Genomic DNA, 101,162 nt, shown 5'->3' on the forward strand with positions numbered 1-101,162 from the left:
TGACGACTCTGCCATAGTTGGCCTCATCACAGGTGAGGATGACTCAGAGTACAGACAGTGGACTCAGGACTTTGTGGACTGGTGCCAGCGGAACCACCTCCTGATCAACGCCGCTAAAACCAAGGAGCTGGTGGTGGATTTCCGCAGGCGCAGACCCACCACACGGACACCGGTGAACATCCAGGGAGTGGACATTGAGATAGTGGACTCTTATAAGTACCTGGGTGTTCACCTAAACAATAAACTGGACTGGACTCATAACACTGATGCGCTCTACAGGAAGGGTCAGAGCAGACTCTACCTGCTGAGAAGGCTGAGGTCTTTTGGAGTGCAGGGGACACTCCTGAAGACCTTCTATGACTCTGTGGTGGCATCAGCCATCTTCTATGCAGCAGTATGTTGGAGCAGCAGCTTGTCTACAGCTGAGAGGAAGAGGATAGACAAGCTCATCAGGAAAGCCAGCTCTGTCCTAGGATGTCCTCTCGACTCAGTGCAGGTGGTGGGAGACAGAAGGACTCTGACCAAAATAACATCACTGATGGACAAGGTCTCCCATCCCATGCATGAAACTGTTGCTGAGCTGGAGAGCTCCTTCAGTGACAGACTGCTGCATCCTAAATGCACAAAGGAGCGTTACCGCAGATCCTTCCTCCCAGCAGCTGTAAGACTTTATAACCATCACTGCTCCCAACAAAAACCACAATAGCCTACACAATGTAGGATAATATATAATATACTGTAAATAGTCCGGCACATCATGCACATTGTATATAGTGTTATTATTATTAGTAGTATTAAGGTTAATATTGTTTGTTGATTTTATATATATTCTTTTCTTAATAGTGTGAATTATTATATCTTTATTTATATTTATAATAACTGCGGCTGCTGTTACACCCAAATTTCCCCTCTGTGGGACAATAAAGGCTGTTTCTTCTTCTTCTTCTTCTTAGTGGTTAATTGCTCTCACTGTGGTTCACTGGATCCTAAAGCTTTAGAAATGGCTTGGTAACCCTTTCCGGAATGATATATTCTTTATATCGTGGCAAGATGTGTTGCTTTCTGTGATCTTTTAGCCTACTTCACTTTGTCAGAAAGGTTCTATTTTCTTGATTCAGCAGGTCTGGCAGTAATCAGGCCTCAGTGTTGCCTCAGTGAAATTTATAATAAAGATCTCTAAGTACAAGTAGCATTAATATTATACAACAACATATTTATAAGGAGGTCCTGCCCTATCCTCCAGAGTTGACGCTGTGCACCTGTCCCTTTAAATGTGGTACCTTTAAACATCCTTTTCTGTGTAACTACATTTCCCACAGTTCACTGTTAAAAGCTAGCTCTGTGGGCATTCTTCATAATCAGGTTAGCCAATCATATACGTTCATTGGCGAGCGCGTACTTCGAAATGTCATTACGTTCTCCAATGAGCTTCTGATATTTTCTAGTTTATAACTTCTGACCAATCTTTGCCAGCGTTCTTCACGCGGACCAATCAAAAGGCTATTATAATGAACAAGGGCGTCATCAATCTCCACCAATCAGATTAAACGTATTGTTTAAACGGTGAGCGCGGGCGGTCCTAGAGGATTTTTTGGGGGCGGGTCCAATAAGTGAGGACGCGTGCTGGGATTTGAATTAAGGCAATAGTGAACAACTTACTGGGGCATTTGTCAACTAGCACAGCAATACAGACACAGGAAACAGGACTGTAACACTGCGTATTTTCGTTTTTTTAGTGCCTAGTGTGTATGCTTTGTATGTGTGCAACTCGTTTAAATCGCTGCTCAGAGCCGTATCCGCAGTAAGATAGTGCTGTTTGAGGAGAGATCCCTGCACTTGCAATGAAAGCAGGCGGTAAGAACTTTTTTTCTCAACTTTTCTTACTAATACATATATGTGAGAATTACCGTAATATGCAGCGAGTGTTTGTGATCTTATATTAGCTCACTACAGTTTGACAGTTAGCATCGGTGATTAGCTGCTGCTCATCGCAAACGTTAACTTGTGTGTCCGTGGATTCCTCCAGGAAGTTACAGTAAAGCATGTTGGCAATTTATATAGAGGTAAAACGCCTATCCTATTGGGAATGTGAGCGTTTGTGGTCATTAGAAACTAAATACTAGCGTTTGACTAATTGAAACTCATCGTTACTGCCGTGGAACCACAGGAGGGAAATTTGGGCGCTCACTGAGGTTGACTTTTCTCATTCAGCTGCTCGGTTCACCGCCACTAGATTCTTAAAATCTGCAACAATTAATGATTAGTTTTGTATGTGTTTTTAATGTTTTTGAGATGATCATCTCTCCATTAATTTGAACATTTTCGCACTCACTCAGAATGTTTGAGTAGACCACTCGGAGGTGCCTTTACGTTAGAAGTTTTGAATGTGGAGCCATACAACCCTTCACCTCAGAGCGCCTCACTGTCTTTAAACTAACTTGGCCTGCAGCAAATGAAAGGCAAATATTAGTTTGGCATTAATGTTAGAATTAGTGTACCAGCCTTTCACCAAGTTGTGAAATTTTAAGTGATTTGTGATTTGATTATGTAAACGTGCCTTCCTGTGCTGTTGCTTGCAGAGTGATTATGAGAAAGACGCTCAAGTATCCAAGGCATTTTGATGTGTTGCGCCGGTATAATATGTGCAGTTCTTTTTGTCTTTCAGTCATCCACTGCCGTTGTTCAAAATGCTACTCGGTTCCAGCACGGAAAAGGGTCCGTAAGCGATCTCCTGGGATCACCTTGCTGTCTCTCCCTGAGGAGATTCTTCTCTGTGTGCTGCAGTGTCTCTCTGCAGAGGATCTTCTGTCTGTCCGAGCAGTGAGTAAAGACTGCACTGTGCACACTCTGACACAACTGCATAAACTCTACCTTTTCATCCCAAGGTGGTTATCACCTGACATTTCTCTAATGCTGAGGTTCTGATTGTTTTTTTTTTTTTTTTACATCTCTTTCAGGTTCACTCTCAGCTGCGGGACATTGTTGATAACCACTCTAGTGTTTGGGCCAGGGTTAGTTTCAGAGACACGTGGCCATCCCCGAATACCTTATGGCTTTTTGAAAGGTACGCTTTCTTTCGTCAAAATTTAATTAATTAATTAATTAAATATGAATCTGTACTTTAAATTTTGTCTTCTTTCAGAGCTGCTGAGAAAGGGAATTTTGAAGCTGCTGTGAAGCTTGGGATCGCATATTTATACAATGAAGGACGTAAGTTGTTTGGTTCAGTCTTGAGTGGTTAAATGGGGAGTCGTGTATAAACACAGGGGTTGTAAAACCCCTTTAATAAATGCCGTTATTGGTGAAAACACAAGTGTGCTTCCTCTCTCACCTGCAGCACTGCTAAGTGATGAAGGCCGAGCAGATGTATGCGGTCGAAAGGCCTCCCACTTCTTCAGCCTCGCAGAGAGTCTGCGCTCCCCTGCAGCAGATCCCTTCATCTGGGTGTTCATTCGTCCACCATGGTCGCCCACCGGCAGCTGCTGCAAGGCCGTGGTGTTTGATCACCTCAAGGCTGAGTGTGATAACAACATGGTAGGTTCTGCCACAGCTTGCAGTTCCTCTCTGACCAGCTGGGATGTAAATTTAATATGCATTCATCTCTAATTTGATCATAAATACTCGTGAACACATGTAACACATACTTGTATTCATTTAGCTTGGAGCACCGCTCCTTTTCTCAATGCCATGACCACGATTTCCAGTGCAGTGCACTGCATGTGCGAAACTGTTCACCAATCTGCTTTTGTGATTTTCCTTGCAGGAGAAGAGGGGTCCCTTGTTGCATTGCTTGGCCAGAGTTTTGCAGCTGTTTGAGGTGAGTGAGACTGTGAGGGTTGACTCTCTGTCCGGGTGTGGTCAACCCAGTTTCTATTAGCCTCTCACCAAAGCCTAAAGCAGTGAGCTGATGTCACAGGAGCTGTTGGACCAGTCATTAGCACCACAGATGGAATAAGTCCCTTTCGTGCAACTTCTGTTGTCTTACAGGCCTTGTTGTTCCTTCTTGCTCATAGCATCGTGCTTTGTTATTTACCAGTGTGACAAATTAGAGCCATGACAGGAGCCTTCATATGCTGCACAGACAGTGTGCGGCAGACTGTTTACCTTTATGGCTGACATTAACATCGAGGAACTGTGTCACATTTTTCCAGGAGGATGAAAGACATTCAGATGCCATATCCATGCTGGAGGAGTCTTCACAGGCGGGCTGCCTACAGAGCTCATACCTGCTGTGGCAGAACAGTCGTAAAACAGCTGTGAGTCAGATTCTCGGAAACACACAGTATTGGTTGAGACAGCTGTGATTTTTTTTTTTTTTTTCTTATTTACAAAGTTACGCACATATAATATTTGAAATGTATGTTAAACTTGACCAACTAATTCAGCAAGTGTTTTACTCAACCTAGAAAAGGGTTTTATAGGTATATTAAAGTATAACAAAGTCCAAACATGTGATAATTGTTTTTTCTAATTGTTTTTCAGATCACAGATCCGGGAAGGTACCTGCAGTGTGTACGCACCCTCAGGGACTATGCTGGCAAAGGATGCTGGGAGGCACAGGTGAGTGACTGAGGACAATTTGCTGACTTTCAGTTGATTTCTTGAGATGGTTTTCTTTGTCAATCTGCTGCTTTGTTCTCCCTTTGTCCTCCACTGTGGTGATACAAAAAGAAGCGTTTGACAGCCTTTCATCTGCCATGTTCTTGTGTCATTTCTTGTTTTCCATTAACCAGGCCTCCCATTTCTCCAGAATTGGAGTTGTTTGTTGAAATGACAAAGTCAAGAGGGCTTGACAGATGTTGACGTACTTTTTTTTTTTCTTTTTTCTATCACCCCATTGAATCAGAAAAGTATGACTCAACTAAATCCCAAACCCTGTAATTACAGCGGTTAACTAATATAGCACTAAACCTTATTGTTGTCTTTCTAGTGTTACATGGCAGCAAAATGTCAAGCCCTCTTTTGTAATTCTAAAATGTTTATTTTAGTGCTCTGTCTTTTTTCCCTAGTTGTCCTTGGTCAAAGTGTGCAGCAGTAGCAATCCACTGGGTTTGGAGGCGAAGGCCTGCTCAGACTTGGTGGCTCAGATCTTCAGTTCCCGCAATCCAGCATCACAGCGCTCTTCTCAGGGCGTCCTGAGAAAAGGCATCAAGGACACCATGAGGTAGCTGGAGCAGAAACAACCTCACGATTTTACTGTCTGTTGATGAAAATCTCTCTATAGAGCCACTGTGATGACTCACTGTGTGTTGATTATCTTAGCATACTTTAATGACATTACTAGAGAGGAGGTGAAACAGTGGTACAAGTTACCACATTCTCTCAAGGTAGATGTGATGGAGTCTGAGGATCTCATTTCAGCATAATGCACTATGTTTATGTTAATTTAAATCATTAATGTTTTTATGTAGGGCTGCAACGATTCATCGATTAAATCGATTCTAAAAATTTATCGACACAAATTTACTGTGTCGATGCTTCGTTTAAACTCTGCAGCGCTCAGCTGTCTCGGTGTAAGCGGCGCTCCTCACTAGCATTAGCAGCATTAGTGCTGACGTTTTTTTGTGGGTTTATTGGGGGCTGGCAAACCAACATAGAACTGCATTACCGCCACCTACTGGACTGGAGTGTGAATCACTCACGTATACACAAGCACACATTCTAAAAAGCTCTCCGTCGCTGCGATGGATTTCATTTAACACAGAGTGGATCATCACTAGAGTTGCCACCTGTCTCGTAAAATACAGAACCCCGTATGTTACGGGACTCCGTGGAATACGGCTCCATAACATGCGGGGTTCCGTACTTTACGGGACGGGTGGCAACTGTCGCTGACATGCATTTCCACGCCTCCACTGCTCTCTGTGTGTCTGTGTGTGTTGTGCTCGCTGAGAATTTCAGCTGCTATTTTTGTCTTTACTTCAGCTGTAGCTACCAGAACTGGTTTGCTAGCGAGCGCGGGCCATTAGCACTAGCGATGGTTCGGTACCGGAAGGCCCGCCCCCCAGGACCGAGGGGCTCCTTCAAAATATTTTTTATACTTTAATCCCTTATTAGTGACTAAATATAGACCTGCAGTAGAAACGTATTTTCGAAAATGCTTGTGAATACAAAGCATTACACCATTACTCACACATGCGCCATGGCTCCCGCAGCCACTAGTTTTTCAAAACACTCATAGCAGGCAGCGGTTTTAACTGCGCAAGCGCAAAGAGGCGAAGCTGTGACGGTGAGCTCAAGTAGTGAAAAGGGAAACGTTTTTCCAGCGTCCAAAACAGCAGCTTTTTCTTTTAGTAACCATCATTAAATCTGTGAAACAGCTGGAGGTCCTTCATCAAGAACCTGATCAGCAAGTGTTAAGGTGAAGAAAAGAGAACTTTGTAGCTGCTCCATTCACCGCTGTTTGTTCACATGGCGAGAAACTACATTACGGAAGTTAAAATATGCAGATAAACTGTTAACAAAAAAAAGTATTTCTTATCCGATTACTCGATTAATCGCTGGAATAATCGATAGAATACTCGATTACTAAAATAATCGTTTTATGCAGCCCTACTTTTATGTTTTTGATAATTGTTGAAAATGAAATGCTAACAAATGTTTATATAAAAATTAGCAGTACTTATAAAAATGTATATTAAAAAAAAGTCATATTCGATGATAATAATTACATCCTGATTACATTGGCACTATTAATTTTATTTTTTTTTTCCCATTTCCAGGGTGCTGTATTTTCTGTTGCTGGCATCTCAAATGAACCCATTTTTAAATTTCTTCTTCTCTTCCTCATTGTCTGTATGTCTCTAGGTACATCCTGGTGGACTGGCTCGTGGAGGTGACGACTATGAAGGACTTCACCAGCCAGACGTTACACGTGACCGTGGGCTGTGTGGACCGTTACTTGGCTTTGCGATCTGTCCCCAAAGCTCGTCTTCAGTTATTAGGAATCGCCTGCATGGTCATCTGCACGCGGTGAGGACGCACACATGCCACGGTCTTTAGTTTCTTAAAAGGAATATTGTTACTCCCATTTAGTGCTAAAATCCTCAAAGCATTATCTGTTTTTAAGGGTTTTTGGCTAGATTTAAAATAATTTCTAGCTGATTTTTGGTACCAGCTAATCTTTTATCATAGATAGATGGACAGATATATCCTTCCTGAACTTTTATGATGGTGTTTGGTATCTATCTTTACAGGTACATCAGCAAAGAAATCCTGACCATACGTGAAGCTGTTTGGCTCACAGACAACACCTACAAATATGAAGACCTGGTTCGAATGATGGGAGAGGTTATCTCTGTGCTGGAGGGAAGGATCAGGGTGAATACAGCAAATATCCTTTGTTTAGTGTAAAATATTTAGTTCCAATGAAGGATTTCTATTTAAAAACTAATGTTTCTGTCCTTTCCTATAGAGCCCCATACTGCTGGACTATGGTGAGGTGCTGCTCTCTCTGCTTCCTCTGGAGAGGCGAACCACTCACCTATTCAGCTACATCTGTGAGCTGTCACTGCTCTATTCCGCTTTCGCCACACCGCCACCTGCCAAACTAGCCTGTGCCGTACTGCTGCTTACACGGGCATTACATCACTATGGTAAACACTCACCCATACTCACACACTCGTATAACGTTTCACCCTTAACACCACAGTATAACTCAGAGTCTTTTCAAACAAGCAGAATTTACAGGTTTAGTTTAGTGTTGAGTTTATGTTCACCTTAAATTATGTCTGTGTTCTCTCACTCTGCAGCTCCTCTCTGGCCCACCCTGTTGGAGGATTACACAGGCTTTTCCAAGGAAGACCTCGTTGCCCTTTCAGTGCTGCTCTATGTCAAATGGTATGTTTCTCAGTGTGTGCGCGCGCGTGCGCACGTTAAACTCTCACATCCCTTCCCTAGTATAATCACCCAGTCTGCCATGTTAGATTCACACAGCATGCATGTACCCACACATTGAGCTCTCAAACCTCATATTTTTATTGGTTCTCCTCACATGATAAGCCATGAGGAGCTCGCCACCAAAAAAAAAAAAAAATTACATCAGTGCAGTTGTGACGTGCACATCTTAAATGCTTCAGATAACAAACGACCAATGTAATAAGTTAAAAGATAAAGTGGTCATGTATCTATTTTGTGCTGTTTGCTTGACCCTCTTGTCCTGGTGTCCTGTATTCAATTAGTCAGGTTTAGTGACTGAGCAACTGGATTAAAATCTCACTTGGGTAATAGCATGGTTCCTACTGAGCTTACGTGCAGTTTAACCTTTTTTGCATTTCATTGCACTGTACTTGTGACATATTTTGGATGAAAAGATGGAGTGCTAGTTTTGTTATATCCATAAAATGCACAGGTCCAACGCATGGACACAGATGCCTCTACTTAAAGCCTTGATTATACTTTCCATGTCTGCGAGTCTGCTAGGGTTTACTTGTGCCTGAGTGATGAAAATTTTATCATGAAACGGTGAATGTTAGGGTCCTTACATGCGTCAGTGTGCCCAACAATTTTTTGTGACTGTGCAGACCCGTCTTTACATTACAGACACTTTACATTACAATGCATGTGTACCCCCCGGGCAGCAGACTTCAAAGAAGTATGACAAATGACTACTCAGCCATTGTGTCTCTAGCTCATAGACAGTGTAAAATATGGGCATAGCTTCTGGGGTGGAAAAATTAAACCTGCATTCTATCTGAAGGCCACCAGATGGCGATACCTGTTGTTGCAGAAAGACTTCTGGTCCTATAGAAATCTATGGGAAAACTGCTTTCTGACATGACCTTTGTAAATGCTTTTGTTGATGAGTTTATGGGCTCAGTTGCTCATTTTGGGTCACACTGAATTAAAAGTTGAGTCTTGGAAGATTAGCTGTGGTATGAAAGTGCACACTTGTTGGCTAACAAGTTGTCAATCACAATTCTTTAGCCAATGAGCATGAGGTTTCACAGTCAAACCTGCTCTTCACCAGCACAACTGTTATTTTTTGCAACCAAGATGGCGACAGTAGAAATGTTCACCTTGATACTTCAAAAACAAGACTTCAGAAACCGGTGGGTGACATCATGGAAGCGACATTCATGTTTTATACTGTCTTTGCTCCAGCTATCTGTGTCTGTGACAGAGTATAATTGAGGCTTTAGTGTAAAGAAAGTGACTAATAAAATACAACCTCAAACTGGAATTAAAAAAAAAAAAAAAAAAACACAAATAATACAATGATTTGCAAATGTCATCACCTCGCTAGCAGGCAGGAAATCTCATAGATGTGTATTTTATTCACATCTATGATATATCAAATGTTTAAACTGAGAAAATGTATCATTTTGAGAAAATAAGGTTCTGTGTTTATTTACATTTTGCACAGCGTCCCAACTTTCTTGGAATTGGGGTTGTACTTCAGTCTAACTTGCCACAACTGAAGCACAAACTTCTTGAATGGCCTCTGTCAAGCAGTGAGCAATATTATTAGTCAGAAAATACTATTAAAATGCTCCAAAAGGCACCAGTAGCACAAACACAGTCCAGAGGTCCAGATAATGGCTCCAGTTAATGGAGGTGAGGCCTAGTAAAACAGCGATTGGCGGCAGCTGCCTAACTGTCCGTCAAAGCTGCAGTGCCATTAACTCCCCATCTAGGCAGATGAGTTTAAAAAGAAAAGAAAAGAAACCCTACACTCCACTGTAGGGTTGTTATGGAAGAGGAAACTATCCATTGAGGCCAAAAGTGTTGTTTGTACCAGGCCCTAAATCTGCTTTTTAATGCTCTAAAATTGGATATTTTAATAAGGGGAATCTATGGGGACTGACTGTGTTTTGGAGTCCGTCTTAAGTGGCAATTAAAAGAATTGGACTTTTTGGTATTTGTGTGCCGGCTTCATTTTTCAGCCCTGGAGGCTGCCTCTTGGTTACTGTTAATTACAGACTGTTCAGCTGAGGGACTCATAACTGTTTCTGTGCTTAAGTGGCTGTTATTGTAAAATAAGAGCCACTGCTGATTTAAGAAGATGGCAAGGAAAAAAGTCCCTAATCAGCATCTATACAAAAGCAATCTGGGAAGCAGTGGGTTAATGTGCTAACTTAAACCAGCTGGGTACCCAAGCCAAAACTTCCTGTTTTGGTTTTTGGGTTATTCTTTATTAATGCACATACAGTTTTAAAAAAGCTAATTTGTCACCAATGACGATGGACCGGGTTACCTGCACCCAAAGTCTGCTCAAACATGATTGGTCGATAGAACTCAGAGTGTAAAATTGTTATTGATATGCGTCTGTGACCAGCAATACATTTTTAAAATCGGTAACTTGTTTAACTGATTCTGGTGTTTGTTTATAGCGCAGCGGCTTTACAGAACCTACATTTTAGACGACAAGCTACAAATTTATTTTCTCGTTGCCTCATTACTTACTGTTCAGCATGCACTTACTGTGCTTTCCTCCACGGGAAGCTAACAAGAAGTGGTTGAAGACTCCGGCCAAGAAACTGATTGCTGCTCTGTTTTGCCTTTGTTTTAAAACCCTTACGGCCAGAGTTCTAGATGCAGACGGAAGCATTTGGACTAGATGTGGGGGTGGATGGATGTGGGGGTGTGTGTGGGTGACCAATGAATCACCAACTGAGTCACGGAAACGTGCCTCGTTGTGAGTCACTGTGATAGGTTTGGTCGTATCAACAAGCTGTAATTCTCAAATGGACCAGTAACAAGATTTGTCCCCAAGAGATGATTAAAGTGTTGCTGCAAGTGGATCATCCTCAGTTTCTTTCCTCTGCTTCCCCCTCCCCATCTGTGTCTCTTCAGTTTCAGTCAAGATGTTCCCAAAGATTACAGACACGTGTCTCTCACTGGTGTCAAGCAACGGTTTGAAGACGAGGACTACCAACAAATCAGCAAAGATGAGGTACTTTATTATTATTATTATTCATTCTCTTAATTGTGTATATAAAGGGTTGAGCATGGTTAAAGCATATCTTTCACTGTTTTTTTTTTTTTTTTTTTTTTTTTTTTTAATCAAGGTGATGGATTTTAAAGAGCTCTGTCAGGTCTTGGAGATTCCTGAGGTGGAGCCTCAAATGGAGCCTCCCAGTCCCACTGGTCAGCCAGCAGACATCCACACCTTCCTAGCTTCTCCATCAAGCGACAGCAAGAGGTAGGCATTAGAACATACTGTAGCTGGGCTATTAAACATCATTAGTATTTTCCATTATGGGGTTAATGTACTTGATTACTATGGAACTGTGCAAAATGTTTGTTTTTTATTCCACCCCTTGTATTTTTGTGAGAATTTTAGTTTGACAAAATGAAATTGTGAGCATTTATTTTCTGTTTCTGTGACTCAAATCAGTACTAACTGGCTACATGGTAAAGAAGTTCACTGCACACTGTACCCTCTATGAGCAGTCAAATGATTTCAGATACACGTATTGACTGCAGCAGTGAAGACCAGAAAGAAGCACTGTTAAAGCTACAATACGTAACACGACATGGCACCTGAATCACTCAGTTTTGCAACATATACAGGATGTAAAGAGAATTAATAGAACCTTAGTAGAGTGCCTGTGTGATGGGATTTAGCACATGCAGAGAATTCAGTCATGCCCCTGCCTCTTTTCTTGCTCATTTAGCAGCTTTTATCGTGGCTGAGTCACCTGTGTGCCATGGCCAACTGACTCGTGAACCATCTTGACCAGAAGGTGTTTGTGTTTGTGCCATCTGCGAGAAGCTCCTGTGACTCACAGTAACCCTCTGCTTGTCCACTCTTTCCGAAGGAGACGCGATGAGAGCATGCAGGCTCACCGAGGCAGCTTTGTGGCCACGCCCACTGCGGAACTGTCCAATCAGGAGAAGAGGCTGCTGGACGATATCCTGGACTTGAGTCTGGACACTTCCTGTTCCGGCTATGAAGGCGACAGAGAGGGAGAAAGCGAGGGAGAGAAAGACAATGATTGTGAGTATGAGGAAGAGACTGGAAAGGGGTAGGGCACCTTTACTGCACTGCTGATTGCTAGCGGGTTCAAATTCTTTGATGCATTTAAATGAGGTTATCTACATGTGAAGGAGAATAATGCATCTTCTGTAAGGCATAATGTAAATGCAGATGAGTAAGCAGCATAATAAGCAGCACTCTGCTGTTTCCAATAGGTTCCATGATATCCATCAAGCTGGATCCACTTAATGATGCAGGCGAAAGACAGGAGCACTGCCGTGCTATGTCCAGTGATGAGGACAGCTTCTGTGAAGCAGGGAGGGAGGTGAACAAGGACTTCCAGGGCCAAGAACCTCTTTCCTGCTCTGGAGACCTTCATAGTTCGGGATATTCCTCTGTCCAGAGCGTAAGCCCCTCATCTATGTGCTCCTCCTGCTCACTCAGGCCTTGCACATTCCAGACTTTTACCACTTCCCTGGGCACAGCTTCTGCCAATGCCCAGCCAGGCTTCCGCCTCTTAGTTCCCATGCAGAGGCCCCGGGGCACCTCCAGCAAACAAGTGAAGAGGAAGAACATAGCAGCTCATAGTGGAGGTGAGGCGAATGGAGAGGAGGAGGAAGAAGAGTATTCTGCCAGTGCAGGGTTTCTGAGTCTATAGACCGTCATTTGAATGGCCTCAGACTCTTCACACATGGCCTGCTTAGGGTTTTTCTTTTCTTTTCTTTTTCTTCTTCTTATTTTTTATCTCCAGCACTTTTCAGTATTGTTTCTCACTCTTGGCAGTCTGCACTGGTTTGTGAATCGCTACAAGATCAAGAGACTTGGCTCAAAGAGAAGTAAGGGAAAGACAAATGTTTGTATTTGATTTAAATAGAAACATGCCTTCTATTGTGTTGCATTTCATTTACATGTTTACAGGCCTGGAGCAATTAAATACCTCCCATAAACCAAGGCTCACACTCAGCTCTGAAACCACTGGAAAAATAACGTGCCTTTCCTCAGGATCCTGGTACAATTGTTGCCATTTCAGCTGTTTTAACAGTCTTCTACAACAACCTATCTCAGATCACTTTAGATAGTTGTAAAAGAAGTGAAACCTCATGTTTTGGGGGAGAAAAAAAAACCCGTTTGTTTTGGTTATCATAGTCACTGATATGCACTGTCTGTACAAATACCTAGCTTTTTTGGTGAATTTCATACATAGGTGACTGCTGTCATCTACTTAATGGATTATTGATTGCCTTCTTGTTCAGTTTCGTTCTTTGCCAAAGGTACTGTGGTGGTGTTTTGTTTGTTTCAGAGGCATCTACCTTTAAAGAAGCAGAGCTGTGAAATGACTCATTTCGTGAATTCCACCTCCTGAAGTCTTGTAACTATAAACCAGTTGTGGTGTATATAAATATTTTTGATCAGTGTTAAGACCTGCAGCACACTAATAGCATCAGGAACATCAGGTGGTAACTGATGAGGTGTCCATGCACTATACATTTGTGAAGTTTTGCTGATAATGGAACTGAGAACCAAGGACCACCAGATGCACAAGTGTTGTGTGCAAATGTTTGGTGTGTTGCATGGTCATAACTTATTTTCTGCAGGCATAATAAATTAATCAGTGCAACACAGAACTCTAACATGCTGATAATTGTGCTTTACTCACTTTCCTTTCCATCTGCATAAGGTCTAGCACTTTAATTATCACAGAAGGAGGGTGGTTCAATCCAATGTAATGACTTCCACGCTCGAACAATCAGTACTATTGTGTTTTTAATGCTTTTGTGTTTCAGTTCTGACACTAAACAAGCATTTTCACTTGTTGGGTTTTTCACTGCATTTCATCCCTTATTCAGATCAATGAAACATAATGTTGAAAGGATTGTGTCTGGACTGGAAATATAGTTTCAACTGTTACTCTAGACTGGTTGTTGCCTGTGTTTTTTTTAGTTTGTTTGTTTTTGTTTTTAATGTACATAGTCCTTTATGTATAAATAAGGAAAAACAAAGAAAATGCCACTACTACTTGAAATTGTTTACTTTATTCCAAAAAGGGCAGTTTTCTTTGTGAAAAGGTTTTTTTGTTTTATTTTTTTTAGTTAACGCTGATTTTTTTTTTTTTTTTTTTTTTTTAATTTTTTAATTTTTATTTTTTCAAATAAAACATGCCATGCGATGTCTTCAGTGTTGCTTTCGAAGCCTTAGGCACTGCACAACTGCACAGTGACATTTTATTTTACATCAAGACTGAGTTGGTACTTTATTACCTGGGCTTGTTGCTGTGTATTTTCCACACCAATCCACTTTTCTTGGACTTGAAAACACGTTTTCAAGTCCAAGCACCAAAAGCATTCTCTAAACTTTGGGGCTTAGAAACTTAATTTGGGTATGCTTTTTCAGGCGTTTTTTGTTTTTTTTAGCCGCCAGTTAAGTGGTTAAACACCTGCTATATGGGGTGTATCTGATTTTAGAACTACTGGGATCAAGTAGTCTCCCAACCACTGCCTACAAAAACAAATTTTCTGCCCTTTTCACTATAATATCTGGACACTTACTTTTTTCTACAACCATTTTAATTTGGGCCCAGAGAGCTGGAGTGAAAAAACTTGTAACCGGTTGCTAAAACCTTCAGATTTCCTAGAAGATGGAGAGGACGGCTTCAGTTCCTGGTATTACTATAGTATTATTATAGTATTGATTTCCATCTGCAGCTTGTCTTCTGTAGATCTGAAAGAAGTTAAGAAAATAACTTTGGCAGCATGCACTTAGTACTGGAAATGAATGCCCATGTGCACCCCTATTTTCTTGTGATAATGAGTCAATGATTTGCTTGTATTTATCTTAGCTGTTTACAAGAGCTCATAAATGCAGTGCATGAAAGGAGCAAACTAGAGGGGATCCAAAGAAAGTTTCACAACTCCTAATAGCTGAGTTGGGGACCTCCAGAATATTTTAGATACTTTTCTCACCAGTGTCTTTAGTTATTTTGAATGTTAAACATACAAACACGTGATAGTAAAAGAGCAGAATAAATAAATAAGAAAATAGTTACGAAACAAGGACATTACACAGCTTGGTAATAACTTGCGCTATAGTTGTGATATATACAGCTGTGATTATAGAGCCCAGTTGTTGGGATCATGTGACGGCCCAACGAGGTCACGTGACAAGTTTTGTTGACGTTTGTCGCTGCATTTTACAGACAATGTATCCACGGGCTTATCCAGCAGCTGGTGCAATGTCATCGCCTCGCTAGCAGGCAGGAAACTCTGGAGGGTACAAACCTGGACCGGGCTGCCGGCGAACTGATACCTTCATTAATGCAATCGAGTATCGACAGCGCTGCTGAAGGAAAGAGAGCTGCGGCGATGCATTTGTTATCGGTTTAAGACGATACGGAGGAACTGTTTTCATCTCGACAGGAAGAGGGACACCACAGCTCTTGGAGTTGATGTGCCGAAACCTTTATTTTTGAGGTAATTGAACGTATTTATGTAAAATAAAAGCATCACAGACGCACCTCAGTGGGTACAGGGGATTATTGATTAGTGTAAAATGCAACTGTGTCGGCGAGTCAACGCCTCAAATATGGGAAAATCCTATTTTTCCTCAGCTGCATTATTCGCATTCATCAGATCCCTTTAGGGATTGACGAGCAGGTTGATTGACCAATCAAGAGAGCGAGAAGGCGGTGATGGGCCAATCAGAGAAGAGAAAGGCAGGTTTCGGTTAATGTCGAGAAGGTCCACGTCTTTAACTCCCTATGTGTGCTTATTATTTGCTGGAACATATTCAGGAAGTAAATAGTTGTTCTAAATATAGTCTTCTTAACTCAGTTAGACGGATAATGCGTAAATTGAGCCGTGATCAATCATAGTGAATGAAACCAGTTTTATTGTGTAGTGCTGTGAAATGGAACTCCAATGGGGCAAACGTGTGCTGGTTTAGCAGTTCAAGCTTATTGATCACGATCAAGATTTTTGTGTTTATTTATGTTTTTGGACATGTTGCATTGCAGATGTTCACATTCTCGTGTGTTTAGGGGCTTTCACAAATAGCTCTCTGTCTGTGATCATTATAAGCCTATAATAGCCTATTGTGGGTATTTCCATAGACTATTTATGTAAATGTAAATTACCTGTTTTTTTTTATGTTATTGCCCATGTGCCTATGCTGCAACTTGTCTGAACAAATTTCTTGTCTGTTATCATCCATTTTGCATTTATTGTAGCGGTTAACATTTGTTACCCACCACAGCTTGTGGGATTTCCTCTTAAATTCTTTGTTTTTGTTTGCCTAAAGTTCTTAAACGTAACTAAAACACTGAGCTGCTGATGATTGCTCAATTTCACTTCTCTTTTTTTCATTTTCTCCAGTTGCTGTTAAATAGAAACTCAGAAAGAAGTGTTCCAGCAGTCATTACAGCCCAGTTGAAGCTTTAGGTAAAGCTGAAATAAACCTTGTTTCTTTCCTTCTGTCTCCAGCCCCAATAGAAGGCCGCCTGGATTGTGTCATATGTTCTCTTCAAAATGGCCATTCTGCAACAGTTTGGACTACTGCTGTGGAAGAATTATCTTCAGCAGGTGAGTTTAAAGAAGGTGCACCACCACCATCATCCTGCCTGTATATCCTTTTTAGGTGCAGACATTTTTTTGGAGCACCTTTGTGTATTGTCAGAAGAAGCAGTGTTTACAGAGGAACAGCCTGTGTTACAGCACGGAATTGATAGCTTTATGAGGGATCATAAATACAGTAAGCTGACTAACATTTAGTTTCGGGAACTTAAGATGTTACCCAGCGGCTTAAAACCTGCTTAAGCTCAGAAATACGTGTTTGTTCTCGTGTCACAGTTTCTAGCTTGGTCACCTTGTTGGTGGCTATCACATGCTTTTTGAATGCCTTATATGGCTGTCTTCAGGAGAAGTCACTGTGTATACGTTTAGTTATTTCATTTTTTTTTGTAATGTTGCAATGTTGATAGGTCATGAGACAAGAATCATTATGACTGGAATTTTTTTTTTTTTTTTTGTGCTTATGCGAATAGCATGTGATTAAATTAAAAGCCTGTCAGTTTACAGAAGACTGGAAATCATTTTTACACTACAGAGTGCTTGATTTATGCAGGCACAGACTATTGGTACGTTTCTGTTTGTGTATTGTCCTGAGTACCTGCTTGCACACTTTTGAGCATTAATATTAGCTGATGATTTCACAATCCTGTAGATACTGAGTCCACAGACCTATTTGTCTTTTTCCTGCTGCTGTTGTTGCAGAACACAGATGCAGAATTTAATGTGTTTTACAAAATGCCACGTGTTATCATATTTTACCTTTACAATAATTTTCCACACACTGTAGTTTAGGCCTATTAAAGCTCGCAGTGAAGCCCATCTGTTTCTGGTCAGTTTTATTTTTTTGGTGTTATTCTTCCACGTTGATATACTTTGAAAACTTCGGGGCATTTTGACATTATTTTCCACTTCAGTTATTTAAAACAGGTAATAGCTGATCAAAGTAAAGCACACCAAGCAAGCAGTCACTTCCAAGTGCTAAAAAATACCAAGAAGTGTGAAGGGTTAGCATATAAATGTACAGTAAGACACTGTTTAGATGTCGGCATTAGATAAAATTTAGACAGACGTGTACAATCGTGTGACCAAGAAAGTTTTCTTGTGACTCGATGCAGTCCTGTGAAAAATTAAGTACACCTCATGATTCAGTAGCTTTTAGAACCACTTTTTAACTTTCAACTGAAGTAATTATTTTCTGTATGACTTTATTAGTCTCTCACATTGCTGTGGAGGAATTTTGGCCCACTCATCTTTATAGTGTTGCTTTGGTTTGCGGGCATTCGTTTATGCACAGCTCTCTCAAAGGTCCCGCCTCAGCATTTCAATTGGGTTGTAGTTTGGACTTTGTCTGGGTCATTGCCACACCTTGATTCTTTTCCATTCTGCTGTAGATTTGCTGCTGTGCTTGGGGTCATTGTCCTTTGGAATGACCCGGTTTCAGTTCAGTCAAGCTTTAGCTGTCAGAGGGTTGGCCTCACATTTAACTCTAAAACACTTTGGTATACAGAGGAGTACTTGGTGAATGACTGCAGGGTGTCCCATAGCCCAAAAAAATCATGACCCCTCCACCACCATGCTTGGTATGAAGTGTTTGTGCTGATGTGCTCTGGTTTGGTTTTCATCAAATGTGCTGCTGTGCATTATAGCTAGGCATCTCCACTTTGGTCTCATTTGTGCAAGGGACATTGTCCCAGAAGTCTTGTGGTTTGTTCAGATACAGTTTTACAAGCCTAAGCCAGGCTGCCATGTTCTTTTTAGAGAGCAGAGGCTTTCTCCTGACAACCCTTCCAAACAAACCGCACTTGTTCAATCTTCTTCTAATCGTGCTGTCATGAACTCTAGTCTGAGATGTAGATTTGTTTTTTGCAATTTCTCTGAGGTTTCTCTGATCTTGGGGTGAATTATTATTATTATTATTATTATTATTATTGTTATTATTATTATTATTATTATTATTATTATTATTATTATTATTATTATGTTAACACACACCTGAATGCTCTAGACCAGCAAACTGCCAAAACTTCTGCTGATGATCAGTTAATCCAGTGCATTTGATTAGCAGCATCCGGCTGCTACTTACACTAAATTCCTATGGAATTAGTAAAGGGTGCACTTAGTTTTTCACATGACTATATCTACTCTGTGTTTGCATTTATTCTGCCAAAGTGCCGAATAGTGGCTGAAAGGGGAGGGTGTGATATTGAGATTGACTGCATAATGTCCTGAAACCGTCCAAGGCACTTTGTACTTCAATCACTCAGCAGGAAGAGTCCATCACATAAATTATACTTTATTTTAACTGTCTGCGAAATCATCTAGTTTCAGTTCTGAATGGTCTAATGTGAATAAATTGATGCCCTGAACCCCATCCTGATTAAAATAATTAGTACAGTAGAGAAAGTTTTTGAAAAGGGTTTGTACTTTTTAAAGTCACCATATTTTTCCATTTTTGGATGACCTAAATGAGAGCATCTATTTCCCTAGAGGTGTTGACTTTATTAAAAATGATCAATACTCTGTCAACCTACTGAGTGTTTTTGTATGCATTTAATATCATTGTTAATACCCCCCCCCCCCCTCTCTGCTCTCCAGAAACGACAAATCCTGGTAACTCTGGTGGAGATGCTCCTTCCCCTGCTCTTCTCCTGCATCCTCATTGTACTGCGTCAGAAGGTGCCTTTCAAGGACTACCCAAATGCTACAATCTATCCGAGTTACTCAGTTGAAAGACTACCAAAACATTTGGAACTTCTAGACTTACAGCTGGCATATGTGCCCAGTAACTCCAGCGTGGTGCGTCAGGTGGCAGAGACTGTGCGAGGCAGACTGTCCCTCTCCTCAGGTGAGTTATGGTTATTGTGTAACATGGAACAACTTGTTTTTAAGAAGTAGTTTTAATATAAATGTAAAAAGTAGGGCAGAGCCAGAGTTGAAAATAGATTTAATCTGCCATTGATCTGTGAACAACTAAGATTGATTGGCACCAAAGATTAGTCAAGGGCATGTGAACTTGAACTTTTGCAATTTTTCACATGTGGATCTTTCTGAATAGATTCTGCATGCTTCATTAAGGGGATAGTTTGACATTTTGGGAAATGTGCTTTTGTGCCTGCTGCCTTTCAGAGGGTTAGATCAATATCAACTCCACTGTCTGTCTGAGAAACATGAGGTTACACAATGCAGCATGGTAGTTTGGCTTTGCATAGCTTTGCAAGTAAAATCAGGCTTTTTTTTTCACCTCACATCTAAAGCTGACTAATCATCATTAACATCACACAATTCCAGTCTTCATACTAAGCTGAGCTAACAGGCTTCTGCCTTTAGTATTTATTTTAGTACAGCTTATTGTCAGATGACATAAAAATAAATGTTTGCTGGAACCCAACCAGTAAAACAAACCCCAGAGCCTTGACACAGTTTGAAGTTCAGGATAGACCTGGTAATACTTGTTCTTCCAGAAACCACCTTGAGGAAGGCAAAGAAGCCACACCCAACTCTCTGCCAGACTGTATCAGCTCAGAGTTTAGACGGAGAATCAAAAGGGATCCCACACACTGTAGCACGTATGGCTGCTCCTCCGGGGCACATGCGCTCTATCTCTTTTTAAATTCACACATCACACGCTAGCACACAGCTTCCTTGTGTGACCAGTTTTTCCAGATAAACATGGAGATAGCCACGTGTGCAAACAGGCTGTTTGCGTATTCGCAGGTAGACAGCTCTGTGTAACTGCAGGTTGCCGTGAACACGGCTGAGATTCAAGCTCCGGTATTAATAAATCATTTAACTGGTCTTAGCACTCAGAGGGGAAGGTGGATGATCAAGGCCGAATCACTGACAGTTGTTTCTGCTTCTATAATTGAAATGATGTGTTGCAAAGTTACGTATCCTTCTTATTATCATTTAAGAATAAAGCATCCGTTTTTGTTTGCAATTAATCTGTTTCTTTTAAAGCTTTAACCACCAACGTGACTTGTTTCACTCAAGACAATAAATTATAAATAATCTTATTTTATCATTTAAACCAAAAGATCAGGGTTGTCTCTCATCCACACCCTCCTATAAGAAGAAGAAATTGATCTTTCTGGCAGTAAAGTCTGAACATCTGGGCCGTATTCCAGGAAGCAGGTTTAGCTAACAACTCTGAGTTTGTTAACCCTGAGATGAGGGAAATTCTGGGTTTTCGCTTTCATTAATTTGTTTATCTTTTTACTAGCACTGAGATCCCAGTTAGATGTTAGTTTATATTTTTTGTACTTAACGTGAGCGCTTTTGCAGTCGTTCACTTGTTCAGTAGGCTATATGAAGACGGAGATGGCGATTACATCACAGATTTATAATCAGGTCAGAATAAAATCTATAGTCTCCAACTGTGTGACTTTGTGCAGTAATGCAGCTGTCAGACTGTCAGTTCCTCTGAAATATTTACTGTACGTTACTGTTGTATCACTGTTTAAATCCAATTGATCTGTATAAAGTTTCAGACGCATAACACACTGATCAATGATCAATCAATTGCCGTGCTGTAAAAGGTCACACTGACGCAAAAATGTCTGGATGTCTGAAATTGAAATGATGTCTGTATATGAATCCTCTCTCTCTCTCTCTCTCTCTCTCTCTCTCTCTCTCTCTCTCTCTCTCTCTCTCTCTCTCTCTCTCTCTCTCTCTCTCTCTCTCTATATATATATATATATATATATATATATATATATATATATATATATATATATATATATATATATATATATAATATATATATAATATATATATATATAATATATAATATATATTTTATTTATTTATTTATTTATTTATTTACTTGCTTCTAAACATGTGTTTTCCACTGTGGCTCAGCACAAGGTAGCTGACTCAGTATTGCTTCTTTATTAGTTAGCATGTCAGTAATTTCACATGAAATTGTGTTTGAAACTTTGTTTCTTCCCAAACATGGATATATATTTTTTTTGTATGCCCCCCACACCCCCCCACAACAGCTGAGTTTATCCACAATCGTTACCTGTTTCTAATCCTGCTAGTTAGGAATTACTGGGTTAAACTAACCATTTGAGTAGTGTGTAGGATGTCAAGTGAATATTTGAACTTGTGTCTCTTGGCTGTTTGCCCTATCTCCTCTGTCCTTTCTTTATCTCTTTGCAAGTATTTATTTTATGAGCCTGAACCAGATCTAACCCTGGGACCTTTGTGTAATCCTGACGCTCTTTGCCAAGCTCAGAATGCCTTCATGTTTGCTTGATAAGTGGAGTAAAGTGTTATGGAAGAAAATAGATTTAATCAACATGGAGATATAAAAAAAAAAATAAATTCTTGTTTGCTGTGGGAAATTATTATTTCTCCATTTTTTTTGAAGCCATCTTATAGATGGTGTCATGACATCTTTTTTTTTTGTTGTTGTTGTTCTTTTGGCCTCACAGGTAGCTCTTCACTTTTATTAAATGATCTGTCATCTGTGTCCTAAAAAAAAAAAAAGACATGCAAATTCAAGTGCACGCTTCTCTACTGGGGAGCTGACCTGCTCTATTAATAATATTTGTGACAGAATTTGGTATGCTTGCCGCATCCTCAACAATTTCCTGCCTGTCAGTAAGAAAGGTGCAAGCCACAAGGTCAAGCAGTCAGTGAGACAAGCGTGAAAACACCTGTGTGCATGAGTTGAATACCAAAATGCAACTAATCTAATGTTCTTTGGGTGTGTGTATGTGTATTTGTTCCTGTTCTAGTGCGTGGCTTTGAGACGGAGGAGCATTTTGAGAACTTTGTGAGGAATAACCCACAGTCAAGAAATGTGCTGGCTGCTGTGGTTTTTGAGCACCACTTCACGCATGATGATGAACCTCTGCCCCAACAGGTAAAATGCAGGTTATACACCGTCACGCAATTCTAGAAGATTACTTTATATTTCCAGATTTTTATCTGGCACTTTTCTCCCTGAATTTCCATGGGCTTACCTTTTTACAGGTGGTAGTTGGAATAGAAGGAAAAATCTGACCAGCCGAGCTCTAGTTTTGAAATGAAACTCAATCTCCTGTGCAGCAGGAAAAACCTGACAGAGGAAAGATGCATTCACAGGTCCATGCAGTCTGATCGCCTGTAGGAGAAGCTTTAGCTGAGTGTGATGAAAAGGCCTGACAGGCTTATAAGGCTTGTAGGCTTCACGTGCTTCACTGTGAAGCCTTCAAGAGATGCACTCCTACATTTTAGGGTGAATCATTTAGAACAAAATGTCTCTTCAGCCTTATCGGATTATCCTTCCCGTGTGCCTGTCTTCCTGTGTGTCATTCACATCAGTTCAGTAGAGCTTGCCAGATTAAACCTTTAAAAAAAATACAGGTGATAAAAGGAAGTGTGAGACATGCACATCTCTTTAATCCTCACCCTTTTCTTGCCGTTTTTTCTTTCTTTGTGGGATTCATAATCAAAGCAGTGAAGTGTTAAGCCAAAGAAAGAGTCTTGTAGGTATTACCTGCAGCTATTGATTATTTTAGTAATCGAGTATTCTGTCGATTAATCAGATAAGAAATACTCTGATTAATGAGCTATAATAAATGTTTAAAAGAGAAAAAACACAGGTCTTTTAAAATTAACTGCTCATTGGTTCCCTTTTAGGAATTGCAGTGTTTGACTGCATACATCTGTCCAAAAACCTAAACCCATTCATTGTATTTACGTGCCATATTAAGATGGGTTTTTTTTTAAAGAAAACATTTTCTTGAATGCAAAAATAAAAAAGCACAAGTACAGTAATATCAAATACAATAAGGTATACATACAACCTAAACAAAGGCATAAAATAAAGTGGCCTTTAGAGTTCTGACAGTGTTGTTTTTCCTGGATGAGGTAGATTTGGTGTGTGTTCATGTGTATGTGTTTTTGTGCATGTGTTAAGTGCGCTATTGAATATGTATGTATGTATATATGTAGTTTTAAGCCTTTAGCGGAGCACATGGTGGCTGCAGTGAAGACACGTGAACACATCAGCATCCTCAGAACTGGGGTTTTCTTGGTGCACCGGCTGTTTTCTGCAACGCTTCCTGTTGCAGAAAACAGACGTTCTGATGGCGTACATGTTAATAATAATTCAGTATCCAGGTCAGTGGCTCAGAGTTTTATTGGCCCCATGTAAATTTTTATTTTTATACAGAGCTCCAAACTTTTGACTGGTACTGTATTTGTAAATATTAATACAATTTAATGAATGTAATATTTACATTTTATATTAATCCAAACGTGCAAAATGATGTTTCTAAAGCCTCTAAAGTCTCTCGTACATCCCATGCCCCCTTTAGACTCACCTCTGCTTGTTGCAGGTATCACTGCCATATAAAGCAGGACAGCTTCTACAAAGTCTTTATTCGTTTATGCCAAAAGATGCTACAGTTGTTAAATTCACTGCACGCTTTGAGTGCATATCTTAGTGAAAGAGCCACTGTGCATGGATTCCATTTCACTCTACTCCTCATTCACTTCTGTTCCCCTTTTTTGCACTCTGACGTACAGGTGAGCTACCACTTGCGCTTCACCTTCTCGCCGCGCAGCGCCCCGATCTCGGAAGAGTCGGAGCTGAATCCCAACAGCGACTTGGACTGGCACACGCACAGCCTGTTTCCCCTTTTTCAACTGCCCGGACCAAGAGAGCAGTATGACAAGGAGGGGGGGACACCTGGTGAGAACTTATATTTGTCTGAAGAAAAGGTTGAGTATCATTAAAAAGAAAAAAAAAAGAGAGATTTAATTTTTAAGTTCTGAAACAGTATTTATTTTTTCACTTGGATATTATGATTGATGAAAAGCTCTTAATTCTTCAACTTTTTCTCGGAGTGACAGCCCTGCCTCTTCAGCCTGCGTTTCCATGGCAACCATACCCCTGCACATCTTCGGCATAATAGGCGTTATCTAGTTTTTAGCAGATTACAGTGTGCCGTCCCATCATTTATGTGGCATTTTCAAGGAGGCATCAGATGCTGTTAACCTTATTTCATATTTGCCCCTCAACTGGTTTAAGTGATGCAATAACAATGGCAGTAAGATGAATTTCCAGTGTGTCCTAGCAGCCCCAGGCTTTCTTTTTCCTTAGAAAAATTGTATGCAACTACAATGGGAAGAAGTGGTATACTCCAAAGTCCTCCTGACAGCCTAATAGAACTGAGATGCTTTTAGAGTCACATGAATTTGGATTTCCAAACTCCGTGTGCATAATAGCTCGGAAGTGAAGCTCCAATTTTTTTTTTTACTCAAGGCTGCTTGTCCATTCTCATGTTAACTCCTGGAAGGAGGTTAGAAGGCTTTTACCTTGCAGAACAGGTCATGGGTCATTTCATGAACTCTGATTACTGATGGTTTAATAGGGGTATTAAAATATTCTATTAAGTTTTGCAATCTCTTTTCTTATTTTAAGGTTATTTCAGAGAAGGCTTCCTGGCAGTGCAGCATGCAGTCGACCGAGCCATTATGTACTCTCACAACAGAACTGCTGCCATCCAGCTGCTGCCTGCTATCAGAGTGGTGATGTCACGGTTCCCCTACCCTGCTTTTAAATATGACGTCTTCATCCTGGCTATTCAGAACCAGCTGCCCTTACTACTGGTGCTCAGCTTCACCTACACCTCCCTCAACATAGTACGGGCTGTGGTACAGGAAAAGGAAAGGAAGCTCAAGGTGTGTTCTGTGAGCCTCTGTGTGAGCTGTGCTAAAAAGGAGTAATAAAAATGTCAGGCTCTTGTTTTAACCTGTTTTTATCTTATGCATTCTAGGAGTACATGAGGATGATGGGTCTCAGCAACTGGCTCCATTGGAGTGCTTGGTTCCTCATGTTCTTTCTCTTCCTCTCCATTTCAGTGTTTTTTGTTACCCTGCTGCTCTGTATCCAGGTGAGCCATCCTTACAAGCTATCTTTGCATACTCCACAGTCCAGCCTGTAAAGCCATTCCCCCATATCGCCAGTAATATTCACTGTAAACTTGCTTTATACCTCAGAGTGTATTAATTATGTACAATATCAGGCAAAGCTGAAGTTCAAAGGTGAACCATAACATCTGACTGTATTAAGTATAAGTGCCCTATTATAAGCAGTAACAGGCAACAAAAGGAGAGTAAAAAAAAAAATCAATGTTTGATGTAAAGGAAAATAGTAAAAAAATACACAAAATGAAAAGAAAGCAGTGTCACATTTTCAATTTGAGCACTGAGTTGATTATGCAGAAAGGATCAGACTCATTTAGTTTATGGGGCCCTTCTATCAGCATCATTTACTGCCAATTGCGCCAATATTTAATGCTGAAAAAGAGCATGTCTTATTTTTGTGCTTGTTACTGAATTAAACTGACTGTGCCTGTGTTTAACACCCCCCGCCCCCCCAAAAAAACAAAAAAAAACAAAAAAACAAACAAACCCAGAGCCAGTTTTGTAAATCACTCGTAAAACTAACCACACCTATGAGTGCCGTTTGTGGATTGCACTCACACACACTTTTGCCCTATTTAGTAAATCTGGCCCTTAATCTCAAGTGGGCTGGAAAACTAAAGCCAGTACAGAAAGTAGGAGGGTTGTAAAAGGCTGTAAAAGTGTCAGTGACACAGCTAATCTATGCTTAAGTAGAACACAATACTTCCTGATAGAAAATACAGTGAAAAGAACATAATTGAGGCCCTCCTATGCAATTTTTACACCGTGCAAACCAGCTCTTAGGCTGGACGGGACTCTTTGGCAGGCCTTTGTTAGACACCCTATTCTAAATGTCTAAATCTCATATTTTAGGTGAGCCCTAATGGAGCAGTGCTGACCAGCAGTGACCCCACGTTGGTTTTCGTCTTCCTGCTCGTCTTCAATGTGGCCACAATCAATTTCAGCTTCATGATTAGTGCCTTCTTCTCACGAGGTGCGTGTTTCCGTCGGTCCACTGGTTTCCCAGCGATAATAATGTCTCTTTTTGGCTGCCAGATGTCTTGCTTCGTAATGTATGTGTGGGCAAATAATTTTCACTCTACACCCTCTTGTGCCGAAGTGCACAGGATGTCTCTGAGATGTAGGCCAGAGTTTGTGCTTTGTTCCTCTTAGTTTGTTTGCAGAATACACACAGCAATAAAAGGCAAAGCAGGTTTTGTACTTTAGAAAGAGAGTAATGTGTTGTTTATTGGTTTGTACAGAGCAGTTGAATGTCTTTGTTGGTTGAGTTATACCACTGTGAATATTTAAAGATTTCTAGTTTGTCCTTTGCTGTTTCTTGGTGATGAGAAACATGATGAGAAAGAATGATTGTTCTTTCCATCTTCAGTCATGTGAAATTCAAGCTCCCCTGGCTGGCCTGGACAACCTCCCCAATAAAGGGAACTCTTTAAATGTCTCCTTTCCCATGTTCCCCTTTCTTCGCCCTCTTTTCTCCCTTCCTCATTCAAAGCTTCTCATTCAGGCTGGGAGCCTGCTCTTCCAAATTTCTACAGTAAAGTAGCTTGGGCTGCAAATGCTTCTCAGCCTCAGCGTCACTTAGTGTTTCGCAAGACCACTTATTTGCCAGCCATGCTGCTTGTTTTTAACTTGGCTTTTTTTTCCACCTGCAGTCATAAGAAACATTAACTCGATATGAAGGGAATGATTATGCCTTGAATAGAGTCAAATACTTTAAAAGCCTCCATTTAGTTGTTTACACCGATGTTTTGACTTTCTCTTACATTCAAATGTAATTTGTTTCTGTTCTGAGTCATGAATATGATGTGCTTAGTTATCTGCCCCTGACATAACAAGGTGTCATTTTATGAATTTTATCTGTCTTTACTCCATGAACAGTGGTCCAACTATAATATTTTACAGCCTGATTAAAATCATTCAAACTAATCTCCATGAACTTAAAAATAACCCTTAAATAACTCTTGTCATGTTGTTTTGCTTCTGACCTTGGCCAATAAAATCCATATATATTGAACCCCAGCTGGGTTCAAGGGTTTTGGTTATAAGTGATGATTTGGAGACGTTAGAGGAGGGAGGAGGAGATGAGGCTTTTACAGAAAGATTGCAAGGAAAAAACCCCCCAAAGATGGGTTATTTTTCTCCCCTCGCTGTCTTTGTATGTGCAGCTGTGCCACCCAGTGATGTGTTTTTTTTACGATCAGATAATGGTACTTTATAAATGCATGTTCCAAGCAGGCACAAAATGTCACATTGTCTGCAACAAGTGGTTTTTGAAGAGGTCTTGTCAAGCTGCCTAGAAATGGAAGCAAAAAAAAAAAAAAAAAAAAGGTGTGAAAGTCTTTCAGTCTCATCATTCACGTTACTTTCTGCTTTCTTCCCCATTTTGCTCATCTCTCCTTAGTGTTTCATCTTAACAGCACTCAGACAGCAAAAGTAGTTCTCAGTCATTTTCTCTGTCAGCTCGTGTGTGTGTGTGTTTGAGTTCAATGTACCTTTTCTATAACTGTCACAAGAGCTATGACTGCTCTGTGCAACTTTCTTGTCAAACTATATCTTTTTTAAGGCTACATGAGTGTTGAGTCTGTTTCTTTCTCTTCTGTGTGAATTTAGCCAATGTGGCAGCAGCAGCGGGGGGCTTCATCTATTTTCTCAGCTATCTGCCTTATTTGTTCCTGTGGCCACGCTACGACTTACTGAGCTATTCCCAGAAGGTGTCGGCCTGCCTTATCTCCAACATGGCCATGGCCATGGGATCACAGCTTATAGGAATGTTTGAAGGCAAAGGTGAGACTCTGATGCAGCATAGCTGCATTCCCCCAAATTTGGGCTTATTAATTGTTAATTTGCATACGTCTTTGAAAACATGAATTTTTTTTTTTTTTTTTAAATTAAGTTAATTTTCTCCGTGCCTTGTTCCTCAGGTACGGGAATCCAGTGGTCAAACTTGTTTGACTCTGTCACCGTGGATGATGATTTCTCCCTGGCCCAGGTTCTGTGCTTGCTGCTGTTTGACGCTGTGCTGTACGGGATGGTGGCCTGGTACATGGAGGCAGTTTTTCCTGGGGAGTATGGCGTGCCTTTACCATCATACTTCTTTTTACTGGTATGCTTTAAAAAGCTGTTACTGAGGATGTGACAATAAATGATTAATAAATTATAGGATTTAAGTATGGATGGCTAATTGCAAGCCAGAATTATTGAACTTTTCTGTCCCTCCTATGCTTTAATTGCCAACATTAGTACCAAATAGTATTTTGAACTTGAAATAAATATAGTAACAAAAGGTGGTCCACTGCAAACGGTGTCCCCCTAATTCCCCTAATTTTTTTAATATTTCAAGTTCAGCGTAATTTGTCTCATTTGTTAGATTTCACACCATCCACATTAACACCTATTCATTCACCTCAATGGCTTCCTTCCTGTGAGCTCTGCCAAAGAGGTATTTTCATGCTACCAAATTATGCAGGTGGGGGTGTTTGGCAACATTGGTTAGTGTCAGCTGTCAGTGTTAAGGTCTCTTATATCAAAGACAATTTTGTCTTATAAATTGTAGTTGCTGTCAGTGAAAGTGATTGTCATATTGGAGCAGAAGAGTTTGCAAACCAGAGGTTGCAACATGTTGGCCAGAGGAAGCCTTGGGGTTCAGCTAGTTAGAATAACAGGAAATGTCTGAGTATCTAGAGCCAGAACAAATAAAGTTTATCTATATAACAACTATGAGTGATCACGAAATAGCGTGCCTTTACGCACATGTGCGCGTACACAAAAATAAACTCATGTTAACCCTTTTCCCATTTGTCAGGAATTAAAGGGACTGCCAGCAGGGTGTGGATTAGATGTTGACGCACTTTGCTCCTTGTCCATTGTGTGGGTGGGTGTCAGATGGTGTTTCTGCTGCATAGAAAGGGAAGGTTTGACACTGGTCCTTAGGAAGTGTATCAGGAGGGGGTTTGACTGGGAAACAATCCCTTCATGCAGGGTGTACATGAACAATGTACAATGTAATGTTGGCCCACTCTCTCCTTCTTGTGTTTCAATGAATGATTGTCTTCCTCTTCCTCCCGTATTGCATCAAATGATTACCTTGGTTCAGTCACAAGTCAGAACACAGTGTGTGTGTAATACGATGCCATTTTTGATGTTCAGTGAGTAAAATTATGCACTTAGATAAAATGGAAATGAATAGTGAAAATTTAAGGTAATAGAGGTTTTTAAACTCAGAGGTAAAACTCACTACCCTTGACTTCTGTGACTGTCTTCCTCTGCAGCCTTCATACTGGTGCAGCAGCCCTCGCATGGCTTTGGTAAATGAGGAGGAGAAAGAAGAGGATGCAGAAAAGGCCATGAAAAGAGAGTTTGTAGAAGAAGAACCTGCTGGACTTGTCTCCGGGATAAAGATTAAACACCTCGCTAAGGTGAGCAGCAAAACACTATGATCCAGAGAGTAATCATGACCACTTTCGTGCACGCTGCAGATGCCCCGGCAAAAAACAGGTCACTAATGACTCTGCTGTAGTACTCGGTGTTACTACTAAAAGGTAAATGGACAAAAAGGTTACTCCTCATCCATTCTATTTTTGCTCATGTCACGCATATAAATGTTTTGACAGGAATTCAAAGTGGGCAACAAGACACGACAGGCTGTACGAGACCTTACAGTGAACATGTTCGAAGGACAGATCACAGTCCTGCTAGGACACAACGGTGCCGGGAAGACCACAACACTGTCCATGCTAACAGGTTTGAGTCTTAAGACATGTGCAAACAAGCAGTAACTACACACATACTTTAAACATGCCTGCTAAATAAATATTAACCCACCTGCCTTCATGTTTCAGGTCTGTTCCCCCCCACCAGTGGCAGGGCCTATATTAACGGGTACAACATCTGTCAGGACATGGCTCTGATCCGACGCAGCCTGGGACTTTGTCCCCAGCACGACGTATTGTTTGATAACCTTACTGTAAGAGAGCACCTGCTGTTCTATGCACAGGTATTTACACAGTTATGCACTTAAATGCAAAAACAAATGTCTATATACTACACATGCTCGCCATGTTTCCACTTGCTGCTATACAATTTTTTTTAGCTCCGCTGTCAAAGAAAGACGACAGTTTTTTAAATATTTTATATGTGAAATCTTCTGCAACTTGCCACAAATACGCAAAATAAAGAAGACAGATTTTCAATTTTTTCTTTTTTTTTTTAAATGAATTTTTCAGAAATTTTCAGAAATACTGCACATTCATGTTTAATCCCTACTCCTCCCTTATTCCCAGGCAGACTATTTTGAAACTTTGTATGACTATTCAATTTGCAAAGCCTTATAAAATGCTTCAGACACATTTTTTATTTTAAATTAAAAAAAAATTTTTTTTTCAAATTTTTTTTTCAAATTTGAAAATAAACCATACATTCCTGTTTTAACTTCAATGACTACTTCTTACTTATTTATTGGCTCAATCTTTTGAAATGTGCTACAAGTATTCATTGTACAAATCTATAGAAATTGTAGCACATGAATTTTTGATTTTTGACTTTTTTGTTTTTTTATGAATTTTTGAAATTTTCAAGAAATTCTGTAGATTGATGTTTAACTTCAATCGTTACTCCTCCCATATTTTACAAGCTAATTCTTCTGAAATTTGGTATGAGCATTCATTGGGCAAAGGTCTACACAATGTTGCAGACAGATTTTCAGGATTTTACTTGATATTTTTTTTTTTTTTTTAACAAGTTTTTGAAATTTGTAACAAATAAAGTATCAGCTCAATCATGGTTGACCTACAGCCAAATTAGTTTCTATTCCAATATATCACATATTGTACATGTAAAACATTTGACAGTGGAGCTCTATAGGCCAACAGGTCTCTTGTTAAATATGATAACAATTATATGTATGAGGTGTTCACATTGATTCCATTAAATTGTGTTTAATTAGTTTAGATGTTTTCTCTTTTTTAGATTTCATGTTTTTAATTGTAAATTTCCTTTACCCATAAATGGACCTTTACTTTGTTTCACCTTAGCAGTTTTCTCTTTTTCTTGATTTTCCTTAAGCAAAGTGTACTTTTCCATTTTCTGTACTTTCACGCTGTCTTCCATGCTCTCAGTTTGTATTGGTGTAAATTAGGTGCTGGAAAAATAAAAAAGCAGCTGATCTGTTTGTGTTATCTACCTTACATCCAGCTGAAAGGCTACTCCAAAGACAAGATTCCAGATGAAGTGGATCGGATAATCCGTATCCTAAACCTTGAGGATAAGCGACATGCTCGTTCCAAGACCCTCTCTGGTGGCATGAAGAGGAAACTTTCTATTGGGATTGCCCTCATTGGAGACTCCAAGGTCTGGAATTTTACAAACATTATTTATAGTCATCTGTGTAAAATGTGTATGTAAAGGATGGACAACTGCAAAACTTCTTCTGGTTTATTCTCCCCATCTTTTCCTTTCTGCCCATCTCCAGATTGTCATGTTAGATGAGCCCACATCGGGTATGGATCCATCAGCACGACGTGCCACCTGGGACCTTCTGCAAGGGGAGAAGCGCGGCCGCACCATCCTGCTCACCACACACTTTATGGATGAGGCTGACCTGCTCGGTGATCGAATTGTCATCATGGCAGGAGGAGAGCTGCAATGCTGTGGGTCATCACTCTTTCTCAAGAATAAATATGGTAAGTGAAGAGTGTAGTATAAATGAGTACAGGCTCAAAACATTAGCAATACCAAGATACCACTCTCAGGATCATTTTTGAAAGACAGATATTATCAAAGTGTGCACTGAAATTTTGCTCTTTGGTTTAACTATTTTTGGGACAATTACTGTAATAATTGTCATATATAATACATTTAACCAGGTGCTGGCTACCACATGGTGATCGTTAAGGATGCTCTTTGTAACGTGTCTGAGATCACCCGCCTTGTTCACATGTATGTTCCCAATGCCACTCTGGAGAGCAGCGCTGGAGCTGAGCTCACTTATATTCTTCCCAAAGAAAGCACCAGCAGGTGAGTGAGTGAGGTCTTTGGTTATACTCACAAAAACATAGCGTGTGGACTGGCTTATTAGATGGAAAGACAACAGACCAGAAATCACCGCTGCTGAAATGAACAACTAATAAGTCTGAAAAAAACTGAAAGACTTACTTTTCCATTTGCTCAGGGCTTTTCCACTCAAGGATATATAGAAACACAGCAAATGAATAACAAAAGATTTATATAATAGAAACTATAATAGACTGTACTATTTTAACACATTATGTGCTAAAAAGTGTAGTTATACAGGTAATGACAGGTCTGCTGTCACATGTTCAGTGGGGAGTATATAAAATGAAAGTGCCAGTTATTATTAGATGAAACTAATCTGGCTCTTGTGAATATTTCTTAGTCTGCATCTCTCACGTGTATTTTTATTGCCCATGTTTATGTATATATATGTATATTACTCTGAACTATTTGAAAAGGGTTAACAGACTACATAATGCCCCAAATTGAACCAGTAAATGAATTACATAACACAAAATAGCTTTTCAGAAAAGTTTTCACTTACTCAAATACTAATAAATAGCTATAGTAGCAATATGGGTCTTTTTATTCTTTTGCTTAGTGCATCAAACTGTTTTCTCTCAGGTTTGAATTGCTGTTTGCTGAGCTGGAGATGAACAGAGAGGAGCTGGGCATTGCCAGCTATGGAGCTTCAGTAACTACTATGGAAGAAGTTTTCCTCAGGTAGGAGATACATAACAAGTGAGATGTGACAGTTTTTCCTCTCCTTGTCAGTAGGATCCAGGACTCAGACTATGGACATATGTACAGCATGACAGACTTTTTTTTTTTTTTTTGATTTTCTTTGGCCTTTATTAGATTAGTGCGCAGTGAAGAGAGACAGGAATGTGGGGAGGGGGGAAGACACGCAGGAAAGGGCCACAGGCCGGATGCGAGCCTGCACCACCCACATCACAGGCATGTGGCATACACAGTCGCCTGTCTATCCACTGAGCAACCCTGACGCCCAACATGACAGACATTTTAATTTGAAAAAATTAAAACGTTGTAGAAACTATTATCTTTAAAGTCCATTTCCTAGCTGCCGCTGAAAATTAATTTCTGTTCTGTAAAACTACACTTTTGTCAAATTAAATGCCTTAAAATGGCTTTAGTGAAAGAACAGCTAGACAAAGAGGAGGAGCTTTTAGTGTAGCATGAATAGAACTGGTCCAAAGCTTACTTCAGTAAGTATAAGAATAACTTTATTGATCCCAGAGGGAAATTCATCTGTCTGACATAGCTCATCTGCTATTCATATGAAAATTGAAAAGCCTGATGGCTGTGGGTACAAATGATTTTCTGTATCTCTTCATTTTATAACAGAGAGAGAGGAGTCTTCTAGTACTGATGTTTTTTTTTGTTCCATAAAGATGTTATTAACTGGGTGATCAGAGTTATTCGGGATGATTTTTAATGTCTTTAGTGTGCATTTTTTTCACCACCTCTCCCAGCGTGTCCATTCTTGCTCCAATTACAGAGCCAGCTTTCCTCACTAGTTTGTCCAGTCTCCCTGCATCCTTGTTTCTGATGCTGCACCCTAGAAGGCTGCAGCAGAGAACATACTTTCCACCACAAACTGATAGAACAGCTTCAGTATTTTACTGCAGATATCAAGAGATCTTAGTTTTCTTAACAAAAAGAGACGGCTCTGCTTCTTTTTGTATAATTTGTCTGTATTCAGGGACCAGTCTAGTTTGTTATCTAGGTGTAAACCTAGATATTTATATTTTGTTACAACTCTATGTCCACCCCACAAATTTTCACAGACTGGAGGGGGGCCTTAATCTTAGAGGTGTTCAATATTAAGTGGTTTTTGTGTCTCCAATTGCTGAAGGCTTTAACAAGTCCCTATATTCAGATTCCTGTCCATTCCTGATACACGCTACAATGGCAGTGTCATTGAAGTATTTTCTGGATGTGGCAGGACTCAGAATTGTAGTTGAAGTCTGCTGCATACAATGTGGAAAGAATTGAGCCATGACAGTCTTCTGTTGAGTCCTTGTGCTGCTCATTAATGTCCCAGAAACACAGTTCTTCTACCTGACAAATGGTGGCCTTTCTGTCAAGTAGTTTGTGATCCAGGAAACAAAGGACTTCCCATCTCCAATCTTAACCCTGTCTCTGTGACAGACAAGGGGGGAGGAACAGATATTGGGGGTGGGGGGGGTGGGGGTGGGGTGGTAACTGCCACATTAGAGATGCAAGGAGATGGGGTAGCTGTGGAAGAGAGGACTGAGTAGCAGTGAAGATGCCCACATGTTGAGGAGAATAAGTAGAAGAAGACTGAAGAGCAGCTGTGGAAGTTGGTGTGACCGCAGAGGCAAATCTAATGAAGAACTGATTGAGCTCATCAGCTCTTTCCACATCACCCATAAATGGCTGTCGTTTCTTTTTGTTGTAACCAGAGATGGTATTGATTCCACCCCACACCTCACGAATGTTGTTTATTGTAGATTCCTTTCGATTTTTGTATTCCACTTTTGCCTTTTCCAGTCTCGTCTTCAGCTCATGTTGCACCTGTTTGAACTGTTCTTTGTCACCATCTCTGAAAGCTGCCCTTTCTCTGGTTGAGGATTGCCTTTATGTCACTTGAGGTCCAGGGTTTGTTATTGTGGAAACAGTTTATGTAGTTATGACTGTGTCTCTACAGAAGTTGATGTATTCAGTAAAACAACCTGTGTGTCAATGTCCATACTGTTCTCATCTGTTTCCAGCAGCACATTCCAATCTGTGCTTTCAAAGCAGTCCCGTACAGCCTCAGTAGCATTTTCAAAATCCTCTGTTCTCCATCTCCATGTAAACGGCTGAAACACTACTTTTTTGACTATGGGAGGTACTGGCACACACGCACTATGGTTGCGACTCCTATATCCACGCCGCCAACTTGTAGCCTGGCGTGGGAGCTACAGCGTTTTCAGTGTCTTGCAGTTTTGTGTGAATGGCGATTGTTTTTAAGACGTTTCCATCTGAATGCGTTACTTTTCGAAAACAAAAATATAAAAACGATACAGTTTCCGCTGGATCGTTCTCGTGAAAACGAGGCCTTAGTCTGTATCCTAGCAACAGTTTCACGGAGAACTTCGGGCGTTGCCTTGGGTGGAATGTACACAAGTGTTGCTATGATATACCTCTCTCTGCTGTGGATTGAAGCATTACTTTTGTATAAATCAATGAGGTTAAACAGCGTACAGACCTTTCCTCCTTCTTTTGCACAGAATATCAGGACAGTGCTCCACCTACAGCTGAGTTTTCTTTGAATTTTGAGCAGTGAAGGTCTCTGAATTTTATCTACTGTAAAGGGCAGAAATGTTCAATGATATGTCTTCTAGCATATAAAGCAATATTAACATTATAAAGAAATAAAGTGGTTTAATAGGAGGTATGAGGTGTTTAGTGCCTGAATCTTTTGTGTTTTACTGAACATCTGTTTTGGAATGTGCAGAACTTTGAACCCCACCTTTTGCTATATTTCAAATTTTTTAAAATTTAGTTTACTTGCAAACTGGAGCTGCAGCTGACATGCTTGCCTGACTGTTTTTTCTGATGCAGCGTAGTCCCAGCTGTCCACAGCTTATTCAGTTATTTCTGCTTCCCTGTGGACTTAATGTGTATCTGTGGCAACGATCACAAGACTGCATCCATTGCAGAAGGCTTGCACTGTGCGCTCCTTCCTCAGCATGAGTTTAATGTTTGTGTTTGCCCCAGCCTGATTATTTATGAGTCATGTTGCAAATGCAGCATTGTGTTCTGGCCACTTCCACATTACAGCAAACATGACCAAGAAGAGCTGTTGTTGGAGCATTTGGTCCTTTAGCTTCCTTCTTGCATTCAGTATTTTACTCATCACACAATGCAGCTATCCTTAATGCTGTTTAATTTTTTTTTTTTTTAACAACTAAAACACCCTTTAATGGTCGTTTCCTGAGATCTAAAATATTAACGGTCATTATGTAGGAGTTATTTTGTGCTCATGTAGAGTTCAAAAGCTTTAAAATGTTCCTTTTTATTTATTATTTTCTTCATATTTTTTAAAGTAACTTTCACATCTAAGTGGTGTGTTAAGATTATGAAACGACACTGTATGCTCACAAAGGAAATCTGTGAGCCTCTCATTGATAATTGAATTGTAAGGAGGCCCAGAAATGGCTTTATTTGCAAGCAGCCTGTGGGTGTCTTCACCATACTGAGCTGCTGCAATGACACTGAATGAAAATTAAACAGATTGGATCGATTCTTCTCTCCTCACACATGTATCTATTATAACCAGTTCACTATTTGATTTATGCTAGCAAATAACTGATTTATCTTAATTTTACTTAAAAAAATTTTTTTTTTTTTTACTAATTTTATGGCAGCTATCAACACGTTGTTGTTGTTTTTTTGTTTTTTTAAAGAGACCTGGTGAAGCAGTTTTAATAAGTCAGTGAATAATAAGATTGATTTGTATTTCCAGAGTTGGAAAGCTGGTGGACTCTAGTTTGGATATCCAGGCTATCCAGCTACCAGCCCTACAGTACCAACACGAGAGACGCTCTCATGACTGGACCATGGATGATGCCAGTAGCATCAGCGGCTTGACTGATGTCACTGACTTCACAGACAGCGGCACACTCGTCTCAGAAGACTGCTCCAACATTAAGCTGAACACCGGGGTAAGACGGAGGAACAAAAACGATGCTCGTCATATTTCTAGCAAAATCACACCGCTAACTTAAGTTTTTGTTTTGTCCTGTAACAGGTCAGACTACATCTGCAACAGTTCTATGCCATGTTCCTAAAGAGGGCGCTGTACAGCTGGAGAAACTGGAAGGTGATGGTGGCTCAGTTCCTGGTCCCTCTGGTCTTCACTGTTATAGCTTTAGTTGTGGCACGCACCTTTCCCAGTCATAAGGACGCCCTGAAGCTGAGTCTGGAACTCAGTCGCTACGGTCCCACCAGGGTCCCTGTCTCTCTGCAACCTGGGGCAGGACCCAAGACTTCAGCCTTGGCAAACGCATACAATTCCCAGCTCTCTGCCCAGTTAGGCAACCTCATCAATGCTACTGGTAGGCATAACGAGAAAGACAAATGCGTGACGCTGCTGCTTACTTTTAGTATTTACTGATTATAAGCCTTCATTCTCTCTGTAGACTTCAATGATTACATCCTAACTCAGGCAGAAGAAGAAGGCGGAAGCTTTAACGAGCACTGTGTGGTGGGCGCTGCTTTCCGAGGTAGCAGCAACAACTTTGCAGAAGCAACGGCCTACTTTAACAACGAGGGCTACCACACACCTGCCACAGCACTAATGATGGTGGACAATGCTCTGTTCAAGTTTATAGCAGGGCCGAATGCTTCCATCCAGACGGCCAATTATCCCATGCCACGCAACCTTTCTGAGACTGCGCAGAGCCAGCTTACAGAGTGAGTAGAGAAAGGAGGGACACATCATTGTTACATGAAGCAGACATTAGTTGCCCTAAAAGAAAGGAAACAAACTCAGTACATGCCATTTGGAGCTGTAAAACCGGTGCATAGCTAAACACTCTGTGTTTCTCTCACTGTGGACACAGCAAAAAGATCACTGTACTGCCTGCCTGCCTACAACAAATGGGGGTGAGACAGACAGTGAAACATTTACCAGCTGAGTATTAACTCTGAGGTGTTGGTAGAGACCAGCACCACTTGTCAGATAGCCAGAACATGAACTCCACATGAAATATGATGTTGTTCTGCAATGATGGGATGAGTAAACACAGAGAGGAGTGATAACAGGGTTAATATGTCTGATTTATGAAGTATAACTTACTCTTTTATCTTTTATGCAAACTGAGTTATAGCAGTAAGACTTTGGACATGGAAAGACACCCACATTCTCTTAAATGTCCCCCTGCTGTCAACCTTTTCCCACCTTTTCCCGTTTTGTGGTCTGACTATCTCACTCTTTTTCTCTGACTGTAGGGGCAAGACAGGGTTTGCCATTGCCATCAACCTAATGTACGGGATGGCCTCCCTTTCAAGCACTTTTGCCCTGCTGCTCGTAACTGAGTCCTCTATCAAGTCCAAGCATGTGCAGCAGGTCAGCGGCGTCTACCTCTCAAACTTCTGGTTTTCAGCCCTGCTGTGGGATCTGGTCAACTTCCTGCTGTCTTGTGTCCTCATGCTGGTCAGTATGACATCTGGTATTACAGTAATTCTCAGATGGGATGATGAGACTGCTTGTATCGGTTTGTGAATCTGTTGTATGCCTCTTTCTTTTTCTCAGGTGGTGTTCCAGGCTTTTGGAATCGACGCTTTTGTAGAGAACAACCACCTTATAGATGTTTTGTTGTTACTTCTGCTGTATGGCTGGGCTGTTGTGCCTCTTATGTACCTGCTCAGCTTCCTGTTCTCCACTGCTGCTAGTGCATACACACGCCTCACCATCTTCAACATGATCTCAGGCACTGGTACCTTTTTGGCTGTAACCATCTTGGCAATCCCAGGTGAGAGAGGTTACAGATGGTCAGTGGTCAAATTACACAACCCCTCCTTTTCAAACAGCTTGATTTTTTTTTCTTTTTTAAGAATATTGAATGTTAGCTAAGGTTTATTTTATTAAAAATACCAAAGGTATTTTTGTTAAAGGTTTTGCTGTTGCAAGCTTTTTTCTTTACATTATTATGACATTTTGTTACTTAATGAATTGTTTAGTCCTCTTCTTCATTTATGATAATGGGAAATACTTCTAAGTGTTATTAGGAATTTAGTTCAGCAAGGTATTATAGGTGATCACAAACTCAATGTAGGGTTTAACTATGCTAATTAAGCACACTATACGACACTAGGCTAGTTATGTAATATCAGCTAACAATCCATACTGCAGCGCTCTGTGGGTGCTGATGCTCTGACACTGTGAATATAAACAGGTCTAGTCACTGAATATTATGCTCACTTAATTAGGTATACCTGTCCAACTGCTTGTTAACACAAATATCTAGTTAGCCAATCACATGGCAGCAAATCAGTGAATTTAAGCATGTAGACATGGTCAAGACAACCTGCTGAAGATCAAAGTGAACATCAGAATGGGGAAGAAAGGTGATTTAAGTGACTTTAAATGTGTCATGGTTGTTGTTGCCAGAGAGGCTGCTCTGAGTATTTCAGAAACTGCTGGTCTACTGGGATTTTCCCACACAGCCATCTCTAGGGTTTACAGAAACTGGTCTGGAAAAAAACAAATATCCAGCTAGCGACAGTTCTCTGGGTGAAAATGTCTTGTTGATGCCAGAGTTCAGAGGAAAATGGTCAGACTGCTTCAAGTTGATAGGAAGGCAACAGTAACTCAAATAACCACTTGTTACAACCAATATATGCAGAAGAGCATCTCTGAATCTCTGAGCACATCAAAGCCTAAAGCAGATGGGCTACAGCAGCAGGAGCCCACGTCGGGTGCCACTACTGTCAGCTAAGAAAAGGGAAACTGATTACAGTTTGCACGGGCTCACCAAAATTAGACAGTAGAAGATTGGAAAAACATTATATGTCCCAGCAGAAATTGAGACCCATCAGACCAGGCAGATGGTGGGGTCAGAATTTTGTGTAAACCATCCCACCTTGTATCAGTGGTGCTGGTGGTGTAAGGGTGTGGGGGATATTTTATTTTCACACTTTCAGCCCCATCAATTGAGCATTGTTTAAACACCACAGCCTGAGTATTGTTGTTGAAGATGTTTATCCCACAGTACACCCATCTTCTGATGGTTGCTACTAGCAAGATGTACCTAATAAAGTGTCAGATGAGTGTATACCAGGCCTTTTACAGCTGTATTTGTATATGCTCAGACCAGTCAGACTTAGTCGTCCTGTTTGGCATTAGGGCTCATCTCCCAGCAGCAGCGCTTCTGGCTTGGCTCTGTCTCTCACTGACTACAGTAGGCAGTATATGCACGTGTGTGTGGGAAGCCAGTGAGGAATTATATTTTACCTCCTACTGGTTAACTCGATCAACTTTGCGGAAAGGAGTGGGTTTTGTGAAACTTTTTTGAGACGAGAACCCTGGATCTCCACACACTAGGTCGGCGTGGGAAAAAAAAAAGATGAAGGATGCTTTAAAAAGAATCCATCCTGTTAAATGCCTTTTTTTTAAATAATATTTCCTCTTCAGAGTTGGAGTTGCAGCATCTGTCACACTTGCTAGATAAGGTGTTCCTGATCTTCCCAAACTACTGCCTGGGCATGTCCTTCAGCCAGTTCTACCAGAACTATGAATTCATCTCGTTTTGCACCTCCAGCTTTGTCACTGAAATAATCTGCAAGGAATATAGTAAGTACTGCCTACAAGACTGATTTATAACATGATTTTTACATTCAAAAGTTATGTAAAAGTAAAAGTTTACACTGGGGAAATTTATGCTAATTTATGGTAAAGAAAAGTAATGAGAAAAAAGAGTAAACCTATTTTCATCCAGCTTTTTTGTTGATTTTATTTTTAAAGTAAACATTAATTTCTCTGATTTCTTGTGTAAAATCTGCCTCCTTAACATAACGTGGTGTTTTTCTATCTGTAGACATCACATACCAGCGGAACTACTTCTCTATGACAGAGCCCGGCGTGGGACGCTTTCTCGTGGCCTTTTCCGTGCAGGGTGTGGTCTTCATTATTCTGCTGTTCGTCATTGAGCTGCAGTGCATCCGCACTCTCTGGAGACTTCTCACCTCCCTGTGCAGGAGACGCAAAAAGGTAGATGGATTGTAAGGGCGCTTAAGAAGGCTGGGCCGTTTCTTCATGGTTTATTTTCATGAAGAAATATTCCTGTGTGGGAAAGCACATTTCAGTGTTTTTCAATTTGAATCCTATTAAAAACACTGTGAAATGAGTGAATTTGCTGGTGTGTAGGCGATAGAGAAACAGTGTCTAACACTCTATGAACATCAGCTTAAGTAACTCGGCCAAGCCAGCCTGTTTAATTTGAAATGAAGAGCAGCCTGAAAGTTACTTTTTTTGATTTTTCTTTTTTCAAGGGAACAGTTTGCAACTTGGATGAATTAAATATTGATAAATATATTAATCTGCTTCACCAGAATAGATACCCTTGAGGTAGTTCAAAAATTGATAATCACCTCTGCATTCATGGATTATTTGACACTGAAAAAGTGCATAACAAATTATCATTTGTGCTGCTAATTTAAGAAAGCTAAAACCAGAAGTAAATTAAGCATTAGTTAATTGAAAAAGTACTCTGTAGCTGTTCTACAAGTTGAATAATCTCATTTTTTTAAAGGAGACATTGCATACTTTCTGTTTCTTTGTGCTGAAGATTTGCTGGTTTTTCTTTGTCTGCCATGAAAGGCTGGATACTCTGGTATTAGACAGCTGGTCAGACGCAAAAGGCTTTTAAAAGATGTCATGTTTGACTTTTAAAACATAATCTGTGGACTTTTTAGGGTGCAGGTCAGAGTTATGACACAGTTGTGTCATTTTATTCAGTTGCTCTCTGACACACATGCTGATTTTCTCAAGGGTGCATTGCAGCAGCATGCGTGCCTATTGTGGCGCACCATCGAGATAGTATTGTTATGTCGTTCACTGATAACTACATATGTAGACTGTTACAACAGTGAATGCCTATGGACAAAATTTCAAATAATAAGATCAGCGTATTTGCACGTAATCCCTGTGAGCCTCAATCTCAGGCTTCAGACTGCCTTAAATGCTCAGTTTCAGATGCCAAAGGTCTGAGCACCTAAAATTACTTGTTTCAGACAGAAGATAAACTAATGGGCACTAAGGCCCAATATAGGGTGTAAAAGGATTATTTTGAGCTTCATGCAATCATGCAAAGCTACTCTAGTAGATTCCAAGAAGTTGGTAATGATCCTTATGGATTCTGTTTAATTGATGGTAGTTGGAATGCATTTATATTATAAATACCGCCACAAGGTAATGATGCCTGTTTGGCTACTGACCGTGGCTGTGGCTACTGTCACTCCCACTAATTGTCTAATGGTGCATATTTATACATTATATTATCCATATCTTTATGTTATGCCAACTGAATTATAATCTTATGGTTATATTATTAATATTGTTACATTTTAATGCCAATATTTAATTAGTGGCCATGTTGTTGCGCAGGTCTAGCTCTAAAATGATTGTTTTGTTGTGTTTCACACAGACCACTCATATCAGTGATTCACATTGCAAAGACAGTTCCAGTGTTTCCTAAAGCAGCTATTTACCAAACCCTGAGATCCTAAATGCCCCTTTTAAGGGTCTCATAGTTGCAGGTGAAGCATGTTTCTGCTGTGTAACTGAGCTAAGTTGAAGTCTTCTTATTCATAAAGGCACATAGATATGTGATATATGTACTGCATGACCCCTTTTATTGTCAGGTGCAGATAGTGTAATGCACTTTTTGGTTGATACATTTTTAGCTCACATGTTTGGGTGTGTTTGTTAGCTGCCTATAATAGAAGATGCAGCGCTGCTTCCAGAGGACAGAGATGTGGCCGATGAGAGGAAGCGGGTTCTGGAATGCCAGCCGATAGTAGAATCTATGGTTGGTAGCCCCCTCATACTGCAGGAGCTCAGCAAAGTAAGTGGCTCAGCTTCCTTTTGCTTACTGGCAAAGGTCTTTATGTGTTTTTTGAATACTAAGAGTGTCCCAGTGTTGAAATGTATGTGTCACTGTTATCTCCTCTTCACAGGTGTACAGCAGTGGGGAGAGTCTTCTGGCTGTGGACAGGCTGTCTCTGGCTGTCGGAAAAGGGGAGTGTTTTGGCCTCCTAGGCTTCAATGGAGCAGGGAAGACCACAACTTTTAAGATGCTGACAGGCGATGAGAGCGTTACATCTGGAGATGCATTCATTGATGGATACAGCATCCGGAGAGACATTAAGAAGGTAAATGGGAAGGAGATCGGAGAAGTGTTTGATGGAAATCCACAAAATCTTTGTTGAATCGCACTGCTTTCAATACACAAAAGCATTTATCTCTGGATTGCAGGTGCAGCAGCGCATAGGGTACTGTCCTCAGTTTGATGCTGTATTGGACCACATGACAGGAAGAGAAACTCTGAGTATGTATGCCAGGCTCAGAGGAATCCCAGAGAAATGTGTGTCTGGCTGTGTGGAGAATGTCCTGCGTTCCCTGCTGTTGGAGCCTCATGCTGATAAACTGGTCCGTAGTTACAGGTATGTAGATCTTTGGAGAGAGTGTAGACATATTATCCTGAAGAATGCTTTAATTTGTTGAGTGTTTGTAATAACATGGCACAATGCACACATGCAGTGGTGGCAACAAGCGGAAGCTGAGTGCAGGGATGGCTCTGATTGGTGGGCCTCCTGTCATCTTCCTGGATGAACCTTCGACCGGGATGGACCCTGTTGCCAGGAGGCTGCTGTGGGATGCTGTTACACGCACACGGGAGTCTGGCAAGGCCATTATCATCACTTCTCATAGGTATGCTTTATAGAATATGGTAGAAGTCAGCTGCAAGAAGTTGGTTTTCTCAGTCTCATTATACTTACACCTCTACCTGTCTCCCTGATATGGTCACTCATCAGTATGGAGGAGTGTGAAGCCCTGTGCACCAGGCTTGCAGTGATGGTCAGTGGTCAGTTCAAGTGCCTCGGGAGTCCCCAACATCTGAAGAGCAAGTTTGGCAGTGGCTACACACTGCTGGCTAAAGTACATGTAGAACCTAAATTTGAGGACAGTGACCTGCTGCTATTTAAAGACTTCATTGAAAGCACCTTCCCAGGTCAGACCCAGTTGATTTCTTTTAATATGTCTTATTATAACTATAAAGAGCACTCATCAAAAAAATTAGGAAATTAGTGGAAGTAACTTATACCTGTTGTAGTTGTTTGCTGCCACTTGGTGAAAGTGTCAAAAATGTGTACAACAGCCAGAAATGTACTCTACTCTTCCAAGAAAAAACAGAAGCCATTAAATCCAAAGAGCTTCTTGTTAGTAATAATTAATTGTCTACTGGAGCTGCTTTTGTGGTTGCAAACAATTAAATTCTTATAATCTGTCACAAATGGATACAAACACTGTACCATAATTTTACCTTTTTTTCTGTCACAGTGCTCTTATATTGCAAAACAACAAAACACAAGCAGCTCATTTACAGTATTGATACACTTAAGTAGGCTGGTAACCTCATAAGATTTTTAAGTAGAGTTCCACAGTCAGATGTATTATTTTTAAAGTGATCTTTCACAGTAAAAGAATGACAAAGGAAATCTAAGTGTCAGTTTTCTCCCACAACAGGAAGTCAGCTTAAGGACGAACACCAGGGAATGGTGCATTACCATTTGACTGACAAAACACTAACTTGGGCACAGGTACAGTAACCTGTTTTTTTTTAGTCATCTGTAAAGCACTTTGAATTGTATTAACCTGCATAAATTGTAGATTAGATTGCTCAAAAGTGAAGTGTTGAAAAAAGCATCCCTGCACTTGTGCTGTGTTAGATCTCCCTCTATTGGACAAACGAGTAACTACACTGTTTAGGCCAGATGTTTTTCTAGTCCCCTTATAGTTTGATTTGGTACAGTTTTCATCTTAATGGGTGTTTTTTAATTTTAAAGGCAGCATTCACATCATAACTTTAATTTATGACATTTCAGCAATAGTTAAGCTTTAGGTTATTGTTGTTTGTAATACATAATGTGAAGTGTAGAAAGCAATGGTATGGAAGTACTTCATGGTACATATAAGGCTTCAAAAATACTGAAAAACTAAAAAACTGTTAAGAAACATGTATTTAAAAGCTATCCGGTATCTGAATACACATTAAAAAAAGGTATATTTCTTTTTCTCTGCTCAATTGATGCAGATTTAAGGTATCAATTGTGATCTTCAGTAGCACCAGAGATGCATTACCAACACATCTTTCCATGTCCTCTCTTTTCCTGTTCTCATCTAGGTGTTTGGTACTTTGGAGGCAGCCAAAGAGAAATACCGCATTGAAGACTACTGCGTGAGTCAGATATCACTGGAGCAGGTGTTCCTTAGCTTTGCCCAGTTTCAGCACTGCACACAGAGTGAGGGGAAGTAGGTGGAGGGAAGAATCTGTCCATCCCATTGCTCATTTTTTTTACACTGCGTGCATATGGCCCATGCACACGGAGTTGCCTCAGTTACACCGCCAGGTGTGGACACAGGCTGGAGGAGAACGTGCTTCGTCTCCAGCTCCGTTTTTACCTTGAACACGGACACACACTCAGTGGGCCAGTGGCAAACACCATCTTCAGCATTTCTTTTACTGTATCACCCTGATGGTCACACATGCCATTTGTCATCATGTTGTGTAAAATTAGAAAAAACAGTTCTGATTGTGAGGTGATTAAAGTGACTCTGCAGCTTTTTTCTTTTTTAGTGAGGTCAAACAAAGAAAACGGCGTCACTCATTAGATAATACCACTACTATGATGTGTGCGACAGGGTTTATTTGTGTGTTTGTGTGTGTGTGTGTGTGTGTATACAGACTGTCTTTTTGTTATTTATGACTTTTATTACTTTATGTGTGTGCAAAAATTTGTGCTTTATTTTGCAATCACTGCAAGAGAATGGATCATTCCAGCTGATTCGATTATGTAGTTGTTGCACACCTTTGAGCCTTATCCAACAAGTGAGGGTTCCGGTTTTCTTTATATTGCCCTTATTAAGAAAGACTGGTTATCCATAGGAGCCTCTTAATGTTGTTGCCAGATGTACATAATGTGATGTGTTCATGGTAGTAAAACCATTTACTCGTGTAAAGACTGTTTTGGAATAATTAATGAATGCATGCGTAAAATACGACTTACAAAATGCACGATGCTCGGAGAGCAGAGAGCTGCTAGCAAACAATAGAAGGCCGTCCTGAGGATTAATCCACAGAGTACAATTAGTGTGTTCTTAGCGCCTTTATTACATCTCAATTTTCCGCTCCTGTTTTAGCTGCCAAACAAAGTACAGGAACAGCGCGTTACTATGTGGATATTAGCCATTACCGTTTACATGGAAGCTGCTTAGAAGGAAAATAAAAACCCCACTCTGTGACACAGGAGATTTTGCTGCTGCCATTGTTGCAGTGAAACTCGGTCTTTAAATTCAAATTGACCAAGAACATTTTGGTGTATTTATCGTTCTTGTTTTCCTGCAGCTATGCATTTCACACGCTACACCTGTGTATGTGTGTGAGCAGTGACTGATAGAAACAGAGAGCACGGCAGCACGAAATGTTCAAAACCAAGACACTGATGACCTTTAATGTCTCCAGAATTTAATTCCTGCTCGTTGATGAGAAACATATTCTTATGCTTTTATAATCTGGGGTTATAATCACATTAACTCATTCATTTGACATTTCTGTTCTCAGAGAAGCGCTCCACAGACGTGAGATGAATGTATACTGTCTTACACAAAAAGCATTCTGTCAGTTTTAATAGCAGCTTGATATGATTCACAGTGCTTTCTTTATGTTAAACAAAACACTGACATTCCTAAAAAAAAAAACACTGCTATGTTCCTTAGAGGTTTTCAGCAATTTTTACTTTTTTATTTCTGTGTTTTTGCACAAATCACCTCTCATTACGTGTGTGACTTGAAATAACCGCATTGTCAGACAAGTAGAAAAATATGAAAGGTTTGTGCTGCTGATATCAAAGAATGTGTTAATGATGATATATGGTGTATCAAATTTAAAAAAGGGAATTTACATCATTGTAATTGTGTACCCTACTGTACCATGGTACAGTATGGTCCTTGTCAACTCTATATGTATCGCTACTCTTTTTAAATTAAATAATGCTCTATGCAAAACGTTGCAAAGTCCAGTGTTGCATCTTTTTTTTACTTATGCTATCATTTTCTTTTTGCTTTTTTTCCTGAATGTATTTGCATGCAGAGATATGCAACCAGAGTGGAAAAAGGGTTCGAGTTCATTTTATTTTGAGTGATAACACCCCTTTATCATGACTTTTGACCTACTGCTAGGCAACTTTTAATGTGATTCATTTACACAGATGTGCAGGACTGAAAATGGCCTGCAGAGCTTTATAGCTGATGTGTTTCAGAATCGGTTTATACATGCTAACATTTTTTTTCCTCCACAACAAAACAGTTTTAAGAAAAATGAGTAAGCAATGACTTACATTAGTACTGTATCAAATAATCATAAGTATCCCGCTGGACTGCATAACCTATGTGCACAGAGAAACAAGAAAAAAAGAGCAGTGTGTAGAACAAGTAGACTAGAGTGGAAGCAAAATCAAGCACAGTTAGTGTACCCTGCTACAGGGGTGTGCCTACAGGGGGCATGGGATATCACCCACCAATGCCACTGAACTACAGTACTTTTAATTTCCAAACCTAACACGACTGCATGAAACATAGATGAGACTGGTAGGAATGTAGCTAAACACATTAGATCAAGTAGTTTACTGAATTCTGCATTTTGAAGCCCCAAGGTCCATCTTGGCCTCCAAGTTTATTTTCTGGAGCCAAAAATTTTCATATATTTTTATGAGACAGTGGAACGGAAGCTTGGTTAACAACCTACGATCCATAAACTGTATGGGTGCAATGCACAAACACTCATTCCTGCTTGTTACTGTCAAGTGACGGACTAATTAAGGATTCCACTCAAACTTAATGGATGATCTGTGCCACATATCAAGCCATAAATTTTGTTGGATAACTGCATTAAAATATTCCAAAACCCAACATGAGCACAAACAATGTGGAGGTCCAGTTGACAGAGGTGATTTCTAACAGACACCAATCTACAGGTCTGTGTGTAGAGGACGCCTGCCAATCAAAGCTTATTAACCTTACCAGCACCAAGAAACACAAAATATTTTTAATTTAATTTGTCACAAATAAACAAATAATTGAGACATTACTGACTGTCCTACCCCCAGAAAAAAGATAATGTAAGGTCTTTTTGAGGGTTGGGCATCTTTTGCTTAAACTGGCAAAACAAGTTCTTTTAATTAGTTTGCTCCCTTGAGTTGTGCATCTCAAATGTCTATTACTGAACCCAGAGGGGCGGGGAGATGATTACTAGGCCTGTCACACCAGTCCCTGCAAGAAAGCTCTGTGGTAATGTTCACATAACAGGTTTTTGCATGCAAGGACAACACAGGGCTTTACCATCAACACCAGAGCAAATGGCACTTTTTGTGGATTTTATCTTCTTCAGTTCCACCACTGTGCTGGGAGCTGCTGTTTTCCTGTTTGTTTTTTCTCTTATCTCTATCAATTACATCTCTATGGAAAGGAGGAAGGAACCCCCAGGACCGAGACCTCTGCCTCTGCTTGGCAACCTGTTGCAAATTGATCTCAAGAGACCCTACAAAACTCTTTGTGAGGTAAATTAGCCAATCTCCTTATTCAAAAGAAGCTACTTTATTAACAAATTGCAAATATATTTAATGCTATTTCATTTGGATTTAGCTTAATTTATTATTTGTCAGCTTTCAAGGAAGTACGGGTCTGTATTTACGGTTCATTTTGGAACCAACAAAGTCGTCGTCCTGGCTGGGTATGAGGCAGTCAAAGAGGCACTGGTCAACTATGCAGACGAGTTTGGAGAGCGAGGCATCTCCCTGATATTTAATGATCTGAACCAAGGTTATGGTATGATATTCCTTTACAATACAAATCATTACAATTTGTCTGCAGTGTGGGTAGTAGGTGCTGGCCTTGAGCATGGTCATGCCCTCGGGGTGTGGCCACTTCAGACCCCGAGCCGGCCTTCCCTACCCTGCGGTTGAGTGTAGGGAACTGGGGTAATGAGCCAGTAGTTTGCTGGCTCTCTCGCTCCGTGGGTAGTTTTCTACCTCCCGGTCATATGTATCCTGACCCTTCCCCTCCTCCCACCCTGTCAAACAACACATCACACATACGTAGGGTCTTTTGGGGGGGGGGGGGGGGGGGACTTGTGCCACTCTGGCTCTGCTCACTGTGTTGCATGACGTCTCCCCCCACCTTTTTTTAAAAAAAAAAGATTACATCATGCGGCTCACAACACGTCATAATACACATAGGGCCTTGGGGGGTGGGTGGAGCTGCTGAGGTAGCCCCACTGTTCTGTTCACTGTTACCTACTCCTCAATTTTATTTCCATCTTAGACACTGAGGGCCTTCGGGGGGTGGTGTGGATAGGTGCTGTTACTCAGTGCTCATGCTACATCTGTCCCTCCAATTTTAATAGCACTGTAGCTTTCACACAGTCATACACATTCTTCCCACTACATACACTCACATCACCCCAATCATGATGAGTGGGAGGAGAGGGTGGGCGGGTCTTCCCATACCCTGGTTTCATGCACCCTGCCTGGGGTAGGGACTGGCTAGTGGTTAGGGGCTGGGTTGGCTGCTTCCCCGGGAAAACAAATAAAAATCCACTTGGGAACCAGACCGAGAGCAAAATCCAAAAGCAAGACAAGGCATGGAAACAAAATACTCCACCAGACAACATCAACAATGAGGAAACAGTACTTAAATACACCTGGGGATAACAAGGGAAAGTGGAAACAGCAAGGAGCACAGCTGAACATGACAGTGACGAGACAAGGGGAAGTAAAACTAAGCACACTGCACAAGAAACTTTACTTTACCAAAATAAAACAGGAAGTGGATGCCAAGTCTAAGACACAAGAACTTGACAAACCTTAAACCACAAACACAAAAACACTGGGGACAGCCCAGGACCATGACACCAGGTGCAGGCTGTGCAGAGATGCCCCTGAGACAATCCAGCACATAAAAGCAGGGTGCAAGATGTTAGCAGGCAGGACATACATGGAACAACATGACCAAGTGGCTGGCATAGTATACAGCAGAGGTCACCAATAGGCGGATCTCAGTCAATGAACAGAAGTGGATTTTTCAATATCTGCCATTTTTTCTATCTGCCGGTGGTATATGCCATGCAGAGGCCTGGCCTTCCATGATGGTTTCTGTTCATTGTCCTCTTTTTTCTCTGGTTTCTACTGTCTGAAGTACTCACTAAGCATATGATCCTTTGTGACCATCTTCCTGATGTGTTCATGGATCTTTGATGTTTCATCTAGGATAGTGGTTCTGAGATTCACTAGTCCTCAGCCTCCTTTCTTCTGCTTAGCGTACAGTCTCAGGATGCTGGATTTGGGGTGAAACCCTCCATCCATGGTAAGGAGTTTTCTTGTCTTGATGTCAGTGGCTTCTATCCCCTCCTTTGGCCAGCTTATTATCCTAGCAGGGTATCTGACAACTGTTGGGGTGTAGGTGTTGATTGCTGGGATCTTTTTCTTTCCATTCAGCCGACTCTTCGGGACTTGTCTTACTCTCTGCAGGTACTTGGAGCCACTTGGCGGTTGCAGCTTTCCTAGCGGTTTCTTAATTGTTCCCATTTGCCGGCAGGTTTCCAAGATACTGTAGCTGTCCTCAGTGTCTGCAATGTTGCCTTCAGTTCTAACTTCCTTCCCTCTCTTTGTTACCATCTGACCACACTTGTCCAAATGACATTCCAGTGTCACTGCTATAGATCCTAGTTGTATGAATCAGTGAATCAATATCTCATTGACTCATGGGACACAGCTTAATGTCATCCATGTAGAGAAGGTGGCTGATGTTTGCTCCATTCTGTAGTTGGTATTTGTAGCCAGTTTTCTTAATGACTTGGCTGAGGGGGTTCAGGCCTATGCAGAACAGCAATGGTGACAGAGCATCTCACACTTGATGGTGACTTGTGCACTTGGCTTGAAGTTGGCCTCTAGTGTTGTTCTCCGCATTCCTGTTCTCATTTTTGAAAAGCTACAGTAAGTGCCTATTTTCAGTCTTTCCTTACTGGTGGCTTAAAACCTTAGGTGGCATGCTTTTTAACTTTTTAAAAAGAAAGTAAAGACAAGACCTACACAAGACTGGAAAAGTTGTAATAAATAATAAAACAAAATACCCAATAGAAAATCTGGTATGTGAGGGCTGTTAGTAACTTGTTTTTCTACAAAATAGGAGCCCAGAGAGGCTGAGATGATCTGACATTACAGGTCCCAGTGGCCTGCGATGCCATTTAAGTCATTTTAAAAACAATAGGTAAATGTAACTGTTCCAAGTTCCCAAACACAGAGTGGTAAACATGTCTGAACCTTTTAAAATATTTTGGTAGCTCCAATTTTTAAAATGAGAATATATTTAAAAAAAAGAATCTCTCACTTTCACTTGATACCTTGTGTTTTAAATATTTCACAGTAAAATTTAAAGCAAATATATTTCATTTGCAAATCATTATATTCTAATTTTATTTACATTTCATATTAGATAAGACTCATAGTCATTGTACAGCTTCCGAACCTTTAGAATCAGGATTGAAAGTTTCCATTATCTGTCATGTAAACTGTAATTAGACGACCTTCTAAAATGTAATCTTTTGTAGGAATTCTGTTTGCAAATGGAGAATCATGGAAAGAGCTGAGACGTTTTGCCCTCACCACCCTCAAGGACTTTGGGATGGGAAAGAGACTTTCCCAGGATAAAATCTTGGAGGAGTGTGGCTATCTGATTCAAGTGATTGAAGAGCACAAAGGTATGATGCTAGCATGTAAGTGATAACATAACACATTGTTGCAGTCTTGATCCAATGACCAGGACCTAAACAAAATCAGATTTTCCAAACTAGCACACCTGCTTTCTACAGAGAATGATAAGCTACATTAAAATCATCAGTTTTTTAGTAGCCAATGTAAGTTATGTTGAGTTTTATTTATATAAATTTTTTAATTGGCATAAAATTGAGTTTTTCATGTCTTAATCTTTTCCTCGCTGTCAATTCACAGAGAAACCATTTGATACAGCACTTCCAATAAATTATGCAACATCCAACATTATCTCCTCTATTGTGTATGGAAGCAGATTTGACTACAGTGACCTCGTATTCAAAAACATGGTGAAGCGAACCAATCAAAACATATCGCTCATAGGTTCTGCATCAATCCAGGTTTGCTTCTTGACTCAACTCTGTTTCTAAACTGAATTACACAAAAGATTCAAACTGACTAATATTACCAGTGTGCACAAGACTGAGGTCTAAACTGATCCTGCTAAAGTAGTGCAGTGTGGTAATGGCAAACAGCATCTGTTTCCATGCTGATTCAGACTTACTAAGTGGGTCAAGTTACATGCATTCGCATAAATCCACAGATGAGAATACAGAGATCAGTGGGCCTATTGTTGGGGATTTTTTATTGTTATGGTATGTATGAGGTTTTGTATTCATTCATACATATATCATATCATATCATATCATATCATATCATATCATATCATATCATATCATATCATATCATATCATGTTATATCTCACTCTAAGCTTGTATACCTTTTGAAATATGATTCAGCAGACTGACCGTGTTTGGATAATAAAAAATATTAGGGGGATAAATTTGATTGGGAGGGGGAGTACAATGTACCAAAAGCAGCTTATACTAGCCGTTAACAATGAACAGACCTGATGAGGGAGTAAGTAAACAACTAACTAAATTAATTGCAGTGTAAGCATAGGTTTTATGCGTGCGCTGTTGGCTGAAGACATGGAGTATGGAAATTCAATGAGGGCAGCTGACCTGCCTGTCTGAACAGAGATACCAGGGGCTAAAGGCATCACTGATATGGCTCTCTGGGAGGCACACAAGCCTCCCTAATTCAACAAGGCTCTAAACATTGGGGATGAGGTTTTAGTGAAGAAGTAGAGGACAGAGTCAGAGTTGTGGCACTGCCATTAATAAATCTGGTCCTATATATCTATGTGCCTATAGTGTCCGCAATAATGTTGGGGAAAAAGGCACAATTTTTGTATTTTTGCCTTTGTACACCACCATTAATTAATGGTACAGTTGGCTGACAATCAGTTTCATGGCCTGCTCCCTTGTTATTTTATAACAAATACAGCAGACATAATATCTGAAGTTGAATGATAATGTTGAATTTGTATTTTATAGCTTTTTGCTGTAATTGTCATGGATTTTAAATATGAGGTCAAAAGAGATGTTAGCCTCCTTTGCTTGCACTATCTTTAGGCTGAAAACCTCAAATAAACCTTTTAGAGAGACAGTGAAAACTTTAGGAGAGGCCAAATCTACAATCTGGCTCATTCTAAGAAAGAATGAATGCACTGACCAGCTCAAGAGGAGCAACGCAGAGGGCTTACAACAAGGTGCAAACCACTGATTACACTTCAGACCAAGAAGGTCAGATTAGACTTAGCCAGAAAACATCTAAGAGAGCCGCCACAGTTCTTTGGACAGATGTAACCAAGGTTAACTTGTACCAGAATGATGAGAAGTGAAAAGTATGGAGAAAGAGAGAAACTGCTCATGATCCAAAGCGTACCACATTATCTGTCTAACATGATGAAGGCAGTGTTTATGGCATGTGCATGTATGGCTCCCAGTGGAACTGGGCCACTAGTGTTTATTGATGATGTGACTGTTGATATTAAGTAGCAGGATGAACTGTAAAGTATATAGATTCAACTAAATACTGCAAAACTGACCAGACAGCCCTTCACAGGGCAAATGGATGATGACCCAAAATATAGTGCAAAAACAACCTGAGTTTCTTAAGGTCAAGAAATGGGATATTCTCTAATGGCCAATTCATTCTCAACCCATTCATTTTCCTTTATGAATTACAAAACCGAATGCAGGAAGCCCCACAAACAAGCAGCAACTATTTTAATGATTTCTTTGAGGCAAATTTCAAACAATACAAGACAGTGTTGCTGTCATAGAAATGAAAAGCATAATACTGTATGGACATTAATTTTTTATGTAAAATTTAATGTAAACTAGAATTTATTGATTGTATATCTAATAATTCAGTGTACTTACTTGACATAAATTTTTTTGTACTGTTGTTTTCACAGCTTTATAACATGTTTCCCAGGTTGTTCAGTTGGATAAAAACCCGCCAGGCCATATTAAAAAATGTTGAAATGAATATCAGCGATATAAAGGATTTAATCAAGCGCCTGAAAGAGACGCTGGAGCCTGGATCGTGCCGAGGGCTTGTGGACTGTTTTCTGCTTCAGAAACAGAAAGAAGAAGTAAGACAGCATTTTATTTTAAAGGGCATCAATATTTAACATTTATGTTTTATAACAATATGTGAGTGTTATTTCTCTTAGGACTCTTGCATTTTGGACACTCACTACAATGAGGAGAACTTGACATTCACAGTGACCAACCTGTTTGCTGCTGGTACTGACACCACAGCAGCCACACTGAGGTGGGGTTTGCTGTTAATGGCTAAATATCCACATGTACAGGGTAAGGAACTGGATAAGACATGCAAGACTCACTTCAAAGGAAACTATATGATAAAAAATACCACATACTGTATATGTGATGTGGTAATGCCATATATACATATACAGTAGGACAGACTCACTGACTGTTATGGACTCACTGACATTTCAGCACTTGATAGAGAGAAGGAAAGCCAAAGCCAGAGAAAGGCATTTCTTTCTTTTGTGTCCACAGAGCAAGTCCACGAGGAGCTGAAACAAGTAGTAGGAAGTCGTCAAGTCTGTGTCGATGATCGAAAAAACCTGCCGTACACTGATGCAGTCATTCACGAGACTCAGAGACTGGCTAATATTGTCCCTATGTCTCTTCCTCACCAAACCAGCCGAGACGTCACCTTCCGCGGATTCTTTATCAAAAAGGTCAGCTACATTTTCAGTATTCAGCTACAATAATATCTTTTAATAGAACTCTCGATTCACATCCCATAACTTGAAACTGTTGTGTACTTATAAGATTTGACATGATCTGCTCTTTTGCCTACAGGGAACTATTGTGTTTCCCCTTCTAACCTCTGTCCTGTATGATGAGAGTGAATGGGAGAGCCCACACACTTTCAACCCCTCTCATTTCCTGGATAAGGAGGGTAAATTTGTCAGGAGAGATGCCTTCATGCCCTTTTCTGCAGGTATAAACAACGTTGTCATATATTGAGATAATTTACACTTGCACAGGCAGAATTCAAATGCCTGTGAACTTTTTGCTCTTGCAGGTCGCAGAATGTGTCTTGGTGAAAGTCTGGCTAAGATGGAGCTCTTCCTGTTCTTCACCTCCCTCATTCAGCGCTTTCGTTTCACTCCTCCTCCTGGATTTACAGAGGATGAACTGGATCTCACACCAGCTGTGGGATTCACCCTCCCTCCATCACCTCATATGCTGTGTGCTGTCAGTCGCCAGTGAGACACAAGGATCTTGCTTGCGACAATAGCATAGCCATTGTCTTCATCTACCTAATGGCCAGCAGATCCCCATCCTCAACTCTAGGAAAAGGCAAGCAGCAAGGAAGCCATTTATCTAAGTCACTTCTAACAAGTGAAATAAAATTGTGGTGCAGAGAATCAACAGTGTCATTCAAATTTGGGGTCACAGACCAGAATTTTGTTGAATTTGTGTTTTTTAAATTAAGTTATAAGCACACTATACTCAATATTACTACTTCATCCCACAACAGTTTTTAGACTGTGTAAATAATTGTAAAAATGATGCAGATTCTTTGTAAATTTTATTTACAGGAAAGACATTTGGAAATGTGTATTTTAATGGCTATCAGACATCTAAAATAACAATAAACTACAATCATTTAGCCTTTCATTTTGGTCATTTTTCTTTTTGTGTCTGGTGAAATAGTAAATATGATCAATCATTTTCCTACTCTCAAAAATATCAGATCATGTTATTAACTCTTTAATATAGTTCAGAGTAATTTTTTGTATAAAAATGGAGACCGACACAGATGGATGTGTGCATGATGTACTAAAAAAATCTGTAAAATTACAGCACAATATGAAAGCATTTTTCTGCCACAAAACCCTTCTTTTTTTAACCATCCATGACCATTATGAATTATAAAGGAAATGAGTTTTTATGAAGCTTTAAATATAATCATGATATGCATTTGATTTTATTAGTCACATTTATTTGCCTGAGAAATCTGTCTTAGACTGGAAAATAAACATAACTGATTAATGACACAGAAGCTCATCATGTTTGCTGTCATGATGTGTTCTCACTCTCTGTCTGGGCAACGGTCAGCCACTGATGGAGACTACACGGTGACAGAAAGAGAGACTCCGAGGTCATCTGAACACCCAGCTGCTGAAGTTCTTTGTTTTCCACATTTTGAAGAAAACTAAGAATGTGGTCATTATTTACTTGGTTTCTGCCTGTTCGTTTATTGAACAGGAATGACACAAAACAACGAAATAAGGAGTTCAATTATTAAATTTAATTAGCCATTTTTCACACAGTTTTACAGATTAATCTGGGTCAGAACTGCACGCCATGCCCAGTAGGGTACTGGATATGACATGAAGTACTCACCCACTCTTCTTCAAGCTCAGGATTTTATATAGTCACAGGTTATCTATCTTGGTTACATCATTATACAAAACAAAATGTGGAAAATGGCACAAATGGCAACAGGCTGGGACTTGAACCTGACTTTTAGCAAGCCACCCTGAGCTATCCTGGTGCCCCATGGTATACTTTTCTAAAAAAAAACCATTGACATCGAATTTGGTGATTGGCATTTATGGGCATAGTTACGTAACTGAAGATCCTGACGTGCTGGAAAAATTCTGTTTACATATTTGGAATCAGCATACCCAAATTAGTGAAAATCAGTTGTTTTTTCTCAGTTAGCAGACAAAAAGTTTTCTTTGTTGACCAGTGTAATCCACATTTAATCGTTTTACTCTTTGGTGCATGTATACTGTTCTCTCTGTGTAATGTAGTCCCTGAGTGTAAACATAGATAAACAGTCAGCCAAACTCCTTTTCCGGAGCCAGGAACAGTGCAGTCGAGGATGCTATATTGTTTTTTCTTTTTGAATTTTTATGCTTAAATAGTTTTTTGCTTTTAGGTTTGGTTTTTGGTGTTCTGGGAACACACACCGTCTCTATGGGGGTGGGGTTTTGGGGGGATACCAGGAGGAGAGAAGCTGCAGAGAGGCGTATAAGACATCAGCTCTGCTTCCTGGTCTCAACCCTGGGTAGTCACATTTTAGGAGGGTTAATTAATAATGTCAGCCAGATTTCTAGAAATGAGAGCTGCTCCATCCAAAGTGGGATGGATGCCGTCTCTCCTAAGAAGACCAGGTTCTCCCCAGAAACTTTTCCAATTATCTATAAAGCCCACATCATTTTTTACTTTTTTGGGATGACATTGCCTTGGCCTCCAGTAACACTGTGAGGAATCTTGGAGTAATTTTTGGCCAGGATATGTCCTTCAGTGGAAGTTTGGACACACTCATTCATTTGAATGGGTGAGTGTGTTCAAGCTTTTGACTGGTCCTGTATTAAACAAATATGTAGGACTGCTTGTTTTTCCACTGTCCTTTATTTAAAGGTTTAGTTTGTCCTACCAGATTCTTGGTAAAGTTTATTTACTCTAAGTAAATTCAGAAATGTGCATTTAAATGTCAAACACCTAAAATGACCATAAACTACAGTCTCTTAGCCTTTCATTTTGGTCACTTGTTTTTGTGTGTGGTGAAATCGTAGATGCACTTTTACCAAAAAAGTGAAGATATTGCAGGGCATATGAAAAAACATTTATCAGCTCTTAGATTATGATTTTTTTAAGCTCAGAGTTCAGTTGGATATTCTTACGTTGTACCCTAATTCATTATATTGAATATCACAGTCCTAGCCATCAAGTGTTTTATTTTTGGTAGGAAACAGAAGTCTCCAAAGTCATCCAGGTTATTAGATATACTCAGAAATGTTTGCTAAATAAAACCCTTTACTGTCGGACAGAAAGTGTGAATTATAGAAAGTGGCATAGAGGTATAGAAGTGTGCAGTAAATTCAGTCTCATAACTCATAACAAATATCTCACCAATCATATCACCAATCATATCTGTAAGGCAGATGACAAATAAGCTCATAAGCCAGACCCGTGACCGGGACTAACACTGGTCTCTCTGTGCAGGTGGCTAAGAAGCGTGTGCAGGGAGAGATAATATATTAACATAATACATATTCAGTTTTAGTGTGTAGTATTTTACATACTGTGTTCCTGGAAATCCTCTTCTCTCCCCAAATGGAAAAATAACTGTGGGAAAAAGCAGCAAAAGACTAGTTTCATGGTCTTTGTTCCAGCAGGATCTCCTTTTCTTGGTAACAGTTTCCACCATCTCCTGTCAAAGTCTGTGTAATGTTTAAGTTTAAGCTGTAAATGTTCCAGCTTGACAGAGCCGCAGTGTGCACAGCTTGACTGACATCAGACAGAGCCCCTGAGCGACAGCCTTCCCGGCTTTTCTTATCAGCCATTGGAGAAGAGCCAGATTTGAGGAAACTGTCAGTTACGCAGTTTTTCCTCTTTGAAAAACCAATCAAAATGCGAAGCATCGTGCCCATAAATGATGGGGAAAAATGCACTTCACTCCAACACAAAGCAAGTTACCTGGAGAGTACAGAGAAGTACCATCAACACCAGAGCAAATGGGCCTTTTTTGGGATTTTACCTTTTTCATTTTGTCCAGTTCCACGCTGGGAGCTGCTGCTCTCTTGCTTGTTCTTTATCTCGTCTCCGTCATTTTAATTTCTAAGGAAAAAAGAAAGGAACCCCCAGGACCGAGGCCTCTGCCTCTGCTTGGCAACCTGTTGCAATTTGATCTCAAGAGGCCTTACAAAACTCTCTATACAGTGAGTTAGCCCATCTCCAAAATCAAAAGAAGCCACATTATAAAACGTTGCGATATTTGATGCTAATTAATTTGTGTTTCTAAATCATTTTTCCAGCTTTCAAGGAAGTACGGGTCTGTATTTACGGTTCATTTTGGAAGCAGCAAAGTTGTGGTCCTAGCTGGATATCAAACAGTCAGAGAGGCGCTGGTCAACTATGCAGAGGAGTTTGGAGAGCGGAACATCTCCCCTATATTTTATGACGTGAACCGAGGCCATGGTATGTTATCTATTTACAATATGATTTTTTTTCTGTTTCGTTTTGCTATCATAAAAAGTCCTGTTCAATGTGAACTGGACCAGGGGAAATTCAAAACATGTCCTCCAATCCGAACGAAAATATCAGTGGTTTGCCCCAAAATGTCATTTAGTCCCCACAGACTTTCCAGAAATCCGAGAAAATCTTTAAAATATTTAAGTATTTCTGCAGGATTTTACGGAGAAAATGGAACACGTTATTCAGCGACCTGTCGTGTACGACCGCTGGAAGTCGCTTAATTTCATTTTAAAACGTAGGTATTGGTCGTTTAAATGAGGACAGGCTCATATAAAAGTTTAGGTGCGTATATTCCTTTAATCTGCGTGGGTTTAGTTTCTGCTGCTTGTGACAACAAAGTGTGTACGTTTTGATAGGTACCTTTGTAATGACGATTCACAAAAGACTTAAAATGACAAAATTACTCTGAAATAAAAAAAAAATACTGACTGGATGAAAGCCTTAAAATGGGATGTTTTTGTTTTTGTTTGTTTGTTTTTTTATGTCTTAAAGCGATGCAGTTTTTCTTGGTTAAGCTCACAACAACACCGTCCTTCACTCTGTGACTGAAAGATTGCCCTGCAGCAATCAAAGCAAAGCAAACTTACTAACTGGAAATATCCCCTTGACCCAACAGTCCATGGCACCAGGACACCACAGTCCTGGTTATAAAAAGGGAAGCGGTGGATTACTTTAAGGAATAGATAATCAACTGCATGTAGATTTAGAAATTTCCCAAAACAGAATTTCCACCCACTTTGATGGGCCTTCTGTTAGCAGGGTTCTGTGAGTGAGACTCACAGTATTTTAATCTCCAAGTCCTAGTTTCTGCCATCAGGCTGACCAACTCCTAATTGAAGCGGTGGACTTCAAAAGCCACACAAAACCATGGGACTGTGACCGGCTGGGATCATCACAGATGATAACTTAAGGCTCACATGGTTAAACAATTTGCAGATCACTGCGTTCTGCTTTTATTTATATTTTACACAGCTCCTCAGCTGTTAGAAACAGGACTTGTATGGCTTCACATTTTTGTCTTTTAACCTGTAATTAGTTGAATTTTTATTCTCAAATGTAATCTTTTGTAGGAATTCTGTTTGCAAATGGGGCATCGTGGAAAGAGCTGAGACGTTTTGCCCTCACCACCCTCAAAGAGTTTGGGATGGGGAAAAAACATTCTCAGGATAAAATCTTGGAGGAGTGTGGGTATCTGATTCAAATGATTGAAGCACATAAAGGTATGGTGCTAGTATGTGAATATGTAAGTGATAATGCAAGACATTTTTTTGATGCACAGAAATATCAGATGATGTGAACATCAAAAAAATGAGCAAAAATCTAAATGCTGTATTGTACTTTCTACAGAAGACAATAAGCTGTGTTTAAAAAAAAGAGTAATTTTAGCTGTGCTGAGATCTGTTTTATTGGTATTAGATTGAATTATTCATGTCTAACTCTTTTCTTCACTGTTGCTTCACAGGAGAGCCATTTGATACAGCACTGCCAATGAATTATGCAACAGCCAACATTATCTCCTCTATTGTGTATGGAGGCAGATTTGACTACGATGACCCAATATTTAAAAACATGTTGAAGCGAGCCAATCAAACCATATACCTCACAGGTTCTGCATCTGTCCAGGTTTTCTTTTTTTTTTGACTCAACTGTCTTAAAACTGAATTACACAAAATATTCACTGTCACTGTTGTTACCTGTGTGCACATGATTAAGATATAAGCAGATACTGCTATGTGCAATATTTGGAGTTTTTTAATAATTGTTTTTTCATTGACTCAAACCGAAATAATCACGAGCAGGTAAATGATAAAACTGTGATTGAAAGCGTAAATCTCAAACTCATGGAAAAGATCAGATATTTCTCTATATGCCGTGTCCGTGTAATTTTGGTACACATGATTTGAATGATTTCTTTGAGGCTAATTTTAAACTTTAAACAATGCAAGACAAGTATTTAAAAGCCTCAAATTACTGATATGAATTGCGTCATGATACTGCAGATGCCTTTATCCTTTATTGCTGTGAGCTTTAACATGGTTGTCACTTGCAAAAATGAAAACTAGAAATTATTCTTTTTAATTACATTTCACATCTATTAATTCAGTCTATATTTTTTAAATAATCTTTGTTGAATTACTGTTTCTTTTTCCACAGCTTTATAACATGTTTCCCCGGTTGTTCAGATGGATAAAAAACCGCCGGGTGGTACTGAAAAATGTTGAGATGACCGTGAGAGATGTAAAGCACTTAATCAAGCATCTGAAAGACACGCTGGACCCTGACATGTGCCAAGGGTTTGTGGACTGTTTTCTGATTTGGAAGCAGAAAGAAGTAGTAAGACAACATGTTTTGTGTTTTCTAACATTTTAAAAGAAGATTAGTGTTTAACATTTCTATTTTAAACAGCAGAACTTGAGTAAAACACAATAAAACTGCTGAAAAAACTTGCCAAATCCTCTTTGTCAGTGCCAAACGGGTTATTCTGTGACCAACAAAACCACACTGGCTGACTTGCAACAAATACTGGTTGAATTATGGGATGCCATCCTACAGCAGTGTGGGACCAGCATAAGGAGGAGGTGCCAGGCTGTTGTGGTTGTGTATGGGTTTTCCACGTGCTCCTGAGGCCCCCTGTTTGTTAAGTGAATAAATTGTTAAATTGCCATTATGCCTTGTTTTTTCAGACTTCCAACTATTCAATCCAATAAACACCAAACAAGAGTCAGTAGCAAAATACGCTGTTTGGCATTGGCAGAGAAGATTTGGCAAGATTTTTTTGTGGGCACAACCCACATACTCAACTCTGCTGCTCTTCTAATGTGGCAGAAATAAACAGGCTTTCCAACAGTATAAGATTTATTGCCAAGAAGCATTGTTAGAACAAAGAAATAATAAAATGTCATTACTTTTCCCAAGTTTATTATGTTTTTTTTGTTCTTCCTCTTAGCAATCTGGTGTTACTGACACTCACTACAATGAAGAGAACTTGATATTCACAGTGGCCAACCTGTTTGCTGCTGGTACTGACACCACAGCAGTCACAATGAGATGGTGTTTGCTGTTAATGGCTAAATATCCACATATACAGGGTAAGGAAACTCACCTCCACAGATTCTGATAAGACAGGAAATGCCACATTCTGTTTGTGATGCGGCGATACACGGTCCTATTGGTCCAATAGAGATGCTGACAGGTATTGTACAACTTGTAAAATCCTCGTTAGAGCAATAATCTATGAAAGCATTTATAGCCTCATGAAGTGTTAGACATCAGAATCAATAAGAATAATGCAACAAGCCTACAGAACAACAAAAACAAAAACGCCTTAATTTTAGTCCATATTTGGAATAATAACTATGAACTTGGTTTTTTTTACTTGCAGCTGAGGTTTTGGTTGAGCAAGATATATATTTTTTTCCTCTTGGACCTTTTCATCATTTTGCAGTGTCGAGTGGTCTGAGGGGGAAACTGTACTTTATTAAGAATGAGGATTAAGTATATTTTCTACACCAGAGATGGATAACTAAGACAGACTAGGAAAAGAGATCAAAGTTCTCCTACATTAGTTTCTCTTCATTGGCTCCTAGCACAGATTACATACAGTAAAATCAGACAACTATTGTACCAAAACTGGCACATATACTATTATTATTATGTCCCTTTTGATAAAACCCCTTAGCCAGTAGAGAATTAAATATGGCAGTCAATTTTAAGATGGATATCGACAAAGGCAAGAAAATATCATTCCTGCATGTAGGAGTTTTTGTTTTAGCCACATGGTCATGGCAGGCAGGCATGGTTTAGACCAGGGGTGGGCAAACTTTTTGACTCGTGGGCCACAGAGGGTTCTAAAATTTGACAGAAGGGCCGGACCAGGAGCAGATGGATGGAGTGTTTTAGTAATTCACCTCATAAGAGAAAGAATAACATGGGATATGTAGAAAACGTGCTTTAATTTTAATAGAAAATTAACAAAAGCAATACAACAAAATATCTCTTCCAAGTCCCACAGTATTTCTTTATTGAAATGACTCTTAAAACACTGAAAATTCCATTAACAAAATACAGTTTAAAAAAAAAAAATACTAACAGTTACCATTTTGAAGCATTTAAAGTTTTGATATCCTTCAGGATATTATCATCACTCTCCTCCTCAACATTTCAAAAATGGTTGGACATGCAGATCGAAACAGTGACAACATGCCAGTATGTGGCCATGTTAAATATATCTGGTGTGCATTGTTTATATTGAGAAGGCAGTGCACCTGCACACCACTTATGAGCACACCTTAACAGAAATGACATGTAACACGTAAATGCATGTTTAAGAGCAGAGAAACTTACTTTTGATTTCAGTGGGAACAGTGTTGTTGGTGTCCCTTTTTAACAAGCGCATCAAAGTCTGGAGTCAGTTTTGTTGTGGCGATTCTCAGGATGGATCTGAGGTGTTGGTCAGTCAAATTGGATCTGTGGCTGGCTTTGTTGAAGTTCATGACGCTGAACGTCTGTTCACACACATAGGTCGAGCCGAACAACGCCAGAATCTTCTGTGCCGTCCTCCGGAGGTTTGGAAACACCGCTTCATTAAGTGACGCATAAAAGTCATTCAGTTTAAGAGAGTTGAACTTCTCTTTCAAGACAGCATCAGCCTGAAGGTCTATCAGTTCCAGCTGCATCTCTTCTGGTGCTGTTTCGGGGTCTTGTGACAGGGGACAGGCCACCAACTGAAGTGACTTGTTAATTTTCTCAAAATCAACAAAGCGACGGCAGAATTCTTTGTGGAGCGCATCCAGTGTCTCGCTGTATTTCTTAACTTTTGCGCCAGCCTCCTCTTTCAGTGTAGCTAGTGTGGGGAAATGAGTGAATGACTCATTTAGGATTTGCTTGGAAAATAAAGCCAGTTTGGCTTTGAAGGCTTTCACGCTTGTGTACAGGTCATGCACAAACCGATCCTTCCCCTGTATGTTCACGTTCAGCTCATTCATGTGTGAAAATATATCCACAGCAAACGCAAAGTCACAAAGCCAGTTCTTGTTGCTCAGCTCAGGAAATTCGTCGGCCTTCCCCAGTAGCTCCAAAAATGCACCGATCTCCTCTTTGAGGTCCCACACTCGTTGAAGCACTTTTCCCAAGCTTAACCAGCGGACACGGGAGTGATAAAGTAGGTCATGGTGCTCTGCATCAGTTTCCTCCAAGAACGCGATGAACTGACGGTGCTGAAGTCCCCTTGCATGTATAAAGTTGACAAGTTTTACGATAGGATTCACAACATGATTCAGCTGTAATACAGATTTACATAGAGATTCCTGGTGGATGATGCAGTGAAGGAAAATAACATCCTGGTCAGGATTTTCTTCTTTCACTTTATCCTGGATTCTTCTCAGCAGGCCAACATTTTTCCCTGTTAAATTTGGAGATCCATCTGTGGTGACGTTGATAAGTTTACTCCAAGACAGCTTCGTATTTTCAATGACAGCAGACACCCGGCTATACAAGTCCTCCCCCCGTGTTTTTCCTTTCAGAGACTCCATTGTCAAAAAATCCTCTGTTATTTCAAAAGTATTGTTAATTCCTCGGATAAAAATGAGGAGCTGAGCAGTGTCATTTACATCGTTGCTTTCATCCAGAGCTAATGAATAAAACGTGAATGACTCCGCCGTTTTTTTTAAGTTGCTAGTTAGCTCTTCGTCTATCAGTTCCACACGGCGAGTCACTGTCTTGCGTGATAGACTGATTTTTTCAAACTTGTCTTTGGCCTCTGGACACAAGACACCTGCTGCCTCCACCATACATTCCTTTAAAAACTCCCCGTCAGACAGAGGCTTGCTGGCCTTTGCTAATTTGAATGATAGCATAAAACTGGCCTTGGTACTTGACTCTTGGATGGCACTTTGACGATGAAAAATACGTTGTTGAGCTTGTAAATTAGCTATCAACCTCTGAGCAGTAGCTTCCCGTTCTTTCTCTGACTGCTTGCTAGCATAGTTAGCATGTTTTGTGGTAAAGTGACGGCTGATGTTAAACTCTTTAAAAACCGCCACAGTCTCTTTGCATATCAGGCATACAGCAGTAGATCTGTGTTCGGTAAAAAAATATTTAGTTGTCCACTCCTTATTAAACACTCGACATTCTCTGTCCACTTTTCTTTTTTTAGCTCCGCTCATCATTGCAGAAGTGTTGAGCTGTCAAAGAGGGAAAACGCTGAATAATGATGCGTTCATGCGGTGTCGGAATGATCGTAAAAATCACTTTCCTACTGGGAAAAACAACTCGGCAAGACGGGTCTTCCGACACCACTTGAATGCAGTGTAAGAGCGCACCTCAACAAAGGTCAGTGTGTCAGAGTATCCCATCTAGCGATAAACGCCACAATTGCAGGGAGAGTAAAACATTAACAAGGTTTACCATTATAATTGATTCAAATTCGGGGGGCCGGATTAAAAAGCTTAACGGGCCGCATACGGCCCCCGGGCCGTAGTTTGCCCACCCCTGGTTTAGACCCAAATGCAGTACTCAGTAGACAGACGTAATATAAAACCTTTATTGTTCAGCGTTCAAACCAAAAGCTCCATGGGACAGAATCAGAACACGTATATCACACACCAGGTAATGAGACAATGGGAAACAGCTGGGAGGGAAATAAAGGAAGCAAAACTAGAAGCACAGCACAAGGTCCAAAGACACTATCAAAATAAAACAGGAAGTGAGATAGGGAATAGGGAAACAGAAACAGACTAGACAGGGAAGGCAACCACACTGAGCAAAACCCACACTCAAAAACTGACACAAGGGAAAACTGCAAAACCATAAATTCAAAACACTGGGCAACAAGTCCAGGACAATGACACCACAACTCTTTGTTATAGTTTCCACATTACAGGGCTCAGTGGCTGAAGGCAGTTGGTTAACAGTTCAACAAAATTTAATAGTCTAAATCTCAGACTCTAAATGCATCGATCCATTTTTTTTATGCAGATGACACAATTGTTTATTGCTGTGCTCGTACCATCAACATAGTTTTCGAAAACTTGCAGTTAGCTTTTGACAGTATTCAGTCACAGCTGTTTCAGCTCAGGTTGTTTTTAAATGCAGAGAAAACCAAGGTCATGCTGTTTTCAAATAGAAACAAGGTGCCAGCAGTACTTCCCCCTCGTATCATTTCAAGATACTATTATTGAAACCGTGGTCTCATATAAATACTTAGGCATTGTGATCGATAACAGTCTTTCGTTTATTAAGTCACATACTGACCACCTGTTAAAGAAACTGAGGCTGAAACTGGGGTTCTTTTTCAGAAACAGATCATGTTTCTCTTTTACTACAAGGAAAATACTTGCTGCCACTATTTGATCCCACCTGGACTATGGTGATCAAATTTATATAAATGCTCCTGCTCATTCTCACCATCTGTTGGACTCAGTTTATCATGGGGCATTAAGATTTATAACCACTTGTAAACCCATAACACACCACCGTACCTTATATTAACGGGTCAACTGGTCCTCACTGACCTCACGCAGGATGGTTCATTGGTTTCATTTTATCTATACATTGGTTTTTGGTTTAGTCCCTTCTTATTTATCAGACTACATGATACATAAACAGAGCATTCATAATCGGCGGTCTCTGGATTTCATTACTTTCGTTGTTCCATCAGTTCGGACAGTGCTTGGACGAAAGGCTTTTTCCTTTTCTGCTCCATCTTCTTGGAATATGCTATAGAAGGATTTGCAGCTCTCCCAAATGATTTCACTCATTGACTTTAAAAGATGTATAAACAATTTTGTGAAATCATTGCTGGGGACGTCTTGGTTTTTAATATGACTGCGTGAACATTTGGCATTTTATTCACTATTTATTGTTTTTATTTTATTGCTGAAAATTTATTATGTATTAGAAAAAGGTCTCTAATGTAAGTGAGACACTGAGTCTCAATGGGACTACCTGTATAAATAAAGGTTAAATTAAAAAAAAAAGAAAAGTCAACTCAGGTAAGTTCAACATGTAGTTCTTTGATAAGTCCAAATTCTCTAAACTCAAAAACTATGGTTAATGGTTAATGTTCTAGTGCAGGGATCTTCAAATCCAGGTCTCGAGGTCCGGTGTCCTGCAGATTTTAGATGTCCCTGATCCAACACGCCTGAATCAAATGGCTGAGTTACCTCCTCATATGCACTCAAGTTCTCAAGAGTCCTGCTAATGACTTCTATATTTGACTCAGGTGTGTTGAAGCAGAGACACATCTAAAACCTGCAGGACACTGGACCTCGAGGCCTGGATTTGAGGAGCCCTGTTCTAGGGCTTGAATTGAGTCAAGTACTTCTTAATTTCCATTGCACTAGGGCAGAGGGTTAGAGTATCTTTAGGCTAAAACCTACGAATCGAGGCAGGGATGAATAATAACTTAATGATTACATCAGAGTGGTGTATAAACACAGAGTAAAAAGAGGTGAATGAAAAAGAAATAGTGCATCATGGAAACCCCCAGCTCTTTAGGACTATTGCAGCACCTCAGGGTTACGTGATCTAGCCCTGAAAATAAGCTTAATCAAAAAGGAAAGTTTTAAGCCTAATCTTAAAAATAGACAGGGTGTCTATCTTCCAAATCCAAACTGGGAGCTGGTTCCACAGAAAAGGGGCCTGAAAGCTGAAGGCTCTGCCTCCCATTCTACTTTTAAATACCCTAGGAACCACAAGTAATCCAACAGTCTGAGAGAAGTGCTCTATTGGGGTGATATGGTACTATGAGGTCTTAAGACAAGATGGGACCTGATTATTCAAGACCTTGTTTGTGAGAAGAAGGATTTTAAATTAAATTCTGTATTTAACAGGGAACCAGTGAAGAGAAGCCTGTTAGGGGAGAACTATGCTCTCTCTTTCTAGTCCCATCAATAATCTCGCTGCAGCATTTTGGATCAGCTGAAGGCTTTTCAGGGAGATTTTAGGATTTGGAGGCCCCTGAGCTAGCATCTGCTGGAGGTCTCTTCCTGTTAAAAGGGAGTTCTTTCTCTGCACAATAACTTGCTCATAGGGAATTGCCCGATCTTTGAGGTTCTCTCTGTAATATTGTGGGTCCTTATCTCATAAATTAATGTGTCTTGTGATGATTGGTATTATTTGTGTTAAAATGAATGCAGAGCAAAGCTATTATTTTTTTTCTCTTTTGTGAACACAGAGCAGGTCCACAAGGAGCTGAAACAAGTAGTAGGAAGTCGTCAAGTCTGTGCAGATGACCGGAAAAGCCTGCCGTACACTGATGCAGTCATTCACGAGACTCAAAGACTGGCTGATATTGTCCCTATGTCTCTTCCTCACCAAACCAGCTGTGATATCACCTTCCGTGGATTCTTTATTAGAAAGGGGAGCGGCTGTTTTAATACCCCCCCCCACCCCAATAGAAATGTCGATTCACCTCTGATTCAAAGTCTAATCAACTGTAATTATGAGATTTGACATGATCTGCTCTTTTGCCTACAGGGAACTATTGTGTTTCCCCTTCTAACCTCTGTCCTGTATGATGAGAGTGAATGGGAGAGCCCACACACTTTCAACCCCTCTCATTTCCTGAATAAGGAGGGTAAATTTGTCAGGAAAGATGCCTTCATGCCCTTTTCTGCAGGTATAAACAACTTTGTCAGGTTTGCATTGAGATAATTTACACTTGCACAGACATGACTGAATTCAAATGTCTGTAAACTCTTTGGTCTTGCAGGTCGCAGGATGTGTCTTGGTGAAAGTCTGGCTAAGATGGAGCTCTTCCTGTTCTTCACCTCCCTCATTCAGCGCTTTCGTTTCACTCCTCCTCCTGGAATTACAGAGGATGAACTGGATGTGACACCAGCTGAGGGATTAATCATCCCTCCATCACCTCATATGCTGTGTGCTGTCAGTCGCCAGTGAGACTGAGCTTAAAAGGGTCTTTAAGGTGAATGCCCATGGCAAGCAAAAATATAATTTTTCAACCCCCAGCAGATTTCCTCATCCTCAACACCATGATTGGTGAGCAAAGGCAGATGCTGTCAGATAAAAGGAGAAAAATGTATTTCCATCCCTCAGATTAAGCTAAATGACATTGTATTGACTGGAATGAGTGGTGTCCTTTAGAAGTGTGGTTTTTAGTAAGTGAGTCACACAATATATTACATGTTCATAAATAAAGTTCTGTAGCCTTTCATTTTGCTCACATTTGTTTTTGGAGATGGAGAATTGACTGAGGCTTCAGTTTATGTGGTATTAAAGTAAAGGGTGTACATGCACAAAACACAGTGTAAAGTACAGTAAAGGTGTTAATAGTTAAATACAAAATAAATGTACATAAGATAAAGGGCCCTCGGGCCTAAAGTGTTATCTTGAGTTTACAGGTCAAACACTGTATGTTTGTCCAGTTTATGTGACTAAAAAACAACTGTCAAAAAAACTCCAACAATACTCAATAAATAGACATGATGTATCACGTAATACAAGAAAATAGTTTCCATTTAATTTGCATTGAATGCAAAATTTTCTGTTGAAAGTGGAATGATTCACATTAAACCCGCTCCAGGTGAGATTTGAAAAAAGTTGCAAATCTGCAGCAAAGCAAATGGGAGATAAAACCACTACAATACAGTTAGTGAGTCAACTTGTACTCGACACATTCTTCTTTTGCAAATACAGTTCAACAAGACAGAATTAAAAAAAAAAAAAAAACCTTTTCATCTGACATTGAAATCTAAATACCAAATAAGTGTAGGATTCGTACTGAATACCAACAAATTATTGGTTCATAGTTGACCAGAAACCCAACAATATCATACCCTGTCATGAAACCAGCTAAAGAAACATTTCTAAAGCAAAGCATATTAATGAAACTTTGTCAGGTCACTGTTCATCATTTCCCTTCACTCTATAGTTCCTGAACTCCTAATTCTGAGTGTCCTTCATTAAAATATTCTTTTATAATTGTTCTCTTCTATCCTCTCAGAATAAAATCAAGCAAAATTACTTATATGCATACTTTCATGTATGCAAGTATGAGAAAAGAAAATGACCTCACAGCTGCCCAAAAATGAGTCTAACCCATCTCATTCACCTCTTTGGCAAGATAAAACCTTCACGCCTCAGATCATTTGTGTTTGAATGAGAGGAAGATGTGGAAAAGTGAAGATGCAAGGAGCCAGGAAAGGGAAGGTGGATGAGTTTAAAATTGCCTGGGGTCAACCATGACTTCTGAGTGCACAAGAGAGGTCATGAAGAAAAGAGTGCAGGCAGGGTGGAGACGAGTGTCAGAGAAGATTTGTCACAGACGAATGGTAGCGAGTACAAAAGGGATGGTTTACAAGATGGTAGGGAGACCTGCTATAATGTATGGTTTGGAGATGGTAACACTAACAAAAAGACAGGAGGTGGAGATGGAGGTGGCAGAGTTGAAAATGCTCAGATTTTCAGTGACCAGAATAGACAAGATTAATAATGAGTACATCAGAGGGACAGCTCTGGGTGAGCAGTTTGGAGACAAAGTTAGAGAGGAAAGTCTGAGATGGTTTGGAGGTGTGCAGAGGAGGGAGCTATACACATTTGCTTAGTATGAGATAGCTGGCTATCTCATACTAAGCTGCTTTGCCTCCCTGGAGCCTCCGCCCTTGGCCACCGCCCGACACACACTGCACTTGACTCCTACCACACCTCCTGAGGGTGGTGGGCCTACAGGTGGGCGGGCCCATGTTGTCTCTTCGGGCAGCATCTGGTGGCCGGGCACCACGGGCTGATGCCCAGCCACCAGATGCTCTCCCTTGAGCTCCCTCCCCAGGCCTGGCTCCAGGGTGGGACCCTGGTAACCCTATCCCGGGCAGGGTAAACAGTTCCCTTGTTTATTTCCATAGCTCCTGGGATCACTGGGACACACAAACCCCTCCACCACAATAAGGTGGCAGTTCACTGAGATTTGGATATTGTAAATAAATATGATTTTTAACAATAATGTTTCTGGGAAAAACATGAGGCATGTTAAACGTGTTTCTAGTAACAGACTGATGAAATATCTAATTTTAGGCCAAAATGAAGATGAAATCGACTACATTTCAGGGGGTGGGCTGATGTGGATGGGTGTATATCTTTGTGCCTTTATCCTTGTTTCTGTGTGTGTTTGTGTTTGTGTGTGTGTGTGAGACTGGACCTGGATCTGGGAAGTCCCTACTGCTCCCTATAGGTAAATAAAATAAAAATAAAAACGCTAACAAGAGGAGCCTATAGAGAAACTATGGAGCTCATCTTTGAAAAGCAAATATTTTTGGCACAAGAGTGCATTCAGATCATAATTTTGAATGCAAAACCTGCCAGACAAGACAGGCTTTGAAGAAAAAAAAATAAAACAAAACAAAATGAAAATGAATGTAATCTGCTTGATTGAAGAAAAAGCTGATATCAAATTTTAACAACATGATGGAAAAAATACAAATAACTGGGAAGAGCTGCTGTTACACTATAGGGGGTGTGAGGACAGTGATAGGAACATTAAAATGTATGGAATGGACATTTTTGTGGATCAGTGTTACCAGCAGTGTTTATTTCCTATCACTATTTATAGTCTATTTAGCATTAATTTCCTTAAGCTCTGATCTGACTGCTGGCATCATATAGTGGAAAAGAGCACTCACTTGTGCAAAAAAAAGCACAATAAGTTATTCCTGATGAAGGAGACTACCCTTCTGTCTTTAAATTCCATGTCCTCTATACATTGATAATAGCTCATTGTGTGATTGGTGAGTTTGGTCTTGGCTTTAACCTCACCCACAGTAATGCTGCAAACAACAAAACAGGAAGTTCTAGTTTTGACAACCTGGCATGTCACAGTGGAGCGCTTTATGTTCACTGTAAAGACACCTGTGGGAAGTGTTTATGTTTCTAAGAAAAGTAAAAGCAAACTTCCAGGTGCAGGATCATGCTTGAAGATCTTCTTCAGTCCTCCACTTCAGTCTTGCTTTTGGGGGTCATCTTTGGCCTGCTGATCTTCCACGTTCTTTTCACCAGCTCCAGCTCCAAAGAAAGGAGGGAGCCTCCAGGACCCAAACCTCTTCCTCTGCTTGGTAACCTGTTACAGGTGGATCTCAAGAGACTGGACAAATCTCTTTTTGATGTGAGAAATTTGTTGTTTATCTTAAACAATACAATTCTGTTATTTTGTTGATTTGATCAGTTTTGTTTAGGATTATGAGTCTCACCTCTGTGTGCATGATTTTGTTCAGCTGTCTAAAAGACATGGACCAGTGTTTACAGTCTACTTTGGACTAAAGAAAGTCGTAGTTCTAGCAGGTTACAGGACAGTCAAACAGGCTCTGGTAAACCATGCTGAAGAGTTTGGAAACCGAGAAATCACTCCCATTTTCTATGATTTTACCAAAGGACATGGTAAGAAAATGCTCTGAGTTAATGACTTTATTTGCTCATTTTCTTTTTGTTACAAAGTCAATTTAATCTGTTTTCAGGCATACTGTTCTCCAATGGTGACTCGTGGAAAGAAATGAGGCGTTTTGCTTTAAGTACCCTGAAAGATTTTGGAATGGGCAAGAGGATTAGTGAGGGGAAAATCATTGAGGAATGTCACTATCTGATCAAAGAATTTGAGCAACATGAAGGTAACATGATCTGTATTACAGCGCTGCACAGGTTAATATGCAATCACGCTGGCTTAATAGGTGACCAGTACAACATGAGAACTGGTTCTTTTGACCCAGTAAACAAACTACAATATAAATACACTAACATGCCACTTCATTAGATACACCTTACTCCTACTGGTTTAGACACCCCTTTGCCTTCAGAATTGCCTTAATTCATCATAGCATACTGTAGGTTAAACAAGGTGCTGGAACCATTCCTCTGGGATTTTGTTTGATATTGACATGATAACATCACGCAATTGGTGCAGATTTGTCAGTTGCACACCCATAATGTGACTCTCCCGTTCCACCACATTCCAAAGATGTTCTATAGGTTTGAAATGTGGTGACTGTTGAGGGCATTTGAGTACAGTGAACTCACTGACATGTTCAAGAAACCAGTGTGAGATGATTGAGCTTTGTAATATGGTGCATTATCCTGCTTGAAACAGCAAACAGATGACGGGAACACAAAGGGATGTATACTTTGGTTGTAACAAGTGGTTATGTGAGTTACTGTTGCCTGCTGTTCATTGGATATTATCTCTTTTCCAGAAGGTTGTCTGTAAACTCTAGAGTAGGTTGGGCTGGAAAAATCCAAGCAGATCATCAGTGACATTCAAAGTCACTTGAATCACCTTTTTTCCTCATTCTGATGCTCAGTTTGAACATTAGACCTTGTCTACTGGCCTAAATGCAATGAATTTCTCCCATGTGATTGGCTGACTATATATTTGTGTTAACAAGCAGTCAAACAGGTGTACCCAATAAAATGGTCAGCGAATGCATATTAACATCATTTTGTTCAACTAACACTTTGCCACAATAATCCTACTGTAACATTAACGCTGGGTCAAAACAACGAGTTTGACATTAATGCTACATTATCCCAAAGTGGGTCTAAACTGAGAGTTTCATCATGTGCAGCAGTTCTTTTTCCATTTTATGTCTAACTATTATTTATAAGTATTTTTTTTCTTTCAGGGAACACCTTCAAAAATAGTCAATCAATTATTTATGCTGCTTCAAACATTATAGCAGCCATAATGTTTGGAAAAAGGTTTGACTACAACGACCCCGTCTTCCAAGCTATGGTGGAACGAGACAATGAGTCCATCCGTTTGACGGGATCAGCTTCCATCCTGGTACTTCAGAATGACTGAATGTTGAAATTTGAAAGACAAAGTCAAACAAAAATAAGTAAATAAAAATATGGCTGGGCTCATGATTTTCATAATTATAGTACTGCTCACTGTTACAGATATACAACATAGTTCCTTGGCTGGGCCCTTGTCTTAAAAACTGGAGGGATTTGATGAAGAATATGGAAGACAACAAGGTGGAAATGAAAAGGATCATAACAAACCTTAAAGAGACTTTCAACCCTGAGACGTGCAGATGCTTTGTTGATGCATTTCTGATTCATAAGCAAAAACTGGAGGTGAGGTACTGCATCTATAGTCACTCCACTCCCATACTGACAGTGCTGTTTATTAACTGCATTTGCTCTTCTCCTCCTTCTACTAGGAGTCTGAAATCAAGGATTCACACTATCATGACGATAACCTGCTCTATAGTGTGTCAAATTTGTTTGCAGCTGGAACTGAAACCACAGGAAATACACTTCAGTGGTGTCTGCTGTACATGGCCAAGTACCCTCATATTCAAGGTGCAAAAATTCATGCCCAGGCTCGTTTCAGTTTATGTTAAGTTTCAAAGAAACCTGGGTCAAATGTTCTCAGATTTAATTCTTTCATCTGTAGACCAGGTTTTGGCAGAGCTGGACAGGGTGGTTGGAAGTCGGCAAGTTCGTCTCGAGGACAGAAAAAACCTGCCGTACACTGACGCCGTTATCCATGAGTCCCAAAGACTTGGAAACATTCTCCCTATTGGTCCTCCTCTCACAGTCAGCAGAGATGTCACCTTTCAGGGCTACTTTATCAAAGAAGTTAGCTGCTCACATCTATCCAAATGAACACAAATTGTCATTATTTTTATTTATTTATTTTTGTTACATATGAACTTAAATTTCAGAAAATTCTGAACATTGTGCTTTATTTCTGTTACAGGGAACTACTGTATTTCCCCTTCTCACATCGGTCCTGTATGATGAGAGTGAATGGGAGGACCCACTAACTTTTAACCCTTCTCATTTCCTTGATGACGAGGGTCAATTTATCAGGAGAGATGCCTTCATGCCATTTTCTGCAGGTATAAAAATCTTTGGCAGTCTTTTATTTTTTTAGACACTGAAAAATAGTTTCTGCTTGCACACACAGGATCATTTTCACCTTTGTCCTTGCAGGCCGCAGGGTGTGTCTTGGAGAAAGTCTGGCCAGGATGGAGATCTTCCTATTCTTCACTTCTCTCCTTCAGCACTTTCGATTCACTCCCCCACCTGGAGTGTCAGAGGATGAACTCGACCTGACACCAGTTGTGGGCTTTACACTCTCTCCTTTGCCTCATGAACTGTGTGCAGTAAGACGCCAATGAAAAGAAACAGAACTTTTTCATGATTGTCTTTTTGTTTTGTTTTTTTTTAAAGCTGATTGCTTCCAGCCCCAGAAATACAGTTTAAATAATGAGGCACCTCAAGTTTCTGAGGGTTATTTTCTTCCTGTCTCTGTTAGATGATGAACATTTTACTGTTAAGGAATTTAACAGCCTAGATATTGGTGGATGTCTTGGTTAACCATTTTTCCTCCTGTCTTCTGTCATTTTTAAAATTCAAAGCCAAAAAAACAATAGTGTCTACCAAAAAAAAGTCGGTAATATATTGAAGCTTCTGTTTGTAATATAAAGAAAGTAAATTCATGCTGACATACATAGTTGATATATTTAACTGGTGAATGACACATTTTTCCCTAAACAAGCTATGCAGGCATGTTGCCATGGCAATATTGTTGCGAGATTGTATCAAGCCTCTGATTTTAGGGCAAAGTTTACTACACAGTGCATACAGGATAGCAGCATTTTCCTCATGACCCTAATTTAAACTCCAACTAGAAAATGAGAACCGCAGATCACACTAATTCAGAGTTCTTTTGCTGCACGATTCCGTAATCTTAACCATTCTGTAGCTGTGCTTGTCACAGTGTTTGCTTGTTTAATACATGTATACATTCTGGTGACTTTAAAAGACAAAATAACCTTTGGCAACCAGTAAAGGTGCCCATTAATTTTGCTCTTTGCACACTTCAAAAGTAGATACCTGTGGCACTCAACAGACCGGCAGTTTAGAATCAACAGACACATATGAGCAATATGCTTCTTTGACTCCTCATGTATCCAATTACCCTACTGAACTGAAAGCTGATAGTATGCAAGAGTTAGGTGAAGTTAACTTTTCCCATGTGCCTTTCACACAAGTGGTCACAAGGCACTATAGAATAAAATAAATAAGATAATAAAATTCCATGAAAACTGTCTGGGTGATCATTCCAGGTGATCCATATAAGTCACCACATCATCCTGCCTGCACACAGCTTTTTGTCCTCATCTTTGTTATCTGTTCATGCTGCAGATGTCTAAACTTGTGGTCACACGCTTCAGTGGCTAGCTCTACTGAAGAAGACTAAACATGAAACCAAGAGATTATTCTAAAAAGATAAGGACTGGTCAGCAAATGACACTTGATTAACTGGAGATTTTACTTTACATGTAATGTTGTAATTCTTTACAATAAGAAGCGCTGTACGTGAAGTATTGCTGCAGTTATCCAGTTAATTCACAGTGTCAGGTGTCTTTGAGAACAAATATGTTTGTGCCATTTAAAGGTCTTAAAACGCAGTCTAAACTGTGGCTGCAGTAGGCCATGTTGTGGTAAATGTGCTATGTCAACTGTCATGTCCATGGTTACTACTAGGTTAGACCAAGGTTAGCATAACAAACATGATACTCAAAGTATTATGAATCTAAGTACACAGGAGAATTCTGCAACAGCAAAGATGGTGGGAGTAAGTATGCCATAACCAATAAGGTATACGTTGCAGTCCTCATAAGAACAGAGTAAGAGCTTACAGCTGAGGGATTCTCAGTTGAGGGCCTACCTTTTCTGCCAGAGAAGAGAAACAAGGATAGTTACAGACAAAGTTGAGCCAAGGAATGTTAGTCTTGGATTTTGATTTGAGTTCTTACTTGGATTGCTTTTCCAGAATGAATGGAGGGGGAAGTGACAGGCTGAAGTTTTTCCAGGGAGGAATAGGAGCGGTGGAGGGTGAGCAAGCAGGTGAGATACAGATAAGTGAAAACAATAATTTTTCCACAGGAACAGATCAGCTCTGGATTTTAGGTGAGTAATCCTTTTGGGAGAAGAGCTTCAGCTGAGCAAGGACTTGGAGGTTTTCTAAGAGGCAGAGAAAGTGACATTAACAAGGAAATCCCACTGGGAATATCAGTGAGCATCAGAGCACCCGATTACCACCACTATATGATGACACTATGGCAAGGAGTATAGGCTTGAGCTGGTTCTTAAATACCATACCAAAAAAGTTAGGGCATCTCAGCTTTAATGTCATTAAGACATACAAGAAGTGATTTAATTTAGGAGCCATCCTTGTGCTTTAATGGTACATAGATCTGGCTATAATCATCGTAGCAGTGAAAGGAGAGTTCATGTTTTCTAAGAATGGATCCCAATGGAAGCAGATAAATTGCAAAAAGCAATGGCCCTAAAATCGAGCCCTGTGGAACCCCACATAACAGGGGAGCAAAGGAGGAGTACACAGATATACAGAGAAAACCCCAACAATCAGACGACCATGAGCAAGCACTTGGCAACACTGTGGAGGAAGAACTAAATTTAAAGAGGAAGAAATCTCCTGCAGAACCAGGCTCGTGATGGGGCAGTTATCTACCATAACTGATGTAGGGTGAGGGGAGGGAGACAGGACAAAAGACATACTGTGGAAGAGAGCCAGAGATTAATAATAACTAATGATTAAATGCAGAGTGGTGTATAAACACAGAGAATGAAAAGAGGTGAGTAAAGAAGCGCGTCATGGGAACACCCCAGCAGTGTAGGCCTATTGCAGCATATCTAAGGAAGGTTTCAGGGTCACCTGATCCAGCTCCAACTTTATCAAAAGCTTTATCGAAAAGGAAAATTTTAAGCCTAATCATAAAAGTAGAGAGGGTGTCTGTCTCCCAAATCCAAACTGGATCCTCCCATTCTACTTGTAAATATCCTGGGAAACACAAGTAAGCCAGCAGTCTGAGAGTGAGGGCCTCTATTGGGGTGATACGTACTATGAGGTGTGTAAGATAAGTTGGGGCCTGGTTATTCAAGACCTTGTATGTGAGGAGAAATCTTTTAAATTTGATTCTGGATTTAACCGGGCAATAAGTAAATCAGAAAAACTTTTAACGTTTCATCTGACACTGAAAGATGAATACCAAATAAGTGTAGGATTAGTACTGAATACTGACACCCGACAATACAGGGCAGTGATGAGACTAATTCAAATTCAGTAATCCACCCCTCCAGAAGGGGTACATTCCTTCTCTCCAATCTTGACAAGTTTTTGTTTTATAGCTGACCAGAAACCCAACATTGTTGCACCCTGTCATGAGACCAGCTAAAGAAACATTTCTAAAGCAAAGCAAATTAATAATGCAACGTTCTTTGTCAGGTCCAGTGTGAATCATTTCCCCTTACTCTATAGCTCCTGGACTTCTAATTCTGAACATCCTTCATTAAAATATTCACTTATGATTGTTATCTTCTCTTCCATGTGGAGCGGCCAGGCAGGAGACCAAGAGGAAGACCACAGAGAAGGTTCATGGATGTAGTGAAGGACGACGTGCAGAAGGTTGGTGTGACAGAAGGGGATTCAAAGGATAGGGTGAGATGAAGGCAGATTATATTGTCTCTCTTCTCCAGTCACACCAGTTACTTTATAGTTGACAGTGTCAGGTCTGAGAAAACAGGCAAGGCACCTCCAGGTCTGAGACCTTTGCCCCACCAAAACATGCTGCGCATTTCACCAGTTTAACATGGGTTTATACAGAAAATATCAGTTTAGCTGAGTAAATAACAGGAGCTAAATTTAACCCTTTATTCTTTTGAACACGTAACCAAGAATGTTCAGGTTGATGTGGCATTTTGGTCTGGAAAGGAAGAAAATGGAACTTCTTCAGTCTGTCTGTAATGGGCACAGTGGCTGGTTGGCTAGCATTATCTCCATGGCTTTTCTCACCAAATCACCTGAGACTTCAACTTCCAGGGATACTTTGTCAAACAGGTTGACTGCTGGGATTTCAGTACTTGCAAACAAAACGTTTGAATTCAAGCCTACCAGAGGGACGCGCAACAAAGATAAACTGGTTTGGTTTATATAATTGTACACATTCAGCTGGCTATCTCACACTAAGCTGCTTTTGCCTTCGTGGAGCTTGATATTACAGTGCTTGCTTGTGACACAGGCATATTGTTTTAATGACAGTCATACAACTGCCAGCAAATATCCCCAAGAAAACAAGATGAACATGAGTGAAAAGGTATCTGAAACAGGCAGATTTTACTGGAGGGCCATTCATTTTCGCATTAAATTTTACCATATTTTCTATATTTATGGACTGTTTTTAGATGATTTGTAAATTTTTAAGGGGTTAATCATTTCAAAAAATGGCCAATCGTGTTATTTGCATAATGTAAATACATTTTTACATACAGTAAGTCTTCAAATAGCTTTTTATTTTGATCACTTTGAGCATTTTGTAACTGAAAAATATTGTTAAAATAAAATGCCACATAATTTTACAGAACAATTTGCTATATTTAGCAAAAGCTTCTTTTTCATATGCAGATTATTACAAACAATCTTCAAGTTGGGGTTCTTTTTCCAGGTCTAGAAAGAAATAAAGGAAAGTTCTGGTATTAAAAATACCCGTGTGAGGGCCCAGCCAGTTTTTAATCTCTGCTTAAATGAAGAAAAGGCAGAGATTAAATTTCCGGTGTTGAAAAAGGAAGCAGTATATAATCAGGGTTAGCACCTGGGAGTGTTTCTTTTTTCCAACCTAGGACAAAAGCCTCAGTACAGATCCATTTATGGAAAAATTTGCTTTCCATTTATGTCTAATGTTGACACTCTTCACATGTCCGTTTAAAAGAGCGCAGGGTTGGCCACTAGTTCTGAGAATCTAGTTTTTACGTTCCTGTTTTAAGCTGCATGATGAAAAAATACAAAAAGCTGCTGTTACACTATAAGGGCTGTTTGTACAGTGAAAAAGGCAGTAAAATATTTGGAATACACATTTTTGTGGACTGGTGGTACCAGTAGTGTTTATTTCCTATCGCTATTCATAATCTATTTAGCATTGACTTCCTTCAGGCCACAGCAGATAAGCGCATTTTATCTGGCTGATTCTGATCTGATTGCTGGCATCATATAGTGGAAAAGAGCATTCACTTTCACGAAACAAGTGCAATTAATGACCACCTAGTGGGTGTATATTGTCAGAGCCCTCCAGAGTCATTCCTCACTTAGCTGTTTTCTTTGTGTGATTGGTGAGTTTGTTCTGGGCTGTAACTTCACCCACAGTAATGCTGCAAACAACAAAACAGGAAATTCTAGTTTTCACAACCTGGCATGTCACAGTGGAGCACTTTATATTCACTGTGAAAACACCTGTGGGAAGTGTTTATGTTTCTAAGAAAAGTAAAAGCAAACTTCCAGGTGCAGGATCATGCTTGAAGATCTTCTTCAGACCTCCACTTCAGTCTTGCTTTTGGGGGTCATCTTTGGCCTGCTGATCTTCCACGTTCTTTTCACCAGCTCCAGCTCCAAAGAAAGGAGGGAGCCTCCAGGACCCAAACCTCTTCCTCTGCTTGGTAACCTGTTACAGGTGGATCTCAAGAGACTGGACAAATCTCTTTTTGATGTGAGAAATTTGTTGTTTATCTTAAACAATACAATTCTGTTATTTTGTTGATTTGATCAGTTTTGTTTAGGATTATGAGTCTCACCTCTGTGTGCATGATTTTGTTCAGCTGTCTAAAAGACATGGACCAGTGTTTACAGTCTACTTTGGACTAAAGAAAGTCGTAGTTCTAGCAGGTTACAGGACAGTCAAACAGGCTCTGGTAAACCATGCTGAAGAGTTTGGAAACCGAGAAATCACTCCCATTTTCTATGATTTTACCAAAGGACATGGTAAGAAAATGCTCTGAGTTAATGACTTTATTTGCTCATTTTCTTTTTGTTACAAAGTCAATTTAATCTGTTTTCAGGCATACTGTTCTCCAATGGTGACTCGTGGAAAGAAATGAGGCGTTTTGCTTTAAGTACCCTGAAAGATTTTGGAATGGGCAAGAGGATTAGTGAGGGGAAAATCATTGAGGAATGTCACTATCTGATCAAAGAATTTGAGCAACATGAAGGTAACATGATCTGTATTACAGCGCTGCACAGGTTAATATGCAATCACGCTGGCTTAATAGGTGACCAGTACAACATGAGAACTGGTTCTTTTGACCCAGTAAACAAACTACAATATAAATACACTAACATGCCACTTCATTAGATACACCTTACTCCTACTGGTTTAGACACCCCTTTGCCTTCAGAACACCCCTTTACTTCAGAACTACTCAGTAGGCTTAGCAAAGTGTAATATGAATACACTAACTTACCATGTCATTAGGTACACCTTACTCCTACAGGTTTGCCTTCAGAACTGCTTTAACTCTTTCTGGCCCAGATTCAACAAGATGCTGTAAACATTCCTCAGAGATTTTGGTCCATACTGACATGATCGCATCACACAGTTGCTGCAGATTTGTCAGCTGCACATCCATGATGTGAATTTGCCACTACATTCCAAAGATGCTCTATAGGTTTGAAATGTGGTGACTGCAGAGGCCGTTTGAGTACAGTGAACTCACTGACATGTTCAAGGAACCAATTTGAGATGATTTAAGCTTTGTGACATGGCGCATTATCTTGCTGGAAGCAATGGTCAGAAGATGGGTACATAAAAGTATGGACACGGTCAGCCACAGTACTTAGGTAAGCTGTGGCATTTAAACTATGCTTAGTTGGTACTAAGGGGTCCAGAGTATGCCAAGAAAATATCCCCCACACATTACACCACCACCAGCCTGAACAGTTGATACAAGGCAGGATGGACCCATGGTTTCATGCTGTTTACATCAAATTCTGAAACCATTTTGAATGTTGCAGCAGAAATTAATCATCAGACCACACATTTTTCCAGTGTTCCAATGCCCAATTTTGATGAGCCTGTGCAAATTGTATCCTCAGTCTCCTGCTCTTAGTTGACAGGAGTGACACCCTTTGTGGTCTTCTGCTGCTCTAAGTCCATCTGCTTGATTGTTAAAAGTGGTTATGTGAGTTACTGTTGCCTACCTCTTAGTAGTGTGAGAACTGCCGTTCTCTGTAAACCTTAGAGTAGGCTGTGCTGGAAAATCCCAGCAGAACAGCAGTTTCTAAAATACTCAGTCCAGGCCACATTCAAACTTGAATCACTTTTCTTCCTCATTCTGATGCTCAGTTTGAACCTCAGACCATGTCAGCATGCCTAATTACAATGAGTTACTGCCCTTGTCACGGGCCGTCTAGGCTAAAACTCAAACAGTGGACTGTTTCAAATCAAACCAGAGTGCGCAACGAGGCTGGTCTAGAGTTACACTAGGAACACAAAGGCCATCCTAAACCACTTCTAAGCTTTTCACAAGTACAAAGGGCTGAGGGGCTCTTAAGTTGGAAGACACTATGGAGATTACAGAGAATAAACAAATTCACCTGACAGGGTAACTAGTCCAATTCTTAGTAGAAATTTACTCATTAAACCTAACCCTTGACGAGACTAACATGAGGTTGCTTATAAATTAGGAGTTGAAGAACAAACTCAAATTACTGCAAGCAATGATTCTGCTTTTACCATGGAGCTGAACAGAATGGCTGAGCACTACAAACACTGGGGTCGACACAATTTCAATCAGTAAAACTGGAGGTTGGGAACTGGGACTGGGTCTGAGGAGGAGAAGTCTTTCTCTGCTGAACAGGAGAGTCTGTTACTGGAGGGAAGTATGGAACTGGTATGAATACGAGATGTAGGCTTCCGGGAGGGAGGGAGGGCAGGTAGGTGGGTGGGTGGGTGGGTGAGTAGTTGACGTGCGAGAGGTGAGACGCTGACTCTCTGGCAAAGAGTGAAGGTTTCCACTGGTCCTCAAATACGATGGCTTAATTAGTTTGATGAAATGCAGGTGTGTCAAGAAAGAACAGAGCTTCACCACCCGAAGGGGAGGAACACCGAGACCCAACCCAGCCTACAGTCAGGTGGAAGCAAGGCACACAATCGCAGACCATGACGGCCCTCTGATTGGCCAATTTGAGATTTGTGTTAACAAACAGTCAAACAGGTGTACCCAATAAAATGGTCAGCGAATGTATATTAACATAATTTTGTTCAACTAACACTTTGCCACAATAATCCTAATGTAACATTAACGGCTGGGTCAAAACAACCAACAAATTAATGCTACATTATCCAAAAGTGGGTCTAAACTGAGAGCTTCATCATGTGCAGCAGTTCATTTTCTACTTTATGTCTAACTATTATTTATAAGTATTTTCTTTTCCTTCAGGGAAAGCCTTCAAAAATAGTCAATCAATTATTTATGCTGCTTCAAACATTATAGCAGCCATAATGTTTGGAAAAAGGTTTGACTACAACGACACCGTCTTCCAAGCTATGGTGGAACGAGACAATGAGACCATCCGTCTGACGGGATCACCTTCCATCCTGGTACTTCAGAATGACTGAATGTTGAAATTTGAAAGACAAAGTCAAACAAAAATAAATCAATCAATAAATAAATATGGCTGGGCTCATGATTTTCATAATGATGGTGTCCTACAATAACTTATTTGTATTGCTCACTGTTACAGATATACAACATAGTTCCTTGGCTGGGCCCTTGTCTTAAAAACTGGAGGGATTTGATGAAGAATATGGAAGACAACAAGGAGGAAATGAAAAGGATCATAACAAACCTTAAAGAGACTTTCAACCCTGAGACGTGCAGATGCTTTGTTGATGCATTTCTGATTCATAAGCAAAAACTGGAGGTGAGGTACTGCATCTATAGTCACTCCACTCCCATACTGACAGTGCTGTTTATTAACTGCATTTGTTCTTCTCCTCCTCCTCCTGCTAGGAGTCTGAAATCAAGGATTCACACTATCATGAAGATAATCTGCTCTATAGTTTGTCAAATTTATTTGCAGCTGGAACTGATACCACAGGAAATACACTTCAGTGGTGTCTGCTGTACATGGCCAAGTACCTTCATATTCAAGGTGCAAAAATTCATGCCCAGGCTGGTCTCAGTTTAAGTGAAGTTTCAAAGAAGCCTGGGTCAAATGCTCTCAGATTTAATTCTTCTTTCATCTGCAGACCAGGTTTTGGCAGAGTTGGACAGGGTGGTTGGAAGTCGGCAAGTTCGTCTCGAGGACAGAAAAAACCTGCCGTACACTGACGCCGTTATCCATGAGTCCCAAAGACTTGGAAACATCGTCCCAATAGCAATTCCTCACAGAACCACCAGAGATGTCACCTTTCAGGGCTACTTTATCAAAGAAGTTAGCTGCTCACATCTATCCAAATGAACATTAATATTATTATTATTTTTTTCTATCATTACTTATGAACTTAAAGTTCAGAAAATTCTGAACATTGTGCTTTATTTCTGCTACAGGGAACTACTGTATTTCCCCTTCTCACATCGGTCCTGTATGATGAGAGTGAATGGGAGGACCCACTAACTTTTAACCCTTCTCATTTCCTTGATGACGAGGGTCAATTTATCAGGAGAGATGCCTTCATGCCATTTTCTGCAGGTATAAAAATCTTTGGCAGTCTTTTATTTTTTAGACACTGAAAAATAGTTTCTGCTTGCACACACAGGATCATTTTCACCTTTGTCCTTGCAGGCCGCAGGGTGTGTCTTGGAGAAAGTCTGGCCAGGATGGAGATCTTCCTATTCTTCACTTCTCTCCTTCAGCACTTTCGATTCACTCCCCCACCTGGAGTGTCAGAGGATGAACTCGACCTGACACCAGTTGTGGGCTTTACACTCTCTCCTTTGCCTCATGAACTGTGTGCAGTAAGACGCCAATGAAAAAGAAACAGAATGTTTTTGACAACTGTGTGATTTTATTTAATAGCTTTAGAGTAGAGTGAAGCACCTACAAATCAAATGTAGACTGATTTTGTGCACTGGTATCTGCTTTAATCTTCAGTGTATCCTCCTTGATGAGCCTTTTTGATGTCCAGGTGTGCTGGTTGTTTCAGACAGCTGATTGGTTCCAGCCCCAGAAGTACTTTTTAAATGTTGAGGAACCTCAAGTTTCTGAGGGTTATTTTCTTTCTGCTTCTGTTGGATGTTAAACTTTTTACTTTGTACTTTTTTCTCCTGTCTTCCATCTTTTTTTTTAAATTCAAATAAAAAATATTGTTTTCCAGAATAAGTCGGTAATGTACTGAAGTTTATGTTTATACAATAAACAAAGTCAATTCATTGCCATGGCAATATTGTTGCTTGATTGCGGGGATGAAACGCACAAAAGCTTCACTTAGCCGCGATCACGTGATGCGGGTTTTTTGAAACACATGTTGGAGCAGTGTTTCAAAACATCTCGACACAAGCTCGACACAGTGCTGAAACATCAGTATCGCGTGTCCCATTCCTACTATTCAGATGACAAATTGCTCCACTGCGCACTGTGTGGTGGCTTGTACCTTTTGCATATATAATGCAGTACACGTTCAAATTCAAACCAGTTTATTGCACCATATAAATTCTAACAGGTACATCTGTTTATTAGTGCAACAATACAATGTTTTAATAGACAGGAAAGAGCATATTTGATACCAAGATTTACAGCATTTTTCAACACAATTTTTACTTGGTACAACACATATAGTATGGGACATATATACACGTCCCGCAAAGCAGCCACCCAGCTGGAGTCAGACCACCAGCACACTAGTGTGAGGTAGACCCAACAGAAAGGACAGAATGAGCCACTGAAGGGGCTGTCACATCCAAAGATAGAACTGAACAAAAGTGTGCAGTGATGACCAACTAGCGGCAGCACAAATGTCTCTTAGAGGAACCCTTTTACAAAGGGCCCATGAGGTTACCCTTCTCCCGGTGGAATGCACTCTGTGGCAAAGAAAGACCTTTGTGCCATATGCCAGGGAGATATCCTTCACAACCCAGTGGAAGAGCCTCTGTTTAGTTAAAGCTCTACCCCTTGCTGGATCAGCAAAGCACAGTGACCTAAACTCACATTCCGAGTGCAGTCAATGTATGCACGTAGCAGACGCACTGGACACAGAGAATGCAGCCTCCTCTCCCCCTCAGATGCGAAAGGAGGGGGCAAAAACTCAGAAGCTCAAATTCCAGAGCTATAAGCTGCAGGGATAACTTTTTTGCATGTAACTCCTGCTAGTTACACTGTGACAGGATGTGAAGCAGAGCTGTAATCCTGGCTGGCTGCACAAACAAGCTTTTTTGTTTGTTCTTTTCTTCTTCTTTTTTCTCAAATTCAAGCAATCTCCACTTTTACATATTAGCTTGTCAAATCTTCCTGCCTGCAGAGGACTCCGGTTTCCCCTCAGTATCAGTGGCACCACGGCCTCTAGGGGCCTGGATGTGGATAATAGCAGCCCCAAGAGGCCAAGGTGTTGCTGACAACCTCATGTCTGTGTTGTTAATGTTAACTATAAGTTTTACCCTTCACGGACCTTTAACATGTGCCGATGATCACATGTTTGAAAAAGTGTTGGCCGTGGAACCATAGGAGCAGATCAGTGGACTTTCTGCACCAGAGCGAGTTTCAGCCTTCAGAAACCATTTGAATTTTTCCAAAAGGACAAACTATTGCATAATTATGATAGTGCAAAATGTGCTCACACAAAAGTGTCAATGATGATACGCTCAGTACTAAAGGATAGAACAAACACAAGACTTTATGTTATAGTGGGCACAATAACCCACTATCTCTCAAACGTGGTAACAGTGCTGTCCCCTTGTAATATGGTCTGGTTAGAGATACGAGACTGTGTCACAGTAGGTTAAAACTTTATTCTCTGTTGCCACACAACAAGCACAGGTACAAAGGTAAACATTGAAATATCTCTTTTAACTAATCAATATCTATTCAGCACACATTATGGTCATTAACAGAAATTATCCTAACCCTACGAACAGTAGAGGCAGACAAGGCCAGATGAGCACAGGATCATTAAAAGGGGAAAAAATCTCTCATTTGAGGGTCAACACTGCCCTCTACTGGACAAAAGAATTCACTCAAGAACACATGGGTTAACGCAGAGGTGTTGACAGCGGCAACAGGGGTGAATATTACAACAGTTAACTTCCTTTGATACATATTAGCTCTCCACAATAACAATCCCCTTATTCAGTGGAACATAGCTTGTGAAGCAACGCTAACACACTCGTTTATGTAACAACATAGCTGCTCTTACACGAACAGCAGTAACAAGTATCAACCGTGGCAAAATCTACGTGGAACAAAAACAACAAGCACAATGGTGAACTTAGCAGTCATTACTGTGAATGCTGCAAAGCACTTGGAGTACAAGTATTGTTCTTGTACTCCAAAAACCTTCGGTCGCTAAAAACTCAAGCAGCGTTTGGGCTACAGACACTGTTCTGGTATCAGAACGTTCAGCCTGTTCTGGAGATTTGTGCTATTACTTTTCTTTTTTGTACCCTTTATACTTTTTAAGATATTGAACTTTTTATAATCTTCATTTTTGCCATTCAAAATGAATGGGGAAGTTTCAAATCCTTTTCAAATCCTTTCAGACTTTAAAAGCTAATAACCAGCATACCTTCAGCTGGAAAAACCATTTAAGCTTTAAAATGAAGCCAAGCCTTTCAGCTATTCAGCTTTTACTTGGGGTTTCAAAATCTTTTACGGTTTAAGCACAGTGAGCGTTTAAGGTGTTTTTTCAGCTGTTTCAGAGTTTATAATGGTTGTGTATTGTGTTTGCTAGAGTGGGAGCCTGATTAGTAGAGTGGGAGACTTCAAAACTTTCAGGTGGAAAATTTATTTTTAAACTGCCACTGTGTCCACACTCTTTGCGCTACAGCCATCATTTTATGCTCAAAATGTAGAGCTGCTTCTCTACTTTCAAACAATGTGTCTCTAAACCCTGTCAAATGTACACTTTTTAAAACTGTAAGGCTTCAAACAGAGAGAGTACCTTCCAACTCGTTCATTAACCTCCATAGTAATTTCAGAGAGGTGATTTTCTACAAAGCAGAAATGAGCACCTTTTTTAAACTGCTCCCACGGCCACACTTTTGAGCCCAGGAAAATAAAAATTACACCAGTGTTTAGAGCAGGTCCTTGTGACGCCCATAGTTCAAAAATGATTTTGATAGGAGCTACGGTTTTTGACTTAGAAGCAGTTATTTGACAGGTGCGCCGAGGCAAATTTGACAGAGTGCATGCATCTCAGCAGGTAAGCAGTGCACCTAGCAGGTGTTTTCAATTGGTGCATTTACAAGCGTTCAGCTTGGCAGAGCTCTCCAATATGTATGCTTGCAAACCTCACAGCTTGTGTGACACTACTTTGGCTCAGTGGTAGAAAAGGGGACCATCAATGCACAAGAAGCAGACAGTCCCACTTTACTCCAAACTTTAAAAATATTCCATTGAGCATTCATTCACCATTTAGGCTTTAAAATAAAGCCAAGCCTTTCACAGAACCGCGCTGGTACCACGGAGAGCGCCAAATGCTCAGCCCACGGAGACGTGCTGGTACCACGGACAGGGCCAAATGTTCAGCCCACAGAACCGTGCTGGTACCACGGAGGTACAATGGAGAGCGCCAAATGCTCAGCCCACAGAACCGCGCCGGTACCACGGACAGCGCCAAATGTTCAGCCCACAGAGCCGCGCTGGTACCACGGAGGTACAACGGAGAGTGCCAAATGTTCAGTCCATGGAACCGCGCTGGTACAACGGACAGCGCCAAATGTTCAGCCCACAGAACCGCGCCGGTAACACGGACAGCGCCAAAGGTTCAGCCCACAGAGCCGCGCTGGTACCACGGACAGCGCCAAATGCTCAGCACACAGAACCGAGCTGGTACCGCGGAGAGCGGCAAATGCTCAGCCCACGGAGACGTGCTGGTACCACGGACAGGGCCAAATGTTCAGCCCACAGAACCGCGCTGGTACCACGGAGGTACAACGGAGAGTGCCAAATGTTCAGCCCACGGAGCCGCGCCGGTACCACGGACAGCGCCAAATGTTCAGCCCACAGAACCGCGCCGGTACCACGGACAGCGCCAAATGTTCAGCCCACAGAGCCAAGCTGGTACCGCGGAGAGCGGCAAATGCTCAGCCCACAGAGCCGCGCTGGTACCACGAAGGTACCACGGACAGCGCCAAATGTTCAGCCCACAGAGCCGAGCTGGTACCGCGGAGAGCGGCAAATGCTCAGCCCACAGAGCCGCGCTAGTACCACGAAGGTACCACGGAGAGCGCCAAATGTTCAGCCCACAGAGCTGCGCCGGTACCACGGAGAGTGCCAAATGTTCAGCCCACAGAACCGCACTGGTACCACGGAGAGCGCCAAATGCTCAGCCCACAGAACCGCGCTGGTACCACGGAGAGCGCCAAATATCAATCCTCTGGACGCCAGGACCCATGTACCATCTCTCTGTGACTGCTGAGGCCAGAGGGGCCCGGTCCCTGAAGCCCTCGTGTCCACTGTGGACTGAGATGTTGACCACCATGGGGGTGCACACATTCTGATTCCTTAACCTGAACAGTAATGACATGAGAGAATAAACAAAGAACAGCCCACACAGTTAGTCATGGAGTTCCACAGGGTTCTGTACTGGGACCAGTCCCATTTACATTACTCATGCTTCCCTAAGGTAATATTAGAAGACACGGCATACATTTGCAGATACCCACCTCCTGTGGATCTCCATGACTAACTTTTGCATGCGAGGAAGACGCCCCGTTAATAAAAGCAAATCAGAATCTATCAGGGGTCATGGAGAGAGAATATTTCTCCTGTATTAGTCTCTCATTACTGGCTAAGTGTCAGATTTCTGTCTGTATCTGTAACCCAGACTAGCAGCAGACCGATGACATCTTGATCCAATAATTAAAACTCATTTATAGCGCCATGCCACAAGCTCACCTAGAAGACTGAACACTCGTTACCTGAGGCAAGGGCGGCTGCCCGGGACGGGCCGCATGCTCCACAGTAAACCCATGGGTTCTTTTCCCGTGTACATGACTCCAAAACTCAAATCCTCTGATACTACAAGAGAAAAAAACCAAAAGTTTAGTCAGTTTTATGCTGCTGCAATCTTTCAGCTTGCAGCATTCACAGTGCATTTTCTTCAGGAAATGCTTTTTCTAGTTCACAATTATCAACATTTTCCAAAGTGTGCATAGAGTACTCTTTTTCAGAACCCCCCCCCCCCCCCCCCCCCCCTCAAAAGTGTACAAAGAAAATGTTGATCTTTTTTCATGACATATAATTTCACCTAGTTCTTTGGTATTTTAATGTAATATTAAGTACTGACCCCCCCCCCCCGGACCCAGCCTTAGTCCAGTTCTGTCCTAAAGGCCAGTAACTGGCGTGCAACCACAACTACATCAGACTGCAGGGACAGGGCGGCCACGTGCTGTGATTGAATGATGGATGCATTCCTATTGGTCACTGGGCCAATCATGCTCACGCCAGGCCGCTAACATGGCCTGACATGATGGGCTTTTTAACACTGTAGGAGCAGAATCCAGGTGACAGTATGGCTGTCATGGAAGACATTTTGCTGCTTTTTCCCAGTATAACTTCTCTACTGGGCACAGTTTTGATCCTGCTTGTCATCCATCTAACCTTCACCAGCTTTGCTTCGGAGAAAAATTGCCCTCCAGGTCCCACTCCACTCCCGCTGGTTGGCAATTTGCTACAGCTGGGTCGTAAGCTGCCTCACATCGCACTCTATGAGGTAAGTAAATAATGAGGTACAGTTCTTAACAAATTTATTAGACCACCACCCAGTGTAAAGTTTATGCCACAGCTGCTCTAAACTAACCGCATCGGTAATTACTAAAATCATTTTTATGTTTCTGTAATGGTTAATCCACCAGTATGCACAAACTCTTGAATCAAAAAAATTTTAATACTAAAATATAATTATTGTTATCCATGAATTTTCAAATTTACAGTTTTCCACAAAAGCAGAAAAAACAGTGAAGCACATTATTTTTTGACTAAGATGCCAAATGATAGTTTTAACTTAGTTTTATTTTATTGCATTCCTGAACAGAAAAGAAACAGTTTTACTGGCTGAATGTTATGATTACTTTCTGACTCCTCAGAGAAGTCCAGCGGCTCAAATTTGAGTGTGAAAATGTGCGTTCAGTTCGTCATTTGCCTAATAAATACAATGTAATTTTTAGATTTATTAACTGCTACAACTGGTTTCTACTCAGATGTAAAGAAACTTAAAAACATGTTTATGTTTTACTCATGTCAGCTGTATAAGAAGCATGGACCAATATTCACTGTCCATTTGGGGCCCAAAAAGGCAGTGGTGCTGGCAGGTTACAAGACAATCAAGCAAGCTCTGGTCAATGTTGATGCCTTTTCAGAAAAAGAAACTCTTCCAATTATTAAAGACTTAAAATTAACACATGGTGAGTGGGAAAAAAAAATTTACTTATTTATTTTTTAAATTTCTGATATTATGAGGTTTCTTTTGCTGTTTGGAAACTTCTCTAGGAATTATTTTTGCCAATGGAGATTCATGGAAGGAGATGAGGCATTTTACACTAACAGCCTTAAAAGACTTTGGAATGGGAAAGACAGCAGCTGAAGAAAAAATTATAGAGGAAACTGAACGCCTGATTGAAGTATTTCAAGAAAAAGAAGGTAACATTAACTTTTGCTGATTGTTCCCAGTTTTTCCAATTCAGTTCTAAAATTCTACTTATTTGAAACAATAATTAAAAAAGTTAGGCTAAAACTGAAAACTGAATGGTCAAGACTGGAAACACACAGGCACAGGGATGGCTCGATGGGTGAGCCAGGCGACCATATATACCACATGGCCGTGGTGCAGCTGGGCCACTGGTTGGACAGGGTTCCAGCCGGTGGCCCTTTGCTGCATGTCTTCTCCCTCTCTCTCCCCCACTTTCCTGTCCATCTTCACTATCCAAAAAGGCCAAAAAATAATCTTACAAAAAAAAAAAAGACTGAAAATACACTGTACAGACAAAAGCACTGTGTCACCTGCTCAGGACACCTACAGGAGCTGCTTGGCTATAGAAGCTCTCAGTGTTTGTGTTGGGGTCAGAAATCCTATTTTCAACCACAAAACGGTAAAGCCAGTAAAATAAATTCTTGTGATTTAGTAATGTATGATTCAGTGTGATTGAGTGCTATCTTTTACAGCATCTTGTCGGCACAGAAAATTTGGGGTGGGGGAGGTATGCGCTCTACTGAGTCCCCTTCTAGTCTACAAATTTTTTTCAAACTTTTTGGGCCTGATTTGAATAAACAACATTTATTACAACAAAAAAACAAAAACAAAATAAACTTCCTTTTTCTTTCAGGCAAAGCCTTTGACACTGCTGAAGTTGTAAACCATGCTGTGTGCAATATCATCTGTTCGATTGTTTACGGTAAGAGATTTGAATATGATGACCCAGAGTTCACAGCGATGGTGGGTCGAGCTACGAGGAATACTCAACTCTTGGGTTGTGCTTCAGTAGAGGTAAGATAACAATCTGACAATCAGGGCCAACTTAGTTACTGTAGTTTGGGTAACTATGATAAAACAGCATGCACATTTTGACTTTGATGTGAACTGAATTACAGAGTAAAATCTGGATGCTTTGAAGTCTGTAACACATTAGACAGCTTGTTGTTAATAATGGACACAAAAGAAAGACAGAGTCCTCTCTTGGTTGGCAGTGTTGTGATTTTTACCTGCTGCCATTGTAAAGTCATGTGATGCAGTCATCAGTGTATCACTTCCCACTGAATGAGTTTCTTATACCGAGGGCTTACTTTGTACTGTGAAGATCATATGCCCTGTTCCCCTCAGTTAGCAGTCACTTGCCAGATTGTTTTGCTACTTACTGCTTACAGTCAAGCATGCTTGTGTTTTAACTTATCTACTTTTTACTGTGTATTTTATTTTTGCTTTTTGGTTTTTGAACCTTTCCTATTGTCTCTTTGCCTTAATGACTGCTGACCTCAAGAGCCTGATCAACCTTTGATTAAAGATTTGGATTTTGGGTTTTGCTCTGGTCTCCTGTGTTCAGTTGTTCAGTATCTCTAATTGTCTTCAATGTACAGTTTTACAGTATTGTGTAATGTTGAAAGAAGACATGAAAGCATTAGTATTTTTAGTCATGTCGAGTTATGCAGGTGTTTTCTATAGTTAAAGATGCATGTACAGTAAAAAATTTGATAAACTGGTAATGTGTATTGCATCTAATTTTCTTGTTTGCTCAACAGTTATACAATTACTTTCCAAGGCTGTTCTATTGGGTTAAAACCCGCAAGGAACTGATGGAGAGTGCCTTTGCTAATAGGAGACAGCTGGCAGCAGTGGTCAAAGGTTTACAGGACACCCTTGATCCACAGATGTGCAGAGGTTTGGTGGATTCATTTCTCACTCGCAAGATTCAGCTTGAGGTGATCACTTGAACCGTTCAGTTCTGACTCGAGTCTGAGAACATTTTTGGATTGAAATGGGACAAAAATGTGCAAATACAGTATGATGTAAAGATCTGAAGTAATCATTATCATTTTTTTTCCTCTTTTCTCCTTGTAAGGCATCTGGAAATATGAATTCTCACTATCACGAAGACAACCTACTGATTACTGTTGTCAACTTATTCACTGCTGGCACAGAAACTACATCTACTACATTAAGATGTGGCTTACTGCTCATGGCCAAGTATCCAGAAATACAAGGTAAGAAATATAATATACTTAGTTACTGGGGATGTTTCATTCACCAGAAGTCCATGGGATGTGGGTAAGAAACAAAGGCATTTAGGTGAAAAGGTCAAAGAAAGCTGAATCAGAAACAAGATTTTGATGAGAAGATGATGGCAAAATCCCAGAATAAAGAAAAGAGAACTCAGAAATCAGTCAGAAGAAAAAACATACCATAGATGTTTCACTTACATCCAGCTTTGTGGAAGATACTGTAGCCATAAACATCAATATGCACCTAACAAATTATTAAAGTGCCATTAATTTGCATAAATTGTGTTCTGTTACTACTATCCGGTCTTTAAGTGATGAGGTAGAATTCTATTTCCGGGTCCAAACTCTCCTGTGTTCAATACTCAGCAATGCTGTGTCCCTCGTTGTTTTGACCGATCCAAATGTAATAGTGAACAGTCACTGGGCTGCCATTGCTGTCCATTTATGGGCATCTGGACCCAGAAGTGTCGTCGGACTTAAAGACTGGATTGTTTTAATCATCTGTTGTTCTTCTTCTGCTCCTCTCCTAGACAAAGTTCAGGAGGAACTGGCCAGGGTAGTAGGAAATCGTCAGGTTCAAGCGGGAGACAGAAGGATCCTGCCGTACACTGAGGCTGTCATCCATGAAATACAGAGACTGAGTAATATTGTACCCATAATTGTACACTGCACTTCCCAAGATGTCATCTTCCAGTCTTACTTCATCAAGAAGGTAAAACAAATGTTGAACAATCCCAGTTCTGTATAGATTATTTACATCACACACTTGTACATATTTGTTTTGATGCTGTTTTGGCTACCTTTTAAGAGTAACCTAAAAGCGTAAGAGTGGGAACAGCTGGTGATGGAAATCTGAAGACTAGATGGTTTCATGTAAGAGCAGAAGGCCGTATCCTTCGAAGGATGCAGCTCCTGAATCAGGACACACCCACTAACTGACAAAGCAAAACAGGAAATAAGTCAAAGATTACAACTAAACACAAACTCACACGGAACAAAATACAAAAAGAACATTGGGGAGGCTACAACATTAAAAACTAAATCCAAATGGACAAACACAACAACAGAAAAATCTAGACTAGAAATATTGTGAAATTTAGGGAAACTCCACAACAGGAGTATTAAGGAATATTAAGACAGAACTTCAAACAGAAAACAAAGGTTAAATCTGGGGACCATGAAAGGTGTCTGTTGTAGAAATGATCAGTTTTCTACGTACAGAGGGAGAAATTTAGCTCAACATTCACAATATTGATGTTGTACTAACTGATATTTATTGCTTGGAAGAATTGAATACAACTTCTAACAAGTTTGAGGCCCTATTTTCAATGTGGGATTCATGGGATTGTATTGGTCTTTTTTTTCTTCACAATATGAGTCACTATTATGAAGGTTAAATAAAGTTTATTTATAAAGTGCTTTTCAAGACACTGAATAGTGTTATATCCTTCTGAGACCCTGAAGAAAAGAAGTGTTGATAGTAAGACTTTTTTTCTTGTAGATGGTTGAAGTATTTTCATTCAAAGAAACATGTTGCGCATATATATACTGTATATAAATATCGCATCGTATTTATTTTATTCCTTGTTTTTATGTTCTACATTTTATTCTATTTTATTCATCTATGGAATTTTCTTGCTTACATTGTAGTTGATCTTGTAAAGCACTTTGGTCAACAATGTTGTTTTTAAATAAAATAAAATTGACATTGACACTGGTTACTCTCTTCTCCATATTTTAGGGAACCCCGGTGATTCTTCTACTTTCATCAGCCCTTTTAGATGAGAATGAATGGGAAAAGAGTTCCTCTTTTAATCCAGCCCATTTCCTAGATGAGAGAGGGAATTTTAGAAGGAGAGAGGCTTTTCTACCATTCTCTACAGGTAAGTGTGGTTTTGTTGATTACCACCAAGACATCTGAGCTAGCTTGACAGTGTGTGATCCCCTCATTTGTTGCAGGTCCAAGGGCTTGTGTAGGAGAGAGCCTGGCCAAGATGGAGCTTTTCCTTTTCTTTGCCTCCCTCCTCCAGCGCTGTCGATTCACTCCCCCACCTGGAATGACTGAGGATGACCTAGATCTGACACTAGATGCAGGCTTCATCCTCACCCCTGTACCTCATAAGCTCTGTGCCACCAGCAGAGTTTGAAGATTAATAGTGTGCAAAAAACATTTGTCTATAATCATTGTTGTTGTTATACATTGATGGTTTTCACAAACATCAAGCTGTATGACTTTGATCTGCTTATTTTTGTGGAATGGTGTTATCATTGTTAAAGTTTTAACCCTGATTCAAACCCACTTTGATTTTCGTTTCTCTTGAATCCAGGATGAATTCTGTAAATTTTGTGGGTTAAAAGTCACTGTAATCTCAAACATGTTTTGGCGATAAATCAAGTATTCAGTGATCAAAGGCATTTATATTATTCCTAAGAGCCAATTTTTTTTTTTTTTTTTTTTTTTTTTGTACAGGCAGCAGAAATCATGCTACCATCAAAGCAACATGCATATATACAAAAAGCAACATTAAGAATGTATTTGTGTAAAAAAAATAAAAAATAAACTGAGCACTGAAGCCAAACTGATTTTCTGAGATTTACTGGAAAAAAATAAATAAATAAAATGGCCGAGATCAAGCAAAAGAGGCAGCTCCAACCTGTGCTCCTGCTTTAGACCTTTGTGTTACCCTATTTTAAATTATGTAAATACATTGAACTTGGGAAAAAAAATGACATCTGTAATGCTTTTTCCTGTGTAATCATTTCTAATTGCTTGGTTTAGCTTGAAATCTTAATTTTGGTATAATTTTAGACTTTTAAAATGCCACTTAAAAAGGCATTTTTTGAGGTGGTACTTGGCCTGAAAACTTTGAGAACCTCTGGTCTATTATAGCTAAACATTGTCCTTCATCACCTTCACCACTGTCTGACGTATTGGGTTGCGTTGCTTTTGTCACCTGTAATTGATGCCTATATGAGCACTAACGGAAACCGCTGGATAAGATGTCGACTTTTAGATGTGACTTGACCAAAAGAAACAGAAAATTGCCACTACATAAGCTACATGTAGAATTATTTATACAAACATGTTTACAGGCTGTTTCTACATATGGTTGTTCTCTGGTCATGTGATCACGTTGTTGGTAGGAACATGAATGTGAGAGTGCTCCTCTTCCTCATCCACCTGTGCTTCCTCCACCTGTTCCAGTGAGGGAACAGCTTCTATGATGGAGGAGCTGCTGGAAAGTGCTGAGAGTTTCCTCCAGAGTGAGACCTCTGTCAAAGTTCAGATGATCTACAGCAGCAGAAATACCACAACAAATACCACAAACACAACATGACCTGTAAAGTCCAATGTAAAGACACAATCTTAATAGGAATTACAGTGGAGATCAGCAGCTGCCTCTGTTGATGAGCTTCCTGCTTCAAAATCTGATATTTTCATTCCGAGCTACACATAGTTTGATCCATTAGATTTTCAGCAGTTTAACTATTCAGTTCATTTTACAGAAATGTTGAGCACCAGCGTACAATTCATTCACGTGTACTGACATCATAAACTGAATCCACTGAAAAACTGTGGTGGCTTCAAACACTGAAGGTCACAAAGTCAATATTTCTATCCATCCAGTGTGTGAGCATCCACAGAAAAAAGAACAAAACAAGTTGATTTAGAAACAGTCCAACTTCTAAATATTGTCTGTTGACCTCCATCGCTCTCTGAGCACTGTGTTCTGAAAATATCAAACCAAAATTTTCTCCACTTCCTGCATACTGTTCTCGGGCATGTTTGATTTCTGTAATTTGCTGCCAAATAAATGGAAGTGTTCCCAGGACAGTAAGCACTCTGACTGGATGTTAAGATGAGTGGTGAAGCATGTTCCAGTTATGGGGACTCAGATGTGATCGACCATAGATGAAGCCCAACAAAATTCTCAGCCTGTGTTTTCACTGCTTGCTACAAAAACATTAGACAGGCTCACATTGTACAATGTATTGAATTCCCACTTCACTCAATGAATCCATAATGAATCTGACCTCTGACCTGTATCTACAGCACTGACCTCTAACTTTCAGCACCAGCAGGTCTTCATTCATCTTTGTGCAGCCACAGTAAAGGTCATCCTGCTTCTTAAGGTGCTCACTTGTGTTTGAATACATGTACAGTGCCTTACGAAAGTATTCGGCCCCCTTGAACTTTTCAACCTTTTGCAATATTTCAGGCTTCAAACATAAAGATATAAAATTTTAATTATTTGTGAAGAATCAACAACAAGTGGGACACAATCGTGAAGTGGAATGAAATTTATTGGATGTGTCAAACTTTTTCAACAAATAAAAAACTGAAAAGTGGGGCGTGCAATATTATTCGGCCTCTTTACTTTCAGTGCAGCAAACTCACTCCAGAAGTTCAGTGAGGATCTCTGAATGATCCAGTGTTGTCCCAAATGACTGATGATGATAAATAGAATCCACTTATGTGTAATCAAGTCTCCGTATAAATGCACCTGCTCTGTGATAGTCTCAGGGTTCTGTTCAAAGCACAGAGAGCATCATGAAGACCAAGGAACACACCAGGCAGGTCCGAGATACTGTTGTGGAGAAGTTCAAAGCCGGATTTGAATACAAAAAGATTTCCCAAGCTTTACACATCTCAAGGAGCACTGTGCAAGCAATCATATTGAAATGGAAGGAGTATCAGACCACTGCAAATCTACCAAGACCCGGCCGTCCCTCTAAACTTTCATCTCAAACAAGGAGAAGACTGATCAGAGATGCAGCCAAGAGGCCCATGATCACGCTGGATAAACTGCAGATATCTACAGCTGAGGTGGGAGAGTCTGTCCATAGGACAACAATCAGTCGTACACTGCACAAATCTGGCCTTTAGGGAAGAGTGGCAAGAAGAAAGCTATTTTTTCAAAGATATCCATAAAAAGTCTCGTTTAAAGTTTGCCACAAGCCACCTGGGACACACCAAACATGTGGAAGAAGGTGCTCTGGTCAGATGAAACCAAAATCGAACTGTTTGGCCACAATGCAAAACGATATGTTTGGCATAAAAGCAACACAGCTCATCACCCTGAACACACCATCCCCACTGTCTAACATGGTGGTGGCAGCATCATGGTTTGGGCCTGCTTTTTGTCAGCAGGGACAGGGAAGATGGTCAAAATTGATGGGAAGATGGATGGGGCCAAATACAGGACCATTCTGGAAGAAAACCTGTTGGAGTCTGTTGGAGACCTGAGACTGGGATGGAGATTTATCTTCCAACAAGACAATGATCCAAAACATAAAGCCAAATCTACAATGGAATGGTTCACAAATAAACGTATCCAGGTGTTGGAATGGCCAAGTCAAAGTCCAGACCTGAATCCAATCGAGAATCTGTGGAAAGAGCTGAAGACTGTTGTTCACAAACGCTCTCCATCCAACCTCACTGAGCTCGAGCTGTTTTGCAAGGAAGAATGGGCAAGAATTTCAGTCTCTCGATGTGCAAAACTGATAGAGACATACCCCAAGCGACTTGCAGCTGTAATTGCAGCAAAAGGTGGCGCTACAAAGTATTAACACAAGGGGGCCAAATAATATTGCACACCCCACTTTTCAGTTTTTTATTTGTTATAAAAGTTTGACACATCCAATAAATTTCATTCCACTTCATGATTGTGTCCCACTTGTTGTTGATTCTTCACAAAAAATTTAAATTTTATATCTTTATGTTTGAAGCCTGAAATGTGGCAAAAGGTTGAAAAGTTCAAGGGGGGCCGAATACTTTCGCAAGGCACTGTATGAGTTCTCGGTCAGCGCAAGTCCACTCCACTGTGGTGTCCTCGGGCGGGTCAGGTTTTGTTTTTGCAGGGCAGGGTGACAGACTCTGAGCCTTCCTCTATCTTCCCCTCCACCTGAGAGAACAATAAACCACAATATGAGCTGTAGAAGCAGCAGCTGTCACACTGATGGGAATCAGAGCATTGATGTAGTTTGAGTATGTACATTCCTAACCTCTGAAAATTGACTTAATGACTTAATGAACGGCTGCTGTATTTCCTAACAGTGGTCACAGTTAACACTTGTTCGGGTCAGCATAAAACACTGTCTCTGAAACATTTCTGATAAAACATCTTTACAGTTTCATATCTTTCCTGATTTCTTTATCACTGCTTTAAAACATCTTCTTTGTTAAAGCCTCAGACTGTGTGTTTTGCTTTGGTAAAAACAGTTTTCTGTAAGTGTGTCAGCATGCAGTGCAGACACCAGCTTCAGTAAATTCAGTGCCTCGGATTCCACTTTAGCTCAATATTCAACTCATTACTGCCTTTTGCAACATATCTACAAATCAGTGACAGATCTACTGTAGTTGGTGATGCAACCTTCTAGCCTTACAGTAGCTTCCTGTGATGTTTCTGTGTGCAGTTTGCATGTTCTCTCTGTGACTGCATGGATTTCTACCCGTTGCCTCTGACTTCAACATGTATGTTAGGTCAACTGGTAATTAAAAAATTGGCCATGGATATGAAGTAGATGAAGTGTTTAATGTGTATAGAATAAATGAATCAATGGTTAAATGTGGCTTGTAGTCTAAAGCACATTGAGAGAGTGTATGAAGATACAAGTACATTTACATTTGTGTATTTCAGGAGTACTTCTACAGTGACACATGTCAGGGTGTGTTTTTTATTTGTGAAGGAAGACACCTGAAACACTTTAACTGAAATATGAAGACATATATATAAAGATATATATTAAAGAATCAGAAGATACACATGTACATGTGGGGCTCAGAGCTCAGGAAGACACAGGCCTGTGTGTGCTCTGGCTTCCTCCCCTCTGAGCCCATGCTCCTCACTAACCATAACATTTTTTTTTACTGCCACTATCTACACAGAATCAGAGTCTGTGTGCTGTGATTTATTAATTATTAATTAATTTACTGGAGTTTACTTTTAAAATTTTACCACTTTATTCATTGGGTAAAAAATAAACCCCAACACACACTACTGCAAATAAAACAATATTCCTACAAATCTCAGCACTGAATGCCACCTGT

The 101,162-nt window shown here is 40.3% G+C and overlaps 7 protein-coding genes across 8 annotated transcripts; all 7 read left to right on the plus strand.

Annotated features, from left to right (window-relative positions):
* Positions 1-1,592: 1,592 nt before the first annotated feature.
* ccnf (cyclin F) lies at positions 1,593-13,033 on the plus strand. Its single transcript, XM_030736123.1, has 17 exons — positions 1,593-1,854; positions 2,666-2,820; positions 2,958-3,064; positions 3,143-3,210; positions 3,338-3,534; positions 3,764-3,817; positions 4,152-4,256; positions 4,483-4,560; positions 5,010-5,164; positions 6,808-6,972; positions 7,197-7,320; positions 7,415-7,595; positions 7,752-7,839; positions 10,795-10,894; positions 11,010-11,143; positions 11,763-11,941; positions 12,136-13,033. The coding sequence occupies exons 1-17, from the start codon at positions 1,842-1,844 to the stop codon at positions 12,576-12,578; spliced, it is 2,346 nt and encodes a 781-aa protein (XP_030591983.1). The 5' UTR covers positions 1,593-1,841; the 3' UTR covers positions 12,579-13,033.
* Positions 13,034-15,105: 2,072 nt separating this feature from the next.
* On the plus strand, positions 15,106-47,220 carry abca3b (ATP-binding cassette, sub-family A (ABC1), member 3b). Of its 2 annotated transcripts, XM_030735822.1 has the most exons (31): positions 15,106-15,387; positions 16,396-16,494; positions 19,078-19,327; positions 22,224-22,351; positions 24,001-24,166; positions 24,899-25,158; positions 25,254-25,370; positions 26,257-26,377; positions 28,015-28,188; positions 28,326-28,507; positions 29,673-29,819; positions 30,015-30,144; positions 30,243-30,397; positions 31,594-31,749; positions 31,871-32,081; positions 32,265-32,415; positions 33,037-33,135; positions 36,908-37,106; positions 37,193-37,499; positions 37,584-37,857; positions 38,395-38,599; positions 38,699-38,918; positions 40,580-40,738; positions 40,983-41,155; positions 42,876-43,010; positions 43,123-43,317; positions 43,421-43,608; positions 43,706-43,876; positions 43,981-44,177; positions 44,693-44,766; positions 45,351-45,482. In XM_030735822.1, the coding sequence occupies exons 2-31, from the start codon at positions 16,441-16,443 to the stop codon at positions 45,480-45,482; spliced, it is 5,130 nt and encodes a 1,709-aa protein (XP_030591682.1). In that variant the 5' UTR covers positions 15,106-15,387; positions 16,396-16,440. The 2 variants fall into 2 exon arrangements, with proteins under 2 accessions (XP_030591682.1, XP_030591683.1); XM_030735823.1 differs by lacking the exon at positions 15,106-15,387 and having other exon boundaries at positions 16,441-16,494; positions 45,351-47,220.
* Positions 47,221-48,544: 1,324 nt separating this feature from the next.
* On the plus strand, positions 48,545-56,011 carry LOC115784896 (cytochrome P450 2K1-like). Its single transcript, XM_030736298.1, has 9 exons — positions 48,545-48,780; positions 48,886-49,048; positions 51,828-51,977; positions 52,228-52,388; positions 54,315-54,494; positions 54,576-54,717; positions 54,931-55,115; positions 55,240-55,381; positions 55,466-56,011. The coding sequence occupies exons 1-9, from the start codon at positions 48,580-48,582 to the stop codon at positions 55,651-55,653; spliced, it is 1,512 nt and encodes a 503-aa protein (XP_030592158.1). The 5' UTR covers positions 48,545-48,579; the 3' UTR covers positions 55,654-56,011.
* A 2,905-nt stretch (positions 56,012-58,916) lies between these two features.
* LOC115784898 (cytochrome P450 2K1-like) lies at positions 58,917-69,485 on the plus strand. Its single transcript, XM_030736300.1, has 9 exons — positions 58,917-59,120; positions 59,217-59,379; positions 60,507-60,656; positions 60,899-61,059; positions 61,591-61,770; positions 62,384-62,525; positions 68,612-68,794; positions 68,912-69,055; positions 69,149-69,485. Exons 1-9 carry the CDS (start codon positions 58,917-58,919, stop codon positions 69,334-69,336), a joined length of 1,515 nt encoding a protein of 504 aa, XP_030592160.1. The 3' UTR covers positions 69,337-69,485.
* A 2,790-nt stretch (positions 69,486-72,275) lies between these two features.
* On the plus strand, positions 72,276-76,403 carry LOC115784897 (cytochrome P450 2K1-like). The gene is made up of 9 exons (XM_030736299.1): positions 72,276-72,550; positions 72,660-72,822; positions 72,900-73,049; positions 74,058-74,218; positions 74,335-74,514; positions 74,601-74,742; positions 74,837-75,021; positions 75,143-75,284; positions 75,379-76,403. Exons 1-9 carry the CDS (start codon positions 72,356-72,358, stop codon positions 75,564-75,566), a joined length of 1,506 nt encoding a protein of 501 aa, XP_030592159.1. The 5' UTR covers positions 72,276-72,355; the 3' UTR covers positions 75,567-76,403.
* Positions 76,404-80,704: 4,301 nt separating this feature from the next.
* Positions 80,705-85,526, plus strand: LOC115784210 (cytochrome P450 2K1-like). The gene is made up of 9 exons (XM_030735346.1): positions 80,705-80,954; positions 81,064-81,226; positions 81,304-81,453; positions 83,683-83,843; positions 83,987-84,166; positions 84,256-84,397; positions 84,495-84,679; positions 84,796-84,937; positions 85,031-85,526. Exons 1-9 carry the CDS (start codon positions 80,760-80,762, stop codon positions 85,216-85,218), a joined length of 1,506 nt encoding a protein of 501 aa, XP_030591206.1. The 5' UTR covers positions 80,705-80,759; the 3' UTR covers positions 85,219-85,526.
* A 5,385-nt stretch (positions 85,527-90,911) lies between these two features.
* Positions 90,912-96,537, plus strand: LOC115784429 (cytochrome P450 2K1-like). The gene is made up of 9 exons (XM_030735637.1): positions 90,912-91,112; positions 91,644-91,803; positions 91,889-92,038; positions 92,722-92,882; positions 93,632-93,811; positions 93,952-94,093; positions 94,642-94,823; positions 95,853-95,994; positions 96,071-96,537. The coding sequence occupies exons 1-9, from the start codon at positions 90,912-90,914 to the stop codon at positions 96,256-96,258; spliced, it is 1,506 nt and encodes a 501-aa protein (XP_030591497.1). The 3' UTR covers positions 96,259-96,537.
* The last annotated feature ends 4,625 nt before the right edge of the window (positions 96,538-101,162 follow it).

This window comes from Archocentrus centrarchus, chromosome 8 (assembly GCF_007364275.1).
Source record: "Archocentrus centrarchus isolate MPI-CPG fArcCen1 chromosome 8, fArcCen1, whole genome shotgun sequence".
NCBI classification, from domain to species: domain Eukaryota; kingdom Metazoa; phylum Chordata; class Actinopteri; order Cichliformes; family Cichlidae; genus Archocentrus; species Archocentrus centrarchus.

Bases quoted from the DNA above. Each gene is read 5' to 3' on its own strand.
- ccnf (XM_030736123.1), top strand. The intron at 6,973-7,196 runs GTGAGGACGCAC...CTATCTTTACAG, and splicing joins TGCATGGTCATCTGCACGCG to GTACATCAGCAAAGAAATCC. The intron at 7,596-7,751 runs GTAAACACTCAC...CTCACTCTGCAG, and splicing joins ACGGGCATTACATCACTATG to CTCCTCTCTGGCCCACCCTG.
- abca3b (XM_030735822.1), top strand. From the start codon at position 16,441: ATGGCCATTCTGCAACAGTTTGGACTACTGCTGTGGAAGAATTATCTT. The intron at 32,416-33,036 runs GTGAGTGAGTGA...GTTTTCTCTCAG, and splicing joins CCCAAAGAAAGCACCAGCAG to GTTTGAATTGCTGTTTGCTG. The intron at 38,600-38,698 runs GTCAGTATGACA...TCTTTTTCTCAG, and splicing joins TGTCTTGTGTCCTCATGCTG to GTGGTGTTCCAGGCTTTTGG.
- LOC115784896 (XM_030736298.1), top strand. From the start codon at position 48,580: ATGGCACTTTTTGTGGATTTTATCTTCTTCAGTTCCACCACTGTGCTG. The intron at 48,781-48,885 runs GTAAATTAGCCA...ATTATTTGTCAG, and splicing joins CCTACAAAACTCTTTGTGAG to CTTTCAAGGAAGTACGGGTC. The intron at 49,049-51,827 runs GTATGATATTCC...AATCTTTTGTAG, and splicing joins TGATCTGAACCAAGGTTATG to GAATTCTGTTTGCAAATGGA.
- LOC115784898 (XM_030736300.1), top strand. From the start codon at position 58,917: ATGGGCCTTTTTTGGGATTTTACCTTTTTCATTTTGTCCAGTTCCACG. The intron at 61,060-61,590 runs GTTTTCTTTTTT...CTTTTTCCACAG, and splicing joins CAGGTTCTGCATCTGTCCAG to CTTTATAACATGTTTCCCCG. The intron at 62,526-68,611 runs GTAAGGAAACTC...TTGTGAACACAG, and splicing joins TAAATATCCACATATACAGG to AGCAGGTCCACAAGGAGCTG.
- LOC115784897 (XM_030736299.1), top strand. From the start codon at position 72,356: ATGCTTGAAGATCTTCTTCAGTCCTCCACTTCAGTCTTGCTTTTGGGG. The intron at 72,551-72,659 runs GTGAGAAATTTG...GATTTTGTTCAG, and splicing joins TGGACAAATCTCTTTTTGAT to CTGTCTAAAAGACATGGACC. The intron at 72,823-72,899 runs GTAAGAAAATGC...ATCTGTTTTCAG, and splicing joins TGATTTTACCAAAGGACATG to GCATACTGTTCTCCAATGGT.
- LOC115784210 (XM_030735346.1), top strand. From the start codon at position 80,760: ATGCTTGAAGATCTTCTTCAGACCTCCACTTCAGTCTTGCTTTTGGGG. The intron at 81,227-81,303 runs GTAAGAAAATGC...ATCTGTTTTCAG, and splicing joins TGATTTTACCAAAGGACATG to GCATACTGTTCTCCAATGGT. The intron at 84,680-84,795 runs GTTAGCTGCTCA...TTTCTGCTACAG, and splicing joins AGGGCTACTTTATCAAAGAA to GGAACTACTGTATTTCCCCT.
- LOC115784429 (XM_030735637.1), top strand. From the start codon at position 90,912: ATGGCTGTCATGGAAGACATTTTGCTGCTTTTTCCCAGTATAACTTCT. The intron at 91,804-91,888 runs GTGAGTGGGAAA...AAACTTCTCTAG, and splicing joins AGACTTAAAATTAACACATG to GAATTATTTTTGCCAATGGA. The intron at 92,883-93,631 runs GTAAGATAACAA...TTTGCTCAACAG, and splicing joins TGGGTTGTGCTTCAGTAGAG to TTATACAATTACTTTCCAAG.